The sequence below is a fragment of the Musa acuminata genome, chromosome BXJ3-1 (assembly GCF_036884655.1).
Source record: "Musa acuminata AAA Group cultivar baxijiao chromosome BXJ3-1, Cavendish_Baxijiao_AAA, whole genome shotgun sequence".
Classification (NCBI taxonomy): domain Eukaryota; kingdom Viridiplantae; phylum Streptophyta; class Magnoliopsida; order Zingiberales; family Musaceae; genus Musa; species Musa acuminata.
In genome coordinates, this window is record NC_088349.1 from 42,615,118 (window position 1) to 42,759,296 (window position 144,179).

At 40.0% G+C, this 144,179-nt stretch overlaps 1 protein-coding gene across 7 annotated transcripts; it reads left to right on the forward strand.

The window, feature by feature from the left end:
- Nucleotides 1-25,576: 25,576 nt before the first annotated feature.
- On the forward strand, nucleotides 25,577-97,016 carry LOC104000514 (alpha-N-acetylglucosaminidase-like). Of its 7 annotated transcripts, none has more exons than XM_065137242.1 (21): nucleotides 25,687-25,827; nucleotides 25,915-25,942; nucleotides 26,472-26,584; nucleotides 28,253-28,329; nucleotides 29,259-29,470; nucleotides 31,385-31,506; nucleotides 38,012-38,097; nucleotides 38,260-38,354; nucleotides 52,620-52,701; nucleotides 53,799-53,905; nucleotides 54,816-54,900; nucleotides 87,477-87,594; nucleotides 88,289-88,336; nucleotides 89,388-89,496; nucleotides 89,611-89,714; nucleotides 90,773-90,871; nucleotides 92,084-92,194; nucleotides 94,404-94,648; nucleotides 95,883-96,120; nucleotides 96,219-96,297; nucleotides 96,396-97,016. In XM_065137242.1, the coding sequence occupies exons 3-21, from the start codon at nucleotides 26,582-26,584 to the stop codon at nucleotides 96,701-96,703; spliced, it is 2,328 nt and encodes a 775-aa protein (XP_064993314.1). In that variant the 5' UTR covers nucleotides 25,687-25,827; nucleotides 25,915-25,942; nucleotides 26,472-26,581; the 3' UTR covers nucleotides 96,704-97,016. The 7 variants fall into 7 exon arrangements, with proteins under 7 accessions (XP_064993318.1, XP_064993314.1, XP_064993317.1 ...); XM_065137245.1 differs by having other exon boundaries at nucleotides 54,870-54,900; XM_065137244.1 differs by lacking the exon at nucleotides 25,915-25,942 and having other exon boundaries at nucleotides 25,691-25,827.
- The last annotated feature ends 47,163 nt before the right edge of the window (nucleotides 97,017-144,179 follow it).

Consider the following 144,179-nt stretch of genomic DNA (forward strand, 5'->3'; position numbering starts at 1 on the left):
TTGTCCAAAGCGAAAAATAAGGCATTCATAGCCTTTGCGTTTAAAGAAAAATACTTCTTCTCCAAATCCGACCATTCGTTCATCGATTTAGAGGGAAGTTAAAAAATGTTTTCAACGATATTCCATAAATCCAAATTCATAGAAATCAAGAAAACTCTCATTCGAGTTTTCCAATAAGTGTAGTCCAATCCGTTAAACAACGGTGGACGAACAACCGAAAAGCCCTCTTGAAAGCCGAAAAGAGCCATTTCTAATTGGGTATTAAACCAAAGTGGAAAACCGTGGCTCTGATACCAATTGTTAGGATCAGAGCGGCACTAAGAGGGGGGGGTGAATTAGTGCAGCGGTAAAGTGTGATAAACTTTTGACGATTTAAACACTTTCGAAAACTTCGTACGATAAAAGTAACGTTTTCGTTTGAAACCGTTTCGATTGCGTTTTAACTTGAAGAGATAAGTAAGACGGAGACAAAGAAGTAGAGCATTAAAGTGCAAATGGTTTGCAGTAATGTAAATGACAATAAGTAAATGCAAACCAGAGATCACGCCGATTTTACAGTGGTTCGGTCAAATGACCTACATCCACTTGCGAGGCCCCTCTTCGATGAGGCTCCCACCTTCCACTAGCAAATCTCTTGAAATGGAAGGACAAATACCCCTCTTACAACTTTTTACAAGCGGTTCACTCTCTTACAGATTTTAAGCAAGAAAGAAGGAGGTGAACACTAGCAAATTGAAAATAAGACTAGCAAAGACTTTTCTAAGACCTTTCTCTCAAACAATTGCTGCTCAAAAAGTTGTTTTCTCAGTTGAGACTTGAGGGGTATTTATAGGCCTCAAGAGGATTCAAATTTGGGCTCCAAAAATTTGAATTCTCTTATGTTCCCGATGCTAGCGGTGCCACCGCCCAACCAAGCGGTGCCACCGCCCAGCGCTCGGGTGCTAGGAGGTGCAATCGCCCAGCCCAGGAGGTGTCACCGCCCAGCTCTCGAGTGCTGAGCGGTGCCACCGCCCAGCCTAGGCGGTGCCACCGCCTAGGCCAATTCAGCTCACTGGTTGGGCTCCAAATTTGGCCCAAACCAGTCCGAACTCGGGCCCAATTGGCCCCTACTTGGGTTATAAGATTAACACTTAATCCTAACCCTAATTAATGTACTAACTACGAATTTAAAGACATTTTCTAAGCTATTACAAAGTCCGTAAGTCAAGACTTCTTCCGGCGAGCTTCCGATGAACTTCCGGCGGTCTTCCGATATACTCTCGGAAACCATTCTGCGGACTCCCGGCAAGCTCCTAGACTTCATGATTTGATCTTGGCGAGTTCCGATGAGCTTCTTCGACAAGCTCCGATCTTTCTCGGCGAGCTCCGCGAACTTCCAACGAACCTTCCGGCGAGCTTCCGAAAAACCCTTCGGCAAGCTCCCTACTCATTCTTGGCTAGTTCCAGCAGCATTCCCGACGAACCTTCGGACTTCCGTCGAATCTCGAACTCGCAATGAATCCTTCGTGCTTGACTCTAACACTTTGTTTTGCTTTATGTCTTCGTCGTTATCATAGTTAATCCTGCACACACAAGCAAAAACTTTACTCCGATCTAGACAATTATTATAAAGCGAATTGACATTCTGTTGCCCGGCACGTCATTGGTTGGCACTTCGTTCGATTCTTCGGCGCATCGTCCTCTCTTGTGGCTTGTTGCCCAATCGGCGGTTGACCTCCGCAACGCCGATATCCTTGGCGCAATTCCGCTCTTGGCCCGATGCCCAACGTCCGAAGCCTTCTGCCATCCAATATCCTAACGTGATTTCCTCCGGCGCAACATCAACTCCTCCTGCCTTAATTGTCTAATCCTGATCGAGTAGACCTGCATCACTCAAAATGCAGTTAAATATAAATATAATTATCAATTGGTTTCATCATCAAAATACGAGATTCAACGGACCCTAACTATTCACGCATGAGAGTGGACTTCCCTAGATGGGAAGAAGGAGACCCAATTGGTTGGATCTCGCGCGCGGAGCGGTATTTTCGGTACCATAAAACTGCGGACGCATCCATGGTGAAAATTGCAGCTATACATCTTGAAGGGGATGCTATATAGTGGTTTGACTGGTTTGAACACACTTATGGAGTCCTTTCATGGCGACAATTCAAAGAAGGACTGCTGATCCGCTTCGGACCAACCGATTACGAGAACATTGACGGACAACTAGCAAAGATCCGACAAACCTCCACCATTCAGGAGTACCAAACCAGGTTTGAAAGGTTATCTAATCAAACTCATGATTGGTCTAAAAAATAGCTATTGGGGACCTTCATTGAGGGCTTGAAGCCGGAGATCCGGGGAGAAGTTAAAGCACGACAACCATACACGCTTATGGCAGCCATCTCTTTCGCACGACTTCAAGAGGACCGATTGAACCATGAAGCCTGGAGGACTAGGATCACTCCTTGACCTATAATATTAAAGCCCTCACCCCCCCCTATTATCAACCGAGTCCCTGCACCAAAAAGGTTGACAAGAGAAGAACTTCGGGAGCGATCTGCGAAGGGGTTATGTTGGCATTGTGATGAGCCGTGGAGCCGCGAGCATCGTTGTAAAAAAGGTAGACTTCTTATGATTGAACCAGTAGAAGAAGAGGTCATTGAACATCTAGAAGTGAGCCTTGAACATGAAGAAGAAGATATGGAAGAAGAGCCACAGCCGACCGACATTATGGTACACGCACTAGCCGGCTACTCAAATCCGCAAACGATGAAAGTTGGAGGCCTTCTCAAACAACAGCCAATCACTGTTCTCATCGACACGGGTAGCACTAATAACTTCCTGAATAGTAAGGTTGCTGCTCGGATGGCACTGCATATTGAAGGTTGCAGCAAGTTCGACGTAAAGGTTGCCGAAGGTAGAATCCTAAAGTGCGACCAAAGATGCTCGCAGGTGAAACTATTACTGCAAGACCAAGAAATTATCACCGATTTCTTCCTCCTACCAATCGATGACTATGAGGCAGTGCTTGGTATAGAATGGCTGACTACACTAGGTGATGTCTCTTGGAACTTTTCTAAATTAATTATGAAATTCTACTGTAAGGGCAAACAGATCATCCTACGTGGGAAGCGCGGAAGCAACGTTACCACTGTTTTGACCCAACGAATGGAGAAAGTTTTGCACAAGGTAAATGGTGGCTTTTTGATGCATCTCCAGCCACAACCAGAAGAGAAGAAAATAGAAATTGAAGATCAAAATCTTGCCCAATTACTTACTGAATTTGCTGACATATTTGCTGAACCGCGCGGTCTTCCTCCTTCTCGGCAACACGACCATCGAATTCCAATCCTTCCGGGCAAGCTACCAGCGAACACTCGACCATACCGATATCCTCATCTTCAGAAATATGAAATTGAAAAGATCGTAAAGGAGATGCTTGAAACAGGGGTGATTCGGCCAAGTTGCAGCCCCTATTCCTCACCGGTGCTACTTGTACACAAGAAGGACGGAACTTGGCGGATGTGCATCGACTACCGAGCTTTAAATGGCATCACCGTCAAAGATAAATACCCAATACCAGTGGTGGATGAACTTCTTGATGAATTGAAAGGAGCTCGAGTCTTCACGAAGTTGGACCTCCGATCCGGTTACCACCAAATTCGGGTATGTGACGATGACATTCCAAAAACTGCATTTCGCACACATGATGGCCATTATGAATTCTTGGTAATGCCTTTTGGACTCACTAATGCTCCTTCAACCTTTCAAAGTCTCATGAATGATATATTTCGGAGCTTTCTTCGTAAATTTGTGCTGGTATTTTTCGATGATATTCTCGTTTACAGCCCTTCTCTTGAGACTCACTTTCAGCATTTACGGATTGTTTTGACGATCCTTCGGGAGAATACTCTTTTTGTTAAGCAACCAAAGTGCAGCTTTCTCCAGCAAAAAGTAGAGTACCTTGAGCATATAATATCAGAAGAAGGAGTGGCGGTAGACCCAACAAAAATTGAGGCAATGCAAGGCTGGCCGAAACCTACAAACGTGAAATTACTACGGGGGTTCCTTGGACTAACGGGTTACTACCGAAAATTTGTTAAGGACTATGGGAAGATCAGTGCACCACTCACTTCTTTACTGAAAAAAGATGCTTTTCAATGGTCGGACAAAGCCTCTACTGCCTTCGACAAACTTAAAGCAGCCATGACAACGACGCCGGTGCTTGCGCTACCAGATTTCAATAGACCCTTCATCATTGAGACCGACGCATCTGGAGTCGGAATTGGAGCCGTTCTCATGCAAAATGGTCGACCACTCGCATACACTAGCAAGGCATTATCTCCCTCCCATCAAAACATGTCAGTATATGATAAGGAGATGCTTGCAATTGTACACGCAGTAACGAGGTGGAGACCCTACCTGATCGGCCGGCGATTTCAAATTAAAACTGACCATAAAAGCCTCAAGTACTTTTTGGAGCAAAAGATATCATCCCCTGAGCAGCAAAAATGGGTAATCAAACTTCTTGGATTTGATTATGAAATTATTTACAAAAAGGGGAAAGAAAACGTTGTTGCAGATGCACTCTTACGGCTACCTGAACAAGCTAAGGTTTCAACCATCTCCCTTCCTACCACCGGTCTCCTCGAGGACATTAGGGAAGAATGGAAGAAGGATCCAGAGATTAGCAACATCATAAAAAAATTGGAGGAGGATCCAAGTGCAATAGCCCACTACACTTGGGATTCGAGGGATCTATGCTACAAAGGTCACATTGTGCTTATACCTGACTCCCCTTGCATCGTAATCATCTTGCGTGAAAGACACTCCATACCTTCAGCAGGGCACTCTGGATTCCTAAGAACTTACAAAAGAGTGAAGCAAATTTTTTATTGGAGAGGGATGAAAAAAATTATTACTGAATATGTGGCACAATGTGATGTATGTCAACAGCACAAGGGTGAAACTGTGGCAAATCCAGGGAAGCTACAACCACTACCCATACCAGACTCAGTGTGGACTGACATTTCCATGGACTTCATTGAAGGGCTGCCATCTTCCAAAGGTAAAAGCACGATTCTTGTGGTGGTTAATCGACTTACGAAATATGCTCATTTTTGTGCTGTGAGAAATCCCTACACTGCTGCTAGTATTGCCCAGATTTTCATAGAAAATATTGTTAAACTGCATGGGATGCCAAGGTCCATCGTAAGTGATCGTGATAGGATCTTCACTAGTAAATTTTGGACCGAGTTATTTCAGTTACAAGGCACCAAACTCAAGATGAGCACAGCGTATCATCCACAAACCGACGGCCAAACAGAGGTGGTGAATAGGTGCTTAGAGACGTATCTCCGGTGTTTCGCTAGCGACCGACCAAAAGAGTGGGCGAAATGGCTTCCCTGGGCCGAATGGTGGTATAATACTACATATCATTCATCTATAAAATGTGCCCCTTATGAAGCATTGTATGGTTGACCAGCCACTGTGATTCCAAAGTATGTAATTGGCTCGGCCAAGGTAGATCAGGTTGACCAAGAATTGATTGATAGGGACAAACTTTTACAACTGTTAAAAGATAATCTCTCTACCGCTCAAGCCAGAATGAAGCAGCAAGCCGACACACGACGAAGTGAAAGAGAATTTTCAGTGGGAGATTGGGTCTATCTTCGCCTACAACCATATAAGCAACTCTCTATCAACACTCGAGCCTCCATGAAGCTATCCCCACATTTTTATGGGCCCTATCAGATCATAGAGCGTATTGGAGCCGTGGCGTACAGACTTAAATTACCTGAGGATGCCAAAATTCACCCTGTCTTCCACGTATCATGCCTAAAGCCCAAGTTGGGAGAACACGAGTCACCCCAGATCCAACTGCCCAACACAACTGAGGATGGAGTTATTAAAGCCCAACCACAAGCCATCCTCAATCGCAGGATCGTGATGCGTCGCCGACATCCCTCTACTGAAGTACTAGTGCATTGGAATAATCTACCACTTGAAGATGCCACATGGGAACCATATGAGGAGCTGAAAACCCGATTCCCTGAGTTCGTGGAATCTCAGCCTTGAGGACAAGGCTAATTTGAAGAGGGTGGGTCTGTTAGGACTCTAGCTAGGAGAGTCCTAATTGAGAGAGACATTCTGTTAGGACTCTAGCTAGGAGAGTCCTAATTGAGAGGGACATTCTGTTAGGACTCTAGCTAGGAGAGTCCTAATTGAGAGGGACATTCATGTAGGAGGTTTTTTCTTAGAGAAGAATTAGGAGTTGTAAGGGAATAGGGGTCTTGAGTAGGAGTCCTATTAGGAGTTGGTTAGAAGTAAGAGTTTTAATTAGGAGTCATATTAGGAGTTAGGGTTTAGAAGCCCTATAAATAGCCATGTATTCCTTCTCTTTTGATAGGCAATAGATGAATCTTTTCTGCGGCCTTTGAGCAGCAACTTGGAGGGAGGAACCCCTATAGAGTTCCAAGGAGGCCGATCCCCTAAAGAGATCAACCCCAAGTTTAGAATCTGCAAGGGTTCTATCAGTAACCATGACTCAACATAAAAGAATCAAACCTCTTATACCACTGTCTTAGAGACTACTTCAATCCGTACAAGAATTTCTTTAACAAGCAAACATGGTCATCCTTACCATCAACTTTAAATCCATGAGGTTGTTCCATGTAAATTTGTTCTTCAAGTTCACAATATAAGAAAGCTATCTTGACATCAAGTTACTCCAATTCCAAATCATACATGGCAACTAAAGCAAGCAAAACACGAATAGAGCTATGTTTAACAACAGGCGAAAATACGTCATGAAAATCAACACCATGTACCTGACTATAGCCATTTGTAACCAAACGTGCTTTGTACCTTGCATCTTCAACCCCTGGAATACCTTCCTTCCTTTTGAAGACTCATTTGCATCCAATAATTTTCTTACCTGAATGCAGCTTCATAAGATCCCAAGTTCTATTCTGATGGAGAGATTCAATTTCTTCATTCATCGCAATCAACCACTTAGCGGAATTATCATAAGAAACTGCATCTGAGTAGGTAGTAGGTTCGCCAACTTCACTTGTTTCTTCTACAACAAACAAAGCATATGCAATTAAATTTGCATATCTTTGTGGTGGTCAAATATCACTCCATGGTCTATTCTTGGCTATGGAATATTGCTCTTCCTCTAGATCATCTTTGTTAGTAGACTTGGGATCATCTAATGGCATTCTTTGAGTAGAAGCGTTCGATTGAAAAGAATCAGAACTACCAATCTCAAGCTCCACCTGCTTCTGCGCACTATCATTTGTACAACTAGTAGATTCCTCTTTGGAAGATAACATAGATAATTCATTAAAAGTAACATCTCTACTGATTATAAATTTTAGGGATTTGGGATCAGAACACCATAATCTGTATCCTTTCACCCCAGAAGCATACCCAAGGAAAATGCACTTTTAGCTCGAGGCTCTAATTTTCCTTCATTTACATGCATATATGCTGGACACCCAAAAAATTTTAAATCAGAGTAATTAGTAGGAGTACCTGACCAAACTTCCTCCGGAGTTTTAAAGTCAAGTGTTGCAGAAGGAGCGCGGTTAACAACGTAACAGGCCATATTAATCGCCTTTGCCCAAAAGTCCTTTGTCAACCCTGCATTTGAGATCATACACCTTGCTCTCTCCGAGAGTGTTCTGTTCATACATTCGGCCACACCATTTTGCTGAGGCGTCATCCTAACAGTGCGATGCCGAACAATTCCTTCATTTTTACATAATTCATCAAAGTCACCTTCACAAAATTTCATGTCATTATCTGTTCGAAGCCGCTTAATCTATTTACTTGTTTGCTTCTCAATCAAAGCCTTTCATTGTTTAAAGTTAGAAAAACATCATTTTTATGTTTCAGAAAATAAACCCAAATTTTCTTGGAAGAATCGTCAATGAAAGTTAACATATACTTGGCACCACCCTTAGACTGAACACGAGTTAGACCCCAAAGGTCTGAATGAATATAGTCAAGAGTACCTTTCATTTTGTGAACTGTCGAAGAATTGAAGCTGACTCTTTTCTGCTTTCCAAAAATGCAGTGTTCATAGAAATCCAGTGGTCCAGTACTCTGTCCGCAAAGAAGACCCCTTTTGCTCAATATGCTCAAACCTTTTTCGCTCATATGACCCAAACGCATATGCCATAATTTGGTGATGTCAGAATCAGACAATGATGATAATGAGACTGCAACCGAGCCTGTGATAGTAGTTCCCTGAAAAATATACAAGCTACTAGACCTACAAGCTTTCATAACAACAAGGGCACTTCTAGAAACTTTCATAACTCCACCTTCAGTTGCGTATTTACACCCAAGAGCCTCTAGGGTACCTAAATAGTTGAGATTCTTTTTTAAATTAGGAATATGTCTAACATTAGTGAGCATCCTCACAATACCATCATGCATTTTAATTCGGATTGTGCCTCTACAAACAACATCATACGCGACATTATTGCCCATTAAAACAATTCCACCATTACAAGATTCATATGTGGAAAAAAATCTCTGTTAGTTTGGCAAGTCCCACATAGTCCCATATTAGGAAAATCAAGTTTAGTATCTCTTGTTTAAACTATAAATAAGGGCCTGGGCTTTGAAGTCAGAGGCATCACAAGAAAAACCTAAGTGTTTGCTTTGGGTTTAAGTCCACACTTAGTTAAATAGTTTGGGCTTATAGTTTGGGTTTTTCTTGTTTAGTATTTTTGGGTGTTTTATGGCCTAGGAACATCTTCCTAAGGCATTTGTAATTGTCCCTCTTTTATAGTAGTAATTTGCTCCTCCTTCGTCCGTGGATGTAGGTCAATTGATCAAACCACGTAAATTTGGTGTTCTTGTCTCTTTTTTATTTTTTTGCTTTATTATCTTTATTGGGTTGCCAAATTACCCTGTGATAAATTCTTGGGGCCAGCTCTAACAAACTGGTATCAAATCTTGGTTTCGGGATCTTTTGGCAACGATGACAATAATAAAGATCATTGTCGAGAAATTCGATAGAAATGTCAACTTCGGCATGTGGCAGCTCAAGATAGAGGCCATTCTGGTTCAAGACGGAGTTGATTTAGCACTACAGCGAGCTGAGAATATTCCAGATGGTACGACAAAGGAAGATCTTATGGGTATAGATAAGAAGGCCCGATCAAGCATTATTCTAAATCTCTCTGACGAGGTTTTACAGGAGGTAGCTACGGAGACTACGGCTAAGAGCATGTGGGACAAGCTTAAAGCCTTGTATATGAAGAGGACATTGGAGAATCGTCTCTACTTGAAGCAAAGTTTGTATATACTTCGGATGACTGAAGGTACATCTATACTCTCACATCTTGATAAATTTGATTCCTTGGTTATGGATTTGGAGAATATAGATGTAAAAATTGATGATAAGGATAAGGCCCTATTACTTTTGTGTTCTCTTCCCCAATCTTTTAATCATTTCCGTGATACTATGATTTATGGAAAAGAAACAATTTCGTATCAGGAAATTAAATCTGCACTAAAATCTAAGGAGCAGATAGACAGGGATATCACTGGGGAAAGTAGAGGGAATCAGGCTGAGGGTCTGGTTGTCAGGGGTAGAATGGATAAAAAAAATTTTGACAGTAGTAGATCTAAATCTAGATCTAAATCCAAACATAGAAATTTGGAGTGCAAATATTGTCATAAAATGGGGCACATTAAGGCTGATTGCTTTAAATTGAAAAATAAATTAAAGGAAAAGGGAAAACTTGTTGAGAAAACTACTGAGTCCGTTGAAGCTAGTGTAGCAGCTGATGAGAATTTTGGAAATATTTTCTTTGCTACTGATGATAGGACAAAGTCTAAAAATGAATGGATTTTAGATTCGGATTGTTCTTATCACATGTGTCCCAATAGAGATTTGTTTTCCACATATGAATCTTGTAATGGTGGAATTGTTTTGATGGGCAATAATGTCACGTGTGATGTTGTTGGTAGAGGCACAATCCGAATTAAAATGCATGATGGTATTGTGTGGATGCTCACTAATGTTAGACATGTTTCTGATTTAAAAAAGAATCTCATCTCTTTAGGCACCCTAGAGGCTCTTGGGTGTAAATACACAGCTGAAGGTGGAGTTATGAAAGTTTTTAGAAGTGCCCTTGTTGTTATGAAAGCTTGTAGGTCTGGTAGCTTATATATTTTGCAGGGAACTACTGTCACAGGCTCGGTTGTAGTCTCGTCATTATCATTCTCTGATTCTGACATCACCAAATTATGGCATATGTGTTTGGGTCAAATGAGCGAAAAAGGTTTGAGCATATTGAGCAAAAGGGGTCTACGTTACGGACAAAGTACTGGGGCACTGGATTTCTGTGAACACTGTATTTTTGGAAAGCAGAAAAGAGTCAGCTTCAATTATCCGGCAGTTCACAAAATGAAAGGTACTCTTGACTATATTCATTCAGACCTTTGGGGTCCAGCTCGTGTTCAGTCTAAGGGTGGTGCCAGGTATATGTTGACTTTCATTGATGATTATTCCAGAAAAGTTTGAGTTTATTTTCTGAAGCATAAAAATGATGTTTTTTTAACCTTTAAACAATGGAAGGCTTTAATTGAGAAGCAAACAGGTAAACAGATTAAGCGACTTCGAACAGATAATGGCATAGAATTTTATGAAGGTGACTTTGATGAATTCTGCAAAAATGAAGGAATTGTTCGGCATCGCACTGTTAGGATGACACCTCAGCAAAATGGTGTGGTCAAATGTATGAACAGAACACTCTCGGAGAGAGCAAGGTGTATGATCTCAAATGCAGGGTTGACAAAGGACTTTTGGGTAGAGGTGATTAATATGGCCTGTTACGTTGTTAACCGCGCTCCTTCTGCAGCACTTGACTTTAAAACTCCGAAGGAAGTTTGGTCAGGTACTCCTGCTGATTACTTTGATTTAAAAATTTTTGGGTGTCCAACATACATGCATGTAAATGAAGGAAAATTAGAGCCTTAAGCTAAAAATGCATTTTCCTTGGGTATGCTTCTAGGGTGAAAGGATACAGATTATGGTGTTCTAATCCCAAATCCCCAAAATTTATAATCAGTAGAGATGTTACTTTTGATGAATTATCTATGTTATCTTCTAAAGAGGAATCTACTAGTTGTACAAATGATAGTACGTAGAAACAAGTGGAGCTTGAGATTGGTAGTTCTGATTCTTTTTAGTCGAACTCTTCTACTCAAAGAATACCAGTAGATGGTCCCAAGTCTACTGACGAATATAATCCAGAGGAAGAGCAATATTCCATAGCCAAGGATAGACTACGGAGAGATATTCGACCACCACAAAGATATGCAAATTTGGTTGCATATGCTTTGTCTGTTGTAGAAGAAACAAGTGAAGTTGGTGAGCCTACATCCTACTCAGATGCAGTTTCTTTGTGATAATTCCGCTAAGTGGTTGATTGCGATGAATGAAGAAATTGAGTCTCTCTATCAGAATAGAACTTGGGATCTTGTGAAGCCGCCTTTGGGTAAGAAAATTGTTGGATGCAAATGGGTCTTCAAAAGGAAGGAAGGTATTCCAGGGGTTGAGGATGCAAGGTATAAAGCACGATTGGTTGCAAAGGGCTATAGTCAAGTACATGGTGTTGATTTTCATGACGTATTTTCACCTATTGTTAAACATAGCTCTATTCGTGTTTTGCTTGCTTTAGTTGCCATGTATGATTTGGAATTGGAGCAACTTGATGTCAAGATAGCTTTCTTACATGGTGAACTTGAAGAACAAATTTACATGTAACAACCTCATGGATTTAAAGTTGACGGTAAAGAAGACCATGTTTACTTGTTAAAGAAATCCTTATGCGGCGGAGGGCGGGGTCGCTGCCCTCGCCTACAGGCAGCACGCCCGCTGGCGACGCTACCCCTGCAACTGGGCGCCCCCGCGGGCGCCGCCGCCTCCACGGGCGGGCGCCCCTGTAGGCGCCGCCCCTTCCGCGGGCGGTTCTGCTCGCGAGGCAGCGCCTGCAGGCGGTGCTGCCTCGCCGGGCGGCCGTCCATGCGGGGTTTTTGCCCGCAGGAGCAGTGGCCACAAGCGCCGCTACCCTGCGACGCGTCACCATGCGAGAGCAGCGGCCGCAGGCGCCGCTGCCCTTGTACGTGGCCGTAGTGCCCGTGCAGGTGGTCGTCGTGCCTACGGCCCTACTTACGGGCGTCGTCGCCTGCACGCACGCGGCCTTGCGGCTGCTGCTGCAGGCTGCCTGCTTGCATGCAGATGGCAATGCTGTCATCTTTGATGGTAGCGAGGGCAGCAATAGTTGCTGCCCTTTTTTGCTTTTGCGTCAACCATTTTGGCGTCAAAAGCTTCTCCAAAACACAACACACGCAGTTCAAAACCAATCTAATGCATGAACAACCTGGCTCTGATGCCACTGTTGGGAAATCTTGGGGGCGACATCACATGCGCAGCGGAAGAACAAGAAAACAAAATCCCCGATTCTCAAAGAGATGTTCGTCGTCGTGCGAAGATTGGTGCGCAAAATCCGCGAAACTTAAAACTGCGTATCGAGTAGATTGTGTTACCTAGGGAGATCGTATATCCCTGTTTCCTTGCAGATCTTTAGGAGAGGGTGAAGGAGGTCAAGTGTACTCCTCTCTAGCGGTGATCCACACAGCAAGGCTGCGAAGACGCTCCTCAAAACTCCAGGTCTGCTCTGAGGTGGAGAGGGGGAGGAGAATGGGAGAGGCAAGCAAAGGCTCTAGCCTATGAGGCTCTGAATCCCTCCTATTTATAGAGGTCCCCTGTCAAACCCTAATGGATCCTCCCCTAGTGGGTATTGGATCTGCATCCAATAAGACAAGGGCTCCGTCGAATATCTCATATCCGAACCTCTACTCATCGCAATGCCTACCATATGTGTGTGACCCTCTAATCCCAATATCGAGCTGGCCGTGAGTCATACCTATCAGAACTCCTTCTAACTTAGTGAATTATTATCTCTGTAATAATTCACTCGACTCATCGACTACGGACGTACTAAGCCACTACGCCGTAGTCCCCAAACGATAAAGGAGAATCCAATCCATTGGACCTATTTGTCCTCAGTTACCGTGTACCTATAGTCCCTCATCCATCTAATATCCCAGAGACCGTATATCGAGCATGGTGCTGTCAGACCCATATGGTTTCTACTCGAGTCTCACTCTAATCGGATTCTCCCATAGAACTCTTTCTCTCTCAACCCGAATGACCCTGGCCAGGGATTTGTCTAAGCAAGAACATATGGGATATTCCTCTCATGATGCCGAGAGTGGATGATCCTCTATCGACACTCAATAGCCCTCGTAAGGTCGACTACCACTCCCAATGACCAGCTGTACTAGATCTGGGACAGCCAAACCTATAAGTCTGGTATCAAAGAGTGGAGCACTCATACAGGACATCCTTGTTGTCTCAAGTCTAAGGACCAGATACACCACTAGGACTACGGAATCGCTGTTTGACAATAAGGCATCATCAACCATCCAGCATTTCGTAAGCGGATCAATCAGTGAACTCATTCTCCAATTAGCACCTGTACTATATCCCTAGTGTCCCTACACGAGCAGCTGTGAGACCAGCTGCATCCATCATATGGACGGGTATATAGCACACTAGTCTGTCCGGTTATCATGATATCCCCCTCGAGTAACCTATGATTGGGATTATTTAAGATCTGTGTTTAAAGGTGAATTGATCTCTTTATCGTGATCTCATCACGATCCGATTCCCATTGCACAAATCCAAGGACATCACAATATATATATACATATATGCAATAGTTATAAAGTGATATATACCAAAATATAATAAGCAAAAAAGATTCTGTATTAAGTCACACGGGCCATCATTCACGTTATTAGCTTACTGGGCACCTATGACTAGCAATCTCCCACTTGACCTAAAGTCAATCACCTATGTGTCTGATCCCATCAGACCCTTGTGACGCTCAAAGACAATCTGAGACAACGGCTTTGTTAGTGGATCTACAATGTTATCTTCGGATGGAACTCTTTCCACTGCTACATCTCCTCGGGTTATGATTTCTCTGATAAGGTGGAACCTCCTCAGAACATGCTTAGATTTCTAATGAGACCTGGGTTCCTTCGCTTGAGCAATCGCCCCGTTGTTGTCGCAATATAAGGAGATTGGCTCCTCGCTACCCGGCACGACTCCCAAATCTGTGATGAACTTCTTCACCTAGACTCCCTCCTTTGCTGCATCTGATGCAGCAATGTACTCCGCCTCTGTGGTCGAGTCAACAGTAGTATCTTACTTGGAACTCTTCCAGCACACTGCTCCTACATTCAAGGTGTACATGTACCCCGAATTCGACTAGCTATCATCGACATCAGACTGAAAACTTGAGTCTGTGTAGCCTTCAATCTTAAGGCTACTACCTCTATATATTAGTAAAAGATCCTTAGTCCTTCTCAAGTACTTAAGGATATACTTGACTGCTTTCTAGTGCTCCAAGCCTAGATCTGCCTCAGACCTGCTCGTGACACTCAGAGCATGTGCTATATCAGGCATAGTACATAGCATGGCATACGTGATAGACCCTATTGTTGAGGCATAAGGTATCATATCCATGTTTGCCCTTTCTTCTGGAGTCTTTGGGGACATACTCGTAGAAAGCGATATCCCATATCTCATCGGTATGAGACCTCTCTTAGAATTTTTCATGCCAAACCTTTTGACAATGGTTTCTATGTACTTGGACTGGGACAAGCCAAGCATCCTCTTGGATCTATCTCTATAGATCCGAATCCCCAAGATATAGGATGCTTCCCCTAAGTCCTTCATGGAGAAGTGTCTAGATAACCAAGTCTTTACTGTGGATAGCATTCCTACATCATTCCTGATGATCAGGATGTCATCCACATATAACACCAAAAAGGTGATAGCGCTCCCACTTACCTTCTTGTACACACAAGGCTCATCTTCGTTCTTAACGAAGTCATAAGATGTAATTGCCTCATCAAATCTTATGTTCCAACTTCGGAAAGCTTGCTTTAGTCCATAAATGGATCTAAGCAACCTACACACCTTATCTGGGCAATTCTTGGACACGGATCCCTCAGGTTGTATCATATACACCTCCTCCTCGAGGTTCCTATTGAGGAATGTGGTTTTCACATCCATCTGTCATATCTCATAATCATAGTATGCTGCAATAGCCAATAGAATTCTGATGGATTTTAGCATTGCTACGGGTGAGAAGGTTTCGTCATAGTCAACACCTTGCCTTTGACGATACCCCTTAGCCACTAGTTTTGCTTTATATGTCTCTACCTTTCCATCTACTCCGATCTTTTTCTTAAAGATCCACTTGCAACCGATGGGTACAATACCTTCGGGCGCATCAACTAGGTTTCAAACCTTGTTGTAGTACATAGAATCCATCTCAGAATTCATGGCTTCTTGCCACTTCCCGGAGTCTATACTCATAATAGCCTCCTCGTAGGTCTGAGGATCAATATCCTCAATATCCTCTCCTCTAATATGTCCCACATATCTTTCAGGAGGATGGGATACTCTGTCAGACCTACGTAAAGTTGAAACTTATGTATTAGGTACCTGAACAGACTCGGGCTGTAGAGTGGTGCTTAAGCTTGGTTCTCCAACCTCGCTCAACTCTATCATGCTCCCACTATCTCCGCCAAGAATGTCTTCCTTCTCAAGGAACACTACTCTCTTAGCTACAAAGACATTTTGGTCCTCGAGATGATAGAAATAATATCCATAAGTTTCCTTGGGGTATCCCACAAATTTGCATCGCTCTGTCCTCGATTCTAACTTATCGAGGTTGTATCTTTTAACGTGGGCAGGGCAGTCCCAAATCTTAACAACCTTAAGATCAGGCTTCTTCCCTTTCCATATCTCATATGGTGTAGACACTACCGACTTAGTTGGAACTCTGTTCAGAAAGTAAGCTGCGGTTTCTAGGGCATATCCCCAGAATGAGATGGGTAGGTCAGCGAAACTCATCATGGACCGTACCATGTCTAATAGCATACGATTTCTCTTTTCAGAGACACCATTGAGCTGAGGTGTATAAGGAGGTGTCTATTGGGATAATATCTTATGGTCCTTGAGGAATTGAATAAACTCTGTACTTAAGTACTCACCTTCTCGATCTGATCGAAGAGTTTTGATACTCTTTCCAGTCTGGTTCTCCACCTCATTCTTATACTCTCTGAATTTCTCAAAGGCCTCGGACTTGTACTTCATTAAGTACACATATCCATATCTTGAGAAATCATCAGTAAAGGTAATGAAGTAGGAGTAACCACCAATGGCATGAGTTGATATGGGTCCACATACATCACTATGTATGAGTTCCAACGGCTCAGTGACTCTCTCCCCAGTTCCACTAAATGGAGAGTTGGTTAGTTTTCCACAAAGGCAAGGCTCGCAAGTTGCATATGACACATAGTCGAATAGATCTAGATATTCATCATTTAGCAACTTTTGAATCCTTCCTGGATGTGACCTAACCTACAATGCCATAGGTATACATTGTTCATCTCATCTCGTTTCCTCTTGGACATATTTACATTCATGATATGTAGAGTAGTGTCTAGCATAAATAAACCATTATGCAATGTTCCTTTCGTGATGATCTTATCATCTAATAATATCGAACAACCATTGTTTTCAAAAACTAATTTATATCCACTAATTGTCAAACATGAAATGGAGATAATGTTTTTGATAATAGAAGGAACAAAATAACATGCATCTAATGCAATAAAAGCTCCACCAGGCAAATGTAGGGCGACCTCGCCAACAGCTACTATAGCAACTTTTGCTCCATTACCCATCTTGAGGTTCATCTCACCTCTCTCTAGTCTCCTAGGCCTTGCTAGAACCTGCAACGAATTGCATATATGATAAGCACTACCGGTATCCAATACCCATGTGTTATCATAAGAGTCTGACAAATGGAGACTGATCATGAATGTACCTGAAGCTTCACCAAGCTTTTGTTTCGCCTTTTCTGCAAGGTACTCTTTGCAGTTCCTCTTCCAATGCCCATCTTTGCCACAGTGGAAGCACTGGTCTTTGTCCTTTGCTGGGTCTTTCTTAGCAACCTTTGCTTTACCTGGTCTGCCCTTGCCCTTTCCCTTCTTAAGGGACCTTTCTGCTTTCCTTTTCTTTCTGGTCTCACCAGTGTAGAGAATTGGCTTCTCTTTCTTAATAGTACTCTTTGCCTCCCTCAATATATTGAGGAGCTACGGGAGAGTCACCTCAAGCTTGTTCATATTAAAATTCATTATGAACTGTGAAAAGGAATCTGGTAGGGACTGAAGCACAATGTCCATACATAAGTTATCCTCTAGGACCATTCCTAGACCTGTGAGTTTCTCTATCCACTTAATCATCTTTAGGACATGGTTATGAACCGGTGTCCCCTCAGTCATCCTAGCGTGGAAGAGGCTCTTGGATATCTCATATCGCTGAGTCCTTCCCTGTTCCTCAAACAATTTGCGGACATGTAGGAGAATGGATCTGGCATCCATCTTTTCATGTTGTCTCTGTAACTCAGGAGTCATAGAGCCCAACATATAGCACTGAGCAAGAGTGGAGTCATCAATGTACTTCACGTAGCGAGCGATCTCATCCTCGCTTACCCCTTCTTTGGGCGTAGGCATCACTGTATCAAGGACGTACACGATTTTCTCCGTCGTGAGAACAATTCTCAAGTTACGGAGCCAATCCGTATAATTTAGACCAATGAGGCGATTGACATCAAGTATGCCACGTAAGGGATTTGAAAGCGACATTTTCTAAAAATAAAGATGCAGCAGAAATAAATAACATGCAAATTTTACAAGAAATAAACTATCAAGATATGGACTTCTATCTTAATATACTCCCACTATTTTACTAGCGAGTCACGCAACACCCTCAGCACATGAAACGGAAGTCTCCGGTAGACTTCTAGTGGGGATTAGGATCCAATCAACGTCTTAGTGTAACCTTGAGGGACTCAACCAATCACACTAAGCCTAAAAGGTAGGCAACTCTTGTTGATCACAACTCCTTGTGATTCTCATCCTGTTCGGCCTCCGAATCACCATGGTCTCGAGGGACTCGACTAACCATGATGCTCGGTTAAGTCAACACCTTCGTTACAAGATGAGTCTGATTTGATGATATACCCTTGAGGGACTCGACCAAGCATACCATGTCCTCGGGTCACCGATGACATCTCTATGTCGTAAGCAAGATAGCGAATTGCGATATAGGTGAGTCTCGAGGGACTCGACCAACTCAACCTACACCGGGAATCGGTTCCTACTTATAACGATGGAAGGCCACGTGGGTCAATCTAATTGCCTCATGTTTACCGACTTAATATTATCGAGAGAGATGTTTCTATGATTTGGTCTCCTAATATGACATGTCACATATAGACATATTTAATATATATTTACATCGCATGTAAATATATATACATATCTAGTATGTGTATAAGCAATCACACCAGATGATCATGGACCACAACCTAATGTGATTAGGCCCGAGCCAGTAGGCCTAATCACTCACATCAAAATCTATGTGTGCAACGGTGCATCTTAATGCCTTGTGATCGTCCATCTCATCCTCGTTGGTTCCGTTGACATCTCGATGCATCTTCATACATCGTGATCGTCCGTCTCGTGGGTCCCGCTATCGCATCCATGCTCCCGCTGTGCCTCATCTGATGATTACAACTTAATCATAGGCATGCAGGCCCGACAATAAATGAGAAATATAATGGAGGCTCGTAGACACCAATAATAATAATCACAAGTACACACATCACACGGTCCATGATCATCCGTCCACACATCATACATCACATGTATAAATAATCATCATCATGTAGGACTACCAGATAATAATAAAAATAGTAATCAACTAAACCTTTTAATTAATTAATATTTTATGAAATCAAGGATATATAGGGAATTTCTTAATTCTTAGGGGTATTTTCATAATTTAGACAAAAGACAAAAGCTAGAATTTCTCAAAATTCGAGGGGCAAAACTGTCAAACCCTAATTGATCCTCCCCTAGTGGGTATTGGATCTGCATCCAATAGGACAAGGGCTCCGTCGGATATCTCATATCCGAACATCTACTCATCGCAATGCCTACCATATGTGTGTGACCCTCTAGGCCCAATATTGAGCTGGCCGTAAGTCATACCTGTCAGAACTCCTTCTAACTTAATGAATTATTATCTCTATAATAATTCACTCGACTCATCGACTACGGACATATTAGGCCACTACGCCGTAGTCCCCAGACGATAGAGGGGAATCCAATCCATTGGACCTGTTTGTCTTCAGTTACCATGTACCTATAGTCCCTCATCCATCTAATATCCTAGAGACCGTATATCGAGCATGGTGCTATCAGACCCATACGGTTTCTACTCGAGTCTCGCTCTAATCGGATTCTCCCAGAGAACTCTTTCTCTCTCAACCCGAATGACCCTGGCCAGGGATTTGTTTGAGCAATAACACATGGGATATTTCTCTCATGACGCCGAGAGTGAATGATCCTCTATCGACACTCAATAACCCTCGTAAGGTCGACTACCACTCCCAATGACTAGCTATACTAGATATGGGACAACCAAACCTATAAGTCTGGTATCAAAGAGTGGAGCACTCATACAGGACATCCTTAGTGTCTCAAGTCTAAGGACCAGATACACCACTAGGACTACGGAATCGCTGTCTGACAATAAGGTATCATCAACCATCCAGCATTCCGTAAGCGGATCAATCAGTGAACTCATTATCCAATGAGCACCTATACTGTATCCCTAGTGTCCCTACACGAGCAGCTATGAGACCAACTGCATCCATCATATGGACGGGTATACAACACACCAGTATGTCCGGTTATCACGATGTCCCTCTCGAGTAACCTATGATCGGGATTATTTAGGATCTGTGTTTAAAGGTGAATTGATCTCATTATCGTGATCTCATCACGATCCGATTCTCATTGCACAAATCCAACGACATCACAATATATATATGCATATATGCAATAGTTATAAAGTGATATATGCCAAAATATAATAAGCAAAAAAGATTCTATATCAAGTCACACGTGCCATCATTCACGTGATTAGCTTGTTGGGCACCTATGACTAGCAAGTTGTGTCTACTTTCGGAAGTTAACTGATGACTCTTTTGTGTATTTGTTGCTTTATGTTGATGACATGCTTATTGCAGCTAAGAATTTGTCAGAAATTCATACTTTGAAAATGCAGCTGAGTAGTGAATTTGAAATGAAAGATTTGGGAGCAGCTAAGAAAATTCTTGGCATGGAGATCAAAAGAGATCGAGGTGTTGGAAAATTATTTCTGACTCAGAAAAATTACCTCAAGAAAGTCTTGGAAAGGTTTGGCATGAAAAATGCTTAGCCAGTGAGTACTCCTCTTGCTAGCCATTTTCGGCTATCTACTGCTCAATCACCATAGTCAGTTGAAGAGAAAGAATATATGGTGCAAGTTCCATATTCCAGTGCCATCGACAGTATTATGTATGTAATGGTTTATACTCGTCCAGATATTTCATAAGCAGTTAGTGTGGTTAGTAAATATATGTCTCGCCAGGGTAAAATACATTGGCAGGCTGTGAAGTGGATTCTCAGATACTTACAAGGGACTTCAGATGCTTGTTTGGAGTTTGGAAAAAATCGTGACACTTTGGTTGGTTTCGTCGACTCTGATTATGCTGTAGATCTTGATAAACGGATATCTTTAACAGGCTATGTTTTTTGCGTTGGCGGTTGTGCAGTTAGTTGGAAAGCTTCCTTACAACCTATCGTGGCTTTATCTACTACAGAGGTAAAATATATAGCAGTGATAAAGGCGATCAAAGAAGTTTTATGGTTAAGAGGTTTGTTTGGCGAATTATATCTGCATCAAGGTGTTACTACAATTTACTATGATAGTCAAAGTGCTATTCATTTGACTAAAGACTAGATGTATCACGAGAGGACGAAACACATCGATGTGAAGTTTCATTTTATTCGGGATATCATTGTTGAGGGAAAGGTCCTTGTTCAGAAAATTCATACGAAGGACAATTCAACTGATATGCTTACGAAACCTCTTCCGATTTATAAGTTTAAGCAGTGCTTGGACTTGGTTGGTGTTCATTGTTGGTGATTGCTCGTTGGGGCTTTTGTGAAGAAGGTGGAGCAAGTATTGTTGGGACATGCCAAGATGGAGATTTGTTAGTTTGACAAGTCCCACATAGTCCCATATCAGGAAAATCAAGTTTGGTATCTTCTGTTTAAACTATAAATAAGGGCCTGGGCTTTGAAGTCAAAGGCACTACAAGAAAAACCTAAGTGTTTGCTTTGGGTTTAAGTCCACACTTAGTTAAATAGTTTGGGCTTATAGTTTGGGTTTTTCTTGTTTAGTATTTTCGGGTGTTTTATGGCCTAGGAACATCTTCCTAAGGCATTTGTAATTGTCCCTCTTTTATAGTAGTAATTTGCTCCTCCTTCGTCCGTGGATATAGGTCAATTGACCGAACCACGTAAATTTGGTGTTCTTGTCTCTTTTTATATTTCTGATTTATTGTCTTTATTGGGTTGCCAAATTACCTTGTGGTAAATTCTTGGGGCCTGCTCTAACAATCTCTATTGGGACATATGTGATAAGAACAACCCGAATCTAAAATCCATTCATTTTTAGACCTCGTCCTATCATCAGTAGCAAAGAAAATATTTCTAAAATTCTCATCAGCTGCTACACTAGCTTCAGCAGACTTAGTAGTTTTCTCAACAAGTTTTCCCTTTTCCTTTAATTTATTTTTTAATTTAAAGCAATCAGCCTTAATGTGCCCCATTTTTTGACAATATCTACACTCCAAATTTCTATGTCTGGATTTAGATCTAGATTTAGATCTACTACTATCAAATTCTCTTTTATCAATTCTATCCCTGACAACCAGACCCTCAACCTGATTCCCTCTACTTTCCCCAGTGATATCCTTGTCTATATGCTCCTTAGATTTTAGTGCAGATTTAATAATTTCCTGATATGAAATTGTTTCTTTTCCATAAATCATAGTATCACGGAACTACTTAAAGGATTGGGGAAGAGAACACAAAAGTAATAGGGCTTTATCCTCGTCATCAATTTTCGTATCTATATTCTCCAAATCCATAACTAAGGAATCAAAATTATCAAAATGTGAGAGTATAGATGTACCTTTAGTCATTACAAACTCTACTTCAAGTAGAGACGATTCTCCACTATCCTCTTTATATACAAGGCTTTAAGCTTGTCCCACATGCTCTTTGCCGTAGTCTCTGTAGCTACCTCTTGTAAAACCTCATCAAAGAGATTTAAAATAATGCTTGATCGGGCCTTCTTATCCATACCCGCAAGCTCTTCTTTTAACATATCATCTGGAATGTTCTCAGCTCCCTGTAGTGCAAAATCAACTCCGTCTTAAACCAGAATGGCCTGTATCTTGAGTTGCCACATGCCAAAGTTGATATTTCTATCGAATTTCTCGACAACGATCTTTATTATTATCATCGTTGCCAAAAGATCCCGAAACCAAGCTCTGATACCAGTTTGTTAAAGCTAACCCTCGGAAATTTACCAAAGGGTACTTTGGCAACAAAAAAAAAATAATAAAGCAGAAAAATAAAAGAGACAAGAACACCAGATTTATATGATTCGGTCAATTGACCTACATCTACGGACGAAGGAAGAGCAAATCACTACTATAAAAGAGGACTATTACAAATGCCTTAGGAAGATGTTCCTAGGCCATAAAACACCTGAAACTACTAAATAAGAAAACCCAAAGCAAATAATTATGTGTTTCTTGTGGTACATTTGACTTCAAAGCCCAGGCCCTTATTTATAGTTTAAACAAGAGATATCAAACTTGATTTTCCTGATGTGGGACTATATGGGACTTGCCAAACTAACACCAACTAAGTCACGTCCTTGACTCCAGGACTTCATTTTGCTTCATGCCTTGCTATCGTAGTTAATCCTGCATATGTAAAACACACTTCGATCTAGACAATTAATACTAAGCAATAATTATGTTGTCCGGCATGTCATTGGTCCCTTGATGCTTCGTCCGATTCTTCGGCGCATCGTCCTCTCTTGCGGCCTATTGCCCAATTGGTCAATTGACTCCGCAACTCCGATATTCTTGGCGCAATATCCGCTCTTATTGGCCCGATTCCTGAATCCACCGCCCGAAGCCTTCTGTCGATACGTCGACCGTTCCTCCGGCCCGACGTCTAATCTTCTGACATGTTTTTCCCCGGCCCAACATGATTCTTCCTGCTTTAATTATCTCATCCTGATCGAAGCATCCTGCGTCAATCAAAACACAGATTAAATCATAAACACATATCAATTGGTTTCATCATCAAAATCCGGGATTCAACATATGTGACTCTCTAGGCCTAATACCAAGCTGGCCATAAGTTGAACCCGTTAGAACTCCTTCTGACTTAGAACTTCTTCTGACTTAGTGAATTATTATCTCCATAATAATTCACTCAACTCATCGACTATGGATATACTAAGCAACTATGGTATAATCTATAGACGGTACAAGAGAATCTAATCCATTGGACCTATCTATCCTCAATTACTATATATTTAAAGTCTTCAATCCATCTAATATCCTAGAGACTGTATATTGGGCATGGTGTTGTCAGGCCCATATGGGATCCATCCTAGTCTCTTATTGAATTCTCTCAAAGAACTCCTCTCTCAATCCGAAGTGACCCTAGCTAGGGATTTGCTTGATTGAGAATATAGGAGATATTTCTCTGATGATACTAAGAGTGGATGATCCTTTATTGATACCCAATTGCCTTCTAAGGTTGGCTACTATTCCCAATAACGATTTGTACTATATCTGAAACTTCTAAACCTATAAGTCTGGTATCAAAGAATGAAGTACTTAAACAAGATATCCTTGGTACCTCAAGTCTAAGGACTAGATACACAATTTAGACTACGGAATCATTATTTGACGATAAGGTATCATTAACCATTCAACATTTTGTAAGCGAATCATTTAGTAAACTAAGCACTTGCACTATACTCCTAGTGTTCTCACACAAACAACTATGAGACCAATTATCTCCATCGTATGGATAAGTATATAATATATCAGTTTATTCGATTAGATGTCCGTAATCTATGACCATAAATATTTAAAATTTATGTTTAAAGATAAATTGATCTAATTAATTAATATGATCTCTTCGTAATCTAATTCTCATTGCATAGTTTCATAAATATCATAATATATTTATTATATAATATAAAGTAAAAAAATATCATAACTAAAAGTAACTATAAGAGATTAAGCAGCAAATTAATTGTGGGCTACATATTGTACATCAAATCATTATCAATATATTTTCTTATATAAGTAGAACCCTTAACACTTGTTCCCACAAGCTAATTGGCCTCGGGAGAGTTCACCAGAGTTTTTTCTTTTAGAAATCAGATTTTTATTCTCCCTTGTTTATGATGTAATTAGTTAAATTAATAAATAAATATTTACTTTTTCAAAAAAAATAATTGCAACAAGAAATTGTTTACATTGTCTTCTTGAGGACTTGATGGACTCCTCATGGCTGTTGTTGAGCATTGCAAACATCCTGAGCTTCCTTGAGTCATACAAGGCATGTCAGAATTTTAATACCTCATCTCCTTCGAATGTGTTTACATGCCATGCATTTAGTATTCATTATCGTCAAGAATTTTTATCCTAATATGTGCAATGTTGTCTCTTTTATAATCCTTGTTGTACGTATCCTATCGATGATAATGTAATAATCTAATTATACACGAATATCAAATTATTCTATTGTAAAAATTAACTTGCTACCATCAATTAAGGGTAAAAAACTTGATATCAGTAGTATTCTGACAAATCCATTATACATATTCAAAGTTTCGTAATGAAATATTTGCTCCTATAAAATTTTAATATAATGTATATGTTTACCGTCCCTCCGAACAGGTGGATGAGTGAATTCTATAATTTTAGGGTTTCATCGAATATAGGAAATAATTTGGGCTAACATGATGGATATTAGTGTAATTTTTGAAATGTATTGATTAGATTGGATAAAGTCTTGATAGATCAGTATATGGATAGATTGGATAAAGTCTTGATAGATCAAATCTCATTTTCTGACGTTTATGTTAACAAGAATAAATAAGAATTATGGATATTAAATTATACTTAAATGTAGAGGATGATACAAAAATCCCGAAAACCCTTGCCGGCCTGCGCGGTTCTCTTCTCCTGGCTTATGTAAGCACCGCCTCATCCTACATCCGTATCCAGTGTGAGCCCGGGATACCAAAAGGCAACTTCCGATTGGTTGTTTTTGTGTGGGTCCAACAAAGAGAGTTATGAGGACCTTTCTGGTAGCGCATTCTTTCGTGCATGGTGACTGGGACGGGACACAGGTGACACACCCCTTCCCCACTCACCCACTTAAAAATGCTCCGACCGGCCGCCCATTCCCATGGCTTCTCCTCGCCCGCTACCCCGAGTCCGTCCCCTCTGCGCTCTCTTCCTCTCTCTTCTCTTTCTCGTTTTCCTCCTCCCATGGGCGGCCGGCTCTTCTCCGCTGGAGTCATCCCACCTATATCGAGTCCTCCACGTCCAAGAACGGGAGCGCTTACCGCCCGCCGTCCAGGTGGCCGCCGCCCGTGGCCTTCTCGCCCGCCTCCTCCCATTCCACGTTTCCAGCTTCGAATTCGAGATCGTTTCCAAGGTCGGCAAGTTCTTGATAATGTCTCTTACTAAGACAGACGATCAAATAATATGAATACGTAGAATTTATTTCCTAAACTTGTTGCAGGACTACGCGTTTCTGCAATTCTTGAAAGGTTTGTGTTGAATCGAGGCTTTATGGGTTTGATTCTTGATGTGCTCTGTATGTGCTAGATCGTTGGTTCTTGGATTTCTTTAGGAGGGTTAAATTATCTGGTTTCTGCTGAATTGGTTTCCTTCTTCGTCCGTTTCCCCGAGTCTTGGGTTCCTTCCTCTCTCTCTTGTCTTTCTCCTAGGCCTCGTCGCATGGACGAATGGCTCTTCTCCGCTGGAGTCCTCCAATCTATATAGAGTCTTGTCGACATCCAAGAACGGAGGCCCTCGCCGCCGTCATCCAGGTGGCCGCCGCCCGTGGCCTCCTCGCCCGCCTCCCCCTTTTTCACGTTTCCAACTTCGAGTTTGAGATGGTTTCCAAGGTCGCCGACGTCTTTATTGCTAATTTCTCTTACCTTAGACAGACGATCAAATAATATGATTCCGTAGAATTTATTGCCCAAACTTGTTATAGGACTACGCGGTTCTGCATTTCTTGAAAGGTTTCTGCTGAATTGGGCTTTTATGGATTTGATTCTTGATGTGCTCTAGTGTGCTAGACCGTTGGTTCTTGGATTACTTTAGGAGAGTTGAATTACCTGAATCTTCAAAGGAGGAAAAAATTGACAAGTGGAAGTATTGGCATCATTGTATAGAGGATCATGGTATGTTATTCAAGAAATTCTTGCATTTCCATGCACTTTGGCAACATCTTCCACATTCAAACATGTACAGAAAATTATTACAAATGTTTGACCACCTTGCTTATTTGCCACTTATTGTTAAGGGTGGATTACAGGCAGGAATTTGTATCAACAGTTGATCTCCTGTGTAAGAATAGTAACTAGTGGCTACATAGTATCTAACAGTGACACTTCTGAATATTACAGTGGATTCAGTTAATAGTTAGATTACTTGGAAGCAAGAATGATGTAGGTCATGTAGCACAATTGTTTGTGTCTACAAGGAAAATTCTATGCATCAGTTTAGAACCTGATGACTGTTGATCATTTTAGTTTAGAACCTGATGACTGTTGATCATTTTAGTTTTCGTGATTGACATTAGGATGCATTAACATTTTCCAAGAACTAATTGCAAATAACAGAAAATAATTGCAAATAACATAACTGAAGCTGTTGGATTGTTTCCAAGAACTCTCAGGAACCATTTTTGGTAAGTGCAGAGTCGTTCTTATGATGAACTAAGTAATACATCTAAAATCAACCAACACTATATTGTGTTAAATTGAAAATTTGGACTAGCGACAAGATAGACTGATCAATGAAGCAGCAAATGGTATAGATGCATGAAGAACAAAACAAGCCATCATCTCATCGAAACATCTGAGAATGCAAAATCTAGGACAGATAATGTGCAGATAACCTGAAAAATTCAGGACTCAGTTCGAAGGTTAAATCGGCTCTAGCATCAAGGTCATAAAGACAAAAATTAGAAGGATAGAGATTTAAGTAACTGTTGTATATGGTTGGGTTATTTTGGTGCTTAGGTCTTCAAATATTCTTTTAGTAATTGATGAGGAACTTTGTTATTTCAAGTGGATGTAGCTACCATGACCTCGTTGATGCAATTGGAAGAAATAGAAAATTAGTAGCAAATGGTCATATCGAAAAACAATCTTGTTGATGTTAAAGTGCTACTGTTAACTTAATTAAAGGAGTCTACAAGTTAGTAAATATTTTGTGGAGAAAAGCAAAAAAGACAATTGTTCAATTTCCATAAGGGAATTGATTTATAGGAGGTTTTTCAGCAAGATACAAAGGACTGGCTTTTGGCTGATAATTAAATTGGATCTGCACTCTTCATTAGTGTATTTTACTAACTCCTTCGTGATTAGACTATATTAAAAGATCTAACATTTTCTGATGTGTCATGGACAATTGAATCTTGCTAATACTCAATGATTATGCCTTTTAAGTGTTCTGCAAACTCATTTATCTTTAGAAAGAAAATTGGGATATGGGTAAGGGAACTTAACATGTGTAACAAGTTCAAGTAGTTAATTCATGTTTAATATATTCTATTCAGTAATAGGTTCAAACAAGTATAAAAACTTTTGCTAGATGAAGGCGAATATAATATCCAATAGAGATACGTGGTAGATGAATACTTGAAATTTTAGAACGTTTAGTTGCATCTATTTGTTGATTGGAGTATTGTGTCAATCCTCTTTCAAAGTTTTATATTAATCAAGATATCTTTTGTATCTATATGATTGTAGTAATTGTCAACATCCAGATCATTTAAATGTTCAATTTTTTCATCACTGTATTCTCTGCTAAGTGGATAACACTTCACTGGACTTATTTTTAAGGAAACATGTGGTGGAGCAGCATGCTTCATTATTAGCAACCATCCATCATTAAGTACAAAAGGATTCCCAGAAATACTGTAAGTACCATTAATTGTTTTTCATATTTATATTGATTCATTCTTTTGTTCATTGATGGTATAGGTTGGTGATTTTGTAAATTGAAGATTAAAGTGCTTATTTGCTTTGTTCTTTTATCAGATTGAACTTCACTGACAAAATATAGAAAAATCCATGAAGACTATGGTCCTCAATGAAATTGCTAAAGTATAAGATTAGTAAAACAAGGCTAGATTGGTAATATTGTTAATTGGCTACTACATTATTGTTTTGTTCTTCCTCAGAAGATGTATGATGGCAACCTCCTTATTTTTGATGGATGCTAATTTTTACTACATTATTATTTTGTTTTTCCTCATAAGATGTGGGAGGGTGACCTTCTTATTCTTGTTGAATGCTAATTTGGCACCAAGTCATCAACCAGGGTGAATAAGTTGGGAGCCAAATTACTTAAATGTAGCTTGGTTGTGTTTTCTGTATGTTCTGTCATTTGTTGTGTTGGATACAGTATGCAGAGGTATTCTTTTGTACTTTGACATTTTTTATTCATTGGATAAAGATGAAAGGGAGCTTGATTCTTCTATATCTGATTGGTTTTACTTACTGCTTTCCTTGGTCGATGCTGAAAATCCATCTAGTTGGCTTTCTTTCTTCCTTCTAATGGTTCTGTTTGTTAGATTGTGTCCATCAAGATATTGTGTGGGACAACATCTGGATGTCTTGGCCAATAAATTTGTTTCTAATTTATGGAACTACTTTCCATCAAGATTTATGGATATCAGAATTTTGGTACAGAATTATGCTACTATAAGTTTTTGTATATGGTTTTTCATTTTTTTTCTGTTAGTGAAATATGAAAGTATTTAAAAAATACTTCAGATGCTTATCCTGTAATTGTGCCTCCTGGTTTGTGTTCCAATGTTGAAATACTCTGTCAATGTTTTAACAGAATCCAGGGGACAAGTGGTGTTGAACTTTCTGCTGGTCTCCATTGGTACTTAAAACACTGGTGTCTGATACACATATCTTGGGAGAAGACCGGTGGTCTACAGTTGTCATCTGTACCAAAAGTGGGCTCCCTTCCGCATGTTCCTTCGGCTGGTATTTTGGTACAAAGACCTGTTCCGTTGAGTTACTACCAGAATGCTGTTACATCCAGTTGTAAGTTACTTTATTATTTATTTTTTAAGTTGATTTGGCGCTCAATAGCCCCTTTAGTTTGGTCTAGAAGTCTATTAATGTGAGACTGAAGTATCTATTTTCATCTTGATAGCTATTATTTGAAATTCACTTTCTAGTTTTTATATTACTTAAAAGCTACACATAAAGTTGAAACGAGTTTAATCTAGTCTGAAAATCCAAGAAACCAACTTTGATCATGTGTATGTATGAGAGCTAGCATAATGGACATTTTTTCTTTTAGTTTCGTAAATTTTAGTGAATACTACTACAAATTATTTGAGCATCTTATGTACTTCGGTACATTATTTATCCTCAAAAGAAGGGAAATAAATGGATAGTTTCACTGTTTTTACTATGATAATAATTAAGAAAATGGTTCTTAACATTGCTTAGACACCAACTCAAACTACAGTGCAGCAATGGCACAGCTGCCTGATTGTTATTTGAACAACATAGCTATTAGTTCAAATAAAATATGAAAGATGGAACAAAGAGGTAAAATTAACGTGATTATAACCTCCATGAAGTTCCATTCTTTATACCATTCACTTCAGAGCATATAATGGAGGTTCACATTTAAAAATGAAATAGATTTTTTTGTTTGATTTTTTTGGATTAAATTTGCTGAACTGAGTGCTAATTTGCTCCACTTTCTGCTTTATACATGGTTGCTTGTCACCATCTATAAGCATATCAGACTCCATAATTTGTTATAATCTGGCCTCATGATATTTGTGCTTTCTATATGTTTCTAACTGAAATTTGGATAGGCCAGAAAATGTTTGTACTAGATGTGGATTCAGCAGCTACATAGGTGCAGATGTTACATGTACAATCATGGTGGTTGCCTCCAAGTTCTAACTAACATTTTACAATCATAAAAGTTAAACCGACTGAAACATGTGCTAAGAGATAGTCAATCTGTTAGAATGTCATAGTCCTTAAGTCCATCTAGGTCAATTAGCTATTTTTAGTGATTACATTATCTAGAATGTTTCTTCATTATGCATCTAGTAAAAAATTGTTTCGCAAAAGAAATGAGGATATGTTTAATAAATCATTAATTTCATGAATAGATTTCTCTCCACTATTAGTTGGGCAGCAGGAAGTGACATTTTCCAAGAATGGCAAGTTTGAGCCATTTGATTTATAGTCATTTCAGTGTCTTTGGACCATGGAGAGTCATCATCTGTTGTATGCTTAAACTCATCTAAAATATATAGTCAGTTACCATGACATATGTTTGTTGCCATTTAGTTCCATTGCTGGTGACCTCTTGACTGCTGACTACCTGGTTATTGACCCCTCCAGCAACTAGCTACCAAGTTGTCGGTCATCAATAAATAACTATCCATAACTGTTTGGCCATCAACACGTTGTTAGATCAGTGTTGTCAATCCATTTAAATTGTCAGTTAACTTTTTTTAATGCAAATGGTGCAATTTACTTTAAACACTGAATTCTGTCATATAACAACAAGTTCAATTAGTTTATGGTTATATTTTGTAAATGCTTTCACTTCTCCAGCACTTCCTTGGTGCATTGAATGTGTGTGCATGGTGCATTTTAACTGACACATTGCATGAGCTTTTTACTACTTTGCGCTGCCCTTGTACTCGTTTTACATAATGTTGGCATGCCCTTGTGCTAATATTTGTCCATGATGGTAACATTCTAGTGTGAGTTTGTGTTGCTTGTACTTTCGATCCTTGATTTTGCTAGAACCTTTACGGTGTTTGGATAAATTGGCTAAGATATTGATGCATAGTTTATGATGTGAAATGCCAGCCGTTGGAACTGCCTCGGGTGGCATTCTAGGGGATGACACCCCAGTTGTATGCTATTTATATTTGTTTCTTCCGTGTTGTGAACTTTGTTTTTTACTGTGTTAAGATTCATATGCATGGTGGAGTTGGGAAAGATGGGAGAAGGAAATTGATTGGATGGTTCTCCAAGGGGTCAACTTACCACTTGCTTTCAATGGGCAAGAAGCCATTTGGCAGAAAGTTTTTGAGGTACAATACTTTTCTTTTTCTTCTATCAGTGTCCTTTGCTATTAGTTTGTCAAGGTATAATACCTCAATATATGTACCTTTTCTATCAAACATAGAGCAACAAATGATGTTTTGCCTGGACTGGTATGTACATAACAGTCCTGGTGTGTGAACCAGTATGTGGACTGCCCCCGTTTTGGACCAGTTCAACCTGCCCATATAAAATGTAAAAAATATGTTTGCACCTTTGCCCTAATCGTGCACGTCATGACCTCGTACACTGTTGCTCTGCACCACCTTTGCCCTAATCGCATCTCAATCACAAAGGATACATCATGTGATGTCGCCACTCACCATCTCTGCGCACAGCCACCAAGCACATACACCTCTTCTCCTCTTCCTCCACTGCCTCCTTTTCTTCCTTCCTTTACTGTGCCTTCTCCTTCATCTTCACTCATACATACCAGTGTACTGGTACCGACCGGTATAGGTCTGGCTAGGGAATGATATGCATCCAGTATGCACTAGATGACGATCCTTTTTATATAGTTTGAGATGTTAGTTCCTTACGGATGCAACTTTGCATGCTGCTTTTTTGTACAAAACAATATTTTACTTCTCATCCTTGTACCATAATTTTTAGCTCTCTCATCAGTCCATTGACCATTCAAGACTCTACCAACAATAGGTCAACTATGGAATACAACTCACAATGAGGAGGTTCCTTTGGTGATTTGACAGTATTTGATATTGGCTGTCAATCTAATGTCAATACCCTGAAGCAAGGTTTTAAATACCGGTCCGTACCGACGTATTGAGCTCCGCTCGGTACGGCACGTACCGGTATGTACCGTCGGTACACCAGGGTATATCGATGGTACATCCTAAAACCTTAAAAATACCTGGTATTGGTCTGTACGCCTCGGTACCGGCCTGTCACGGACAAAACTGTAAACAGGGCTTTTAATGTAAGCTTATGTATGTCCGTGTCTTTTGGCTTGTTCATGCGTTGCACAACATGCAGAGGGACAGTCGAAGGCTTAACAATCCCATTTTAGTTGAGTTTGGTGGCTGTTTTAGGCTTGTAAATAAATGTTGTGTCATGTGGACACTTGTGAGAGATATTCGGTATGTAGTGGACCATTTTGGATCCTTTGTTGTGCGACCGTTTAGAGCTTATAAAGTCTGTTTGTAATTTGCATTGGCTATGAAGTGTTTTTCGAAATGTTTGCTTGTGGATCCCGAGTGAGGCGTTTTCTTTGACCCATTTTCTCTTTTATAGGTCCTAAGGGACCATGAGAGGTTTCGGGGAGGCTGACTTTTGCGGATGGACACACAACGATGCTGCACGACTTTGACAAAACCAGCTAAGTCCATGATTGATGGTATCAGAGCGGGACAAGCACTCATAGAAACACTTGGTATGCAAACGTGGGGGTCAATGCAGCCCGCACGCGCGATCGTTTAGGGGAAAGCGGGCATGGAAATGTAGGGAAAATGAGTCACTCAGAGGAGCGGACATCTGAGATTGACATTCAGAGGAATGACCAACCCTTCGCGCAAGAGGCATTACGAGGATAAGCAAGTTGGGAAGAATGTGTAGCGCACAAAGGCTGAGATGGTTGAGTTTGAGCTACGACTCAATGTTGGCAACCATACTTGATGGTGATTAAGGCAAGCGAGGCACTTGGTAAAGGATGAGACTATGTAAGGTGGAATGGGTTGTTCAGTGACCGAAAGAGTTGTGCAAAGCTCGAAAAATTCGATACTCATTTAAAGGCTTGTATGCGAACGATGGAGTGTTCGTAGCCATCCTAATGTGACCGAAACTCGGCGCTATGGAGCAGTGAAACTTTCTCTTCAGCATGAGAATAATACGTCTGTAGGAGGCTAAAGTGTGCAGCCAGTTCAGCATGTTGCTAGGCCTTGAGGGGTGCAGCGGGGATTGTATTGACGTGGAGTCGCAATCTAGCAAGTGCGTTTGCGGGAGGTAGAACAATGCACAATTTGTTCAACAAGGTGGAGTAGTCCAAGGGGATGGTGGTCTTCGAAACTTTCAAAGAGAAGGAAGCGAAAAGAGAAGTTGCTCCAACGGGAGAGATATTTAGGAGGGATAAGTCCCGGCTCTCCAAAGGGAGAACCATGTGTAACGGACCGGACATGTTGAGGAGTACCTCAAAAACAACTTCACAAAGCTCAACGGACCAAGCAAGCGACGAGGAGTCGTTGCATGATCTCGCTTGAAATAATGCATTGGGGAGATGCTTGCGAGATCAAGTGGGGGAGTAATCCAAGGCAACGCAAATGAAGGCACACTTGGAGTCGATATGGAGATCAGACTCAATGGAGGGCTGGCTCGTGGAATGGTGGGCGTGAGGACTATCATCAACTCAATGCAAATCGAGGAGCGGAGCAACTTGGGTGTAGCTTGGCGAAGTACCTAAGCCACATGAAGGGAGCCGACATAGAAGATGAAATATGGAGCGGAGGCACAGAGCTTTCTTTGGATAGAGGATATGAACTCTTGCAGAGGCAAGGGCGGGATTATGTCGTTCCATGGATCCCTCATTCTGATGGAGCGGGCTCATCCTGCATGGTGCCAAAGATGAAGGGAGTTTTGAGGCACATACACCTTACCTCAGAGAAGCATTTGATGGAGGCGACTCAACTTGCAAATACGAAGTTGGGTTCAAAAGGCCTTAGCACGGGGCAAGAGGATGCGGTGTACAGCGGAGATTGTGCTAGTAGGGGCAGAGGCCCAGGATCCAAACAATAGTGCACCAATTTTAGCGAAGTCGGTGGACTTCGGAAGCTACTAGGCGACGGACTGTCATAGAGCGGTGCTTCGTCTAGGTGTGACTCGAGAGCGGTGGACGAAGGTTGATTGCCAAATGAGCGAACACAATTAAAGGTGGAAAAAGCTTTGCGATGTGTTGGCAAAGGCCACACATGGAGGGATCACAATTCGAGTTCTTCCCACAAGGATCAGAATGCAATGGAGATGTCACCGGGAGGCGACATGGTGCAGCGGATCGTGGTGGAACAGTTCGTGGCAATGCGATACACACGATATAATCCCGTGAGAGACTATCTCATATGGAGGTATGATCGGGAGCTATTGGGAGCTCCACTTCGGTGAACAACACGATGACAAGAAGGGCTATGGATTCAAGGAGTGAAGGCCATGGTACCGTAGAGGCGGGTCTTCCGTGCGTGTATCGAATTTTATATCGGATGAAAGCCTTGGTCATTAGCATATGGGGCTGTGTACTACCGAGAGAAAAGTTCGAATGTAAGTACCAGTGAGTCCCATGGGAGGGACTTGATTATGCAGAGGTATGATCGGAGCGGTTGGAGAGTTGGACTGCTCTAGAGCTCATATTCGCTTAAGGGAGCCCGGCAAGTTAGAGGACAAGGCTGAGTAAGCGAAGATTGCTATCAAGGAAGCTAAGGAAAATAGAATCGGTGCGAACCCTGCAACATGATGGCAGAGGCCATGAATGAGAGTTGTAGTCTGTCTTTCCATCGACCAAGGGGAACTACTTGGAGAACACAGAGGTGTTGAAGCAAGGGGTCGAAAGGGGCGAGGAAGCGACGACGAGTTCAAAGAGACTTAGCTACCTAAAACCAAGTATCAGTTAGAATGAAGGTGAACTCGGAGGAATGCCACAGAGGTAGATCTATCGATCGTGAAGAAAGAGATGTAGATGTAAGGCGACGGATAGTAGGGCCATGGGCATGACGGCGCTATGGTACCGTAGCAGCTGGACTTCCGTGAAGTTCTCGATCTCTTGCTCTCATGGAGGGAGAGCGTATGGTCGTGAAAGGGGCCGAGGAGGTGGAGCATGCGGAGGCAAACTCCAAGTACCAAGATAAGGTTGAAGGGCAAAGGCCAAGGAACTTTGTAAGACCGGTGTCAACGAGCTTCTCATCAAGATAGCTGAAAGTGGAGGACTTCGGGTCGATACAAGAGTAGACGACCAAGGAACGAAGCAGGCAGTACACGGTGCTGTACCTTTGCTACTCAGTGGAGTAGGCGACTGTTGATGGAGAAGACGGTACAATCCTAGAGGCGACCAATACTATTAAATACTTACTCCAAGTTGGGGTGTAAACTTCCTGCATTCCAGAAGTTCGATGGCATTGAGAAGGTGAATCATAGTAACTAACTCAACGCAAGGAGTGCAAACACTTCAAGTGCTTCAGAAGTGTGAGCAAAGAGCAGGTGAAGGTCAGTAACCAGCTCGATGCATGGAGTACAACCCTTGAGGAGCCGGGCGAAGTCAAATAACCTTTGCCTTCTCAACTCTTAAGAGAATGGCCGAAACCGAGTACCCCAATTCTCTTAGCTATCGAGCAGAGGAGCTCTGCATATGTTCAAAGCCCCTTCGAAGAAACAAAATGGAAGACAATAGTTGTCAAATCCTCACCAATAGTGATCAGTGCTACTGAGAGTAGATTATCCGTTTCATTTCCCAAGAGAGTGCCAATCGAAAGCAGAAGTGATGCGAACATACTTGGAAGTGACAACTAAGTGAAAGAAGAGTCGATGGGCAAAATTTGTAGAGGAAGGACCCGAAAACTTTAAAAGTTTACGAGGCGATGCTCGTTAAAGCTTCAACAAGCATCCACCCAGTTTAACCAACATGAGGCATTTGAGAGACTGAAGCATAGTAAGGATGGTCTTTTCCTTCATATGAAGGATCCGCAAGAACCAACAGGGATCGACACAACTCAGCCAACCACACACTAGAGTTAGAGTCATTGGCGAGTTGAAGCAGCATGACGGATCAAAAGTTCGACTACTTAACAACAGCAGCGGAGAGCAGCTGGGAGCCAAGAGATGCATTGCTGTTGGAGCAGAAAATTAAAGACTCAGTAAAGGCAAGGAGTTGTACTGTGTTAGGACTCTAGCTAGGAGAGTCCTAATTGAGAGGGACATTCATGTAAAACCTACCTAAGCCGACCCCTATTAAAGAGGTGAAGAGGCCGGCTAGGGTTAGGAGGTTGTTTCTTAGAGAAGAATTAGGAGTTGTAAAGGAATAGGAGTTTTGAGTAGAAGTCCTATTAGGAATTGGTTAGAAGTAGGAGTCTTGAGTAGAAGTCCTATTAGGAGTTAGGGTTTAAAAACCCTATAAATAGCCATGTATTCCTCATCTTTTGATAAGCAATAGATGAACCTTTTCTGCAGCCTTTGAGCAGCAACTTGGAGGGAGGAACCCGTATAGAGTTCCAAGGAGGCCGATCCCCTAAAGAGATCAATCCCAAGTTTAGAATCTGCAAGGGTTCTAACATAGTGTCGGCAAAGGCTTCGACGAGGACGTCGAAGGAATAAGTGGGGGAGAATGTCACGGACAAAACTGTAAACAAGACTTTTAATGTAATGCTTATGTATGTCCGTGTCTTTTGGTTTGTTCATGCGTTGCACAATATGTAGAGGGACAATCGAAGGCTTAACAGCCCCATTTTAGTTGGGTTTGGTAGTCATTTTAGGCTTGTAAATAAAGGTTGTGTAATGTGGACACTTATGAGAGATGTTCGGTCTGTAGTGGACTATTTTGGATCCTTTATTGTGGGACCGTTCAGAGCTTGTAAAGTCTGTTTGTAATTTGCATTAACTATGAAGTGTTTTCCGAAATGTTTGCTTGTGGATCCCGAGTGAGGCGCTTTCTCTAACCCGTTTTCTCTTTTGTAGGTCCTAAGGGACCATGGGAGGTTTCGGGGAGACTGACCTTTGCGGACGGACACGCAACGGTGCCGCACGACTTAGGCAAAACCAGCTAAGTCCGTGACAGGTCGGTATGCCTCGGTACCGATCAAAACATTGGTACCGCCCGGTAGAGGGTGGTCTGCATACCGATATCTTCTTGGACCGGTATATACTGCCTGTATCGGGCGGTACATATTGAAATTGAGAACCCTGCTCTGAAGTTAGTTTTCCCATTCTACCTATAATACTTCTAGGAAAGAGATTTTCCCTAAAACCTAATAAGCTAGTTAGCATGAAAAAGTAATTATCACACTGATTGTCATTTATCAATTCTTTTCTTGTGCGATCACTGAGCAAGAAGCTGAAACTCTAGATATTAGAGTCTAGAAGTTTACATAGGGAGCAGTTTTGACAAAATAGTGAACAGAAAATCCCTGAATGTGAACCTCTTGTTGTTTTAATAATTATATGCTTGGTGATCTTACTACATGGTATATAGGCAACTCCCTTATAATTTCACAAGCTTCATATGGTTTAATACTTAAAAAAAAAATAAAAACTTCATTGCAAATAATTTCTCCTTGTGATATTCAGCTTGACATGGATAGGATGATATCAATTATTCTTTAATCTCTTCATGTGCTTTTTATTTTGTTATTTTGCTACTTGGTTATTGATGACATGTGATCTCTACTTAAGTTTTGTACGAGTTCTTTGTTGTTTGTCTGCATAGTGATTATCAAGATTTGTCACATTGCTCTAGCAGGTAATTGGAATTATTATTAATTTTTAAACAGTCTTCCTACTATTTTTTAGAGGTATAATATCAGCCGTAGAGATCTGGATGATTTTTTCGGGGGGCCTGCATTTCTTTCATGGTCACGTATGGGAAACTTGCATGGGTGAGTTTACTATTTTGTTTAATTTTAGTTTCAGTACATAGTAGAAATGGATTATATACATGGTTTTGATTGGTAATCAAATGTTGTGCAAAATTTATAAGCTTGACCACATACTAATTTAAATTCTTTTATTCTGTATTCTTTTGCTGTGCTTGATACTAGATGGGGTGGACCCTTGCCTCAAAGTTGGCTTGATGATCAACTTGTTCTTCAGAAGAAAATTCTTGCTAGGATGTACTCGTTTGGAATGACTCCGGGTATTTTTAGAAGAAGATTTAAATTCAATCCTCTATATTTGTAGGCATCCTTAAGATCATAATCTTGCATGATAAATAGATACATTTTGAATCTTAGTAAGTTCTCTTAATATAATATTTTAGGTTGGTAACGTCCTTAAGATCACAATCTTGCACAATTAACGGATACATTTTGATTCTAAAAAGTTATATATCTATTTATTGAGAAAAAATTGTTTGCATCACATCTTCGATTATTTTTCATTGTAATGTGAAGTTTATATGTTTAGATTACTTTGTGGTTGATGCTTGTAAATAGCTAAGGTTTTATAACATATTGCGTGATACATGTGACAGACTGCATTAGTTGAGGTTTGGAAACTGAGTGTATGCCCTTCTCTCATATACACGAGGCTGTTTCTTATGACTGTTCAATAACTCTTAACATTGGAATAAATGAGATTAATGTCATGCCCTGCTGCAACTTTACTCACAAAGCCAAGCTGTATTGGACAGGTTAATGTCCATATAATTTTATACAAACAAGTAAACAAATAAAAAATTTATTTATTTTCATTTATTGTCTCAAAATATTTGAGGATAACACTTAATTTGAGTTCAAAACCAATCATATGAACTAAACAAAGTACTATTGTATGACATAAATTCTATTGTATCCTGTGTCAGTTAATTTTACTAAGTCTGTAGCAGAATGAAATGGTATTATAAACAGCATAATTAGCATAGTAATTTGGTACGGAATGTACCAATTGCAAAATTACATAAAGACAAGGGGAATAGATTTGAAGGTATATTTTGAGAATTGTGACAACAAATATAACGTTGTTTTCACTTGTTCATATTACTTATGCCTTCTTACATGCTAGTGGGATTGGCAACATAAGTTGATTACTGGAGTCATCAATGGTGTAATGTTGACACCCAGGAATGAACAACAATAAGACAAGGGAAGAGGACATAATTCAAACTCTCTATTTGGTTAACACAAAGTGCTATAGGAACAATCCTTAAATTGGTTTTTTACTAACTAAGGATTGGTTATTGGAAATAACTAGTAATAATGGATATAATAAAATCGTGACTATCTTGATGGTGTTGAGATGTGCCTTGGTGAATGGATATTTAAATTATACAAATATATTAATGATTCAATGGTTCAATGATGATATTGCCACTACTGACTATTTTAACAGAATAGTTAGTGACTAAATTCTAATATTTATTTAATAAGTAATTTGTTTATGATATAGAGTTTATTGATTTGTCTTATCTTAATTTTGTTAATTTTTATAATAAGATTAGGAAGAAATTTAAAATTTACATTATATTAAATGACGTTCAAGATACTTACACATAGAGTCGAACCGGAGATCCATCAATTGTGCAACAATGCACTAACCATTAGGATGTCAAATCGGAGATCTATCAATTGTGCAATAACGCACTAACCATTAGGATGTCTCAATAGAGCCTCTTGGTCTGAGCTCATGAAGAAAACAAGTCAGTGTGTTGATAACTTTCAATAAAATAATTTGTGCTTTGGACAATCTTTTTCATTTGAAATATCAGGTAAATTTGCATTTGATCACTATTTGATTCAGGTTTTAGAAATCCTCTTATGTGCTAGTGATGGGCTGAAGCAACCTCAAGAATTTTGGCTAGTACTATTACATATTTATATGAAAATGAAGGCCAAACAAGCCTTTATGTTTGGATACCATCTTGATTTAAGCTGTACAACTTTTTTCTTTCTACCATTCCTTCTTTATCCTTTTGCCTAATAGTAAAGCATTGGTGAGCATGGTTTGATGTACTGCCTAAAAGCGTACTAAATGAGCGGTACATATTGCTGATTGGTACGTGGACCAACCATTTTCGGATGGTACAAGATGAGCATTGGTGAGATGGTTTGACATACCAGCTGAAAGGGTACAAGATGAGTGGTATGTATCAGTTCGCCTATTGATTGATACACTGACCAACCATTTTTGGATGGTACACTACAAGGGGGGTGTACCGGATGGTATGCCTCATGTATCACCTGATATGGTCACCATTACTGATCAATACGGGTTGGTAACAGTTGGATTTCAATGGTACCAATTAACATTTGGGTTAAATCAGTTCCAATAGTTAGTTCGATCGTTGTGTCACGAACGATCATCGCGCACTTGAAACAACTTCGTTCAACGAACCGTCCGTCGTTTTTGCATACTTGTACAGAGACATGGCAGCCTGTTTTGCCTTGGTTTTGTGTGTTTTTCTTGTAAAAAAATACATGTTCGAACAGGTTGCAGTGCTACAGTGCAACTGCTCACTGCGCCGGGCCAAAAAGCCCCAAAATGGCTCCGTTTTCGTGTGCCGCGGGCTGTTTTCTGCAGCCCGCTGCAGCGCTAAAAAACGTTAGCCATCTCAGCACCCTGGAACCCCTCGGGTGGCATAGGGCTGGATGGGGCTTCGATATATTGTCGAGCGTTGAAAAATCTTCACAAGTTCGCACGTTAACTTGACGGGAACTTGCCTTCGCGCTCGGCACCCGATGAACAGTTGTTTGTGGACTTGCAACTGTTCGTTCTACCTTCTAAAGTCCTTGTTTTCTCCTTCCTCTCTTTTCTCTCTTGCACTCAAGGTGCTTGCTGAATTGCTTGTAAAGCTTCCCTCTTTGCGAGACGCCGGGACTTGTCCGTCGCTCATTTTCAATCTAATCAACTTTCTGTTTTACAGGTCCTTCGGGACTTGTACGAGGTTGCAACTAGGCTGAACCTTTGTGGACGCATGTGTCGTGAGGGCGCCTCATGACTTAGGCAATCCCAGCTAAGTTCGAGAAGTTGGTGCAAGGGTATGTCGCGACTTAGGTAACTCAAGCTAAGTTCGCGACTTGGTCACAAGGGTGCCTCACGACTTAGGCAATTCCAGCTAAGTCCGTGACATTGTGGTATCAGAGCGGGCAAGCAATTCGAGCAAGCAGCGAAGGAACTTCACAATTTCTCCATGACAAAGCATCGTGGCGAATCAAGCAAGACGGGGCAAGCCGGACCCTTGCCCCAAGTAGCCGTAGGTGGGCTGTAAGTGCATACTCTCTCTTATGCTGTTGGAGCCGTTCAGGAGGAGCGTGACAACGAACATGATGAGCGAGAAGTTGGCTACTCTCCGCGAGCGGAGGAGGCGCAATCTAGAGCGCCAACTAGGAAAAAGAGCCATAATGTCACGAACGGTCATCGCGCACTCTCAATAACTTCGTTTAACGAATCGTTCGTCGCCTTTGCATACTTGAACAAAGACATGGCAGCCTGTTTTGTCTTGGTTTTGTGTGTTTTTGCTTGTAAAAATACATGTTCGAACAGGTTGCAGCGCAGAGTGCGATCGCTCACCGTGCTGGGTCAAAAAGCCCCAAAATGGCTTCGTTTTCGCATGCCACAAGCTGTTTTCTGCAGCTCGTTGTAGCGCGCAAAATGTCAGCCATCTTAGCACCCTGGAACCCCCCGGGTGGCATAGGGCTGGATGGGGCTTCGGTATATTGTCGGGCATTGAAAAATCTTCATAAGTTCGCACGTTGACTTGACGGGAACTTGCCTTCGCACTCGGCACCTGGTGAGCAGTTGTTTGTGGACTTGCGACTGTTCGTTCTATCTTCTAAAGTCCTTGGTTTCCTCCTTTCTCTCTTTTCTTCTGTGCACACAAGGTGCTTGCTGAATTTCTTGTAAAGCTTCCCTCTTTACGAGACGTCGGGACTTGTCCGTCGCTCGTTTTCAATCTAATCAACTTTTTGTTTTACAGGTCCTTTGAGACCTGTACGAGGTTGCAACTAGGCTGAACCTTTGCGGATGCATATGTCGCAAGGACGCCTCAAGACTTAGGCAATCCCAGCTAAGTCCGAGAAGTTGTTGCAAGGGTGTGTCGTGACTTATGCAACTCAAGCTAAGTTCGCGTCTTGGCCGCAAGGGTGCCTCACGACTTAGGCAATTCTAGCTAAGTCCGTGACATTGTGGTATCAGAGCAGGCAAGCAATTCGAGCAAGCAGCGAAGGAACTTTGCAATTTCGCCATGGCAAAGCATCGGGGCGAATCAAGCAAGGTGGGGCAAGCCGGACCTTTACCCCAAGCAGCCGCAGGTGGGCTACAAATGCAAACTCGCTCTCATGTCGTTGGAGCCACTTTGGAGGATCGTGGCAGCGAACATGATGAGCGAGAAATTGGCTACTCTCCGCGAGCGGAGGAGGCGCAATCTAGAGCGCCAACCGGGAAGAAGAGCCATAAGGAGAGACTCACAACGGTGGAAACCCTCTTGGATGTTCTTGAAGCGAGCTTGGAGGAACTCTACCAAGGCCAGCGAAGGCTTCTTGGGGTAGAGAGCTCACAAGAAGAAGCTGAATCCTGAATCGACAAGGTTGAGGCCCTAGTCGATCGATTGACGGATGATACTAAAGACTCCATGCAACATTTGTATGAAGTCGTGGCGGATCTCACTTCTAAAGTGACAGCACTCACTAGGGCACTAAATGTGGGAGGGAGAAACACTCGCGTTGCACCGCCACAAAATCTAAGGGCACCTGAGCCTCATTGCTATGGAGGTACTAGGGATGCAAAAGAGCTCGAGAATTTCTTCTTTGACATGGAATAGTATTTTCGAGCTACAAGGCCTGATTTTGAAGATACCAAAGTTTCAAAAACAACTATGTATCTGAACGAGGATGCAAAACTTTGGTGGCGAACCCGCTAGGAGGAGATCTAACATAGGTCGGTGTCAGGTGGACACATGGGAGGACTTAAAGCAGGAGTTGAGAATTCTGTTTCTATCTGAAAACACAGAGTTCGTCGCAAGGAGGAAACTAAGACAACTCCGTCAAAGTACTTCCATTCGAGACTACGTGAAGTAATTTTCTGCACAAATGCTGGACATACAGGACATGTCTGAAAAGCAAGGTTCGCAATACCGTACCGTACCGGTATTTCGACCTGGGCTAGGTACCGGTACGGTACGGTGTACCGAGCACTGTAGCACTACTACAGTGCAGTGCTACAGTGTATTGGTGCACTGTAGCACTGTACACTGTACTGCTACAGTGCACTGCAACAGTGCACTGTATTGCTACAGTGCACTGTACTGCTACAGTGCGAACCGGTACCGGGCGGTCCGTGTACCGCTGGCCTGTCGGACCGGTACGTACCGCCCGTACCGGGCGGTACGATTCGGTACGACAGACATTGTTGAAAAGGATAAACTGTTCAGCTTCCTCGATGGTTTGAAGCCTTGGGCTCAACAAGAACTGCATCGAAGGAATGTCATTGATATGATCGGGGCAATTGCTGTCGCAGAAAGGCTCACCGATTTTGTTACCTCTGAGGACCCGGGAAAAAGGAAACAATCTTCAGGAAATCGCCCTTCAAAATATTCTCAAGGGAAAGAGCCCAAGGGCGAACAAAGGAAGAAGAGTTCCCACAAAGGGCCAAGCTCAAAAGGCAAGCCCCTGAAGATTGGCGGATGCTTCTTGTGCGGAGGGCCGTACATGGTGAGGGAGTGCCCACAGAAACAGGCACTCAATGCTTTAACAGCTTTCATCCATCCCCCCAAATCGGACAAGGGCAAAGTCGTCACCCTCAGTTCAAGTAGTTCAGAATCTAGTAGCGACGATGAGGAGTCGCAAGGTCCCCGAATGGGAGCAATGCATTTGTTGAATGCATTACGGGGTCAAGTGGGGGTGAACATGAAGTCAAAGCCATTGAAAGCAGGGAATAACGAGCTGATGTATGTGGACATTAAGCTCAATGGCCAAACAACCCGTGCAATGGTGGACACGGGCGCTACCCATAACTTTATTGCTGATCGAGAAGCAAAGCGACTTGGACTGATCTTGGAGAAAAACCTAAGTCGGATGAAGGCGGTGAACTCGAAGGCTAAGCGGATCTCCGGGTTGGCAAAGGGAGTTCCCATTAAGATCGGAATATGGAGCGGGAGCACAAACATGATGGTGGTGCCACTGGACGACTTCCAAGTGATTCTTCGGATGGAGTTTATGCACGCAGCAAAGTTAGTGCCAATGCCATTCCTAAACTCTCTATGTATGATGGGAGGTAACGACCCCTGTGTGGTTACCGTCTCTCGGAGAGGAACCAAGGAACCCCACTAGATTTCGGCATTACAACTGAAGAAAGGGGTACGAAAAGGTGAATTAACATTCGTGGCCGCTATGAAGCTAGAGACACTCGACGAGAAGGCTATTCATAAACCTGCTATGGTGGCTAACGTCCTGAAGGAGTTCACAGACGTTATGCCACCTGAGTTGGCGAAGACTCTACCGCCACGCAGAGGTGTGGATCATTATATCGAGTTGGAGCCAGGAGTGAAGCCTCCAGCGAGACCACCCTACCGCATACCCCCTCCAGAGTTGGCAGAGCTCAGAAAGCAGTTAGGTGAACTGCTAAGCGGTGGTCTCATCCGCAATTCTAAAGCACCATTCGGAGCTCCAGTTCTCTTCCAAAAGAAAAAAGATGGGAGCTTTCGACTATGCGTCGATTATCGAGCCCTCAATAAAGTGATGGTGAAGAACAAGTATCCCATCCCACTCATTGCGGACTTTTTCGATCAATTAGGCAAAGCCAAGTATTTCTATAAACTCGACCTCCGGTCGGGGTACTGGCAGGTGCGCATTACTGTAGGCGACAAAGCGAAGACTACCTGCGTGACCAGGTATGGAGCGTTTGAGTTCTTGGTGATGCCTTTTGGCTTAACCAACGGTCCGGCCACGTTCTGCACTCTTATGAACCAACTATTCAAAGAGTATTTGGATAAGTTCGTGGTCGTCTACTTGGACGATATCGTCGTCTACAGCCAAACGCTGGCGGAGTATGTCGAGCACCTTCGGATAATTTTCAAGGTTCTTAGGGAAAATACTTTGTTTGTGAAAATGAAGAAGTGCTACTTTGCTCAAACATAGATCTTATTCTTGGGGCATCAAATCGGTGATGGCTCCATTCAAATGGACAAATCGAAGGTGCAAGCTGTTGCGGAATGGTGAACTGTAAAGAAGGTGTCAGATTTAAGATCCATCCTTGGATTCGTTAACTGCTATCGACGCTTCTTAGTGGGGTATGTGAAGCATGCAACTCCATTGACGGAGTTGCTGAAGAAGGAGCAGCCTTGGAGGTGGTCTGATAAATGTGAAGCTGCGTTCCAAGATCTGAAGGCTGCTGTGTTGGAAGAACCGGTGCTCAAATTGCCGGACTATGGGGAGCCCTTCGAAGTCCATACAAATGCTTCAGACTTTGCTATTGGGAGAGTACTCATGCAAGAGGGTCATCTGGTGGCCTATGAGAGCTGTAAGCTCAACGAGACCGAGCAGCGGTATCCGGTGCACGAGAAGGAGATGACAGTGGTGGTCCGCTGTCTATGAGTTTGGCGACACTACCTTCTTGGATCACGATTTGTGCTGAGGACAAACAACATCGCTTTGAGCTATTTCCAAACTCAGAAGAAACTCTCCCTAAAGCAAGCACGATGGTAGGACTTCCTGGTTGAGTTTGATATGGCAATGAAGTACAAGACCGGAAAGGCAAATGTCGTGGTCGATGCATTGAGTCGGAAAGTGGAGCATGTGAATGCCGTACAATTGGAGGGCAGAGGCCAAGCATGTCAGTTGCATTCCAACTTCCTTTCCAGGATCATGGATGGACTGTACAGTGATCCCCAAGCAGTAACCTTGATGCAGCTCATCAAAGAAGGCAAGGCACGACGATTTTAGGTCCAGGAGGGACTCGTTTACAAAAAAGGGGATCGGGTTTATGTCCCTCGAGTGGATAATTTGAGGCGTGAGCTCTTAAGGGAGTGTCACGATTCTCTTTGGGCTGGACATCTGGGCATTCACAGAACCTTGGCTCTCGTAGAGAGGGCCTTCTACTGGCCGAAGATGGGGACTGATGTGGAGGAATATGTTTGAACGTGCCTCACTTGCCAACAAGACAAGATGGAGTAACGGAAGCCTGTGGGACTTTTGGAGCTGTTGACCGTACCAAAAAGACTGTGGTGTCACGGACTTAGCTGTTTTTGCCTAAGTTGTGTGGCACCCTTGCATGTCCGTCCGCAAAGGTCAGCCTCCCCGAAGCCTCCCATGGTCCCTTATGACCTACAAATGAGAAAACGCATTAGAGAAAACGCCTCACTCGGGATCCACAAGCAAACATTTCCAAAAACACTTTATAGACAATGCAATTTACAAATAGACTTTACAAGCTCTAAACAGTTGCACAACAAAGGGTCAAAATGGTCAATTACAGATCGAAAATCTCTCACAAGTGTCCACATGACACAACCTTTATTTACAAGCCTAAAGCGGCCACGAAACCCAACTAAAATGGGACTATTAAACCTTCGACCGTCCCTCTACATGTTGTTCAAAGCATGAATAAACAGAAAGACACGAACATACACAAGTATTACATCAAACATTCTATTTAGAACTTTGTTCGTGACATTCTCTCCCACTTATTCTTTCGACGTCCTCGTCGAAGCCTTTGTCGACACTGCAACTGCTCGCCTTTGCTGAGTCTTCAATCTTCTGCTCCAGCTGCAATGTGCCTCTTGGCTCCCAACTGCTCTCCGCTGCTGTTTTTGAGTAGTCGAACCTTTGATCCGCCATATTGCTTCAACTCGCCAATGACTCTAACTCTAGTGTAGGGTTGGTTGAGTTATATTGATCCCTGTTGGTTCTTGCGGATCCTTCAGATGAAGGAAAAGACTATACTTACTATGCGTCAGTCTCTCAAATGCCTCATGCTGCTTGAACTGGGGGGATGCTTGTTGGAGCTTTAACGAGCATCGCCTCGCAAACTTCTGAAGTTTTGGGTCCTTCCTCCACAAAATTTGTCCATTGACTCTTCTTTCACTTAGTTGTCACTTCCAAGTAGGTTCGCATCACTTCTGCTTTCGATTGGCATTTCGTTGGGAAATTAAGCGGACAATCTACTCTCAGTAGCATTGATCACCGTTGGTGAGGATTTGACAACTATTATCTTCCATTATCTTCGAAGGGTCTTTGAACCTGTGCAGAGCTCCTCTGCTGGATAGATAAGAGAATTGGGGTACTCGGTTTCGCCCTTTCTCTTAAGAGTTGAGAAGGCAAAAGTTACTTGACTTCGCCCGCCTCCTCGAGGTTGTACTCAATGCATCTAGCTGGTTACTGGCTTTCGCCTGCTCTTTGCTCACACTTCTGAAGCACTTGAAGTGTTTGCACTCCTTGCGTTGACTTAGTTACTGTGATTCACCTTCTCAATGCCATCGAACTTCTGGAATGCAGGAAGTTTTCACCCCAACTTGGAGTAAGTCTCTAGTAGTTTTAGTTGCCTATGGGATTGTACTGTGTTCTCCATCAACCCGGCCGCCTACTCCACTGAGTAGTAAAGGTACAACACCGCGTACTGCCTGCTTCGTTCCTTGGTCGTGCACTCTTGCATGACCCAAAGTCCTTCACTTTCGGCTATCTTGATGAGAAGCTTGTTGACACCGGTCTTACGAAGTTCCTTGACCTCCGCCCTTCAACCTTGTCTCGGTACTTAGAATTTGCCTCTGCATGCTCCACCTCCCAGGCCCCTTTCATGACCAAGCGCTCTCCTTCCATGAGAGCAAGGGATTAATGACTTTCATGGAAGTCCCGCCTCTACGGTACCATGGTGCTGCCATGCCCATAGCCCTACTATCCGTTGCCTCGCATCTGCATCCCTTTTCTTCACGATCAGTAGGTATGTCTATGTGGCACTCCTCCGAGTCCACCTCCATTCTAACTGATGCTTGATTTTGGATAGCTAAGTCCCTTTGGACTCGTCGTCGCTTCCTCGCCCCTTTCGACCCTCTGTTTTAACACCTCTGTGTTCTCCAAGCAGCTTCCTTTGGTCGATGGAAAGATAGACTGCAACTCCCATGCATGGCCTCTGCCATCATGTTGTAGGATTTGCACCGATTCTGTTCTCCTTAGCTTCCTTGGTAGCAACGTTCGCTTACTCGACCTTGTCCTCTAACTTGCCGGGCTCCGTTAAGCGAATATGGGCTCTGGAGTAGTCCAGCTCTCCAACTGCTTCGATCATACCTCTGCATTATCAAGTCCCTCCCATGGGACTCACTGGTACTTGCATTAGAACTTTTTCCTTGGTGTAACACAGCTCCCATATACTGATGACCAAGGCTTTCATCCGATGCAAAATTCGATACACGCACGGAAGATCCGCCTCTGCGGTACCATGACCTTCACTCCTTGAATCCATAGCCCTTCTTGCCGTCGTGTTGTTCACCGAAGTGGAGCTTCCAGTAGCTCCCGATCATACCTCCGTATGATCTAGTCCCTCACGGGACTATGTCGTGTGTATCGCATTGTCACAAACTATTCCACCACGATTCGCTGCACCATGTCGTCTCCTGGTGACATCTCCATTGCATTCTGATCCTTGTGGGATGAACTCGAATTGTGATCCCTCCATGTGTGGCCTCTGCCAATACATCGTAGGGTCTCCTTCAACTTTGATTTTGTTCGCTCCTTTGGCAATCGACCTTCATCCACCCACTCTTGGGTCGCACCTAGATGAAGCACTGCTCTAGGACAGTCCGTCGCCTAGTAGCTCCCGAAGTCTATCGACTTCGCTGAAAATGGTGCACCATTGTCTGGATCCTGGGCCTCTGCCCCTACCAGCACAATCTCCGCTGCGCACCGCTTTCTTTATGACAACTTGAATGGCAACACTGTGGCATATTCTTCAAGAGTACCCGCCTCCGCGTCCTCTTGCCCTGTGCCAAGTTTTTCTGAACCCAACTTCGCCTCCGCAAGTTGAGTCGTCTTAGTTCCTCTAACAAATGCTTCTCCGAGATAAGGTGCATGTGCCCAGAAGCTCCCTTCGTCTTTGGCACCATGCAAGATGAGTCCGCTCCGTCAGAATGAAGGACCCATGGAACAACATGATCTTGCTCTTGTCTCTGCAAGAGTTCATGTCCTTAACCTCTGTCCAAGGAAAGCACTATGCCTTCGCTCCATGCTCCATCTTCTACGCCGGCTCCCTTCATGCGGCTTGGGTACTTTGACAAGTTACACCCAAGTTGCTTCGCTTCTCGTTTTTGCATTGAGTTGATGGTGGCCCTCGTGCCCACCATTCCACGGGTCAGCTCTCCCTTGAGTCCGATATCTATATCGACTTCAAGTGTGCCTTCATTTGTGTTGCTTTGAGTTGCTCCCCCACTTGATCTCGCAATGCATCCACCAATGCATTCTCTCAAGCGAGATCATGCGACGACTCCTCGCCGCTTGCTCGGTCCATTAAGCTTCGTGGAGTTGTTGTTTGTTGAGGTACTCTTCCTCAACATGTGCAGTCTGTTGCACATGATTCTCCCTCTGGAGAGCCGAGAATTATCCCTCTTGGATATCTATCCCATTGGAGCAACATCTCTCTTCGTTTCGGAGACCACCATCCCCTTGGACTACTCCGATTTGCTGAACAAACTGCGCATTGTTCTGCCTCCTGCAAACGCACTTGCTAGATTGCGACTCCACGTCAATACAGCCCCCGCTGCACCACTCAAGGCCTAGCAACATGCTGAACTCGCTGCATAATTCAGCCTCCTACGGACGTATCCTTCACATGCCGAAGAGAAAGTTTCAATGCTCCATGGCGCCGAGTTTCAATCGCCTTGGGATGGCCACGAACATTCCATCGTCCGCATACAAGCCCTTGCATGAGAACCGAATTCTTTGAGTTAGCAATTCTCCTCACCTCTGTGAGCTTTGCACAACTCTTTCGGTCGTTGAGCAATTCATTCCACCTTGCATGGTCTCATCCTTTACCAAGCGCCTCGCTTGCCTTGAGCACCATCAAGTATAGTTGTCAACGTTGAGCCGTAGCTCAAACTAAGCCATCCTAACCTTTGTGTGCTCTGCATTCTTCCCAGCTTGCTTGTCCTCGTGGTGCCTCTTGCACAAAGGGTTGGCTATTCGTCTGAATGTCACTCTCAGATGCCCGCTCTTCCGAGTGACTCCTTTTTCCTACATCTCCATGCTCGTTTTCCCCCAAACGATCGCGTGTGTGCTGACTGCCCTCAACGCAGCCCCGCTAGGTCCCTCACGTTTGCATGCCAAGTGTTTCTATGAGTGCTTGTCCCACTCTGATACCATGTGTCACGGACTTAGCTGGTTTTGCCTAAGTCGTGCGGCACCCTTGCGTGTCCGTCCGCAAAGGTCAGGTTCCCCGAAGCCTCCCATGGTCCCTTAGGACCTACAAACGAGAAAACGGGTTAGAGAAAACGTCTCACTCGGGATCCACAAGCAAACATTTTCGAAAACACTTCATAGACAATGCAAATTACAAACAGACTTTACAAACTCTGAACAGTTGCATAACAAAGGGTCAAAAGTTCGACTACTCAACAACAGCAGCGTAGAGCAACTGGGAGCCAAGAGGTCTATTGCAGCTGGAGTAGAAGATTGAAGACTTAGCAAAGGTGATAAGTTACAGTGTCGGCAAAGGCTTCGACTATGACGTTGAAGGAATGGGTGGGGGAGAATGTTACGGACAAACTTCTAAACAGGATATTTGATGTAATGCTTATGTATGTTCGTGTCTTTTGTTTTGTTAATGCTTTGCACAGTATGTAGAGGGACGGTCGAAGGTTTAACAACCCCAGTTTAGTTGGGATTGGTGGCTGTTTTATATTTGTAAATAAAGGTTGTGTCATGTGGACGGATACGCAAGGGTGCCGCACGACTTAGGCAAAACCAGCTAAGTCCGTTACAATAGTGATCAATTTGGCTGGTTGACACGAGAGGACATTCCTTGCTAGCAAGAAAGTTTTATATTGAAATCAAAATTGGTAATGGACTTAAAGGATTGTATGGGCTTCATTATCAACTAAACGACAACTAAATGAGTGATGTTTTACTTGCCGAGAATTGAGTACCTTAGTGCTTAATTATCCTTTTCATTCTCACTAGTAATATTTTTCTCTTATGCTTTTGTGTTGCAATCTTGTACAACTCAAGCTAATTTGGTATTTCAGATCTGAACTTCAGGTTAGTGTGGGTTCCACGTTTGGCGTACTGCCTGAAACAATATGAAAAGGGTTAAGTTTGACCCCAATGGTCAATTTGACCGTTGGGCCCTCTTTTGGGGGTTTAAATCCCCCCTCCTTCGCCCTTCTTTCACTCACTCTCATTAGCTCTCTCATTCTCACTCTCTTTCAGACTCTTTCTCACACTCTCGCTTGTGATTAAAGCTTCTAATCGATGATTTGTAGTAATTAAGCTATTGATTTAGATAAAAGAGGGATTCAAATTTGGGATCTGATGGAGTTCCTCTCTAATTTTAAGGTATTTAGCTTCTTTTTATGTTTTCTTTATTATTTCATATAATTAGAGGCATATCATTGCATATTTATAAAGATTAAAGATGGTTAAGGTCATTCTCTTGCGGTAGTCCCAATTAGGTCTACTGTCTTACATTTAGGCCAAAATTTGGGGCATTTAGACTTAATCACAGCCTTATACATTATTTATGGCTCATACACACAATATTCTTTGTTAAATACGATAAAATTGCCATTAATTTAGGATAAAAAACCTAAAAAGAGATTTTTTGAATTTATAAAAAATTTCAGTTTTTTTCTAAAATCGATATATCCCAATGTACGATATGCTGGTACCAATCGGTATGTACTGGTCTACCCATGACCAATACCATCAGTTAGCACGATACGATGGACCTAGCTTTTGTATGAGAAATCCTTTTTATATACATAATTTTTTATTTTTTAGAAAAAAGATTTAAGAGAAGAGTCCTCAATCCAATTAATGATTTATTATGCTGTATGAAAATAGGTGAACTGTTAAAATTGAGTCAAATTGTTTCAGCAATGGTCAGAGAAGGTCTTAATCTCGATGCGCCACCATCTTATTTGACATGCAGTTGTCTGTTCACTTTACTTTTTTAAACTGGACATTTGTTCTTCCTTCCCTACTTAATGGTAAAATGTTGTAGCAATTGTTATTAATTATCAGCCATTTTTGGGTCCTAAACATAGAGAATCATTGGAATTGTGCAGAAACAATTGAAGCTAGTTTATAATTTCGGTAAAGTTTCTTCTCGTGGTTACCTTATGCATTCATGTTGGGCCATTTATGAACTTGTTTATAAAAATATCATGACTTAATTTATAATGTGCCTTTGTATTGGTTTATATATTTTTCTTATTCTGCAGTTTAAAGTTTTCAATACTGTAAGTTTGCAACAATTTTACTTGCAGTTCTTCCTGCCTTTTCTGGGAATGTTCCTTCGGTGTTGAAATCCAAATTTCCTTCAGCTAAAATTACTCACCTTGGAAATTGGTATGATTTATGACCTAAATACTGTTTTACCTATTATCCGAGATATGGTTTTAGATTGCAATTTGATCATTGTTAATCTTCGTAATTTGAGAAGTACCATGTCATTCCTTTTTTTTGGTACAATGGCAGCTTGTCATTTTCTCTTTTTTTTTTTCCTATATGATCTTGATATTTATCAGACAGTATTTTGTTGGGTGTCTGCACTACTGTATCATTCATCTCCGTCCACTTTCTATGATGAACCTATTTATGTTGATGATGTATTAGATAAATCAAAATTTTGAAATGCTCTTTCTGCTTTTCTATGAAGTTGTTGTGATCAGTAATTAGATTGTTGCCTAAAATTGTGTAATCTAATGATCAACCTATGATCAATAAGCAGCTAGCCTAGACTTGCTAGCAAAATAATTAAACCTTTCAGATTTACCAAGTCTAAAAGAATATAAAGTTTTTGCTAACAGTTATTTATGCAAAACAAAACCAATGATGAATCATATAAAAGAAAACACTGGGTATTAATGCATTATCATTCCTTATTATTTGTATGATACGAAAGAAAAAATGTAAATATTGGTCTAATGTCAGTTTTTGTAACCAATAAATCTGATATGGTACCAGCACACTGGGTGATATACTGACCTGTACCTTTCAGTCTCATGATAAAAAATAAATAAAGACATTGGTACTGATCAATAAGATCTGGAATTGGTCCTCGGTCAGACTGATAATACTGGAGGTCTATATCAACTGTTATAACCAAAATTTTGTTCCATCTCTAATAGTAGTTTGGATCTTAAAGATTAATTTCTTCGCATTCAACCACTACTTCAGAAACTCAAGTAAAAGAACTGCTGTGAATGGATATAGATTATTTAAGAAACTATGTTATGAGAATTTTTAACCTTAAGTAAAATGTAATCTTTTCCTTGCAGTATGTCTTAATTGTCGTTTTTCTTCTAAGTAGGTTTCAATAATGCAACTTATGCATCTTTTTTTGTTTGCAGTGTTGTATCAGTTGCTTCATACAAAGAATTTTTGTTCATAACATTTTTGCATTTGATTGTAGGGTGATATTTTGTTTTCTTCTTTGGCTACAGGTTTACAGTTCATAGTGATCCAAGGTGGTGTTGTACATATCTTTTAGATGCAACTGATCCTTTGTTTATAGAAATTGGAAAGGCATTTATGGAACAACAACTTAAAGGTACTACTTTATATTCGTATCTTGATTGGTGGGATAGAAATATGGATGTTAGTCATCGATAATCTCAATAGTATAGACTTTGAGGGCCTTGTAAGCTTTAAAAAATTGTACCATGTAATTCTTTGCACTTGAATTAGGTTTGCGATGCTCTGTTTATCAGCATCATCATTTTTTTCATTTAGCAAAGCCTATATTTTTCTGTGTCAGTATCAATACTGTCAGAAAAATCTTCCATTTAAATAGCGTTTTAGTATGAATTCTGAAATATACACATTTGGTGTTAAGGAACTTCTCCTTTGTAGTTTTATCTAAAGATCAGCGTAAAATAAATGCTTTATCTTGACAGAATTAGTGTGGGGCTATCGCACCAATTCCATAATGCTTTTTTATCGTGGTTCTAATCACATTATTTTTATATATTAGGGAGATTATCAATACGATTTAAAAGTAGGTATTCACTAATCTATTTTGGCAGCGAGTAATTGGCACATCCTGGCATCTTATTGGCTTAAATAAGGTTTTTTTAATTTGTGCAACTGAGACGTTGTTTTCTTGGTTTGCTTGTTCTTTTGTTGGGTTGACTTGGTGTTAGTGATATTTTTTAGCTTACTCTTCATGTTGCTCTTTTACGTGAACTATTTCTTCCAGATTTGGCTGGATCTCTTTTTTCTATTCCATCTCATAAATGAAAGAGAAGTAGTCATTCACTTTTATTAAAATAATGTAAATTAGCAACTGTCAATTATTTAATATCTTTTCTGGTATACTTGCTTTTTCTTTTTCGTAAGGGTTGCATCCACCACTGTCATATTTTAATGTTTTCTGAGAAATTATGTACCCTTTCATGTCATCGCAGAAGATAATATTATAATCCATAAATTGATTAAATTTAATTGTGACCTTCCTCCAGTAATGCAACAAATTACTCATTTAAGATTTGAAACAATGTTCACTTATTCTGCAGAATATGGCAGGAGAAGTCACATATACAATTGGTACATTTCTCTTTCCATCTTCTGAGAAACCTTTATTCATGCTGCTAGTAATTTCTTTTATATGCAAGCTCTTATGTTAATTCCAAGGACTGAGCATATCCATGGGTAATGCAGATACTGCTAATACAATTCTTATAATCAAGCCTTACTAACAAAGAAAATATAACATAGCACAAATATTCCTACTGGAGAACTTAGTGTTAGCTCTTCAACAGCAGAAGTGGTCCTTTTCTTTACCAGGTGTTTTTTGTCTTCGTAACTTAATTTGATGTTATTCTTCTCATATATAAATATAAATAAATAAATAAATAAATATACAACGATTGAAATTTTGTATCGTATCGGAATTTCGAGATTTGCTCGATACGGTACAGTACTGTATACCAAGCGGTATATTTCGGTATATCGCTCGGTATATATATATATATATATATATATATATATATATATAAGAGGTAAACTACTCGGTATACCTCTCTTCTCCCCACGCGGGGCACCATCGCCGAGGCGATGTCACCTCTCTTCTCGGGCGACATCGTAGGAAAAAAAAAGTTTTGCGACGTCGCCTCTCTTGGGCAGCGTCGTAGAAAAAAAAAAAAATTTTTTTTGCGATGTTGCTGAGGTGACGTCGCAGAAAAAAAGAAATTTCGCTGAGGTATCGCCTCGCTTTGCCTCGCAATGTCGATACTCTTCTCCCCGTGCGCGGATGAGAAGTCACCGTAGATGAGGATAGCGACGTCGATCTCAGAGTCTCCTTTTTTTTCTTGTTTTTCCTATTTCTTTCTTCCCCTTTTGCCTCTTCTTCTCCCTCTTTCTTCTCCCTCGGTCACCGTCGACTCCCTCTTTCTTCTCCTTTGGTCACCGTCGATGATAATAGCCTTAATCGACACTACCGCTTGGTAAAGGATGGTCCGTGTACCGGTCTGTTGATGGACCGATACATACCGCCCAGTACCGGCGGTATCATTCGATGTTGCAAACCTTGTATATATATACATATATATATATATATATATATATATATATCTATATGTGTATATGTATATATCTATATATTAATATGTATATATATACACATATATCTCTGTATATATATGTATATGCATATATATACATATATACATATCGTGGGTTATGAGGTTGCATCTTTTTCCTGGATCCCTAAAACAGTCAGATTCTACTACAGAAATTAGGCTTTTCTTTTTCATATATACATATACATATATATATACATGTATATGTATATATGTATATATGGATATACATATATATACATATATATATACATATATACATATATACATATACATGTATATGTATATATATATGTATATATATGTATATACGTATATGTATATATGTATATGTGTATATGTATTTAAATACATATAATACATTTACACATATACATATATATATATATACATATATATATAAATATATGTATATACATACATATATATAAATATACATATATATATGTGTGTGTATATATATATATATATATATATATTATATGCAAGGTTCGTAATTTCGTACCGTACTAGAGTATCGAGTTCAGTTCGGTACGGTACGTTATGTTTATACATGTATACACATATATTTACACATATATACATATATACATATATATATACAAATATATATATATATACACATATATATACATATATATTTATATTTGTGTGTATATATATACATATTAATATGTATACATATGTGTGTGTGTATATATATGTATGCACATACATATATATTTACATATATATACATATACATAAACACACACACACACACACATATATATATATATATACACATATACACACACACACACACACACATATATATATATATATATATATATATATATATATATATATATATATATATATATATATATGTGTGTGTGTGTGTGTGTGTGTATATATATATGTACATATACATACATATATATCAATATAAATCACATTGATATATGTATGTGTATACACATACTTATACATACATACACTCACCTATATATCAATATAAATCACATTGATATATGTGATGAGTTATTTTTATGTAACCAAAGATGTTCTTGTTTGCAATATGCGTTGTAACCGACATTAGGGTGATCAAATTTATGTAACCAATCTTTTATAGATATAGAAAATTTCAAGGTTCAATTTCATACACTCACCTATATATCAATATAAATCACATTGATATATGTGATGCGTTATTTTTATGTAACCAAAGATGTTTTTGTTTGCAATATGAGTTGTAACCGACATTAGGGTGATCAAATTTATGTAACCAATCTTTTATAGATATAGAAAATTTCAAGGTCTTCAATTTCAAATAATTCCACCCAGTACGATCGGTACGTACCGGTTCGTCAACAAACCAGTACACGGACCGCCCGTTACTAGGCGATATATATATATATATATATATATTATAAAAGGTGATGTCGCGTCGCGTTTCCCTTCTCCAATGCGGGGCGACGTCGCCCCGCCTAGGGAGAAGAGAGGCAATATCGTCGAATTTTTATTTTGTTATATATACACACACACACACCGAACGGTATATCACTCGGTATACAGTATCGTACCGTACCGAGTGAATGTCGAAACTCTAGTACGGTACGATATTTCAATCTTTGGAAAATTTAGTAAGAAGCATAGGAGCATACATCATGTAACCAATCATTTTACATATAAAGGCTATCGGTGCTTTGTCATCATTTGATTTAAACTTAGTAGCTCTATTATAGATTCTCCTTTTGTCATTTTCATGAATAATTAATTACAATTGTAATGTATTATCTTTTCATTTGTTGCATGAAATAACAATTATAATTGTTTATTGTACTTACTTTTATATGCTTATTTTATAGTTTTTATTGTTCTTTTATCAAAATGTCTAGTTTTAAGAGGGAAAAAAATGCTCCTAGAAATCAATCAAATATTTGAAGAGTATGCTATAAAACTTGAAAACAATAGAAGTAAAATCATATGTAACTTATGTGAAAAGACCATCTCAGTTGGGATATGGTACAAGCAAGGTTCGTTGTATCGATCTGTACTAGTGTATCGATTATGCATCGATATGGTACACATATATACACATATATATACATACATACATATATAAAAAGTAATTTCTTGCTCGCGTTGGTACAAGAAACCGAGGTTTCCTTCTCCCCATGAAAAAAAGGGTGACGAGGCGATGTCGCCGCCTCATCGCCTCGTTTCTTCTGCCCATGTGGGGAGAAGAAATGTTGCCTCCACGATGCTCGGTTTTTTCTCCCCACGACGTCGTTGAGGCTTCTTCTCCCCGCACGGATGAGGAGTTATTGCCGATGATGCCGATGCCTCATCGCCTTAGATGAGGAGGAGGTAACATCTCATCTGCGGCGTCCGACGAGGGAGGGCTGCGATGGATCAGGATCATCGAGGGAGAGCGGCGTCGGATCTCTAGGTTCTCCCTTTTCTTCTCCCCCTTCTTTCTTCTACCTCAGCTAATACCACCCGATAGCAGGCGGCGACAGTCGAAATCGATCGTCATCGATTGATTTAGGGTGGTAGCAGAAACAGCCCCAATCGACGATATTGGCTGGTAGCGGTTGGTCAACGTACCAGTATGTACCACCCGGTACGGGCGGTATTATTCAAAATTAAAATCCTTGATGGTATGTATGGTACATGTATTGATACTGTAGTGATGCACGAGTACTAGTGCCAAGATCCGTATTGATATCATCGCTATGACCCTCGTATTCATCATAAAACTGTTCCTACGTAGCATGTATGTATTCTTCCTATTCCTTGGCTTTTTTTTGAATTGTATCATTGCTTACCTATTGTAGCTTATTTTTAAATAATTAACGGATCTTCGTTGAAATCTTTTTGCATTTTACAATATTGGGATAGCTATAGGTCAAATGTTGCTTCAACCGAGTGATTCCTCTATCCCGACCAGTGTAGTCACAATGTTCGCACCGCTAATGATGACGGTTGTTGTCCAAACAGTAGGCATGATCCTAAGCATTATCATATACCTATTCCTTTGGTGTAATGTTCCTATAAAAATTTATTAAATTAACAAGCTACGATTAGCCCTAATTTCCATCGAATTTAAAATAACAAGCTGTGATTATTTGTAATGAATCTCACCTTGCCATTATAAATATGTTAATCATCTTAATATTAGATTAAATACATAAAATTGACCCAATATTGGTTAAATTACAATGAAATCATCAACATTAATTTTACCTTCAAACTCTGGAATATCCAATCTTGGGTTGTATTTGTTCTTCCACTCGTTTTGGACATCATGTCTTGCTCGGAATCTTCTCGACTCCCTTGGATGAGGAGGTGTATTATTATCAGAAGTAAATTCATGGGCATCATTTTCATACTGGTTGTGTCTACTTTGAAGTTCTTCGATTATTTCATTTTTTTCTTGTAGACTACGCAGCAATCTTCGTAGTTGTAGCCTCAATGACTCAGCATCATCTTCATGGCAACCACCTTCACCAATTATATCTTTTTCATTCCGCCTTGCATTATCTCTAACCTTTAGCTCTGATACCAAACTGATACCGAGGGTGATGCAGAATAGGGTGATAAAGCAGAATAGATTTTGATAGAAAACCGATAGCAGAGCTATATTTGCTTGAATGAGTATTTTGATTAGAAAAGTCACTGTAGATGAGGAATGAACTCTCGAAGAAAAGTCGCAGTACAGTTGTATTTGCTAGAATGAGTGTTTTGGATAGAAAAAGAACGAACTCACGATAAAACTTAAATAAGATCGAAAAATAGCTCACAACCAAGTTAAAATCACAAAGGGATATAGAAAGTTCACCACCCTAAGGATTATAAACGAGGATATAGAACTGAAATAAAAAACTCAACACTTAAGGATGCATCCAAGAGATACAGTTTTTGTGAGTACTTCAAGAGAGCTTCTGCCATAATATTATCAGTTTTAAAAGTCCTTTCTAAGCTCTAAACACCAAAATAAGTACTAGTGCATGAAACAACCATTCATGCATAAGGAATTTCAAAAATTAAGTGTTTTACCACTGTAAACCAACTCCTTAAATGCATTCCTTGGTCATGAATAAAAGCACCATGAAACAACTTTATCTTTATGCAGGGAATATGCTGATGAGCTGTCATATTTGAGTGGGCTGAGTTTAAGATTATGAGGCAACATTGTTGGCTTAAAAAAATACCATTTCATCAGTAAGGTCCATATGATTAGATTGTAGCAAATTAGACAATCCCGTGTTAATGTTCGATTGGTTTTTTGCGCACCATCTCGAAAGTTTAAAATATTGGCCATTTACAAAAAAAATGTGACGGTTATAAAGTTTGCGCAAAGTCGAGGTTCGATCAGTTTTTTATGCAACGTCTCGATTTATTTGAAATATTGACCATTCCAAACATATTAGCTCTAGGGAAGTTGTTTAAGCTAAGTTTTGCCAAAAGACATGATGGTGATCAGGTTTGCAAAGAGTCAAGGTTCGATAGGGTTTTTGCCCTTCCTCTCAAAAATTTAAAATATTGACCATTCCCAATATATTTGCCTTCAGGAAGTCGTATATGCTGGGCTTCGTAAAAATACGTGGCAGTCATAAATTTTACACAAAGTCATGGTTTGATAGGTTCTTTGTTAACAATCTCAAAAATTCAAAAAATTAATCATTCCCAATGTATTTGCCCCAGGGAAGTCCTATGAGAATGGTTTCACGGAAAAACATGACGGTCATAAAGATTGCGGAAAGTCGTGGTTCAATTGGTATTTTACGCACCATCTTCAAATTATAAAATATTGACTATTCCTAACATATTAGCCTTAAGGAAGTTGTATAAGCTTAGTTTTGCAAAAAAAATGTGAAGGTTATAAACTTTGCGCAAAGTTGAGGTTCGAATGATTTTTTTCGCACTATCTCGAAAAGTTAAAATATTGACCATTCCCAACATATTAGCTCAAGAAAATTTGTACAAGCCAAGTAGGTAGCCCTAGGGAGAAGCAACCATTACCCCTGCCCTAAGTCGCCCTCGCACTAGCCATTGAGGGCACGGGAGTATGTGCTGCCCGTGAGGTGCCCTTTGCCCTTAGTCGCTTCTCGTCGCCTATTGTAAGGGTCGCCTCCCGGCCTCTTCTCTGGCAGAGAACTATCGATCATTGGGATATTAGCCTTGGGGAAGTTGTATAAGCTTGGATTCACGGAAAAAATATGACCGTCAGAAAGTTTCTGCAAAGTCGAGGTTCGATTGGTTTTTTGTGCACCATCTCGAATATTTAAAATATTGACCATTCCTAACATATTTGCCTAAAGGAATTTGTATAAGCTTAGTTTCGCAAAAAAAAAATAACTGTCATAAAGATCGCCCAAAGTTGAGATTCAATTGTTTTCTTATGGACCCTCTAAAAAATTTACAATATTGACCATTCCTCATATATTAGCTTTCGAGAAGTTGTATAAGCTTACTTTCGTAAGAAAACATGGTCGTCATAAAGTTTGTGCAAAGTCGGGGTTTGATCGGTTTTTTGCGTAGTCTCAAAAATTCAAAAAATTGATCATTATCAACTTATTTGCCCTAGCGAAGTCGTTTGTGCATGGTTTCACAAAAAATTATGTAAGTCATAAAGTTTGCACAAAGTTAAGGTTCAATTGGTTTCTGCGCCCCATCTCAAAAATTCAAAATGTTGACCATTCCCAGCATATTAGCATTATAGAAGTTGTATGAGCCTAGTTTCGTAAAAAAACATTACGATCATAAAGTGTGTGCAAAGTCAAGGTTCGGTAGGTTTTTTTAGCTCCATCTCAAAAATTTAAAATATTGATCATGCATAATGTATTAGACTTATGGAAGTTGTATAAGTCAGTTTTCGCAAAAAAAATAATGGTCATAACATTTGTGTAAAGTCGAGGTTCGAATAGTTTTTACGCACCATCTTGAAAATTCAAAATATTAACCATTCTTAACATATTAGCCCTAAGGAAGTTGTATAAGCTTGGTTTTAGAGACAAACTTACAATCATAAATTTTGCGTAAAGTTGATGTTGGATCGGTTTTCTACGCACCGTCTCGAAAATTCAAAAAATTGATCATTCCAAACATATTTGTCCATGAGTTGTTGTACGAGCATAGTTTAAAAAAAAAAACGTGGTATTTATTAAGTGTTTGCAATGTCGAGATTCGATCGGTTTTTTGCACACCATCTTAAAAATTCAAAAAATTGATCACTCCAAACATATTTTCCCTACGGTAGTCTGTATAAGTATAGTTTTGTAAAAATCGTGACAGTCATAAACTTTGCAAAAAATCGAAGTTCGATTGGTTTTTTGTGCACCATCTCGAAAATTCAAAATATTGACCATTCCCAATATATTAGCTCCATGGAAGTTGTTTAAGCTTGGTTTTGTAAAAAAATGTGACGGTTATAAAGTTTGCGCAAAGTCAAGGTTCGATCAGTTTTTTGTGCACCGTCTCGAATATTTGAAATATTGACCATTCCAAACATATTACCTGTAGGGAAGTTGTTTAAATTGGGTTTTGCTATAAGACGTGACGGTCATAGGTTTGCAAAGCTTCAAGGTTCGATCGGTTTTTTGTGCTCCCTCTAAAAAATTTAAAATATTGACTATTCCCAATATATTTGCCTCCGTGAAATCGTATAAGTTGGGCTTTGTAAAAAAACGTGGTAGCCATGAATTTTGCGCAAAGTCAAGGTTTGATAGGTTTTAGAAACAAACTTATAGTTATAAATTTTGCATAAAGTTGATGTTGGATCGGTTTTCTACGCACCGTCTTGAAAATTCAAAAAATTGATCATTCCAAATATATTTGTCTATAAGCTGTCGTACAAGCATAGTTTCAGAAAATAAACGTGATAGTTATAAAGTTTTTGCAATGTCGAGGTTCGATCGATTTTTTACGCACCGTCTCAAAAATTCAAAAAATTGATTACTCCCAACATATTTGCACTAGGGTAGTCAGTATAAGCATAGTTCCGGAAAAAAACGTGACAGTCATAAACTTTACGGAATATCGAAGTTTGATTGGTCGAAAATTCAAAATATTGACCATTCCCAATATATTAGCTCCATGGAAGTTGGTTTAGCTTGGTTTTGCAAAAAAAATGTGACAGTGATAAAGTTTGTGCAAAGCCGAGGTTCGATCAGTTTTTTGTGCACCGACTCAAATATTCGAAATGTTGACCATTCTAAACGTATTCGAAATATTCGAAATGTTGACCATTCTAAAAATATCATCAGGTTTGCAAAGCTTCAAGGTTCGATCGGTTTTTTGTGCTCCCTCTTAAAAATTTAAAATACTGACCATTCCCAGTTTATTTGCCTTGGGAAGTCGTATATGCTGGGCTTCGTAAGAAAACGTGGCAGTCATGAATTTTACGTAAAGTCAAGGTTTGATAAGTTCTTTGTTCACCATCTAAAAAATTCAAAAAATTGATCATTCCCAACATATTTACGCTAGGAAAATCCTATTAGAATGGTTTCATGGAAAAACATGATGGTCATAAAGCTTGCACAAAGTCGAGGTTCAATCGATTTTTTATGCATTGTCTCCAAATTTTACTGACCATTCCTAACATATTAGTCATAGGGAAGTTGTATAAGTCTGGTTTCGTAAAAAAAATATGACGGTTATAAAGTTTACGCAAAGTTGAGGTTCGAATGATTTTTTGCGCACCATCTCGAAATATCAAAATATTGACCATTCCCAACATATTAGCCCAAGAAAATTTGTATGAGCCAAGTAGGTAGCTCTAGGGAGAAGCAACCATCGCCCCTGCCCCAGGTCGCCCTCGCAATAGCCATTGAGGGTACAGGAGTGCGTGCTGCCCGCGAGGTGCCCTTGCCCTAGTCGTTTCTCGTTGCCTATCACAAGGGTCACCTCCTTGCCTCTTCTCTGGTGGAGAACTATTGATCATTAGGATATTAGCCCTAGGGAAGTTGTATAAGCCTGGATTCACGAAAAAAATATGACGGTTATAAAGACTGCCCAAAGCCGAGATTCGATTAGTTTTTTGTGCACTATCTCGAAAATTTAAAATATTGACCATTCCCAACACATTTATCCAAGGGAAGTTTTATAAGCTTAGTTTCGCAAAAACAAATGACGGTTATAAAGACTGCTCAAAGCCGAGATTCGATTGTTTTCTAGTGGACTCTCTAAAAAATTTACAATATTGACCATTCCACATATATTAGCTTTTGGGAAGTTGTATAAGCTTAGTTTTACACGAAAACATGGTCGTTATAAAGTTTGTGGAAAGTCGGGGTCTGATCGGTTTTTTATGCAATCTCAAAAATGCAAAAAATTGATCATTATCAATTTATTTGCCTTGGCGAAGTCGTTTGTGCATGGTTTCAGAAAAAATTATGTCAGTCATAAAGTTTGCGCAAAGTAAAGGTTCAATTGGTTTTCTACGCACCATCTCAAAAATTCAAAATATTGATCATTCCCTACATATTAGCATTATAGAAGTTGTAAGGGCCTGGTTTCGCAAAAAAACAAGACAATCATAAAGTTTGTGCAAAGTCGAGGTTCGATCTTTTTTTTTTAGCACAATCTCAAAAATTCAAAATATTAATAATGCCCAACATATTAGACCTATGGAAGTTGTATAAGCCAATTTTCGTAAAAAAAGTAACGGTCATAAAGTTACGCAAAGTCGAGGTTCGAACAGTTTTTGTGCATCATCTTGAAAATTCAAAATACCCAAGACAGTTTTTGTGTATAAGCTTGGTTTTATAAACAAACTTACAGTCATAAATTTTGCATAAAGTCGATGTTGGATCAGTTTTCTATGCACCGTCTCGAAAATTCAAAAAATTGATCATTCCAAACATATTTGTCCATGAGATGTCGAGCTAGCATAGTTTCAAAAAAAAAAAAACATGATAGTTTTAAAGTTTTTGCAATGTTGAGGTTCGATCAGTTTCTACGCACCATATCAAAAATTCAAAAAATTAATCACTCTCAACATATTTACCCTAGGTTAGTAAGTATAAGCATAGTTTCGGAAAAAGCATGACATTCATAAATTTTGCAGAAAATAGAAGTTCGATTGGTTTTTTGCGGACCATCTAGAAAATTCAAAATATTGACCATTCCAAACATATTAGCTCCATGGAAGTTGTTTAAGCTTGGTTTTGCAAAAAAAATATGATAGTTATAAAGTTTGCGCAAAGTCGAGGTTCGATAATTTTTTGTGCACCATCTCGAATATTCGAAATATTGATCATTCCAAACATATTAGCTCTAGGGAAGTTGTTTAAGCTAAGTTTTACCAAAAGATATGACGGTCATCAGGTTTGAAAAGCATCAAGGTTCGATCGGTTTTTTGTGCTCCCTATCAAAAATTCAAAATATTGACCATTCCCAATATATTTGCCTTCGAGAAGTCGTATATGATGGGCTTCGTAAAAAAACACGGTAGTCATAAATTTTGCGCAAATCAAGGTTCGATAGGTTCTTTGTGCACCATCTCAAAAATTCAAAAAATTGATCATTCCCAACATATTTGCCCTACGGATGTTCTATGAGAATGGTTTCGCAAAAAAAAAGACAATCATAAAGTTTGTGTAAAGTCGTGGTTCGGTCGAATTTTTAAGCACCATCTCAAAAATTTAAAATATTGATTATGCTCAACATATTAGACCTTATGAAAGTTGTATAAGCCAGTTTTCGCAAAAAAAGTAACGGTCATAAAATTTTCGTTTACAAAGTTTGCACAAAGTCGAGGTTCGATTAGTTTTTTGTGCATCGTCTCGAATATTCGAAATATTGACCATTCAAAACATACTAACTCTAGGGAAGTTGTTTAAGCTGGGTTTTGCCAAAAGATTATTGTATCTGGGATTTTGATAATGAAATCAATTGATAGTGTTTATGATATTGATTTGCGTTTTGAGTGACGCAAGAAGCTTCGATCAAGGAGAGACAATTAAAGTAGGAAGAATCATGTTGGGCCAGAGAGAAACATGTCAGAAGATTGGATGTCGAACCGAAGGATCGGTTGACATATCGATAGAAAGCTTCGAGCCATGAGTTCGGGCATCGGACCAAGAAGAGCGGAATTTGTACCAACAAAATTGGAGTTGCGGAGGTCAATTGGCCGATTGGACAAAAGGCCATAAGAGAGGATGATGCATCGAAGAATCGGACGAAGCGTCGATAAACCAATAACATGCCGGACAATATGATTCAAGCTTTATAATAATTATCTAGATCAAAGTAGGTTTTATTTGTGCAGGATTAACTACGATAGTGATCAAGGCATAAAGCAAAATAAAGTATCGGAGTCAAGAACGAGATTTCGTTAGGAGTTCGAGAGTTCGTAGGAAGTTCGAACGTTCGTCGGAAGTTCTGCCGGAATTGATAGAGAAGTCCAGGAGCTTGCGAAAGAAGCTCATCGGAACTTGCCAAGAAGATCGTCATGAAGTCCATGAGCTTGCTGGGAGTCCGCTGGAATATTACCGAGAGATCATCGGAAGTTCGCCGGAAGATCGCCGGAAGCTTGTCGAAAGAAACCTAGACTAATTGGATCTGATATGCTTAGTGTATGCCTTAAATGTCGAAAGAAACCAAGTTTGGCTTGTGTTGGGCCAAGTGAAAGGCTAAATAGTGACCCAACGGGTGAAACCGTCGTGGCACAGTCTCCGAGACTCGGTGGTACCACCCAGACATAGTCTTCCAAGCGGTAGTATCGCCAGATTAGGCGATGGTACCACCTAGTGTTAGTGTTGCAGGCGGTGGTACCGCCTAGCACAGGCAGTGGTACCGTCGGTACCCGGGAAACCCGGGATGAGATATTTTTAGGCTCAAAGTTTGAATCCACTTGAGGCCTATAAATACCTCTCTCATCCCTAGTTAACATACACAAGCACAAAGAGTTTAAAAGTGAGAAAATGTTGTAGTAATCACTTGAGAAAAACCCTCCTATAGTTCTAACTTTAGAATTCTGTTTAGGGAGGAGGGTGTGCTTGTAAAGGCTGTCTCCTAAACCAGTGAAAAGGAGAATAGGGGTGTAAAAGGGTAGTTGATCTTTGCTTATTGAAAGATCGGTAGTGGAAGCCGGTGGCCTCGATAGAAGAGGAATCTGGAGTGGATGTAGGTCACGATGATCGAACCACTATAAAAATCTTGTTTGTATTTCGTTTTGAGTAATTTACCTTTACTGCAAACTGCTTTACCTTCTTATTGCTTTCACTACGCTCCTATACGCTTTCAAGTTAATATCTTTACGAAACGGTTTTCATCAGAATTGGGTTTAAACGAAACGAAGGTTTTTGAAATGGGTAATTTTTCCGCTGCACTAATTCACCCCCCCCCCCCCCCCACCCCTCTTAGTGCCTACTCAATCCTAACAAAGATGTGACGGTCATCAGATTTGCAAAGAGTCAAGGTTCGATCAGTTTTTTGTTTTCACTTTCAAAATTTTAAAATATTGACCATTCCCAATATATTTGCTTTCGGGAAGTCGTAAATACTAGGCTTCGTAAAAAAACATGGCAGTTATAAATTTTGCACAAAGTCAAGGTTTGATAGGTTCTTTGTCCACTATCTCAAAAATTCAAAAAATTGATCATTCCCAACTTATTTGCCATAGGGAAATCCTATGAGAATGGTTTTACGGAAAAACATAACGGTCATAAAGATTGTGCAAAGTCGAGGTTCAATCGGTTTTTTATATACCATCTCTAAATTTTATTGACCATTCCCAACATATTAACCTTAGGGTAGTTATATAAGCTTGGTTTCGTAAAAAAAATGTGACGGTTATAAAGTTTGCGCAAAGTTGAGGTTTGAATGATTTTTTGCGCACATCTCAAAAAGTCAATATATTGACCATTCCCAACATATTAGCCCAAGAAAATTTGTACGAGCCAAGTAGGTAGCCCTAGGAAGAAGCAACCATCGCCCATGCCCCAAGTCGCCCTCACACTCGCCATTGAGGGCACGGGAGTGTGTGCTACCCGCGAGGTGCCCTTGTTCTTAGTCGCTTCTCGCCGCCTATCGCAAGGGTCGCCTCCCTACCTCTTTTCTAGCAGAGAACTATCGATCATTAGGATATTAGCCCTAGGGAAGTTGTATAAGCCTGGATTCAAGAAAAAAATAAGACGGTTATAAAGTTTATGCAAAGGCGAGGTTCGATTGGTTTGTTGTGCACCATCTCAAAAATTTAAAATATTGACCATTCCCAACACATTTGCCCAAGGGAAGTTGTATAAGCTTAGTTTTGCAAAAAAAAATGACGCTCATAAAGTTTTTCTAAAGCCAAGATTCGATTGTTTTCTTGTGGGCCCTCTAAAAAATTTATAATATTGACCATTCCCCTTATATTTGCTTTCGGAAAGTTGTATAAGCTTAGTTTCACAAGAAAACATGGTCGTCATAAAATTTGTACAAAGTCGGGGTTTAATCGATTTTTTGCGCAGTCTCGAAATTCAAAAAATTGATGATTATCAACTTATTTGCCCTGGCATAGTCGGTTGTGCATGGTTTCACAAAAACTTATGTAAATAAAGTTTGCGCAAAGTCAAGGTTCAATAGGTTTTTTGCGCACCATCTTAAAAATTCAAAATTTTGACCATTCCCTGTATATTAGCATTATGGAAGTTGTATGAGCCTGGTTTCACAAAAAAACTTACGATCATAAAGTTTGCGTAAAGTCTAGGTTCGATCAGTTTTTTTAGCACCATCTCAAAAATTCAAAATATTGATCATGCCTAACATATTAGACCTATGGAAGTTGTATAAGCAAGTTTTCGCAAAAAAAAGTAACGGTCATAAAGTTTGCGCAAAGTCAAGGTTCAAATAGTTTTTACGCATAATCTTGAAAATTCAGAATATTAACCATTTTCAACATATTAGACCTAAGGAAGTTGTATAAGCTTGGTTTCAGAAACAAACTTACAATCATAAATTTTGCATAAAGTCAATGTTGGAACGGTTTTTTACGCACTGTCTCGAAAATTCAAAAAATTGATCATTCCAAACATATTTGTCTATGGGATATCGTACGAGCATAGCTAAAAAAAAAAAACGTGATAGTTATAAAGTTTTTGCAATGTCAAGGTTCGATCGTTTTTTTGCGCACCGTGCCACGAGAGTATCTAATTTACTACAATCTGATCATATGGATCTTGCTAATGATATGGGATTTTTTTCAGCCAACAATGTTGCCTCACAATCTTAAACTCAGCCCACTCAAATATGACAGCTCATCAGTATATTCCCTACACAAAGTTAAAACTGTTTCAAGGTGCTTTTCTTCATGACCAAGGAATGCATTAAAGGAGTTGGTTAGCAGTTGTAAAACACTTAATTTCGAAATTCCCTATACATGAAGGGTTGTTTCATGCATTAGTACTTATTTTTGTGTTTAGGGCTTAGAAAGGACTTTAGAAATTAATAATATTTTGGCAGAAGCTCTCTCGGAATACTCCCTTAAACTCTGTATCTCTTGGATGCATCCTTGAGTGGTGAGTCTTTTGTTTTCATTTTTGTATTCGCGTTTATAATCCTTGGGGTGGTGAACTTTCTGTATCCCTTTGTGATTTTAATTTGGTGGTGAGCTATTTTTCGATCTTATTTAAGTTTTACAGTGAGTTCGTGCCTTTTCTATTCAAAACACTCATTCCAGCAAATACAACTGTACTGCGACTTTTCTTCGAGAGTTCATTCCTTGTTTATTGTGACTTTTCTTTTCGAAATTCTCATTCTAGCAAATACAGCTCTACTATCGATTTTTTGTCAAAATCTATTCAACTTTATCCCCCCATTCTGCATCACCCCCGGTATTAGTTTGGTATCAGAGCTAAAGTTTAGAGATCATTATAAGGCGGAATGGAAAAGATATAGTTGGAGAAGGTAGTTGCCATGAAGATGATACTGAGTCATTGAGGCTGCAGCTACGAAGATTGCTGCGTAGTCTACAAGAAAAAATAAAATAATCGAAGAACTTCAAAGTAAACACAACCAGCTTGAAAATGATGTTCATGAATTTACTTCTATTGATGATATATCTCCTCATCAAAGGGAGTTGAGAAGATTTCGGGCAAGACATAGAGTCCAAGATGAGTGGCAGAACAAATACAACCCAAGATTGGATATTCCAAAGTTTGAAGGTAAAATTAATGTTAATGATTTATTGATTGACTTAATATAGTGGAAAGAATTTTTGATTTTCATGAACCACTAGAACAAAGGAAGGTAAAACTTGTGGCACTTAAACTTAGACGGAATGCATCTTTTTGGTGGAAAAATCTAAAGAAACAGAACGTTATGTCACGTACAAACTTCTAAATAGGATGTTTGATGTAATGCAACTGTTCAGAGCTTGTAAAGTCTGTTTGTAATTTATATTGTCTATGAAGTGTTTCCTGGAATGTTTGCTTGTGGATCCCGAGTGAGACGTTCTCTCTAACATGTTTTCTCTTTTGTGGGTCCTGAGGGACCATGGGAGGCTTCGGGGAAGCTGACTTTTGCGGACGGACACGCAAGGGTGCCGCACGACTTAGGCAAAACCAGCTAAGTCCGTGACAGATGGTATCAGAGCGGGATAAGCACTTATTGAAACACTTAGCATGCAAACGTGGGGGACCTAGCTGGGCTGCGTTGAGGGCAATCAGCATACGTACGATCGTTTGGGGGAAAACGAGCATAGAGATATAAGGAAATGGAGTCGCTCGGAGGAGTGAGCATCTGAGATTGGCATTCAGAGGAATGGCCAACCCTTCGCGCAAGAGGCACCACGAGAACAGACAAGCTTGGAAGAATGTGGAGCACACAAAGGTTGGGATGGCTGAGTTTGAGCTACGGCTCAACGTTAACAACTATACTTGATGGTGCTCAAGGCAAGCGAGGCGCTTGGTAAAGGATGAGACCATGCAAGGTGGAATGAGTTGCTCAGCGACTGAAAGAGTTGTGCAAGGCTCGCAGAGGTGAGGGGAATTGCTAACTCAAAGAATTCAGTACTCATACATGGGCTTGTATGCGGACGATGGAATGTTCGCGGCTATCCCAAGGCGATCGAAACTCGGCGCCATGGAGCATTGAAACTTTCTCTTCGGCATATAAAGGATACGTCCGTAGGAGGCTGAAGTGTGCAATAAGTTCAGCATGTTGCTAGGCTTTGAGTGGTGCAGCGGGGGTTGTATTGACATGGAGTCGCAATCTAGCAAGTGCGTTTGCAGGAGGCAGAACAATGCATAGTTTATTCAGCAAATCGGAGTAGTCCAACGGGATGGTAGTCTCCGAAACGAAGAGAGATGTTGCTCCAACGGGATAGTTATCCAGGAGGGATAAGTCCCGGCTCTCCAAAGGGAGAATCTTGTGGGACGGACCTCACATGTTGAGGAGTACCTCAACAAATAACAACTCCACGAAGCTCAATGGACTGAGTAAGCGGCGAGGAGTCGTCGTATGATCTCGCTCGAGAGAATGCATTGGTGGATGCATTGCGAGATCAAGTGGGGAAGCGACCCAACGCAACACAAATGAAAGGACACTTGGAGTCGATATGGAGATCGGACTCAAGGGAGGGTTGACCCGTGGAATGGTGGGCGTGAGGGCCACCATCAACTCAATGCAAAAACGAGGAGCGGAGCAACTTGGGTGTAATTTGGTGAAGTACCCAAGTCGCATGAAAGGAGCCAGCATAGAAGATGAAATATGGAGCAGAGGCACAGTGCTTTCCTTGGACAAAGGTCAAGGATATGAACTCTTGCAGAGGCAAGAGCAGGATCATGTTGTTCCATGGGTCCTTCATTCTGACGGAGCAGACTCATCTTGCATGGTGCCAAAGACGAAGGGAGCTTCTGGGAACAAGCACCTTATCTCGGAAAAGCATTTAATGGAGGAACTAAGGCGACTCAATTTGCGGATGCGAAGTTGGGTTTAAAAGGCCTTGGCACGGGGCAAGAGGACACGGAGGCGGGTACTCTTGAAGAATATGCCACAATGTTGCCATTCAAGTTGTCATAAAGGAAGCGGTGCGCAGCAGAAATTGTGCTGATAGGGGCAGAGGCCCAGGATCCAGATAATGGTGCACTAATTGCAGCGAAGTCGGGGGATTTCGGGAGCTACTAGGCGACAGACTGTCCTAGAGCGGTGCTTCATCTAAGTGTGACCTAAGAGTGGGTGGATGAAGGTCGATTGGCAAAGGAACGAACAAAATCGAAGGTGGAAGAGACCCTGTGATGTATTGGCAGAGGCCACACATGGAGGGATCACAATTCGAGTTCATCCCACAAGGATCAGAATGCAATGAAGATGTCACCAGGAGGTGACATGGTGCAGCAGATCGTGGTGGAACAGTTCGTGGCAATGCGATACACATGAATGTGTCCCGTGAGGGACTAGATCATATGGAGGTATGATCGGGAGCTACTGGAAGCTCCACTTCGGTGAACAACACGACGGTAAGAAGGGCTATGGATTCATGGAGTGAAGGCCATGGTACTGCAGAGGCGGGTCTTCCGTGCGTGCATCGAATTTTGCATCGGATGAAAGTTTTGTTCATCAGCATATAGGGGCTGTGTTCCACCAAGGGAAAAGTTCGAATGCAAGTACCAGTGAGTCCTATGAGAGGGACTTGATCATACAGAGGTATGATCGAAGCAGCTAGAGAGTTAGACTGCTCCAGAGTTCATATTCGCTTAAGGGAGCCCGGCAAGTCAGAGGACAAGGTCGAGTAAGCAAACGTTGCTACCAAGGAAGCTAAGGAGAACAAAATCGGTGCAAACCCTATAACGTGATGGCAGAGGCCATGCATGGGAGTTGTAATCTGCCTTTCCATCGACCAAAGGGAGCTGCTTAGAGAACACGAAGGTGTCGAAGCAGGGGGTCGAAAGGGGTGAGGAAGCGACGATGAGTCCAGAGGGACTTACCTACCCAAAATCAAGCATCAGTTAGAATGAAGGTGGACTCGGAGGAGTGCCACAGAGACATATCTACTGATTGTGACAAAAAGGGATGCAGATGCGTGGCGACGGATAGTAGGGCCATGGGCATGGCAATGCTATGGTACCGTAGAGGCGGGACTTCCGCGAAAGTCATTGATTCCTTGCTCTAATGGAGGGAGAGCGTTTGGTCATGAAAGGCACCGAAAAGGTGGAGCATGCAGAGGCAAACTCCAAGTACCGAGACAAGGCTGAAGGGCAGAGGCCAAGGGACTTCGTAAGATTGGTGTTAATAAGCTTCTCATCAAGATAGCCGAAAGTGAAGGACTTCGGGTTATGCAAGAGTGCATGACCAAGGAACGAAGCAGGCAGTACGCGGTGCTGTACCTTTGCTACTCAGGGGAGTAGGAGGTAGGGTTGATGGAGAAGACGGTACAATTCCAGAGGCAACCAAATCTATTAGAGAATTACTCCAAGTTGGGGTGAAAACTTCTTGCATTCTAGAAGTTCGATGGCATTGAGAAGGTTAATCACAGTAGCTAACTCAACGCAAGGAGTGCAAACACTTCAAGTACTTCAGAAGTGTGAGCAAAGAGCAGGCGAAGGCCAGTAACCAGCTCGATGCATGGAGTACAACCTCGAGGAGGCGGGCGAAGTCAAGTAACCTTTGCCTTCTCAACCCTTAAGAGAATTGACGAAATCAAGTACCTCAATTCTCTTATCTATTCAGTAGAGGAGCTCTGCATAAGTTCAAAGACCCTTCGAAGATAATGGAAGACAATAGTTGTCAAATCCTCACCAACGGTGATCAGTGCTACTGAGAGTAGATTGTCCGCTTCATTTCCCAACGAAATGCCAATCGAAAGCGGAAGTGATGCGAACCTACTTGGAAGTGACAACTAAGTGAAAGAAGTGTCAATGGGCAAATTTTATGGAGGAAAGACCCAAAACTTCAGAAGTTTTCGAGACGATGCTCGTTAAAGCTCCAACAAGCATCCACCCAGTCCAAGCAGCATGAGGCATTTGAGAGACTAGCGCAGTAAGGATGGTCTTTTCATTCATCTGGAGGATCCGCAGGAACCAACAGGGATCAAGACAACTCAGTCAACCCCACACTAGAGTCAGAGTCATTGGCCAGTTGAAGCAGCATGGCGGATCAAAGGTTCGACTACTCAAAAACAGCAGCGGAGAGCAGTTGGGAGCTAAGAGGCGCATTGTCAAGGAGTTGCAGTGTCGGCAAAGGCTTCGACGAGGACGTCGTAGGAATAAGTGGGGGAGAATGTCACGGACAAACTTCTAAACAGGATGTTTGATGTAATGCTTATGTATGTCCGTGTCTTTTGGTATGTTTATGCTTTGCACAGCATGTAGAGGGACGACCGAAGGCTTAATAGTCCCATTTTAGTTGGGTTGGTGGCCGCTTTAGGCTTGTAAATAAAGGTTGTGTCATGTGGACACTTGTGAGAGATTTTCGGTCTGTAATGGACCATTTTGACCCTTTGTTGTGCAACTGTTCAGAGCTTGTAAAGTCTATTTGTAATTTATATTGTCTATGAAGTGTTTCTTGGAATGTTTGCTTGTGGATCCCGAGTGAGACGTTCTCTCTAACCCGTTTTCTCTTTTGTGGGTCCTGAGGGACCATGGGAGGCTTCGGGGAGGCTGACCTTTGCGGACGTACACGCAAGGGTACCGCACGACTTAGGCAAACCAGCTAAGTCCGTGATAGTTAGGGGAAGAGTAACATCGTGACATGGGAAAAAATGAAAAGGGAGTTGAAGAGAAAATATTTACCTGACAATTATCGGCAAGAGATTTTTCTCAAAATCCATGATTTTAAGCAAAAATATCTTAGTATGGAAGAGTAATAGCAGAATTCGATAATCTAATGTTAAAAAGAGAGCTTATGGAACCGGAAGAGCAAACCATTGAAAGATTCTTAGGTGGTCTGAAGTATGAGATTGCTAAAATTGTTCAACTGCAGCCATATTAGTTTTTAAATAATGTGAGCAAGTTGGCATTAAAAGTTGAAAAGCAATAGAAGTTTGAAAAGAGTTCTCGGTATGGTTCAAAAGAAGGCTATATAAAAGGAGGAAGTTCTAAGCCTATTGTCCAAAGCAAGGTGATATCGAAGGTACAAGAAAAAGGTGAAGAATCTACTGGCAGCAAAAAAACACCTAATTCTGCTACCCCAAGTGGTCGAAAATGCTTCAAATGTCATGGTTTTGAGCATAATGCTTCAGATTGTCCAAATAGGAGGATTATAAATTTGATTGAAGATCATAGTGATGGAGGAGAAGATAAAGCCGACAACGAATCAAAATATGATGAAGATGAGGAAGAGGTTACTTATGCAGATCATGGTTTGTCTATTGTATTGCAAAGTAGCTGACAAGTGTCTTATGTGGCCGAGGATGAAAGTTGGGTGAGAAAAAACGTGTTTCACACTAAATGCACTTCTCTTGGCAAGGTGTGCTTGGTGATCATCGACAGCGGCTACTTTGAGAATGTGGTATCTTTTGAGAAGGTGCAGAAGCTAAAGTTGGACACAATCCCTCATCTACATCCGTACCAATTATGTTGGTTGCAAAAAGGAAATGACATCAAGGTAAATAAAAGATGTTTAGTTTAATTTTCTATTGGCAAGTATTATAAAGACGAAGTATGGTGTGATGTTGCTTTAATCGACGCTTGTCATTTGTTGTTGGGAAGACCTTGGCATTATGAAAGAAGGGTGTTGTATGACGGCTACAAACATACTTATTCTTTTAAAGTGAATGAAAAGAAGATTATCTTAGCTCATTACAACCTTCCGAAATCAGTGCACCAAAGAAGGAAGTTAGCGCTTTTATATCCTATGGTGAATGCAAAGTTGAATTAGACAAGGGTGGTCATGTTATGGCTCTAGTAGTAGTAAAGAAAAAAGAACAACACAAGGAGACACTAGCAATCATAAAATAAATCCTGGAGGAGTTTAAAGATACCGGAAGAGATTCCACATGGCCTTTCACCTTTGAGAGACATCCAACATCATATTGATCTTATTCCGGGGGCTATTCTACCTAACAAGGCAACCTACAGAATGAGTCCCAAGGAGTATGGAGAACTTCAAAGACAAGTGGACGAGTTGATGAAAAATGTGTTAATTCGGGAGAGCATGAGTCCTTGAGCGGTTCCAGCTTTGTTGGTGCCTAAGAAGGATGGTTCTTGGAGAATGTGTGTGGACTATCGCACTATCAACAAAATCATAGTGGACTATCATTTTCCTATTCCAAGGTTAGCTGATTTACTTGATCAATTGTGCGGTTCTTATATTTTCTCTAAAATTGATTTGAGGAATGACTATCACCAAATAAGAATGAGGCCCGGAGACGAGTGGAAAACAACATTTAAAACTAGAGAAGGCTTATATGAATGGTTGGTTATGTCATTTGGGCTATCTAATGCTCTTAGCACTTTCATGATATTTATGAATCACATACTTAAGCCATGCATTGGAATATTTGTTGTAGATTATTTTGACGATATATTAGTGTACAACAAGAGTGAAGAGGAATATATGAATCATCTAAAATAGATATTTCTTATTTTGAGACAGCAAAAGCTTTATGCTAATATAAAGAAGTGTGATTTCTTTACTTCCTAGTGTTGTGTTTTTGGGGTCTATTGTTTCAAAAGATGGAATCATGATGGATCAAAGTAAGGCAGAAGCTATTCTCAATTGGCCAACACCTGCTTCATTGCATGATGTGAGGAGTTTCCATGGCTTAACCTCCTTTTACAGAAGATTCAACAAGGGTTTCAGCTCTATTGTCGCTCCAATTATCGCATGTCTGAAATGTGATAAATTCAAATGGACTAGTGAGGTTAATGATGCTTTTGAGCTTTTAAAAAGAAAGGTGACTGAAGCTCCTATCTTAGTTCTACCAAATTTTGATATTGTGTTTGAGGTTTAATGTGATGCATCTAACGTGAGATGGTGCTATTTTTAGTCAAGATGGAAAGCCCATTGCATTTTTTAGTGAAAAGCTGAATGATACAGGAAAAAATATTCTACCTATGACAAGGAGTTTTATATCATTTATCGAGCTTTATCTCATTGGAATCAATATCTTTTTGCCAAGCCATTTGTCCTATATTCTGATCATGTGGCATTAAAGTTCATTAATCACTAGCACAAGCTAAACAAGAGGCATGCAGCTTGGGTGGAGTTTTTACAATCTTATAACTTTATAATCAAGCACAAATCTGGTGTTCAAAATGTAGTTGCTGACGTATTTGGCAGAAAACATTCGTTATTATCAACAATGGAAGTCAAAGTGGTTGGATTTGAAACATTCCAAGATCTCTATGAGAATGATGTGGATTTCAGCTCAATATGGCTGAATTGCAAATCAAGTTCCTTTCAACAATTTTTTATCTTTAATGGTTTTCTTTTTCGAGCTAATGCTTTATATGTTCTATCTTGTTCTTCGAGACAAGTAATTCTAGCTGAAGCTCACAGTGGTATTTTATGTGGACATTTCAGTAGAGACAAGACTCTAACTCTTATTCAATCAAACTTCTATTGGGCCTAAGATGTTTAGAGATGTGGAGAGACATGTAAAGCAATGTCGAGTGTGTCATTTGGCAAAAACAAGAAGTCAAAATTCTGGATTGTACACTCCATTGCCTGTGCCAAATGCTCCATGAGAGGATGTGAGTCTTGATTTCGTTTTGGGACTGCCAAGAACTCAAAGGAACTAGGATTCTATCATGGTCATTGTTGACAGATTTTCAAAAATGTCTCACTATGTTCCCTGTAATAAATCGAATGATGCATCTCATATTGCTGATTTGTATTTTAAGGAGATTGCTAAATTGTATGGTATTCCAAAAACTAAAGTGTATGATCGAGATTCAAAATTTTTTAGTCATTTTTGGAGAACTCTTTGGAGGAAGCTGGGTACTTCTTTGAATTTCAGTAGCTCGCATCATCCACAAACCGATGGGCAAATTGAGGTAACGAATAGAAGCTTGGGAAATTTGCTTAGATGTTATGTTGGCAAGAATATTAAGCAGTGGGATCTCATTATTCCACAAATTGAGTTTGCCTACAATCATTCTATGCATCATAGTATTGGTAAGAGTCCTTTTGAGGTTGCTTATGGTGCTAATCCTACTAGTCCTTTGGACATCGTCCTACATTCGACAACTAAGCAATTTAGTGGAGATGCTGATGAGAGCGTAAAGCAGATAAAGAAGCTACATGAGGGGGTTAAATCAAATATAGAAAAGCAAAATAAGAGGTACATGGAAGCTACCAACAAACACAAAAAACATATAGAGTTTAATGTTGGTGATTTGGTTTGGATTCATCAAAAGAAGGAGAGGTTTCCACCTGGCAAATTTGGAAAATTGAAACCAAAGGCTGATGGTCCATTCAAAGTGTTTAAGAGAATTGGCAAAAATGCTTATAAGATCAAGCTACCTGAAGATTACGGAGTGTCCCCAACATTTAATGTTGTTAATTTAAGTCATTTTCACAATCAAATTGACGAAACAAACAAGGACTTGAGGACAAGTCTTTTTCAACCAGGGGAGATTGACACGAGAGTGTCTAATTTGCTATAATCTAATCATATGGACCTTGCTAATGATATGGTATTTTTTTCAGCCAACAATGTTGCCTCATAATCTTCTACTCAGCCCACGCAAATATGACAGCTCATTAGTATATTTCCTCCACAAAGTTTAAACTGTTTCAAGGTGATTTTCTTCGAGACTAAGGAATGCATTAAAAGAATTGGTTAGCAGTTGTAAAATACTTAATTTCGAAATTCCATATGCATGAAGGGTTTTTTTCATGCACTAGTACTTATTTTGGTGTTTAAGTCTTAGAAAAGAGTTTATAAATTATTGATATTTTGGCAGAAGCACTCTTGGAGTACTCCCTTAAACTCTGTATCTCTTAGATGCGTCCTTGAGTGGTAGGTCTTTTGTTTTCAGTTTTGTATCCTCGTTTATAATCCTTTGGGTGGTAAACTTTCTGTATCCCTTTATGATTTTAACTTGGTGGTGAGCTATTTTTTAATCTTATTTAAGTTTTATCGTGAGTTCATGTCTTTTCTTTCAAAACACTTATTCCAGCAAATACAAATGTACTGCGACTTTTCTTCGAGAGTTCGTTCCTTGTCTACTATGATTTTTCTATCTTAAATTCTCATTCCAGCAAATATAGCTATACTATCGGCTTTGTGTCAAAATCTATTCTGCTTTATCCCCCCATTCTGCATCACCCCCGGTATCACACCGTCTCAAAATTTTAAAAAATTGATCACTCCCAACATATTTGCCCTAGGGTAGTCAGTATAAGCATAGTTTCGGAAAAAAACATGATAGTCATAAACTTTGCGGAAAATCAAAGTTTGATTGGTTTTTTGGGCACTATATCAAAAATTCAAAATATTGATCATTCCCAACATATTAGCTCTATGGAAGTTGTTTAAGCTTGGATTTGCAAAAAAATATGACAATTATAAAGTTTGCGCAAAGTCGAGGTTCGATCAGTTTTTTGTGCACTGTCTCGAATATTCGAAATATTGACTATTCCAAACATATTAGCTCTTGGGAAGTTGTTTAAAATTCGTTTTGTCAAAAGACGTGATGGTCATCAGGTTTGCAAAGAGTCAAGGTTCGATCGATTTTTTGTGCTCCCACTAAAAAATTTAAAATATTGATCATTCCCAATATATTTATCTTCGGGAAGTCATATATGTTGGGCTTCGTAAAAAAACGTGGCAGTCATAAATTTTACGTAAAGTCAAGGTTTGATAGGTTCTTTGTGCACTATCTAAAAAATCTAAAAAATTGATCATTCCTAACATATTTGCCCTAGGGAAGTCCTATGAGAATGGTTTTACGGAAAAACATGACGGTAAAAATGATTGTACAAAGTCGTGGTTCAATCGGTTTTTTATGCACCAGAACTAAATTTTATTGATCATTCCCAAGATATTAGCCTTAGTGAAGTTGTATAAGCCTGATTTTACAAAACAAATGTGACGGTTATAAAGTTTACGTAAAGTTGAGATTCGAATGATTTTTTGTGCACCATCTTGAAAAGTCAATATTGACCATTCCTACTAACATATTTGACCAAGAAAATTTCTACGAGCCAAGTAGGTAGCACTATGGAGAAGCAATCGTCGCCCTTCACTCACCATTGAGGGCACGGGAGCGCGTGCTGCCGCGAGGTGCCCTTGCCCTCAGTCGCTTCTCGCTGCCTATCGCAAGGGTCGCCTCCCTGCCTCTTCTATGGCATAGAACTATTGATCATTGGGATATTAGCCCTAGGAAAGTTGTATAAGCCTAGATTCACAAAAAAAATATGACGGTTATAAAGTTTCTACAACGTCGAGGTTCGATTAGATTTTTGTACACATTCGCCTATGGGAAGTTGTATAAGCTTAGTTTCGTAAAAACAAATGACGATTATAAAGATTGCCCAAAGCCGAGATTCAATTGTTTTTGGTGGACCATCTAAAAAAATTACAATATTGACCATTACCCATATATTAGCTTTCGGGAAATTGTATAAGCTTAGTTTCGCAAGAAACATGGCCGTCATAAAGTTTGTGCAATGTCGGGGTTTGATCGGTTTTTTGCACAGTCTCGAAAATTCAAAAAATTTATCATTATTAACTTATTTGCCCTAGCAAAGTTGTTTGTGCATGGTTTCACTAAAAATTATGTCAGTCATAAAGTTTGCGGAAAGTCAAGGTTCAATTGGTTTTCTACGCACCATCTCAAAAATTCAAAATATTGACCATTCCCATCATATTAGCATTATGGAAGTTGTATGAGCCTGGTTTCACAAAAAAACATGATGATCATAAAGTTTACGCATAGTCCAGGTTCGATCGGTTTTTTTAGCACCATCTCAAAAATTCAAAATATTGATCACGCTTAACATATTAAACCTATGGAAGTTGTATAAGCCAGTTTTCGCAAAAATAAGTACGGTCATAAAGTTTGCGTAAAGTCGAGGTTCGAACAGGTTTTACACACCGTCTTGAAAATTCAAAATATTAACCATTCCAAACATATTAGCCCTAAGGAAATTGTAAAAGCTTGGTTTTAGAAACAAACTTATAGTCATAAATTTTGTATAAAGTCGATGTTGGAAAGGTTTTCTATTCACTATCTCGAAAATTCTAAAAATTGATCATTCCAAACATATTTGTCCATGAGATGTCGTACGAGCAAAGTTTCAGAAAAAAAATGTGATAGATATAATGTTTTTGCAATGTTTAGGTTCGATCGGTTTTTTACGCATCGTCTCAAAAATTCAAAATATTGATCACTCCCAACATATTTGCCCTAGGGTAGTCAGTATAAGCTTAGTTTGGGAAAAAAATATGACAGTCATAAACTTTGCGAAAAATCGAAGTTCGATTGGTTTTTTGCATACCATCTCGAAAATTCAAAATATTAACCATTCCCAAGATATTAGCTCCATGGAAGTTGTTTAAGCCTGGTTATGCAACAAAATTTGGCGGTTATAAAGTTTACGCAGAGTTGAGGTTCGATCAGTTTTTTGTGCATCGTCTCGAATATTCGAAATATTGATCATTCCAAACATATTAGCTCTAGGGAAGTTGTTTAAGCTGGGTTTTGCCAAAAGACGTGACGCTCATCAAGTTTGCAAAGAGTGAAGGTTCGATCGGTTTTTTGTGCTCCCTCTCAAAAATTTAAAATATTGATAATTCCTAATATATTTGCCTTCGGGAAGTTGTATATGTTGGGCTTCGTAAAAAAACGTAGCAGTCATAAATTTTATGTAAAGTCAAAGTTTTATAGGTTCTTTGTGCACCATATCAAAAATTCAAAAAAATGATCATTCCCAACATATTTGCCCTAGGGAAGTCCTATGAGAATGGTTTTATAGAAAAGCGGGTCATAAAGATTATGTAAAGTCAAGGTTCAATCGGTTTTTTATGCACCGTCTGCAAATTTTATTGACCATTCCCAATATTTTTGCCTTAGGGAAGTTGTATAAGCCTGGTTTCGCAAAAAAAATATGACGGTTATAAAGTTTGCACAAAGTTGAGGTTCGAATGTTTTATTTGCACTATCTCGAAAAGTCAAAATATTGACCATTCCCAATATATTAGCCCAAGAAAATTCGCACGAGCCAAGTAGGTAGCCCTAGGGAGAAGCAACCATCGTCCCTGCCACAAGTAACCCTCGCACTCGCCATTGAGGGCACGGGAACGCGTGCTGCCCATGAGGTGCCCTTACCCTAAGTCGATTCTCGCCGCCTATCGCGAGGGTCACCTCCCTACCTCTTCTCTGGCAGAGAACTATCAATCATTGGGATATTAGCCCTAGGGAAGTTGTAAAAGCTTGGATTCACAAAAAAAATATGACGATCATAAAGTTTCTGCAAAGTCGAAGCTCGATTGGTTTTTTGTGCACCATCTCGAAAATTTAAAATATAGACCATTCCCAACACATTTTCCCAAGGGAAGTTGTATAAGCTTAGTTTCATAAAAACAAAATGACGGTCATAAAGATTGCCCGAAGCTGAGATTTGATTGTTTTTTGTGGACCCTTGAAAAAATTTACAATATTGACAATTCCCTTTATATTAGCTTTCGGGAAGTTGTATAAGCTTGGTTTCGCAAGAAAACATGGCCATCATAAAGTTTGAGCAAAGTCGGGGTTTGATCGATTTTTTATGCAATCTCAAAAATTCAAAAAATTGATCATTATCAACTTATTTGCTCTAGCGAAGTCGTTTGTGCATGGTTTCAAAAAAAATTATATCAGTCAAAAAGTTTGCACAAAGTCAAGGTTCAATTGGCTTTTTACGCACCATCTCAAAAATTCAAAATATTAACCATTCCCTACATATTAGCATTATGGAAGTTGTATGAGCCTAGTTTCACATAGTGATTTAAAAAGCGCTAGGCGCCAAGGTCCAAAAACGCCCGAGGCGCTAGGCGCTCGCCCGAGCGAAGCGAGGCGCTAAAATATAAAAATATAAAATATAATTAATAAATATAATTATTTAAAATTTTAAATAAAAATATAAAAATATATAATATAATTAATAAATATAATCACATTAATAGTATAAACCTGCTGACGGAGAAACGAGGAAGCAGCGGCGAGCGGCGGCAGCAGCGGCGGCGAGCGGCGGCAGCAGCGGCGAGCGGCGGCAGCGGCAGCGGGAAAGGGAAAGGGAGCGGAAGGCGTGAGCAGCCGGAGGCCTCGAGGGAGGCGCGAGCAGCGGGAAGGCTCGCGGGAGGGCTCGCAGGAGGCGAGAGGGCTCGCGGGAGGCGCGAGCAGCGGGAGGGCTCGCGGGAGGCGTGAGCAGCGGGAGGGCTCGAGGGAGGCGCGAGCAGCGGGAAGGCTCGTGGGAGGGCTCGCAGGAGACGCGAGCAGCGAGAGGGCTCGCGGGAGGCGCGAGCAGCAGGAGGGCTCGCAGGAGGCGCGAGCAGCGAGAGGGCTCGCGGGAGGCGCGAGCAGCGGGAAGGCTCGCGGGAGGGCTCGTGGGAGGCGCGAGCAGCGACAGCGGCAGCGGGAGCAGCGGCAACGAGCGACGAGATCGCGATCGGGATCGGGATCGGCAGCGGCAGCAGGTTAGTGTTGGGTTAGGATTAGGGTTATATCGGTTTAGTTGGTTCGATTGAACCAACTAACAACCGAACCAGGACCGAACCAGACCTAAAATTCTGGTTCGGTTTACCCAGGCGCTCGCCCGAAGCGCCCAGCGCCTGGGCTCGGGCGAGCGCCTAGGCGGCGCCTGATTGAAGCGCGCCGCCTGGGACATTAGCGAGGCGCTCGGGCCTCGCCTCGCCTCGCCCGAGCGCCTAGGCGAGCGCCCGAGCGCCTTTTGCAATCACTGGACTTTCACAAAAAACATAACGATCATAAAGTTTGTGCAAAGTGAAGGTTAGATCGGTTTTTTAAGCACCATCTAAAAAATTCAAAATATTGATCATGCCCAACATATTAAACCTACGAAAGTTGTATAAGCCAGTTTTCATAAAAAAAGTAACGATCATAAAGTTTGTGCAAAGTCGAGGTTCGAATAGTTTTTGCACACCATCTTGAAAATTTAAAATATTTACCATTCTCAACATATTAGCCCTAAGATAGTTGTATAAGCTTGGTTTCAGAAACAAACTTACAGTCATAAATTTTGCATAAAGTCGATGTTGGATCAGTTTTCTACGCACTATCATGAAAATTCAAAAAATTGATCATTCCAAACATATTTGTCCATGAGATGCCGTACGAGCATAGTTTCAGAAAAAAAACATGATAGTTATAAAGTTTTTGCAATGTCGAGGTTCGATCGGTTTTTTGCGCATCGTCTCAAAAATTCAAAAAATTGATCACTCCCAACATATTTACCCTAGGATAGTCATTATAAGTATAGTTTCAAAAAAAAACGTGACAGTCATAAACTTTGCGGAAAATCGAAGTTTCATACCAAGGGTGATGTAGAATAGGTGGACAAAGCAGAATACATTTTGACGAAAAACCAATAGTAGAGCTGTATTTGCTGGAATGAGTATTTCGGATAGAAAGTCACAATAGATAAGGAATGAACTCTCGAAGAAAAGTCACAATACAGTTGTATTTGTTGGAATGAGTGTTTTGGATAGAAAAGACACGAATTCGCGATAAAACTTAAATAAGATCGAAAAATAGCTCACCACTAAGTTAAAATCACAAAGGGATACAGAAAGTTCGTCACCCCAAGGATTATAAATGAGGATACAGGACTGAAATCAAAAGACTCACCACTCAAGGACACATCCAAGAGATACAGAGTTTAAGGGAGTACTCAAAGAGAGCTTCTACCAAAATATCATATGTTTCTAAAGTCCTTTCTAAGCCCTAAATACCAAAATAAGTACTAGTGCATGAAATAACACTTCATGCATAGGGAATTTCGAAATTAAGTATTTTACAACTACTAACAAACTCCTTGATAAGACCCTAGGGTCTTATCGTCAAAGAAAAGAAGGGAAAAGGGATGATCACTTCGAGGGGATCGGCCTCCGAGGGTTTGTCAAAAGACTAAATAATATTTTCCTGATTGCCAAAAGAAACAGCTACATCTCTATTTATAGAGTTCTGATTCTAACTGAACTAAAACGACTCAATAAATATTATTTAAAAGCTCAGAAAATAAAAGGACCCTAACATTTCCTCTTTCAATTCAGCCTTGTCCTCAAGGCTGAGCAACATCAAATTATGGAAACTTCTCTTTTAGTGCTCTGTAGGACTCCCTAGCGGCATCTTCCTTTGGTAAATTAGCCTATTGCACCAGCACTTCACTCACGGGATGTCTGCGGTACATTACAACTCGTCGATCAAGTATGGCTTGTGGTTGAGCTTGAACTTTCCTAGTAGTAGAGGTATCTGGCAAATGGTGCTGCACTATCTCATCTTCACCCAACTTCCTCTTAAGGTATGAAACATAAAAAACTGAATGTATTTTAGAGCTAGCAGGCAAATCCAAACGGTAGGCAACTGGTCCAATATGTTCTAATACCTTATAAGGTCCAAAAAATCGAGGAGACAGCTTCATGGAAGATCAGACCGAAAGCTAAATCGTCACCTCCCGCTACTAGGTGGATTTAATCGAGGGAGAAGAAAGAAGAGGTGAACCTAGAGATCGGCGTCGATACCAAGGTCTCATCTGAGGCGATGAGACCTTGGTATCGTCGGCGACTTCTCATCCGCGAGAGGAGAAGAATCCTCGGCATCGCGTGGAGAAGAAACTGAGCATCGAGGCGGCGTTTCTTCTCCCCATGCAAGTAGAAGAAATGAGGAGACGAGGCAGAAGGAAATGGTTTCTTCTCCCCACCTTTTTCGGACGGGCAGAAAAGAGGCAACGTCACAGAAAATGGTTTTCTTTTATATATATATACCGAGTGGGGAGAAGAAATCGAGGTTTCTTCTCCCCACGTGCCAAAAAGGGTGACGAGGCAGTCACCCCTTTTTTTTTAAACTTATATACATATATATATATATATATATATATATATATATATATATATATATATACAAGGTATGCAATTTCGTACCGTACCGGAGTTTCGACGTTCGCTCGGTACGGTATGAAACTGTATATCGAGCGATATATCGTTCGGTATATCGCTCGGTATATATATATATATATATATATATATATATATATATATATATATATTTATTTATTTTTATAAAAGGCGATGTCGCATCGCCTCAGCGACGTCGTCGAGGCAACACAACGACGCCTCGTTTTTATATATATATTTATATATAAAATATTTTTATAAAAGGTGATGTCGCATCGCCGAGGCGACGTCGCCTCGTTTATATATATATATATTTATATATATATATATATATTTATTTATATATAAATATTCTTATATATAAGGCGACATCGCGTCGCCTCGGCGACGTCGCCAATAAAGGCGACACGACGTCACCTTTTATAAAATATTTATATATTAATTTATATATATATATATATATATTTCGTTCCGTTCGGTAATCGGCGGTCCGTGTACTGGTAAACTGACGGACCGGTACGTACCACCCGTACCGGGCGGTATTATTCGAAATTGCATACCTTGTACATATACATATACATATACATATATGCACATATATAAAACGAGGTGACGTCGCCTCGGTTTTCTACCCGCGTGGGGAGAAGAAATCGAGGTGTCTTCTCTCCACGCACCAAAAAAGGTGACAAGGCACTCGTCCCTTTTTTTTTTAGCGGTATACCGAAATCTACCGCTCAGTATACAGTATTGTATCGTACTAAGCGAATCTCGAAACTCCGGTATGGTACGAAATTTTAATCCTTGCGTTGAATAGTGTTTTCCAACTTAAAACCCGTAATATAATTTTATTTTATTTTTCAGAAATTTTTGGAGCTATTTTTTATCATTTTCCTATGTCGTTGGTATGCCCCGCCGTATCTACACATGGTACACTAGTATAGGGCAGTACATATCGTATTGCTGGTCAGTTGGTACACTGGTTTGGACCAAGAAGGTGAACCCTGGTTTGAATAATGTCTACCTTTGCACTTTGGTGAAGATGTTTGAGATGTGTGCAAAGAGCATTGCAATTCTACAATTTGCAGATTATGTTGCAGAAAAGAGGAAAAAAAAAGATCAGACATAGTATTGTTCTTTTTTTTAGATTTGTTCTTTCCCTAATTGCAAAAGATATACCGAAAGCTCTTTTGGTTCATTGAACAAAATATGACAGCTTTAATACCTTAACAAGAAATCTAAAAATCCAATAGAGTGATAGACTAATAGTAGAGTTGAACTATTTTGTGAAACATGACACCACCCAGAAAGATGATCAATCAAGAATGCAAAGTTCTATTTGTGTTCTCCTTTTTCTTATTGTTGCTAGGAGAGACTAATTAAAGTTGTTAATTCTTCTAATTTATAAAAAAATAAAAAAATATGCACACCTAGTTATGTGCTCTTATTGTTGATAGATAATTTATAAATTGTGCAAAAATGTATTAGTTTCAAAGATATCAATATACTTATTTTTTTTACTTCAAAAGAAGTTCTGATCTTAATTACCTTATGTTTCTTTTTGGTCTCTACAGTGATACATTTGATGAGAACACTCCACCTGTAGATGATCCAAAGTATATATCTTCCTTGGGTTCTGCAATATATAAAGGAATGCAAAGTGGTGATGATGATGCAATATGGCTCATGCAGGTATCATAAATTAGTTATTTCATAGGCACCATAGGTTGATATTATTCATCCTTTAATTACTCCAACACATGAATGAGGAGTTGACATCTTGAAGAGGGTTCTTTTTAAGTGTAGATATTGGTGGTCAATTTTTACAATTTAACAATTGATTAGTTTGGCAAACTTGGAAACTTGGTTTTAGATTTAATACATGTTAGCTAAAGCTGGGTTTCAGAACAAATAGATAGTTTTCTTAATTTTTATCCCTGTTTCGATTGATCCAATTTGAACACTAGGAACTTATGTATCATGTAATAGATATTTTGTCATTAGAAAGAATTTCAAGGTTATTGTTGAAGATGCATGCTATTGTACCATATTGGTTGCCAATGAATATTAAGCATTAAACAATCCTGGAGTAGGAAGCTTTTCCTATTTCAGTTAGATGATGCCTAGTGATTATTTGAGTTTCTTGTGGTTTTATAATAAACAGATATCAACATTTTATGAGGCATGATACCCTCATTATCATGTGTGGGCACCTTGTTGGGGTGATACATACTACTTTGCATTAGCCAACATGTACAATATGCCAGTTCCTTTAATTTTTTTTTCCATGAATTAATAGATTTTAGGGCTTCTTTCAAGGTCAAGCGTGATGCTCTTGGTTTCACAGTAACATCAAATAATCTTTTTGTGTTCTAAACTTCTACAGGGTTGGTTATTTTCATATGACCCGTTCTGGAAACCACCTCAGATGAAGGTAGTGTTTTTGTTGACCTGCTAGTTTAGATTTTATTAATACTTATCTCCGTCATTATCTTATTATTTACTTGAAATTCTGTGTTCATGTCCATTTTATACCAAATACGTTTGATACCTATGTTAATCCTTATAATAAAGTTTTCCTTGATTTGCAATTATGTTGCAAATGTTCTTGTATATGGAGGTTGGCAAAATCATGGGATCAATTTAGAAATATCATGTGTGCTTATTTAATATACTATGACAACAAATAAAATGGCATATGATTTGAGAATTTGTTTTATGATGATCATTTGTATAAATTTTAGTAGGCCATCTTTTAAACTGATTTATAGGTTTATAACTAGGATGAGATTGTAAATAAGATGTTCTCAAGAAGTGAGAGATCGGCATTGAAGAATGCTTATCAAGTATCTCTGGATTGATTTAATTGAAGGCAAACAAGAAAAGAAAGCATATGGTCCTATCAACTACAAAACTGCATCACACAATGTAATATTGAATAACTATTTGGGATTGAATTTGTCGATCATTTCATGTCACTTGACTATATAGAGTTTTCTTTAACTACATCAACGCTATTGTTTCTGGCAAGGTTCGCAATACCGTACCGTACCGGTGTTTCGACCGGCGCTCGGTACCGGTACGGTACGGTATACCGCTCGGTACACCTGGGTGTACCGAGCGGTATAATCAGGTGTGCCGAGTACTGTAGCTGCTACAGTACTCGGCACGGTAACAGGTGGTCCGCGTACCGGCAACGTATCGGACCGGTATGTACCGCCCGTACCGGGCGGTACGGGTCGGTACTGCAAACCTTGGTTTCTGGTGCATCAAAACTTTTTTTTCTCGATATTGGCACAATTTTTTATAGTTATCTGCACCACATTTTGACAGTAGAAGTGATGTTAAACTTATACTATCATCAGAACTAGTTACTTCTAAGTTGTTAGCATTGTTAGGCTTATACCATCATAAGATGTTAAACTTATAAATTGTTGCCACAATTTGGTTCAGAACCTGCGATTTAACTTTTCTTTTATTGTTAGGCTCTCTTGCATTCAGTTCCAATTGGGCGGATGGTAGTTCTTGATCTATTCGCTGAAGTAAAACCAATATGGATTACATCAAAACAGTTTTACGGTGTTCCATACATCTGGAAAGTTCTCTGTTTCTCAAAATGTTGGTTTTCGTTAATTTTCTTGTAGCAATATGTAAAGATTCCTATTTTCCATAATCTTGATCAGCAGCAACTTATATTAATTTTCTACAGGTGCATGCTACACAATTTTGCTGGAAATATTGAGATGTATGGTATTCTCGATGCAATTGCACTTGGACCTATTGAAGCTCGTACAAGTGAAAATTCAACCATGGTTAGTTGCCTTTTTGTGGTACTTAAAATATAATTTATTATGTGCAGCTTATTTTGTGATACATGGTACCTAGTCCCAGGGTTTTTAATTTCAAATAATACTGCCTGGTACGGACGATACGTACCGGTCTGATAGCATACCGTTACATGGACCGTCCGCTATCGGGCGGAACACTCAATATGGCCCGTATCGGGTGATACAGGGGCATATCAAACGGTAACAATTGAAATTTTGATCATTATCGCCCGACACAGTTACTGCTCGACATAGCACGATAACGGTTGATTTCGACAGTGACCTACATTTTTTTTTCCTTTCTAACCATTATTTGGGCTAGTTCCACATTGTGAATTTGCTGGTTGTGCCAAATGTCATCAAGGTTCAACAACATAAAACATGTCGTTACAGTGGTTAGTGTTGTGCTTCTGACCAGTGATATAGGATTGTTGGAATTTGTTATTTTAGTTCACTAGTGAGTTAAAATTATTCCTTAATCTAGGTGTGGTAGTCATAATTTATTTATATAGTTTATTATATTATTTCTTGCATCCCTAGAAAATTATTAGGAAATGTTTGAATATATAAACACCATTTTATGACAGTGTTCACAATTTTAATTTTGTACAATCTATAGTGAATCACATTTCACGTTTTCACTATGAAAATGATTGGTGAAGCACGAACAAAATCTGTGCTATCTGTTAAAGGAACTCTTATAAACTGGTAGTGTCAATCTTTTTCTCAAACGTATCTTTATTATTCAAAAAATATATTTTTCGGTGCTGAAGCCTTTTTGTGAGCATCAAAGCATATGAGTTTGACTACTTGGATAAAGTAAGTTTGTTTTTGCAGATTTAAAATTTTTATTTTTAGCTAAAAAAATGTTCCCTGTCTCTTTCACAACAAGTAAAAGTTGTAGCAAAATTTGTTGTGATTTCTGTTATAAGTTATGGAATTTAGAAGGAGCTATATATTAATATCATCTCTTAATCCATATATATCCTTGAGGAATATCATTGGTATGTTTTATGTTTGTCTAATATTTCGTTGGTCTAAAGGTTGGCGTTGGAATGTCTATGGAAGGCATCGAGCAAAATCCTGTTGTTTATGATCTGATGTCTGAAATGGCATTTCATCATAAACCAGTAGATGTCAAGGTAATATTTACTTTTGTGTACCCATCTCTTTACCTTATTGAATACCATCCACATGTTTTAAGCTATAATTTCCCTTTCTCGCCTCCTATATGGTGTAATGTATAAATTGAAGATATCCTATAGGTTAGTTACATAGAATAAGTTCAAATAGTTTTCCCAAACAGGTACATATATAATTTAAGATTCTTTTTTCGGTTCAGCGGTTAAGTAGTTCCTGCTTCAATGGCAGATTAAGTCTAGTAATCTATAAACTAGAATAGTAGCACTAGAAAAGAAATTTAATTAAAATTTGGAACTTTGTGAAGGACAGTATCAAGTTAAATGCATTTTTGTTGTATTGGGCAAATAGGAATTTAATTTTGATTTGTTTATTGTAGGTCAAATTGCATTAGCTGTAGATTAAACCTTGCCTTGTGAACAAAATTTTGGCCAAATGTGATCTCAGATGGAGCATGTTTCTTTTCTTTGTGCATGTGTTTTGATTATACAAATGTGATTTGCGTATCTGTTTATGGGTTTTCACTTCTTCACTTTGCCTACTTTCTTTTTTATCCTTCATTTAACCTTTGTTAGGTCGGATACATTTAAATATGTCCAGCTGGCAAGGTACTTGACCTATTTCTGGGTTTTTATGCATCATTTTAATATTGAGGAGCTTAGGTGGTCAGTTTTTGGTAGAACAAAATGTAGCATTTTCTTTCTGTTCTAGGATATATAATCCGCTTATTGCCATTCTTCCAATTATGTAGCAAGATATAGTTTCTTAGTCATCATGCAAACTCAGCAAAATAGTTTGTTCCATCAATTCAGGACAGCTTAGTAATTAGATTTCAGAATCTGATAATAGTTAAAAGCATGCCTATTTTTACTTGTGGAAAAAGAATAATGGAACTAGAAGCTCAATGAGGAGGAATCACAATGTGAAAAAAGATTCATATTTCACTTTTAGCAGATTTATTTGGTAGAAATAATTAGATCATCTAGTTTGATTGTTGCCTAAATTTCCTACAACTAACATTCTCTTTTGTTCTTTGTCAATGAACAATTTTAGTTGAGAAGTAAATTTGATGGAATTTTAATGATGTAGAATTCATTATATACATTGTTAAGTGATAAACATATGAAAGCTTGATTTACTGACTGATTATTTCAAAATTTAGATCAGACCCATCAAGAAATGTTTTGGCTTTTCTTTTATCATTTTCTTTTCAGATCTGGGTTGACTTATATGCAACAAGGAGATATGGAAGGTTTGTTCCAGCACTACAAGACGCCTGGCAGATACTATATCATACTCTATATAATTGCACAGATGGTGCCTATGTGAGTTTAATCTTTGTTTTCTCTATTGTAGGCTAATTTATGACTCATAGTGGATCCTCATTATCCACATATAAACTTCATATTCATCTAAAGGTTTTCAGAGTCGAATCTTCTTGCTTGAAATGTGGTGCATTGTGGCTTTAGAAAATTAACCATTCTGAGTGTTCACCAAAAATAGGGTTTAGTTAAGTCTTCATGACCAAAGTTGACGGCTTTGGGAGGGATATAATTGTTCATAGGAGGTTACAATCTAGGATTGCAAAAAGAGAGTTCAAATACAAATAATTCTTCTTCCATAATTTTGTCAATTGCCAATAGAAGTCAAATGCCAAAGATCATTTGTATGCATGCAACCAAGAAAGTAAATGTCCATAAGGACTCCATATTTCTTTTACTTTCTTTAAAATTAGGATCAGGAAAAGCAAATACAATTGTCTTCTTTTGATAATAAGAAACTTGACAGTTGACACAATAACACCAAATAAGTCAAAAGACGAAGATATTGTGAAAGCTTGCCACCATTGGTGGTGATCACATTGAAGTGATCAAGAACCATAAAGGTACCAGTAAGAAAAATCTTTTAATATTTGATCACTTGAATTAATCATTACTCTGTCAATTGGTTCAATAATAGCACAATTAGATATTACCCTATATTGACTTTTTAGTTCAAAAGATCATGATGTTTTAAGTTGCTTTAGTTGCAGCATCATTACTGGTAACTTCAATGTTTTCTATCCTTATTGGGTTTGGTATTCAGAGAAACACTTGGATTTTAGTAAAAAAGGAGATCTACACTCTTCCTCTCTTACAACAGCAGAAAGAGTGCTGCAACTTAAGTCCGAGGAATCAAAGAGATTTTACCATTGATGTTGATAATACATCAATGATGGTACTTACAAACCTGGCTTTAGATTAATTACTTTCTAGATAAAGGTTGATGAGCAAATTATAACGAAAACTATTTTCATTTGGAAAGCAAATATCAAAGGCATGAAAAAAAAAGAACCAGCTTTTGGATGTTTTATATAATTATGCGAAGGTTATTCAGTTTTTGAGGCAATGGTAGCTTTCATTTACGAAATTATTTCTTGATTTGTACAAAACCTAGTACTCTAGAATTTTCTTATTGAAGAACAAAATAAAAGAAACATAAAATCCTATTTTCCTAATCGTAGTTGTCTCATTTGATAATCTTTGAATTACTTCTACTCAAGGATCACCGTTTGGGTACTGGACCCATTTTGGTAATATGCTCAGACTAGTACATATCAATCAGTACTGGTGTACTGTGTGTATCGGTGTTCTGAAGAAGAAAAAGGAGAAGAAGGGGTGGTAGAGGAAGAGGAGGGAGGAGGAAGGAGGTAGGAGGAAAGAAGAAGAGGAGATGGTGAAGAGGAGGAAGAGGAAGAGGAAAATGGGCATTCCTATGAGAAGCAATTAGGCCAAAGGTGGTGTTTGGTGGTGGTATACAGTGAGGCCATGGTGTGCCTGAGAAGTGGAGGTCACATTGAGAAGCAAAGGTTGCGCTGTGCGTGAGAAACAATTAGGATAGTTTCCTTATATATGGATGAACTGAATCGCCGTAAACAGGGGCGGTCTACATACCACATACCAGTTGATGTCTGAACCAGTATGTACTGCCTGTTTCGTATCAGTCTAAGTGAAACACGTCATTTGCTTCTACATCTTTTCATCTGTTTTCTTATTCTCTTTATTATCATTTTACTTTTCTTCCTTATCTTCTTTGTTACGGCCTTCATCTGTACTATCGGTCATGATGGTTAATGTCCCAGCAGAGCATTAGAAATCTTTGGCCGCTTTTATGGCTTCAAGACTATGAATTAAGTCCCAGATAAAAATAGTTTGATAAGCAGAGGCAAAGAAAGAGGTGCTGAGAGCTAAAAGACCAAAGAGAGAGAATTTCATGATCAAGGGCATTAGAAACTTAAAGTTTGCTTGTGATTGGATTGCGCAACTAGACCATAGTCCAAATTGAAGTGGTTCAAGCTAAGCTTTCTTCCAGATTCTAATGGGTAAACCATTGCTTGAATTGGTTTAAATTACCACATGAAATTACAGTTTTACCTCTTTGAGATTATTATCAATAATTAAGTGCATCACTTTTGGTGCTTTCATGCATTTACTTACCAGTTATTAGTTCTAATGCTTTTTGATGTATCTATATGTCTCAACCGCTCAACAACAGGACAAAAATCGAGATGTAATTGTTGCATTTCCAGATGTTGATCCATCTGTCATATTGATACCAGAGATATCTGAAGAGAGAAAGCTTGTGCATTTTAGTCGACAATTATCAGAAAGAGAGCCACTGAAGGAAACAGCTAATTCTTATGATCAACCACATTTATGGTATTCAACTGCTGATGTCACACGCGCATTAGTTCTTTTCCTAGAAAATGGGTATGATGTATCAGATAGCCAGACTTTCAGGTGATTTGCGATTCATTTGTTTTTGCGTAAAGCTTGCCATGACTAGAGCAAGGAATTGAAACACACACTGATAGTTATCTGCTTATATGTTAGACTTGCATAATGCTGGTATCTATCTCTTCCATCCACATCTCTGACATATTACTGGTATTTATATGCTAGACTGCATAAAGCTTGCCATGACTAGAGCAAGGAATTCAAACACACTGTGTTAGTTATTTGCTTATATGTTAGACTTGCATATTGTTGGTATTCATCTCTTCCATCTAAATCAGCATATTTGCATCTTAATATTAGTTTCAAAAGCAGCTGAAATTTGACTGATGGTAGTGGCAAAATCCAAGTAGAGTTCTGATTTGACAGGTTTAAGCAATGTACATTGGTAGACGGTTGTGGTTCTGTAACTGCAAAATTATGATGAGTCAATTGCTCAGTGAAACTTTTGGATGAAGTCAGTATATTTTCCTTTCCTTCTTATTCCCCCTCTTTTTGTCTTTTTATCTCTTATTTGTTCTATTTTTTCAATTACTAAGTGACTAAGATGTCTTTGTTTCTAAAACAAGATCTTGTACATGTTGCTAGAGAATGAGGTTTTGCATGTGAATTTGGTCTTTGGTCCTTAGCAGGTGTGAAACTGGCATGATATGCAACATTGAGGCTTAGATCTCCCAACCACTTACTAAATCATTGTCCAATGACCAATTTTCTTTTATGGTTAAAGATACTTCCTTTCCCATGTAAATTTACATTGTTCATACTTCATATTGCTCTCAATGTCCATGATTGCAAGTTCTTTATCCAGTTGTATATTATTTTATGACAATGAAAGCTTATCAAGTTATAACCCATATAAAGCAGTCTAGACTACAGCTCCATGACTAGAATTGGCTTGTGTTTGTTATGATACATGTAAATTTTTGCTGCTTCAATGGGTATGACTCTTTCTATCAATTCTTGTTGTTCTCATGTGATAAACTAAACGGATAATTATATAAAATGATAAATATTGTAAATTATCTGCATCCTTATCCATTTTTTCTCCCTTTCTTCCACATAAAAATATTATACAGTTCAATATTATCTTAAAGTCAGCTACAAACAATATTATACAGTTCAAATATTTAATCCCATCAAGAATAATTTTTTATAAATCATGTCAATATTAGGAGCTTTTAACATGCTGCTATATTTTGATAATGGATCTTATATAAATCTCGTGGATCTATTATTCCAGATATGATCTTGTGGATCTCACCCGTCAGGCATTAGCAAAGTATGCAAACAAAGTATTCTTGAAGATTATAGAAGGGTACAAACTTAGTAATTTAAAACAAGCAACCATATATAGCCAGCACTTTCTTGACCTTGTGAAAGATCTGGACATGCTTTTGTCATGCCATGATGGTTTTCTGCTTGGCCCCTGGTTGGAAAGTGCCAAGCGCCTTGCAAGAGACCCAGAACAGGAGCAACAGGTAAGATTCTTGTTGTCACCTGTTTGCCCTCCTCAAATTTGAATACTTGTATGCCTATTTAAGTAGGATTCTGTCATTGTCATGCTTCTATGGTGCAGTTTGAATGGAATGCAAGGACTCAAGTAACCATGTGGTTTGATAACACTGAGACTGAAGCTAGTTTGCTTCGTGATTATGGTACATACCAATGCAGAAGCAATTTGCTTTATACCCTTTACTTTGGTGTCATCAATCTGTTTTAATGTAATACTCTTGCGACAATCTCAATTGTGCAGGAAACAAGTACTGGAGTGGTCTTCTACTAGACTACTATGGGCCAAGAGCATCTATATATTTCAAGTACATGATAGACAGCTTGGTGAAGGGGGAGAGTTTCCCATTAGAAGACTGGAGGAGGGACTGGATAGGCCTTACCAACAAGTGGCAAAGCAGTAGAAATTTGTTTCCAGTAAAAGCTTCTGGTGATGCTCTAAATATATCTCGATGGCTATATGACAAGTATTTATGTAGTGATAACTTGCAATCACTTTATATGGGTTCAAACTATGATGAAGCTGCTAATTTTGTGAGCTTCTATGTTTGACACAATCTCCTGATGATAATTTCGTTCCCGAAGTTCAAAAGAATCTTATTGCCTTGGGCTTTTTATCAAAACAATTATGTTATGAGTTGTTTGTTCCATAATGGATTCCTAATTTATTTGTCAAGAAGGCATTGTCTAGGCAATGATATGTCAATTTGCCACAAATTGAGTTTCTTATTACTCTGTAACACCAGAGTCAACTTAGTACTTAATATGTTTGGTGTTCCCACTGTTTATGGACTATGGATATTTCAAAATATATTAATGGGAACTTTTAGTACCAAACAAGAAGATCATCATTTTTGACGATAAATGCTATTGTTGACTACTGTAATAATTTTAATTTCTTTGAGTTTCCTGACACCTGAACCGACATTGACCAAACTTACCAGAATTGTCATGGGCACTGTCAAGCTACAGCACTTTTAATTCAGTTTTCAAAGCATACTTGTGACTTCTGGGCATAAATATTACGATTTACACGTGAAAATATTAAGTTCAAGTCGGCTTCTAGGGTAGTGCCTTCTCAAGCTGGAAATTTATCTAAGCATCGTCTAGTTCCTGGCAGAAATCCTTGTGAACTTAATTAGCTAGTGATTGTAGTTTTGTAGCCACCTCAAATTTAATCTTTCGAGCCATAATTTAACCTTTTCTTGGTTCTCTCCAGTCCTGACTCAAAATGCAAGAGAAAGTATCAAACCATGACAAGTCAGCTTGGTTACAAGGTCACTGAGTACGTATTTCAATGATTTCCAAAAGATGCTGATTTCAATACTGCCTGACGGCTTTGTTTGGACATACTCTTCAGGTTCAACTTTTTGAGTTCGATGCAAGGGTCAACTCAGAAGATTTCCGATTCCTCGATTCTCGAAAGGTAACATTTTTATTATTCACATTCTTCACAAGGCAAAAAGAAATTAAAATATAATATGCTCAACATATTGTCAGATGAAGAGTGGTGACAAGAAACCCCTAGAGACTAGAAAAGTAGGGTATGATGGTTTCTATATTATTACATGAAACATGCCTTGAATCATGTTAGCTTCTTAGTTTCCTCTCACTATCTTGTCATAATTAACGATCATAGATGGACTAAGTAGCCCTAATTAACACAAACAGGTAGCAAGCAACAAGGAAAAGCTTAGGTTATCTTCCATCCATACGATACCATCTCTTGAATGAAAATTTTTGACAGAGGAGTTAAACTTATTTTGCAATAAAAATAACTTAGAATGAAAAATTAATCCACTCTTACTATGAACTTAAAAGCACCTAAAATAAAAAAAAAATAAAAAAAAAATAAAAACTAAAGCAAAGAGTTTTCAAGCGATAATCGCTCGAAAGTTCTGTTCCACATATGTAGATAGATCATAACAGAATGCTTCCTATCCGTTCTTCTTTTCTTTCCTCCTCTCACCAATCCAACAGCATCTCTAATAGGGGCTATAAAAGGGATGTCCTCTATCAAGGTTGCTTTTGCGTCTTCGGACATCAAAGTTGCTTTTGTGTCTTTGGACGTTGAGGATGAAGATGAAATAGTATTAAATAAAGTATCTCTTGATAGAATCGATTATTGCTGGCCTGGGTGCTACTTTGCTAGGATCTTCGTTATCAAGACCTCCTCTTGAGGCTAGGATAGAGGGGTAGAAAGATGTTTAGATCGTAGACTTACTAAAAGAGTCATAGATGAGGGCCTCCAATAGTTCACAGCGAAATAGGTGTTAGGATCTCAATGGCACTTGCGGGGGGAGTGGTGAATTAGTGTTATAGAAATTTTTAACCGATTTAAAGCTTGATCGTAAAATCTATATTGAAAATATAATTAACCAAATACTGAGAGCAAGTAAGGTTTGCAAGTAAAGTGAATAATAATAAGTAAGCAATCACAAACAAAATAATTGATGAGTTTATGGACTAATATTCTTTTAAGATAAGTAACATAGAAAATACTTTCGATCACAAACTCGAACCATTGAAGGACAAATTATTGAAGCAACATAATCAGATGTTATGTCGGGAAAGGTATCATATTGGAAATTGGATATCGAGCCAAATGATTAGTCGATGTGCCAAAGATTAGACTTCGTATTATAAGTTCAAGTATCGTGTTGGAAGATCGAATATTGCACTAAAAGATCGAATGTCGTGGAAAAGTCGATATGTCAATAGATTGGGTGATATACCGAAGGAAAGGACAATGTGCCGGAGGTTTGGATAAAATATCGAAAGATCGAACGACATGCTAGAATGGCATACAATATGCTGAAAGCTTCATAATTATACCAGATATGTGGTTGGATTGTTAAAGTTTTGATCAAAGTCTTTTTGGATCAAATTGTGTTGGTGTGAAAACCATCCCAACTTATCGAGAAAGCTAATAGGCTTGGACTAGGGTTGAACTAGGTCCGTTAGAAGGCCAAAATAGTGGCCTTGAGTAGGCTTAGACAGTGGTACTGCCTGAGTCAACCGACAGACAATATCAGCATTATCGATAGTGGTACCACCTAGGGCGATGGTGGTACCACCCAGAAATTAAATTTTGCTGTGGTGGTACCACCCAAAAGTTCAAAATTATGACGTCAAAAGTTGTGGTTGCAGTATCACCCATATCCCAAAATTTTCAATGATTTAAATTATTTGGCTCTATTTTGAATCCTTTTGGGGCCTATAAATACCCCACTAAGACTTGGTTGAGGCGTGAATCAAGTTGTGAAGTTTATGAAGGGTTAGAGCATTATTTGTCTCTTCCTCCTCATTGAGTTTAGAGGTGATTTTGAGTTATAGGAGATAAAATCTCTTATAAAAGAGTGAGTGTAGAGGTTTTCTCCTAAGCTTATTAAAAGAAAAAAAGTTAAAATAAGGGTAGTTGATCTTCACCCATTGGAAAGAAGATCGGTAGTAAAAGCCGATGGCCTCAAGGGAAGAAGAATCGAGAGTGGACATAGATCAGGAAAATCGAACCACTATAAATCGATTTGCATCCTTTCTTTTACCTTTGATTTGTTATTGCTTACTCATTTAATTTACTTGTAACCCTTACTTGTAGTTTTTGTTAATCGTATTTTCAATATGAATTTATTGATCGAACTTTAAAATTGGATAAAATTTGTTATAGCACTAATTCACCCTCCCTCTTAGTGCCATAACGATTCTAATAATTAATATCAGGGCTTAGTTCTCTTAGTTGGATTAACACTTAAGAGAGATCTAATGACTTTTTCAAGTAACCAAGAGGGTTACTCCATTATTCATCCTCCTATGTTCAATGGGACGGACTACACCTATTGGAAAACGTGAATATAGATTTTCTTGCTCTATATGGATTTTGATCTATAGAACATTGTCAAGTTTAGTTTTCAAAAATCTTCTAAACCGATGAGTGAATAAAATGATTTTGAAAAGAAAATATTTTCTTTAAATGCTAAAGCTATGAATGCTTTATTTTGTGCTTTAGATAAAAATGAGTTTAATTAAGTTTCTACTTGTGACATCGCATATGATATTTTACACATACTTGAAGTTACTCATAAAGGCACAAATAGAGTAAAAGTATCTAAAATTAATTTTTTGATACATAGTTATGAATAATTTAAAATAAACCAAGTAAATTCATTGGTGATGGGTTGAATCAATGTCTATCCAAATGAACAATAACCAGATATACTGATGTACTAAATACCCATCCATATGATGTAGGTAGCTATTCTCATAGCTGCTTGTGTGGGAATACTAGGGACATAGTGCAGGAACTCATTAGAGAATGAGTTCACTGAATGATTCGCTTACGGAATGCTGGTTGATTAATGATACCTTATCGTCAAACAACAATTTCGTAGTCCAAATTATGCATCTGGTCCTTAGACTTAAGATACTAAGGATGCCATGTATGAGTACTCCACTCTTTGAAAACAAAACTTATAGGTTTGGAGGTTCCAGATCTAGCATAGTCAGTTGTAGCCAACCTTATGATGACAATTGAGGGTCAATAGAAGATTATCCACTCTCAATATCATGAGAGAAATATCTCATATACTCTCACTCAAGCAAATCCCTAGCTAGAGTCGATCATATCATGATAAATCTAATAAGCATGAAATTCGAATTGAGAAAGAAGTTCTTCGGAAGAATCCAATTAGAGTGAGACTCAAATAAATTTTATATAGGCCTGACAATGCCATGTCTAGTATACGATCTCTGAGATATTAGATGAATAAGGGACTATAGACATACGGTAACTAAGGGTAGACAAGTTCAATGGATTAGATCCGCGTGTATTGTCTAGGAACTATGGCATAGTGGCCTAATACGTCCATAATCGATGAGTTGAGTGAATTATTATGGGGATAATAATTCACTAAATTAAAAAGAGTTATGATAGGTGCAACTCATAGCCAACTCGGTATTGAGCCTAGAGGGTCACACACATATAGTGAATGACGCAACAAAAAGAGGATTGAGTATGTGATATCCAATAAGCCCCTGGTTTATTGGATTTATTGGGTGAAACCCAATAAGAGCTTATAGTGGATATTTGGATAGAGATCTAATTTTCATTAAGCTAGGGATAATTGGATAGAGATCCAGTATCCAATATGCCAGGGTAATTGGATGAAAATCCAACACTCAATAAGGCAGAATCTATTAGGGTCAAGTTAAGAGGGCTCTCTATAAATAGGATATGAACAAGATGTTTAAGTATCATACCATTATTGTTACTGAAAAATATAAGGGTGGCATACCAAAGAATGTGAACAAGATGTTTGAGTATTAGATTACGAGGAATATTGAAGTGTCTATAGATGACATGATAGTCGGTTTCAATTTAATCACACCGTCTAACTCTTCTATTTCAATCACATAAGAAAAATTAGCACCAAAAAACCTAGCTTTGATACCACTTTGTTGGGAAAAACTATTACAGTGGAATAATTCTTTTCCCTCTATGTATCAAAATGGATTCCTCACCAAAATATCAATTTATTACCAAAAGAAATATTAACTAAAGTACCATAAATAATAGAACAATGAATCAATCACAAAGTGAGATAAATTTTTATATGAAAAATCCAATGTGGGAAAAACTACGGGAACATAGTCCACTTCAAACCTCTACTATCACCAATAATGATAATAGGTTTATAATAAGTCTTCTCCAGAATAAATAAAGGATCACAATAACATCAAGAACATAAATCTTAGCTCAACAATAACATATCCTCATCACCATAGATTTCATCAAAGAAAAGGTTTAGGTCTCACTAAGTGAGTATATCATAAAAACACCTTAGAGAGGACAAATCATAGATTAGCAATTGTAGAGCTTGTTGTAAGGATTCTCCACATAAAATTTGGGCTAAACCTGATGAAATTTAGCTGCTTGATCATCTAGTAAAAACCTCAAAACCCTAGCTTTCTCTCTCCTCACTCACTCACTCTCTCTCTCTCTCTCTCTCTCTCTCTCTCTCTCTCTCTCTTTGTTTTGTTTTCTATATCGTTCTTTTTCCGTTCGCCCACCTTTGATGTCGCACATGACCTTACTTTTTTTCTTCCTTTTCTTTTTTTAAATAATTGATCAGATTTGGGCTCAATGCCCCTATTGTCCAGTCAAAGCCCACCTAGGGCTAGACCTAAACATTCTCCCCCTCTAGCTCATATGGTGGGCTGTACTAAGCTTGCTCGTCGCCTGAATGCTTTAAGCTTCTCCTTAAGCAAAGATTTTATCAACATATCTGACTCATTCTCATCGGTATGCATATTTTCTAAATACAATTCTTTTATCTCAAGTACATTATGAATCCAATGATATCTCATGTCAATATGCTTGGATCTAAAATGGTATGTTGAATTCTTGAATATGTGAATGACACTCTGACTGTCATAGTAAATAATATATCCTTTCTGTTTCAAGTCCAATTCCTATAGAAACTTTTTAATCCATAAAGCTTCCTTGCATACTTCAGTAATTGCTATGTATTCTGCTTCTGTGGATGATAGAGCAACACAATTATGTAACTTAGACTACTCCCCCTGCAAACGTCATCAAGAACCCCAAAGTGGACTTCTTAGAATTAGTATTACTTGCCATGTCTGTATTTGTGTACCCCTCTAGCATAGGTTCACCATTGCCAAAACATAAACACAACTTGGAAGCATATTTTATATATCTTAATATCTATTTCACTACTGCCCAATGTTTCTTACCAGGATTAAAGAGAAATCAATTGACAACTCCAACTGCATGAGCTATATCTTACCTAATACAAACTATAGTACACATCAAACTGCCTACTACATATGAGTAAGGCATTCTGGATATTTCTTCTTTTTCTTTCTCACTTATAGGATATTGTTTTGAACTAAGTTTGAAATAATCTGTAAGTGGAGAACAAACTACTTTGGCTTTACTCATGTGGAATCTTCTAAGAACATTTTCAATATAGGTCTCCCACGATAGCCAAATCTTCTCATTATTCCTATCATAGAATCTCCATGCCAAGTATTTATTTTATCGATCCCAAGCCTTTCATGGCAAAAGACTCACTTAACTCTTTTTTAAGCTTCTTAATTTTATTATCATCATGGCTAACAATCAGCATATCATCAACATATAGTAGGAGAATAATGAAATCATTATCTGAAAACTTCTTTGTAAACTCACAATGATCAAATTGTTGGGAAATCATGGGGGCGACATTACATGCGCAGCGGAAGAACAAGAAAACAAAAATCCCCGATTCCCAAAAAGATGTTCGTCGTCATGCGAAGATTGGTGCGCAAAAATCCGCGAAACTCAAAACTGCATATAGAGTAGATTGTGTTACCTAGGGAGATCGTATATCCCTGTTTCCTTGCAGATCCTTAGGAGAGGGTGAAGGAGGTCAAGCGTCCTCCTCTCTAGCGGTGATCCACACAGTAGGGTTGCGACGATGCTCCTCAAAACTCCAGGCCTGCTCTGAGGTGGAGAGGGAGAGAAGAATAGGAAAGGCAAGCAAAGACTCTAGCCTATGAGGCTGTGAATCCCTCCTATTTATAGAGGTCCCGTGTCAAACCCTAATGGGTCCTCCCCTAATGGGTATTGGATCTGCATCCAATAAGACAAGGGCTCCATCAGATATCTCATATCTGAATCTCTACTCATCGCAATGCCTACCATATGTGTGTGACCCTCTAGGCCCAATATCGAGCTGGCCGTGAGTCATACCTGTTAGAACTCCTTCTAACTCAGTGAATTATTATCTCTGTAATAATTCACTCGACTCATCGACTACAGACGTACTAGGCCACTACACCATAGTCCCCAGACGATACAGGGGAATCTAATCCATTGGACCTGTCTGTCCTCAGTTACCGTGTACCTATAGTCCCTCATCCATCTAATATCCCAGAGACCGTATATCGAGCATGGTGCTGTCAGACCCATACGGTTTCTACTCGAGTCTCGCTCTAATCGGATTCTCCCGGAGAACTCTTTCTCTCTCAACCCGAATGACCCTGGCCAGGGATTTGTCTGAGCAATAACACATGGGATATTCCTCTCATGACGCCGAGAGTGGATGATCCTCTATCGACACTCAATAGCCCTCGTAAGGTCGACTACCACTCCCAATGACCAGCTGTACTAGATCTGGGACAGCCAAACCTATAAGTCTGGTATCAAAGAGTGGAGCACTCATACAGGACATCCTTGGTGTCTCAAGTATAAGGACCAGATACACCACTAGGACTACGGAATCGCTGTCTAACAATAAGGCATCATCAACCATCTAGCATTCCGTAAGCGGATTAATCAGTGAACTCATTCTCCAATGAGCACCTGTACTGTATCCCTAGTGTCCCTACACGAGCAGCTATGAGACCAACTGCATCCATCATATGGACGGGTATACAGCACACTAGTCTATCCGGTTATCACGATTTCCCTCTCGAGTAACCTATGACCGAGATTATTTAGGATATGTGTTTAAAGGTGAATCGATCTCATTATCGTGATCTCATCACGATCCGATTCCCATTGCACAAATCCAAGGACATCACAATATATATATGCATTTATGCAATAGTTATAAAGTGATATACGCCAAAATATAATAAGCAAAAAGATTCTATATCAAGTCACACGTGCCATCACTCACGTGATTGGCTTGCCGGGCATCTATGACTAGCAATCTCCCACTTGACCTAAAGCCAATCACCTATGTGTCTGATCCCCATTAGACCCCTGTGACGCTCAAAGACAATCTGAGACAACGGCTTTGTCAGTGGATCTACAATGTTATCTTCGGATGGAACTCTTTCCACTGCTACATCTCCTTGGGTTACGATCTCTCTGATAAGCTGGAACCTACTCAGAACACTTCTGATGAGACCCGGGTTCCCTTATTTGAGTAATCGCCCCATAATTGTCGCAATATAAGGAAGTCGACTTCTCGCTATCCGAAACGACTCCCAAATCTGTGATGAACATCTTCAACCAGACTCCCTCCTTTGCTGCATCTGATGCAGCAATGTACTCCGCCTCTGTGGTCGAGTCAGTAGTGGTATCTTGCTTGGAACTCTTCCAGCACACTGCTCCTCCATTCAAGGTATACACATACCCTGAATTCAACTTGTTATCATCGACATCAGACTGAAAACTTGAGTCAGTGAAGCCTTCAACCTTAAGGCTATTTCCTCCATATACTAGTAAAAGATCCTTAGTCCTTCTCAAGTACTTAAGGATACACTTTACTGCTTTCCAGTGCTCCAAGCCTGGATCCGCCTGATACCTGCTCGTGACACTCAGAGCATGCGCTATATCAGGCCTAGTACATAGCATGGCATACATGATAGACCCTATTGCTGAGGCATAAGGTATCATATTCATGTTCGCCCTTTCTTCTGGAGTCTTTGGGGACATACTCGTAGAAAGCGATATCCCATGTCTCATCGGTATGAGACCTCTCTTGGAATTTTCCATGCCAAACCTTTTGACAATGGTTTCTATGTACCGGACAAGCCAAGCATCCTCTTGGATCTATCTCTATAGATTCTAATCCCCAAGATATAGGATGCTTCCCCCAAGTCCTTCATGGAGAATTGTCTAGATAACCAATCCTTTATTGTGGATAGCATTCCTACGTCATTCCCAATGATGAGGATGTCATCCACATATAATACCAAAAAGGTGATAACGCTCCCACTTACCTTTCCGTATACACAAGGCTCATCTTCGTTCTTAACGAAGTCATAAGATCTGATTGCCTCATCAAATCTTATGTTCCAACTTCGGGAAGCTTGCTTTAGTCCATAAATGGATCTAAGCAACCTACACACCTTATCTGGGCAGTTCTTGGACACGAATCCCTCAGGTTGCATCATATACACCTCCTCCTCGAGGTTCCCATTGAGGAATGCGGTTTTCACATCCATCTGCCAGATCTCATAATCATAGTGTGCTGCAATAGCCAATAGAATTCTGATGGATTTTAGCATTGCTATGGGTGAGAAGGTTTCCTCATAATCAACATCTTGCCTTTGACGATACCCCTTAGCCACTAGCCTTGCTTTATAGGTCTCTACCTTTCCATCTACTCCGATCTTTTTCTTAAAGATCCACTTGCAACCGATGGGTACAATACCTTCAGGCGCATCAACTAGGTTCCAAACCTTATTGGAGTACATAGAATCCATCTCAGAATTCATGGCTTCTTGCCACTTCCCGGAGTCTATACTCATAATAGCCTCCTCGTAGGTCTGAGGATCAATATCCTCAACATCCTCTCCTCTAATATGTCCCACATATCTCTCAGGAGGATGGGATACTCTATCAGACCTGCGTAAAGTTGAAACTTGTGTATTAGGTACCTGAACAGACTCGGGCTGTAGAGTGGTGCTTAAGCTTGATTCTCCAACCTCGCTCAACTCTATCATTCTCCCACTATCTCCGCCAAGAATGTGTTCCTTCTCAAGGAACACTACTCTCTTAGCTACAAAGACCTTTTGGTCCTCGAGATGATAGAAATAATACCCACAAGTTTCCTTAGGGTGTCCCACAAATTTGCATCGCTCTGTCCTTGATTCTAACTTATCGGGGTTGTGTCTTTTAATGTGGGCAGGGCAGCCCCAAATCTTAACAACCTTAAGATCAGGCTTCTTCCCTTTCCATATCTCATATGGTGTAGACACTACCGACTTGGTTGGAACTCTGTTCAGAAGGTAAGCTGCGGTCTCTAGGGCATATCCCTAGAATAAGATGGGTAGGTCAGCGAAACTCATCATGGACCGTACCATATCTACTAACGTACGTTTTCTCCTTTCAGAGACACCATTGAGCTGAGGTGTATAAAGAGGTGTCCATTGGGATAATATCACATGGTCCTTGAGGAACTGAGTAAACTTTGTACTTAAGTACTCACCTCCATCTGATCAAAGAGTTTTGATACTCTTTCCAGTCTGGTTCTCCACCTCATTCTTATACTCTCTGAATTTCTCAAAGGCCTCGAACTTGTACTTCATTAAGTACACATATTCATACCTTGAGAAATCATCTGTAAATATAATGAAGTAGGAGTAACCACCAATTGCATGAGTTGACATGGGTCCACATACATCACTATGTATGAATTCCAACAACTCAGTGGCTCTCTCTCCAGTTCTACTAAATGGAGAGTTGGTCAGTTTTCCATGAAGGCAAAGCTCGCAAGTTGCATATGACACATAGTCAAATGGATCTAGATATCCATCATTTAACAACTTTTGAATCATTCCCTCATGGATATGACCTAGCCTGCAATGCCATAGGTATGCACTGTTCACCTCATCTCGTTTCCTCTTAGACACTTACATTCATGATATGTGGAGTAGTGTCTTGCATAAACAAACCTTTATGCAATATTCCTCTCGTCAATCTCCCCTCGGCTTTGCTAGAATTTACAATAAATTGTAGATGTAATAAGCAATACTAGTATCCAATACCAATGCACTATCACAAAAATATGACAATTGGAGATTGATCATGAATGTACCTGAAGCTTCTCCAAGCTTCTATTTCGCCTTTTCTGCAAAGTACTCTTTGCAGTTCCTCTTCCAGTGCCCATCTTTACCATAGTGGAAGCATTGGCCTTTATCCTTTGTTGGGTCTTTCTTAGCAACCTTTGCTTTACCTGGTTTGCCCTTGCCCTTTCCCTTCTTAAGGGACCTTTCTGTTTTCCTTTTCTTTCTGGTCTCACCAGTGTAGAGAACTGGCTTCTCTTTCTTAATAGTACTCTCTGCCTCCCTCAACATATTGAGGAGCTCTGGGAGAGTCACCTCAAGCTTGTTCATATTAAAATTCATTATGAACTGTGAAAAGGAATCTGGTAGGGACTGAAGTACAATGTCCACACACAAGTTATCCTCTAGGACCATTCCTAGACCTGTGAGTTTCTCTATCCACTCAATCATCTTTAGGACATGGTTCTGAACCGATGTCCCCTCAGTCATCCTAGCACGGAAAAGGCTCTTGGATATCTCATATCGTTAAGTCCTTCCCTGTTCCTCAAACAATTTGCGGACATGTAGGAGAATGGATCTGGCATCCATCTTTTCATGTTGTCTCTGTAACTCAGGAGTCATAGAGCCCAACATATAGCACTGAGCAAGAGTGGAGTCATCAATGTACTTCACGTAGCGAGCGATCTCATCCTCGTTTGCCCCTTCTTCGGGCGTAGGCATCACTGTATCAAGGACGTACACGATTTTCTCCGCTGTGAGAACAATTCTCAAGTTACAGAGCCAATCCGTATAATTTGGACCAGTGAGGCGGTTGACATCAAGTATGCCATGTAAGGGATTTAAAAGCGACATTTTCTGAAAATAAAGATGCAGCAGAAATGAATAACATGCAGATTTTGCAAGAAATAAACTATCAAGATATGGACTTCTATCTTAATATGCTCCCACTATTTTACTAACGAGTCACGCGACACCCTCAGCACGTGAAACGGAAGTCTCCGGCAGACTTCTAGTGGGGATCAGGATCCAATCAGCGTCTTAGTGTAACCTCGAGGGACTCGACCAATCACACTAAGCCTAAAAGGTAGGCAACTCTTGCCGATCACAACTCCTTGTGATTCCTGTCCTGTTCGGCCTCCGAATCACCATGGCCTCGAGGGACTCGACCAACCATGATGCTCGATTAAGTCAACACCTTCGTTACAAGATGAGTTTGATTTGATGATATACCCTCGAGGGACTCGACCAAGCATACCATGCCCTCAGGTCACCGGTGACATCTCTATGTCGTAAGCAAGATAGCGAATCGCGATATAGGTGAGTCTCGAGGGACTCGACCAACTCAACCTACACCGGGAATCGGTTCCTATTTATAACGATGGAAGGCCACGTGGGTCAATCTAATTGCCTCACGTTTATCGACTTAATATTATCGAGAGATGTTTCTATGACATGTCACACATATATATATTTAATATATATCTACATCGCATGCAAATATATATACATATCTAGTATGTGTATAAGCAATCACACCAGATGATCATGGACCACAACCTAATATGATTAGGCCCGAGCCAGTAGGCCTAATCACTCACATCAAGATCTATGTGTGCAACGGTGCATCTCCATGCCCTGTGATCGTCCATCTCGTCCTCGTCGGTTCCATCGACATCTTGATGCATCTCCATGCATCACGATCGTCCGTCTCGTGGGTCCCGTTATCGCATCCACGCTCCCGCTGCACCTCCTCATGTGATTACAACTTAATCATAGGCACGCAGGCCCGACAATAAACGAGAAATATAATGGAGGTTCGCAGACCTCAATAATAATAATCACAAGTACACACATCACACGGTCAATGATCATCCGTCCACACATCATACATCACATGTATAAATAATCATCATCATGTAGGACTACTAGATAATAATAAAAATAATAATCAACTAAACCTTTTAATTAATTAATATTTTCTGAAATCAGGGATATATAGGGAATTTCTCAATGCCTAAGGGTATTTTTGTAATTTTGACAAAAGACAGAAATTGGAATTTCTCAAATTCACATGGGCAAAACTGTCTTTTTGCCCAAAACCCTAATTCACTCTTACTGCTGCCGCCGCCGCCACCCTGCTGGCAGCGGCCTGTGCGGCGGGGCGAGGGCGCTGCCCTCGCCTGCAGGCGGCACGCCCGCTGGCGGCGCTGCCGCTGCAGGTGGGCTCCCCCTTCGGGCGCCGTTGCCTCCGCAGGCGGTGCTGTCCCGCCGGGCGGCCGCCCCTATGGGGGAGGTTTCGCCCGCGGGAGCAGCGGTGGCAAGCGCCGCTGCCCAGCGGCGCCTCTGCCCGTGGGCTGCCAGCCCCGCCGGCAGCAAGCCTGCTGCAAGCAGGCCGCCGGCCGGCTGCTGCAGACGCAGCCCCTGTGCTGCCCGCCTTCGGCTGCGCTTCACGCACGCAGATCGAGGGCAGCAACTGTTGCTGCCCTTTCTCGCTTTTGCGTCAACGATTTTGATGTCAATATTCTTCCTAAACACAACTCACGCAATTCAAAACCAATTATTCGCACGAACAACCTGGCTCTGATACCACTGTTGGGAAATCATGGGGGCGACATCACATGCGCAGCGGAAGAACAAGAAAACAAAAATCCCCGATTCCCAAAAAGATGTTCGTCGTCGTGCGAAGATTGGTGCACAAAAATTCGCGAAACTCAAAACTGCGTATAGAGTAGATTGTGTTACCTAGGGAGATCGTATATCCCTGTTTCCTTGCAGATCCTTAGGAGAGGGTGAAGGAGGTCAAGCGTCCTCCTCTCTAGCGGTGATCCACACAGCAGGGTTGCGACGATGCTCCTCAAAACTCCAGGCCTGCTCTGAGGTGGAGAGGGAGAGAAGAATAGGAAAGGCAAGCAAAGACTCTAGCCTATGAGGCTGTAAATCCCTCCTATTTATAGAGGTCCCGTGTCAAACCCTAATGGGTCCTCCCCTAATGGGTATTGGATCTGCATCCAATAAGACAAGGGCTCCATCAGATATCTCATATCTGAATCTCTACTCATCGCAATGCCTACCATATGTGTGTGACCCTCTAGGCCCAATATCGAGCTGGCCGTGAGTCATACCTGTTAGAACTCCTTCTAACTCAGTGAATTATTATCTCTGTAATAATTCACTCGACTCATCGACTACGGACGTACTAGGCCACTACGCCGTAGTCCCCAGACGATACAGGGGAATCCAATCTATTGGACCTGTCTGTCCTCAGTTACCGTGTACCTATAGTCCCTCATCCATCTAATATCCCAGAGACCGTATATCTAGTATGGTGCTGTCAGACCCATACGGTTTCTACTCGAGTCTCGCTCTAATCGGATTCTCCCGGAGAACTCTTTCTCTCTCAACCCGAATGACCCTGGCCAGGGATTTGTCTGAGCAATAACACATGGGATATTCCTCTCATGACGCCGAGAGTGGATGATCCTCTATCGACACTCAATAGCCCTCGTAAGGTCGACTACCACTCCCAATGACCAGCTGTACTAGATCTGGGACAGCCAAACCTATAAGTCTGGTATCAAAGAGTGGAGCACTTATACAGGACATCCTTGGTGTCTCAAGTCTAAGGACCAGATACACCACTAGGACTACGGAATCGCTGTCTGACAATAAGGCATCATCAACCATCCAGCATTCCGTAAGCGGATCAATCAGTGAACTCATTCTCCAATGAGCACTTGTACTGTATCCCTAGTGTCCCTACACGAGCAGCTATGAGACCAGCTACATCCATCATATGGACGGGTATACAGCACACCAGTCTATCCGGTTATCACGATTTCCCTCTCGAGTAACCTATGACCGAGATTATTTAGGATATGTGTTTAAAGGTAGATCGATCTCATTATCGTGATCTCATCACGATTCGATTCCCATTGCACAAATCCAAGGACATCACAATATATATATGCATTTATGCAATAGTTATAAAGTGATATACGTCAAAATATAATAAGCAAAAAGATTCTGTATCAAGTCACACATGCCATCACTCACGTGATTGGCTTGCCGGGCATCTATGACTAGCACAAATATGGTTCTATTGTACCCTTAGCTTGTCATAAAGAAATCAGACTTCATGTACCACTGTCTAGATGCTTGTTTGAGTCCATATAAGCTTTTCCTAAGCTTCACACTATATTTTCTTTTCTCTTGACCCTAAAACCTTCTTATTGCTCCATGTAAATTTCTTCTTCTAAGTCACCATAAAGAAATACAGTTTTCACATCAAGTTACTCAACTTCTAAGTTCAAGTAGGTAGCCACACCAAGAAAAACTCAGATAAAGGATATTTACACCACATAAGAAAATATTTCTTCAAAGTCAATATATTTCTTCTAATTGAACCCTTTCATAACTAGTCATGCCTTGTATCTTTTTTGTGAGCTATTATTTTTAGTCTTTAATTTATAAACTCATTTATTCTTGAGAGTTTTCTTCCCTTTAGGCAACTTTACTAAGTCATAGGTTTTCAAGCAAGAATCTTATTTTATTTTGTATAGTTTTAACCCACTAATTCTTGTGCTGATATATAATTTCTTGGTAAGTTTTTGGGGCTCCCCCATTAGTAAGCATAATATACTCATGTGGAGGATATCTTGTAAATGGTTGTCGCTCTCTTATGGATCTTCTCAATGGAATCTCAATTGGTGGTGGAGGTGCTTACTCAAATTATTCAATTGGTTCAACATTATCAATTATAGGAGCATCATCACTGATATTCTCACCACAATCTTCTACTGGTCATAGGTGCCCTGCAAGCTAATCACATAAGTGATGGCACGTGTGACATGATATGCATTCTTTCTACTTATTATTATCTGACATTTTATTACTTTATATTGCCTGTTTCATGAATATATTCTGATGTCCATGGATCTGTGCAATAGGAATCGGATCATAATGAGATCACGATAATGAGATCGATTCACCTTTAAACACAGATCCTAAATAATCCTAGTCATAGGTTACTCGAGAGGGATATCGAGATAACCAGACATACTGGTGTACTGTATACCCGTACATATGATGGAGGCAGTTGATCATAATAGCAGATAAGATTTTTCCAACTGTATGAGGAAATCTTATTGCTCTGTTGAGGGAAATCCTCCCTACTAAAATGTATAAATATGGAGAACATATCAATGAGGAATACAACTTCTTCTATCTTTAATTTCTATCATCTATCTTCTATCATGGTATCAGAGCAATTCTTGCATTAGAAATTCATCTTCTTCTCGATCCGCGACACTATTCTTTTCCTCTTCAATCGCGAACCTCACTCCACCGTGACTCCCCACTGTTGCTGCCATTGTAACCCTAAAGTCTTTCGCTCTGTCAAGTTCTCCTGTGGTCTCAGGCTCGTCGTCGCACTCGCTGGCACCCCCGATCAGCACTATAGTCGGTTGACAACCCTCTCATCAGCCACAAAAGTCGCTGCCGACTTTGCTGGTGTCCTCGGATACCTCCTAAGATGCAGATCCCAGATCTACAGATCTAAGATCTCCTGAAGCTAGAGTGTTCCCCACAACTTACCGGAGATGATTTCTCAGTGCCCCCGTAAGCACGACACTATCTTTATTATCTTCTTTTGATGTTCCAATTACCATTTCTATAGGGAATCATAGTACTTCTCTACATGCAGGACTTATCTCCATTAATGTTGCCACGCTAATCCCTTTTCAAGTTATCAAATGGTGATAACTATGCATCCTGGCGAGCCTAGTTTTCTAATCTCATATTTGGATATGACTTATTAGGCTAAGTTAATAGCTCTCTTAGTTGTCGACTAGACATGATCAACATCCCCGAAGAACCCAGTCCAGCACCAAATCCAACTTACAAACTATGGTTACGTCAAGATCATCTCACCCTTCAAGCCTTAATTGCTGGATCCGTCGTCCCATTGATATCTTCATATGTGACTGCTACAGAAGCATGGTATACTACAAATAACCTTAGCGAATCATTTGCATACTCGTAAGCTCAATCTTCTATCCAGTCTAATGAAAATAAAATAAGAGGAAAGTATTATTACTAATTATCTACAAAATATCAAAGTTATCATTGATAACTTGGCTTTGATAGGTCATTCCGTATATGACGAAGAAGTCATCATCTATACCCTTAATGGCCTCAGAGATGAGTACAAGGAATTGGCAACCGCAATCCGGGCACGTGACTCACCAATATCATTTGAAGAACTCTATGACAAGTTGACTGGCTATGAGATGTATTTGAAGCGCTAGGACAAATTGCCCGGACCAACCATCACAGCTCAAGTTAGTCAAAAGTCCAAGAGGAAGAGCAACCAGTACATAAACACGTCAACAAATATTTGGCCAAGATATCTCTTGACCCTATGGGTCCCAAGCAAACCTCCCCTTATCCTCATCATCAATATTTCTCGCAAAGTGGTAACTCCAATAACCATCAGCCTTGGCATCTACTAGTCATAGGTGCCCTACAAGCCAATCACATGAGTGATGGCACGTGTGACTTGACATGCAGTCTTTTTGCTTATTATATTTTGGCATTTATTACTTTATATTACTTGTTGCATATATGTATATATATATTGTGATATCCTTGGATTTGTGCAATGAGAATCGGATCATGATGAGATCACGATAATGAAACCGATTCACCATTAAACACAGATCCTAAATAATCCCGGTCATAAGTTACTCGAGAGGGACATCGAGATAACTGGACAGACTAGTGTGTTATATACCCATCCATATGATAGATGTAGCTGGTCTCATAGCTGCTCATGTGGGGACACTAGGGATTCAATACAAGTGCTCATTGAAGAATGAGTTCACTAATTGATCCGCTTATGAAATCCTAAATAGTTGATGATCCCTTATTGTCAAACAGTAATTTCGTAGTCCTAGTGGTGTATCTGGTCCTTAGACTTGAGACACCAAGGATGTCTTGTATGAGTGCTCCACTCTTTGATACCGGACTTATAGGTTTGGGTGCCCCAGATCTAGCACAACCGGTCATCGGGAGTGGTAGTCAACTTTACGAGGGCTATTGAGTGTCGATAGAGGATTATCCACTCTTGGTGTCATGAGAGGAATGTCCTATGTGTTCTTGCTCAGACAAATCCCTAGCCAGGGTCATTCTATTGAGAGAGAAAGAGTTCTCTAGGAGAATTTGATTAGAGCAAGACTCGAGTTGAAACCATATGGGTCTGACAACACCATGCCCGGTATACGGTCTCTGGGATATTAGATGGATGAGGGACTATAGGTACATGGTAACTGAGGACAAACAGGTCCAATGTATTGAATTCCCTTGTAACGTCTAGGGACTGCGGCGTAGTAGCCTAGTACGTCCGCAATCGATGAGTCGACTGAATTATTATGGAGATAATAATTCACTAAGCCAGAATGAGTTCTGACAGATATGACTCACGGCCAGCTCAATATTGGGCCTAGAGGGTCACACACATATGGTAGGCATTGTGATGAGTAGAGGTTCAGATATGAGATATCCATCGGAGCTCCTATCTTATTGGATATCCAATAAGCCCCTAAATTATTGGATCCTATGGATGAGATCCAATAAGAGCCCATGAGAGATTATTGGAAAGAGATCGACTAATCTAAGAGGCTTAGGTAGTTGGATGGAGATCCAATACCTAATAGGGGAGGATCCATTAGGGTTAAGTTGACAGGGTACCTCTAAAAATAGGAGGGATTCAATAGTTTATAGGTTAGAACCTTTTGCTTCCTCTCTTATTCTCCTCCCCCTCTCCACCTTAGAGTAGGCCTGGAGTTTTGAGGAGCGTCATCGCAGCCCTGTTGTGTGGATCACCGCTAGAGAGGAGGGCGCTTGACCTCCTTCACCCTCTCCTAAAGATCTGCAGGAATTCAAGGATATACGATCTCCTTAGGAAACATAATCTATCTCACACGTGGTTTTCTATTTCACAGATTTTTACGCACCAATCTTCGCACGACGACAAACATATATTTGGGAATTAGGGATTTTGTTTTATGTTCATCCGTTGCGCATGTGATGTCGCCCCCAAGATTTTCCAACAATGGTATCAAAGCTAGGTTGTTCGTATGAAAATTGGTTTTGAACTATGTGTTATGTTTTGGAGAAGGATTTGATGTCAAAATCGTTGACGCAAAAGCGAGAAAGGACATCAACTGTTGCTGCCCTTGTTACCCTCGCATATGGTAGCTTGTTGCCACTTGCGTGCGTGCAGCCGTTGCAGTGGTGGCCGTAGGCAAGCAGCACAGCGCCAGCACATGCGCAGGCGCTATGCTTGCAGCAAGCCTGTGGCCGACGACGGGGAGGGGGCTGGCAGCCTGCAGGTGCCCCACCCGCGGGTAGAACCTGTGGGCACAGCGCTTACAGGAGCGATGCTGCCTGCGGACGCACCTTGCAAGAATAGCACTTGCAGGGGCGACCTGCTCACAAGGACGGCTCCTGCGAGTGGCACAGCGCCCGCAAGAGGGGGGCTCCGCCCGTAGGGGCGCCACCCACAGGGGTGCCCACCCACGAGGGTGCCGCCTACGGGCACTACACCCATGGGCACAGTGCTCGCGAGGTGCAGTGCCACCCATAGTGGCGTCCACCCATGGGGGCGCCCATCTATAGGGGCGGCACCGCCCGAGGGCAAGCCACCCGTAAGTAGGGGCGGCACCCTCGCCCCCCATCGCAGAGGGCCGCCACTAGTAGGGTGGTGGTGACCACAGCAGTAGGGGAGAGGGAGAAGGGCTTAGGGCTTTTTTCGAATAAAAGATAGTTTTGCCCCTCGAAATTTTAGAAATTCCAGATTCTGTCCTTTATCCAAATTATGAAAATGCCCCTTAGAATTTAAAACATTTCCTACATGTCCTTGATTTCAAAAAATATTAATTAATTAAAAAGATTAATTGATTATTATTTTTTTATTATTATCTAGTAGTCCTACATGATGATGATTTATACATGTGATGTATGATATGTGGATGGATGATCATGGACCGTGTGATGTGTGTACTTGTGATTATTATTATTGGGGCCTACGAGCCTCCATTTTATTTCTCATTTATTGTCGGGCCTGCGTGCCTATGATTAAGTTGTAATCACACGAGGAGGCGTAGCTTGAGCGTGAAAGCGATAGCGAGACCCATGAGACGGACGATCGCGATGCATAGAGATGTGTCGAGATGTCGACGGAACCGACGAGGATGAGATGGACGATCATATGGTATGGAGATACACCGATGCACACATAAATCTTGATGTAAGTGATTAGGCCCACTAGCTCGGGCCTGATGACATTAGATTGTGGTTCATGATCATCTGGTGTAATTGCTCATGTGATATATGATTATTTATATACCTACTATATACGTATATATATATTTATATGTGATGTAGATATATATTAAATATGTATATGTGTGACATGCCGAGACCAAATCAAAGAAACCTCTCTCTTGACAATATTAAATCAGTAAACATGAGGCAATTAGATTGACCCATGTGGCCTTCCATCATTATAGGAATGGACCGATTCTCGGTGTAGGTTGAGTTGGTCGAGTCCCTCGATGCTTACCTATGTCGCGATTCACTATCTTGCATATGACATAGAGATGTCACCAGTGACCTAAGGACATGGTATGCTTGGTCGAGTCCCTCGAGGGTATATTATCGAATTATACCATATTGTAACGATGGTGTTGACTTAACTAAACATCATGGTTGGTCGAGTCCCTCGAGACCATGATGATTCAGAGGCTGAATAGGATGGAAATCATAAGTTGTGATTAGCAAGAGTTGCTTACCTTTCGGGCTTAGTGTGATTGGTCGAGTCCCTCGAAGTTACACTAAGACGCTGATTGGATCCCGATCCTCACTAGAAGTCTGTCGGAGACTTCCGTTTCACATGCTGAGGGTGTTGCGTGACTTGCCAGTAAAATAGTGATAACATATTAAGATAGAAGTCCATATCTTGATTGTTAATTTTGTAAAATCTGCATGTTATTTATTTTTGCTGCATCTTTATTTTCAGAAAATGTCGCTTTCAAATCCCTTACGTGACATACTTTATGTTAACCACCTCACTTGTCCAAATTATACAGATTGGCTCCGCAATTTAAGAATTGTTCTCACGATGAAAAAAATCGCATATGTCCTTGATACAGTGATGTCAACGCCCGAGGAAAGGGCAAGTGATGATGAGATCGCTCACTACATAAAGTACATTGATGACTCCACTCTTACTCAGTGTTATATGTTGGGCTCTATGACTCCTAAGTTACAGAGACAACATGAAAAGATGGATGTCAGATTCATTCTCCTACATGTCCACAAACTGTTTGAGGAATAGAGAATGACTCAATGATATGAGATTGGAAGAAAACTATTGAAGCCAACTTGTGTTTCTAAATCATTATAATAGAAACACAATAAAATTAATGCGGAAATAAAATAGCATACCTCCAACCATTGTTGTCAAGAATTTTTGCGGAGGTTTCTTCTTGAACTTTGGCACTTCTCGGCTTAGAACTCTCGCTTTAAATGGTGTAGGAAAGCCTTTTTTACTTCAAAGAGATGATTGAGCCCACGGACCAAAATCCTCATATATATAGATGTTCTCCCATCAAGAACATTTATCATCACCAATTCATAACGTTCAAGAATTAATTCAAATTTTAACGTTTGGACCATAATGAAGAACTTTAATGATATTAAATATTTAATTTAATAATAACGGTTTCATGTATAAAGAATAAAAAATTAAAATCATTTAAATCTTAATTAATGAAGAAATTCATGATAATGAATTATGAATCTTAATGAGAACGGTTACATTATTATTAAATATAATATTTAATAATAACGGTTACATTCTCCCACTTGGTCCATACATTTAGCTTAATAATTTGAATTAATATTTCTCGATTAACTTTCTTAAGAAATAAATACACAAATCATAGCGATAAGTCCTCTATGAGTGAGTATTATCATCCATGTATCACGATGTATTTAGTTTCTTAATCTCAATGTGGTAATATTACTTAATGAATAAACCTTATGTTTATTCTTGGTCCAGTAACAATATATTTTCTCAAAATAATGTGCACATGAATGAGAAAATTTCATAATATATAAGAGTTTCAATATCATTACAAAGTGAAACCAAGTCTCATTTTCTCTACATGATCCTTGAATATCAGAGGTGGCATGCCTTTAGTCAAAGGATCAACAATCATCAATTCAGTGCTAATATGCTCAATGACCACTTTCTTTTCTTTTATACGTTCTCTTATGGCTAAATACTTAATATCGATGTGTTTACTTCGACTTCGACTTTTATTATTTTTAGCCATAAAGACAGCAGCTGAATTGTCACAGAAAATTCTTAATGGCCTAGAAATAGAATCCATGATTCTAAGCCCAGAAATGAAACTCTTAATCCATACACCATGTGAAGTAGCCTCAAAACAGGAGACAAACTCAACTTTCATGGTAGAAGTAGCAGTCAAGGTCTGCTTAGCGCTTCTCCAAGAAATAGCTCCACCAGCCATTATAAAAATATATCCTGATGTTGATTTACGAGAATCAACATAACCGGCGAAGTCTGAATTTGAGTAACCAATCACATCCAGATTGTTTGTATGTCTATACATAAGCATATAATCTTTGGCTCCTTGTAGATACCACATCACTTTCTTTACAGTTCTCCAGTGGTACGGATAAGACCCTAAAGTCTTATCATAAAAAAGAAGAAGAGAAAGGGGATGATCACTTCGAGGGGATCGGCCTCCTAGGGTTTGCCAAAAGATAGAATAGTATTTTTCATAGATAACTGAAAAGAAGCAGTTACATCCCTATTTATAGAGTTCCACCTAGAGTCCATCAGGACTTGAACTTTAATAATAAATAAATATTAAATAAACCTCTACTTGACTCTAATTGAACTAAACCGACTCAATAAACAACTGGACTAAACAGACTCAATAAACATTATTCAAAAGCTCAGAAAAATGGTCCTAATAGTTCCTCCCTCTTCAAATCAGCCTTATCCTCAAGGCTGAGCAGCATCAATCTCGGGGAGCTTCTCTTTCAACACTTTAGCCATAGACTATCTGCAACACATTACAACCCGTTGATCAAGTAAGTATGGTCTCCACTTTTTGATAGTGTAAGCAACGGGTCGATCTTTCAGTGTAGTAATCATTGCATGAAATTTCTGGCCCTGTATAATCAATTTTATCTTTGAACATTTGCTATCACAAGTGAAAATCCGTCCATCAACGATCTTTACTTCGAATATGTCATAGTCTTCAATGTGGTGGGCCAATCGATCAATAGTCTCACTGTCCATAAAATTATTAGTGCTGCACGTATCAATCAAAATAGTGACAGGCTGATGCTTCAAAGTTCCTCTGATTTTCATAGTTTGTGAGTTAGTATAGTCGGCCAATGCATGCACTGTATATGTGATGGGTTCAATATCTTCATTAGTTTTCACACCTTCATAATCGGAGTCTAACTCTTCTGCTTTCGGTTCCTCTCTAATTGGCTGAATCATTAGATGTTGCCCTTGGTTACATTGGTGCTCCAAACTCCACTTTTCATTATAGTGCAAACCCCTTGCTGATCTTTCCTTACTAATTTTTTTCTCATGTAGATGTGCAAATGAGATCGCAGCTATCATAGTGCGGGGTTGACGAGCCTTAACTTCACACTGGATCTCCGGATTAAGCCCTTCAATAAATGTATTCAGAAGTTATCGTTCTGACCAATCTCTAGCTTGATTTGACAATCTTTCAAACCTACTCTGATATTCCAACACTATAGAAGTTTGAAAAATTTTGGTGAGCTAGCCATCAACATTCTCATATTCGGATGGGCCAAATCGAACAAGAAGCCCTCTTTTGAACTTCTCCCATGAAGGAACTCCGTAAACAGATTCATACCAATCGTACCACTGGAGTGCATCTTCATCGAGCTGGATTGAGGCTATTTCCACCTTGGATTCTTCTAAAGTTCTATGAAAATGGAAAAAAATTTCTGCCCTAGAGATCCAACTAGTCAGATCTCCATCTTTCCATCTCAAAAATTCCACCTTCATGTATAAGTAGTTTGTGTCACAATCTTGGGGCCTTTTTCCTGTATTTTCATATCTGTGCAACATAGAACTTGAGCCCCCATTTTGTTGAAATTTACTGAGACTCTCCAGTAGGCTCTTTTTGAAATCATTAAGTGTTTCTTGCAATCGGTTCTCAATTCTGATTTCTAATACTTCCATTTGTGCTTTCACCGAGTTATCAGTAGCCATTGTGTAAGACTGCAAATCTATAATCTCAACTCCTGTTTTTGGTGTCGGTCAAGGGCATCAACACTGTTGATGCAAAGTTGCCGAGGAGGTGGACACCAAGGGCAGTGCTGTAGTCGCTGTGTTGGAGGAAGAGTAGCTGCCCTATTTCTATCGCTACGTAGGGTGAGAGCGGTGGGGTTGGAAGGCGACTGCGTTGATGTGGCTGCAGTTGCTGCGACCCAAGGGGCGATCGCTGAGCAATGGGGTTGAGGCTGCGGTGATTGCAACCTGTGGTGATGGCAACCTGTGGTTGTGGCAGAATATACTAAGCAAGGGGGAGGCGGCGTTGATGCGACCGAGGTTGAGAAGAGGAATCGGTGTTGCGTGCGCTGTTGGGGTTGAGGCAAGGCAGCGTACTTGCTGCGGTTGCTGCGTTCGCTGTTGGAGGGCGGCTGCTGCAGAACGAGGGGTTGGTCGTTGGCCAGGAGCGACGACGGTGGTTACAATCGATGGCTGCGGCAGCAGAGGGTGCCACTGTTTTTGTTACTGCGTGGTGGTTGCTGCATACTCTATTTTTGTCGCACCACCAAAGGAGTTGGCCGGAAGGATCACGAGCGGTTGAGGAGAAGGCTGCGATGGCTGGCAGCAGCAGTGGTTGCTGGCCGGAGCGCAGCATTGGCAGTGGAGAAGGAGGCAGCGAGGGTTGTGGCCAGGATCGACGGGGGCTGCAGCAACAAAGGAAGCTCTGTTTCTGTAACCGTTGCAACGAGGGCTGCGGCAACCGGTGGCTGTGGCTGCAACCCAAGGGGGGGGGGGCGCGGCCACGGCGAGGGTTGCGGTTGGGAGGCGGGCGGCGGTGATCGAGCGATCGGGAAGCGACGGCGGCGGTGGAGAAAAAGGCAACGAGCGTCGTCGCTAGCCAAGAAGTTGCGATGCTGGAGATGGGAAACAGGGTGCTCTATTTCTATCGCACCATAGCCGGAGCCACTGGCATTGCTAGCAACAGCGGTGCGGTGGTGATCATGCGGCCGAGAAGCAGCGGTAGCGGTGGAGAAGGAGGAGTCGGCGGTGTCACGGTTGGGAACAAGGGCAACCGGTGAGTTGCCCTATTTCTGGCACTACAGATGCAAAGCAAGGAGGATCGACTGCTAGGAGGTGTGCGGCGGTCATCGCACGGTGGCTGGCAGCGGTGGTGGCTCGGCAACGAAGGAGAGGGGTGGCGTTGAAGTGGCCGAGAAATAGCGGCGGCGGTAGAGGCAACCGGCGCCTGTGGCAGCAGAGGGATCGGCGGCTGCTCTGTTTCTATCGCACCATAGAAACAGCGATGCCGACAGATCGCATGGCCAAAGCTGCAACCAAGGTAAGGCAGCAATGGCGGTGCGGCTAGGGCAGCATCGCCGACGGTAGAAGCAGCGATGGGTGGTCCGCTGGCTGGGAAACGGCAGCCGTGGCCCTTCTCGCTCGAGCGAGATGTGGGCAGCGAGGAGGCGAGGTGAGAAGGTTGCTGGCTGGGGCACAACGGCAGCGGTGGGCGCTGGCCAGGGAGCAGCGCGGTGGAGGAGAAGGAAAGCAAGGGTGGTCGGCGCCGGGAAGCAAATGTTCCTTCTTGGTTGAGAAGGAACAGCGTGCGTGACTGCCGACTTCGCACTCACAAATTTTTTTTTTTTGAGATGACGAACTACAGGGAGAACACCGAGGATCGCTGCTCTGATACCAATTGATAAGACCCTAAATTCTTATCATAAAAAAGAAGAAGAGAAAGGGGATGATCACTTCGAGGGGCGGCCTCCTTGATCGCTTCGAGGGGATCGACCTCCTAGGGTTTGTCAAAAGACAGAATAGTATTTTTTATAGATAACTGAAAAGAAGCAGTTACATCCCTATTTATAGAGTTCCACCTAGAGTCCATTAGGACTTGAACTCTAATAATAAATAAATATTAAATAAACCTCTACTTGACTCTAACTGAACTAAACCGACTCAATAAACAACTGGACTAAACATACTCAATAAACATTATTCAAATGCTTAGAAAAAGGGTCCTAACAGGTCCATACCTGGATTACTTTGATATCGACCTAGCATCCCCACAATAAATGCAATATCAAGTCTAGTACAGACCTGAGCATACATAAGGCTTCCTACGATAGAAGCATATGGGATATTTTTCATTGATTCCCTTTCAAAGTTGTTCTTTGGGCATTGGTTCAAATTGAACCTATCATCTTTCACAATGGAAGCAACACTTGGTGAACAATCCTTCATCCGAAATCTTTCTAAAAGTTTATCGATATATATTTCTTGTGATAGACCTAAAATACCTCGATGTCTATCTCTATGGATCTTAATACCAATGACATAAGATGCTTCACCCATATCCTTAATGTCAAAATTTTTAGAAATGAATTGTTTCACCTCATGCAGCAAACCCTTATCGTTGGTTGCAAGCAAAATATCATCTACGTATAAAACAAGGAAATATATCTTACTCCCACTAACCTTCTGGTATATGCATTGATCCATGGGATTTTCAACAAATCTGAATGAAGAAATTACTTCATGAAATTTAAAATACCATTGGCGGTAGGCTTGTTTTAAGCTGTATATAGACTTCCTAAGCTTGCAAACCAAGTGTTCACCAACACTAGAAGAGAAACCTTCAGGTTGTTTCAAATAAACCTCTTCCTCTAGATCTCCATTAAGAAATGTCATTTTCACATCCATTTGTTGCAACTCAAGGTTAAAATGAGCAACTAATGCCAAAATAATACGTAGAGAATCTTTCATAGATATAGGAGAAAACGTCTCCATATAATCGATTCCCTCTTTTTGAGTAAATCCCTTTGCAACAAGTCTTGCCTTGTATCTCTCAATGTTGCCTAACGAATCTTTCTTAGTTTTAAAGACCCATTTGCAACCAATAGCCTTTGCTTCATTAGACAACTCTACAAGATCCCAAACTCCTTTGCTCATCATGGAATTCATCTCTTCTTTCATGGCATCATGCCATAAATTTGATTCTTTGCAACTCATGGCTTGTGAAAATGTTTCAGGATCATTTTTGGCTCCAATATTATAATCAGATTCTTGTAGATATATAACATAATCACTAGGAATTGCTGATCTTTTATTTCTAGTAGATCTTCTTAATGTTGTACCAATGGTTCCTTGAGAAACTTGTAGTTCAACTAGTTGTTCAGGAGCTTGTTGTAATTCCTGAACTGTTTGATCTATTAGAATACTATCAACAACTTGTGGAATTTCAATGATTGGTTGTTCAGTACTAGTTTGTACTTGAGGAGTGCTATGAACTATAACCAATATATCATTTGATATGGAAGATTGAGATTCTATATGATCATGTGCGGAAACTATTTTCTTGAAATGATCGCTCCCACTAATCACATCATCCTCAAGAAATTTAGCGTTTCTTGATTCCACAATCCTAGTTATGTGAGATGGACAATAGAATCTGTAACCTTTGGACTTTTCAGCATATCCAATGAAATACCCACTAATTGTCCTCAGGTCCAGTTTCTTCTCTTATGGATTATATATCCTGACTTCAGACGGACATCCCCAAACGCGCATATGTCGCAAACTCGGTTTCCAACCTTTCCATAATTCAAATGGTGTCTTGTGGACAGCCTTGATTGGAACTCGGTTTAATATATACACAACCATCTTTAGTGCTTCAGTCCACAAGAACTTAGGAAGATTGGAGTTGCTAAGCATACTCTGCACCATGTCTAATAATGTTCGGTTTCTTCTTTCTGCAACACCATTCTGGTCTGCTGAACCAGGCATAGTGTATTGGGCAACAATCCCATGTTTTTGAATAAACTTAGCAAAAGGACCAGGTGCTTGTCCATTTTCAGTATATCTACCATAATATTCTCCACCCCTATCTGATCTCACAATTTTAATTTGCTTACCACATTGGTTTTCAACTTCAGCCTTAAAGACTTTGAAGGTATCCAATGCTTCATTTTTATTATGAAGCAAATATATATACATATATTGTGAGAAATCATCTATAAAGGAGATGAAGTATTTCTGACCATGTATGTCCATGTCTGGACAACATATATCAGTATGAATTATCTCTAATAAGTCTGAACTCCTATTAGCACTCTTTTTGGACTTATTGGTCTACTTTCCCTTAATACAGTCCACACATGTCTTAAAATTAGTAAAATCAAGAGTCCTAAGTACCTCATCTTTAACTAATCTTTTAATTCTCTTTATGGAGATATGTCCTAATCTCCGATGCCATAATATAGAGGAGTCCTCATTAATATTACACCTCTTAATGCCAGTGTGAACATGTATTGAACTTTGAGTATTATCATTTTGTAATAAAACACGGTAAAGACCATCAGACAAAATACCATTCCCAACACAATCAGATTTATGTAATAAATGAAATGATGTGTCTTTAAAATTAAAGGAATACCCAAATGGTACAAGTCTGGAAACAGAAATTAAGTTTCGTGAGAAACTTGGTACATAAAAGGTCCTTTCTAATTTTAAAACAAAACCACTACTTAAAGTTAAAATGCATGTTCCAATTGCCTCCACATGTGAGCCCATCTTATTTCCCGATAAGATGCTTTGCTCACTTCCCACTAGCTTCCTTAGGTTTTGCATACCCTACAAAGAGTTTGCAATATGGATTGTTGATATAGAGTCAATCCACCAGATGTTAATATTAGCATTGACCATATTATATTCATAACATACATTTGAGGTTGGTTTACCTTTCTTTTCAAGCCACTGTTGAAATTTCGTGCATTCCTTCTTCATGTGTCCCTTTCTTTTACAAAAGAAACACCTTGCTTCTTTCTTGATATCAGCTTGGGGTGGTATTTTACCTTTTCCCTGCTGATGAGCTTTCTGATTGGCTTGATGTTTGTCAGTTTTGTTCTTCCCTCAAGTTGTTACTATCAATGCACTCTCACCCAATTCCATCACTAGCCTCTCTTCTTCTTGAACACACATGGTCATTAATTCATTGATTGACCATTTGTCCTTATATGTATTGTATGAAATTTTAAAAGGGCCATGTTGAGGTGGAAGAGTGTTCAAAATATAGTGCACCAGGAAGGATTCCGATATATTAACCTTAAGTTTCTTAAGTTGAGCCGCAATATCTCGCATTTGCATTATGTGCTCATGCACACCCTTTATGTTAGTGAGTCTAAAGGATGAAAATTTCATTATAAGGGTACTTGCTAATGCCTTATCCGAAGTGATGAATTATTCATCAATAGCTTTTAGCAAGTCTCGGACATTTTCATGCTGGTCAACAGAACCACGTATGCCAGTAGTCATCTTAGTTTTGATAAACATCACGCTGAGCCGATTGGATCGCTCCCATCGCTCATATAACGTGATCTCAGTTGGAGTGATTGTATTAATGACTATAGGTGGTTCGTCTTTTCTTATAGCATAAATGGAGGAGAACTCTCTCCTTCCATATCTTATAGTTATCACCATTAAGTTCGGGGATATCATATCGAATATCAGAGAAATTAACAGTTTGAGAAACTACATAAAATCAAACATGCTTGTGTCAAAATTTGAAGCTTAATAGACTAAATTACATGTTTTACCAATGTGAAACATGCCAAAAATATGAATCTCATGACATAAAAATTGCTTGTGGGCTGAATTCTTAATTCAAATATATTCAAATGGTCTTTATGATAATCCCTATGGGTAAATTACGAAAATAATCTGATGTTTTATCCTGATTAATTATATTAAATATAATAAAAGATCCTATAGGATAACAATTATTATATGAAATATCATCAATCACAATATGCTGTCTAATTACTTATGTGATCCTTATTTTAACTTTATATATAATTTTAATTAATTAAGGATGTTGTGGCTAATTCTTAATTAATTAAGATTATATGGATCACTAGACATTTTAAACATAAAAAATTTGTCATAAGCATAATTTTATATAACTAAATATGCATACATAATATGAGCATTTTACCGACTAAAAATATTGAAAATGATATTTCCTCATGATTTTCAACAAAATACATCAAGAAGTTTCCAAGAAGAAACCAAAATCAAATCATTTTAATGGCATAAAAATGAAAACTATTTCATATCAAGGTAGAGGTGAAAAGGCTCTGATATCAAATGTAAGAAAACCATTGAAGCCAACTTGTGTTTCTAAATCATTATAATAGAAACACAATAAAACTAATGCGGAAATAAAAATAGCGTACCTCCAGCCATTGTTGTCAAGAATTTCTGCAGAGGTTTTTTCTTAAACTTTGGCACTTCTCAGCTCAGAACTCTCGCTTTAGATGGTGTAGGAAAGTTTTTTTGCTTCAAAGAGATGATTGAGCCCAGGGACCAAATGCTAGTCATAGGTGCCCGGCAAGCCAATCACGTGAGTGATGGCACGTGTGACTTGATACAGAATCTTTTTGCTTATTATATTTTGGCGTATATCAACTTTATAACTATTGCATAAATGCATATATATATTGTGATGTCCTTGGATTTGTGCAATGGGAATCGGATCGTGATAAGATCACGATAATGAGATCGATTCACCTTTAAACACATATCCTAAATAATCCCGGTCATAGGTTACTCGAAAGGGACATCGTGATAATCGGATAGACTGGTGTGCTGTATACCCGTCCATATGATGGATGCAGCTGGTCTCATAGCTGCTCGTGTAGGGACACTAGGGATACAGTACAGGTGCTCATTAGAGAATGAGTTCACTGATTGATCCGCTTACGGAATGCTGGATGGTTGATGATGACTTATTGTCAGACAGCGATTCCGTAGTCCTAGTGGTGTATTTGGTCCTTAGACTTGAGACACCAAGGATGTCCTGTATGAGTGCTCCACTCTTTGATACCAGACTTATAGGTTTGGCTGTCCCAGATCTAGTACAGCTGGTCATTGGGAGTGGTAGTCGACCTTACGAGGGCTATTGAGTGTCGATAGCGGATCATCCACTCTCGGCGTCATGAGAGGAATATCCCATGTGTTCTTGCTCAGACAAATCCCTGGCCAGGGTCATTCGGGTTGAGAGAGAAAGAGTTCTCCGGGAGAATCCGATTAGAGCGAGACTCGAGTAGAAACCATATGGGTCTGACAGCACCATGCTCGTTATACGGTCTTTGGGATATTAGATGGATGAGGGATTATAGTTACACGGTAACTGAGGACAGACAGGTCCAATGGATTGGATTCCCCTGTATCGTCTGGGGACTACGGCGTAGTGGCCTAGTACGTCCGTAGTCGATGAGTCGAGTGAATTATTACAGAGATAATAATTCACTCAGTTAGAAGGAGTTCTGACAGGTATGACTCACGGCCAGCTCGATATTGGGCCTAGAGGGTCACACACATATGGTAGGCATTGCGATGAGTAGAGGTTCGGATATGAGATATCCGACGGAGCCCTTGTCTTATTGGATGCAGATCCAATACCCATTAGGGGAGGACCCATTAGGGTTTGACAGGGGATCTCTATAAATAGGAGGGATTCATAGCCTCATAGGCTAGAGTCTTTGCTTGCCTTTCCTATTCTCCTCTTCCTCTCCACCTCAGAGCAGGCCTGGAGTCTTGAGGAGCGTCGTCGCAACCCTGCTGTGTGGATCACCGCTAGAGAGGAGGACGCTTGACCTCCTTCACCCTCTCCTAAGGATCTGCAAGGAAACAGGGATATACGATCTCCCTAGGTAACACAATCTACTCTATACGCAGTTTCATGTTTCGCGGACTTTTGCGCACCAATCTTCGCACGACGAACATCTCTTTGGGAATCGGGGATTTTGTTTTCTTGTTCTTCCGCTACGCATGTGATGTCGCCCCCATGATTTCCCAATAGTGGTATCAGAGCCAGGTTGTTCGTGCGAATGATTGGTTTTTAACTGCGTGTGTTGTGTTTAGGAAGAATATTGACGTCAAAATCGTTGACGCAAAAGCGAGAAAGGGCAGCAACAGTTGCTGCCCTCGATCTACGTGCGTGAAGCGTAGCCGAAGGCGAGCAGCACAGGGGCTGCGTCAGCAGCAGCCGGCCGGCGGCCTGCTTGCAGCAGGCTTGCTGCCGGCGGGGCTGGCAGCCCACGGGCAGAGGCGCCTTCCGCCGCAGGGCAGCGGCGCCTTCCGCCGCAAGGAAGCAGCGCCTGCCGCCGCAGGGCAGCGACGCCTGCCACCGCTGCTCCCACGGGCGAAACTCCCCCCCCCATAGGGGTGGCCGCCCGGCGGGACAGTACCGCCTGCGGAGGCAGCGGCGCCCACTCGCAACGGCATCGCCGCCAGCGGGCGTGTCGCCTACAGGCGAGGGCAGTGCCCTCGCCCCGCTGCACAGGCCGCCGCCGGTAGGGTGGCGACGACGGCAGCAGCGAAAGGGGGAAAGGGCATTAGGGTTTTCTGGGCAAAAGATAGTTTTGCCCCTCGGAATTTGAGAAATTCCAGTTTCTGTCTTTTGTCTAAATTACGAAAATACCCCTATAAATTCAGAAATTTCTTACATGTCTCTGATTTCAGAAAATATTAATTAATTAAATGGTTTAGTTGATTATTATTTTTATTATTATCTAGTAGTCCTACATGATGATGATTATTTATACATGTGATGTATGATGTGTGGACGAATGATCATGGACCGTGTGATGTGTGTACTTGTGATTATAATTATTGAGGTCTGCGAGCCTCCATTATATTTCTCGTTTATTGTCGGGCCTGCATGCCTATGATTAAGTTGTAATCACATGAGGAGGCGCAGTGGGAGTGTGGATGTAATAGCGGGACCCACGAGATGGACGATCGTGATGCATGGAGATGCATCAAGATGTCGACGTAATCGACAAGGACGAGATGGACGATCATAGGGCATGGAGATGCACCGTTGCACACATAGATCTTGATGTGAGTGATTAGGCCTACTGGCTCGGGCCTAATCATATTAGGTTGTGATCCATGATCATCTGGTGTGATTGCTTATACACATACTAGATATGTATATATATTTGCATGCGATGTAGATATATATTAAATATGTATATGTGTGACATGTCATATTAGGAGACCAAATCATAGAAACATCTCTCGATAATATTAAGTCGGTAAACGTGAGGCAATTAGATTGACCCACGTGGCCTTCCATCGTTATGAGTAGGAACCGATTCCCGGTGTAGGTTGAGTTGGTCGAGTCCCTCGAGACTCACCTATATCGCGATTCGCTATCTTGCTTACGACATAGAGATGTCACCGGTGACCTGAGGGCATGGTATGCTTGGTCGAGTCCCTCGAGGGTATATCATCAAATCAGACTCATCTTGTAACGAAGGTGTTGACTTAACCGAGCATCATGGTTGGTCGAGTCCCTCGAGGCCATGGTGATTCAGAGGCCAAACAGGACGGGAATCACAAGGAGTTGTGATCGGCAAGAGTTGCCTACCTTTCAGGCTTAGTGTGATTGGTCGAGTCCCTCGAGGTTATACTAAGACGCTTATTGGATCCTGATCCCCACTAGAAGTCTGCCGGAGACTTCCGTTTCACGTGCTGAGGGTGTCGCGTGACTCGTTAGTAAAATAGTGGGAGCATATTAAGATAGAAGTCCATATCTTGATAGTTTATTTCTTGCAAAATCTGCATGTTATTCATTTCTGCTACATCTTTATTTTCAGAAAATGTCGCTTTTAAATCCCTTACGTGGCGTACTTGATGTCAACCGCCTCACTGGTCAAAATTATACGGATTGGCTCCGTAACTTGAGAATTGTTCTCACAGCGAAGAAAATCGTGTACGTCCTTGATACAGTGATGCCTACGCCCGAAGAAGGGGCAAACGAGGATGAGATCGCTCACTACGTGAAGTACATTGATGACTCCACTCTTGCTCAGTGCTATATGTTGGGCTCTATGACTCCTGAGTTACAGAGACAACATGAAAAGATGGATGCCAGATCCATTCTCCTACATGTCCGTAAATTGTTTGAGGAATAGGGAAGGACTCAGCGATATGAGATATCTAAGAGCCTCTTCCGCGCTAGGATGACTGAGGGGACACTGGTTCAGAACCATGTCCTAAAGATGATTGAGTGGATAGAGAAACTCATAGTTCTAGGAATAGTCCTAGAGGATAACTTATGTGTGGACATTGTACTTCAGTCCCTACCAGATTCCTTTTCATAGTTCATAATGGATTTTAATATGAACAAGCTTGAGGTGACTCTCCCTCCTCAATATGTTGAGGGAGGCAGAGAGTACTATTAAGAAAGAGAAGCCAATTCTCTACACTGGTGAGACCAGAAAGAAAAGGAAAGCAGAAAGGTCCCTTGAGAAGGGAAAGGGCAAGGGCAAACCAGGTAAAGCAAAGGTTGCTAAGAAAGAGCCAGCAAAGGACAAAGGCCAGTGCTTCCATTGTGGTAAAGATGGGCACTGGAAGAGGAACTACAAAGAGTACCTTGCAGAAAGGGTGAAACAAGAAGCTTGGTGAAGCTTCAGGTACATTCATGATCAATCTCCAATTGGCAGATTTTTGTGATAGTGCATTGGTATTGGATACCAGTATTGCTTATTACATCTACAATTTATTGTAAATTCTAGCAAAGCCGAGGGGAGATTGACGAGAGGAATATTGCATAAAGGTTTGTTTATGCAAGACACTACTCCACATATCATGAATGTAAGTGTCTAAGAGGAAACGAGATGAGGTGAACAGTGCATACCTATGGCATTGTAGGCTAGGTCACATCCATGAAAGAAGGATTCAAAAGTTGCTAAATAATGGATATCTAAATCCATTCGACTATGTGTCATATGTAACTTGTGAGCCTTATATTCGTGGAAAACTGACCAACTCTCCATTTAGTGGAACTGGAGAGAGAGCCACTGAGTTGTTGGAACTCATACATAGTGATGTATGTGGACCCATGTCAACTCATGCCATTGGAGGTTACTCCTACTTCATTACATTTACTGATGATTTGTCAAGGTATGGATATGTGTACTTAATGAAGTACAAGTCCGAGGCCTTTGAGAAATTCAGAGAGTATAAGAATGAGGTGGAGAACCAAACTGGAAAGAGTATCAAAACTCTTCGATCAGATCGAGGAGGTGAGTACTTAAGTACAGAGTTTACTCAGTTCCTCAAGGACCATGGGATATTATCCCAATGGACACCTTCTTACACATCTCAGCTCAATGGTGTCTCTGAAAGGAGAAATCGTACATTATTAGATATGGTACGGTCCATGATGAGTTTCGCTGACCTACTCATCTCATTCTAGGGATATGCCCTAGAAACCACAGCTTACCTTCTGAACAGAGTTCCAACTAAGTCGGTAGTGTCTACACCATATGAGATATGGAAAGGGAAGAAGCCTGATCTTAAGGTTGTTAAGATTTGGGGCTGCCTTACCCACGTTAAAAGATACAACTCCGATAAGTTAGAATCAAGGACAGAGCGATGCAAATTTGCAGGATACCCCAAGGAAACTTGTGGGTATTATTTCTATCATCTCGAGGATCAAAAGGTCTTTGTAGCTAAGAGAGCAGTGTTCCTTGAGAAGGAACACATTCTTGGCGGAGACAGTGGGAGAATGATAGAGTTGAGCGAGGTTGAAGAACCAAGCTCAAGCACCACTCTATAGCCCGAGTCTGTTCAGGTACCTAATACACAAGTTTCAACTTTACACAGGTCTGATAGAGTATCCCATCCTCCTGAGAGATATGTGGGACATATTAGAGGAGAGGATGTTGAGGATATTGATCCTCAGACCTACGAGGAGGCTATTATGAGTATAGACTCCGGGAAGTGGCAAGAAGCCATGAATTCTGAGATGGATTCTATGTACTCCAATAAGGTTTGGAACCTAGTTGATGCGCCCGAAGGTATTGTACCCATCGGTTGCAAGTGGATCTTTAAGAAAAAGATCGGAGTAGATGGAAAGGTAGAGACCTATAAAGCAAGGCTAGTGGCTAAGGGGTATCGTCAAAGGCAAGATGTTGACTATGATGAAACTTTCTCACCCGTAGCAATGCTAAAATCCATCAGAATTCTATTGGCTATTGCAGCACACTATGATTATGAGATCTGGCAGATGGATGTGAAAACCGCATTCCTCAATGGGAACCTCGAGGAGGAGGTGTATATGATGCAACCTGAGGGATTCGTGTCCAAGAACTGCCCAGATAGGGTGTGTAGGTTGCTTAGATCCATTTATAGACTAAAGCAAGCTTCCCGAAGTTAGAACATAAGATTTGATGAGGCAATCAGATCTTATGACTTCGTTAAGAACGAAGATGAGCCTTGTGTGTACAGGAAGGTAAGTGGGAGCGCTATCACCTTTTTTTGGTGTTATATGTGGATAACATCCTGATCATTGGGAATGACGTAGGAATGCTATCCACGGTAAAGGCTTGGTTATCTAGACATTTCTCCATGAAGGACTTAGGGGAAGCATCCTATATCTTGGGGATTAGAATCTATAGAGATAGATCCAAGAGGATGCTTGGCTTGTCCCAGTCCAGGTACATAGAAACCATTGTCAAAAGGTTTGACATGAAAAATTCTAAGAAAGGGCGAACATGGATATGATACCTTATGCCTAAGCAATAGGGTCTATCATGTATGTCATGCTATGTACTAGGCCTGATATAGCGCATGCTCTGAGTGTCACGAGCAGGTATCAGGCGGATCCAGGCTTGGAGCACTGGAAAGCAGTAAAGTGTATCCTTAAGTACTTGAGAAGGACTAAGGATCTTTTACTAGTATATGGAGGTAATAGCCTTAAGGTTGAAGGCTTCACTGACTCAAGTTTTTAGTCTAATGTCGATGATAACAAGTCGAATTCAGGGTATGTGTACACCTTGAATGGAGGAGCAGTGTGCTGGAAGAGTTCCAAGCAAGATACCACTATTGACTCAACCACAGAGGCGGAGTACATTGCTGCATCAGATGCAGCAAAGGAGGGAGTCTGGTTGAAGATGTTCATCACAGATTTGGGAGTCGTTTCGGATAGCGAGAAGTCGACTTCCTTATATTGCGACAATTATGGGGCGATTACTCAAATAAGGGAACCCGGGTCTCATCAGAAGTGTTCTGAGTAGGTTCCAGCTTATCAGAGAGATCGTAACCCGAGGAGATGTAGCAGTGGAAAGAGTTCCATCCGAAGATAACATTGCAGATCCACTAACAAAGCCATTGTCTCAGATTGTCTTTGAGCGTCACAGGAGTCTGATGGGGATCAGACACATAGGTGATTGGCTTTAGGTCAAGTGGGAGATTGCTAGTCATAGGTGCCCGGCAAGCCAATCACGTGAGTGATGGCACGTGTGACTTGATACAGAATCTTTTTACTTATTATGTTTTGGCGTATATCACTTTATAACTATTGCATAAATGCATATATATATTGTGATGTCCTTGGATTTGTGCAATGGGAATCGGATCGTGATGAGATCACGATAATGAGATCGATTCACCTTTAAACACATATCCTAAATAATCCCGGTCATAGGTTACTCGAGAGGGACATCGTGATAACCGGATAGACTGGTGTGCTGTATACCCGTCCATATGATGGATGCAGCTGGTCTCATAGCTGCTCGTGTAGGGATACTAGGGATACAGTACAGGTGCTCATTGGAGAATGAGTTCACTGATTGATCCGCTTACGGAATGCTGGATGGTTGATGATGCCTTATTGTCAGACAGCGATTCCGTAGTCCTAGTGGTGTATCTGGTCCTTAGACTTGAGACACCAAGGATGTCCTGTATGTGTGCTCCACTCTTTGATACCAGACTTATAGGTTTGGCTGTCCCAGATCTAGTACAGCTGGTCATTGGGAGTGGTAGTCGACCTTACGAGGGCTATTGAGTGTCGATAGAGGATCATCCACTCTCGGCGTCATGAAAGGAATATCCCATGTATTCTTGCTCAGACAAATCCCTAGCCAGGGTCATTCGGGTTGAGAGAGAAAGAGTTCTCCGGGAGAATCCGATTAGAGCGAGACTCGAGTAGAAACCGTATGGGTCTGACAGCACCATGCTCGATATACGGTCTCTGGGATATTAGATGGATGAGGGATTATAGGTACACGGTAACTGAGGACAGACAGGTCCAATGGATTGGATTCCCCTGTATCGTCTGGGGACTACGGCGTAGTGGCCTAGTACGTCCGTAGTCGATGAGTCGAGTGAATTATTACAGAGATAATAATTCACTCAGTTAGAAGGAGTTCTGACAGGTATGACTCATGGCCAGCTCGATATTGGGCCTAGAGGGTCACACACATATGGTAGGCATTGCGATGAGTAGAGGTTCGGATATGAGATATCCGACGGAGCCCTTGTCTTATTGGATGCAGATCCAATACCCATTAGGGGAGGACCCATTAGGGTTTGACAGGGGATCTCTATAAATAGGAGGGATTCACAGCCTCATAGGCTAGAGTCTTTGCTTGCCTTTCCTATTCTCCTCTTCCTCTCCACCTCAGAGCAGGCCTGGAGTCTTGAGGAGCGTCATCGCAACCCTGCTGTGTGGATCACCGCTAGAGAGGAGGACGCTTGACCTCCTTCACCCTCTCCTAAGGATCTGCAAGGAAACAGGGATATACGATCTCCCTAGGTAACACAATCTACTCTATACGCAGTTTCATGTTTCGCGGACTTTTGCGCACCAATCTTCGCACGACGATGAACATCTCTTTGGGAATCGGGGATTTTGTTTTCTTGTTCTTCCGCTGCACATGTGATGTAGCCCCCATGATTTCCCAACACCAAAATCCTCATATATATAGATGTTCTCCCATCAAGAACATTTATCATCACCAATTCATAACGTTCAAGAATTAATTCAAATTTGTAACGTTTGGACCATAATGAAGAACTTTAATAATATTAAATATTTAATTTAATAATAACAGTTTCATATATAAAGAATAAAAAACTGAAATCATTTAAATCATAATTAATGAAGAAATTCATGATAATGAATTATGAATCTTAATGAGAACGGTTACATTATTATTAAATTAGATATTTAATAATAACGGTTACATTCTCCCACTTGGTCCATACGTTTATCTTAATAATTTAAATTAATCTTTCTCAAACAACATTCTTAAGAAATAAATACATGAATCAGAGCGATAAGTCCTCTAAGAGCGAGTATTATCATCCATGTATCACGATGTATTTAGTTTCTTAATCTCAATTTGGTAATATTACTTAATGAATAAACCTTATGTTTATTCTTGGTTCAGTAACAATATATTTTCTCAAAATAATGTGCACATGAATGAGAAATTTTCTTAATATATAAGAGTTTCAATATCATTAAAAAGTGGAACCAAGTCCCATTTTCTCTACATGATCCTTGAATTTCAGAGGTGGCATGCTTTTAGTCAAAGGATCAGCAATCATCAATTCAGTACTAATATGCTCAATGACCACTTTCTTTTCTTTTATACGTTCTCTTATGGCTAAATACTTAATGTCGATGTGTTTACTTCGACTTCGACTTTTATTGTTTTTAGCTATAAAGACAGTAGCTGAATTGTCACAAAAAATTCTTAATGGCCTAGAAATAGAATCCATGATTCTAAGCCCAAAAATGAAACTCTTAATCCATACACCATGTGAAATAGCCTCAAAACAAGAGACAAACTCAGCTTCCATGGTAGAAGTAGCAGTCAAGGTCTTCTTAGCACTTCTCCAAGAAATAGCTCCACCAGCCATTATAAAAATTTATCCTGAAGTTGATTTATGAGAATCAACACAACCGACGAAGTCTTAATCGGAGTAACCAATCACATCCAGATTGTTTGTATGTTTATAAATAAGCATGTAATCTTTGGTTCCTTGTAGATACCTCATCACTTTCTTTGCAGTTCTCCAATGGTCCATACTTAGATTACTTTGATATCGACCTAGCATCCCCATAATAAATGCAATATCAGGTCTAGTACAGACCTGAGCATACATAAGGCTTCCTACGACAGAAGCATATGGGATGTTTTTCATTAATTCCCTTTCAAAGTTGTTCTTTGGGCATTGGTTCAAATTGAATCTATCATCTTTCACAATGGGAGTAACACTTAGTGAACAATCCTTCATCCGAAATCTTTCTAAAAGTTTATCGATATAGGTTTCTTGTGATAGACCTAAAATGCCTCGATGTCTATCTCTATGGATCTTAAGGCCAATGACATAAGATGCTTCACCCATATCCTTCATGTTAAAATTTTTAGAAAGGAATTGTTTCACCTCATGCAGCAAACCCTTATCGTTGGTTGCAAGCAAAATATCATCTACGTATAAAATAAGGAAACATATTTTTCTCCCACTAATCTTCTGGTATATGCATTGATCCATGGGATTTTCAACAAATCCAAATGAAGAAATTACTTCATGAAATTTAAAATACCATTAGCAGGAGGCTTGTTTTAAGCCGTATATAGACTTCCTAAGCTTGCAAACCAAGTGTTCACCAACACTAGAGGAGAAACCTTCAAGTTGTTTCATATAAACCTCTTTCTCTAGATCTCCTTTAAGAAATGTCGTTTTCACATCCATTTGTTACAACTCAAGGTCAAAATGAGCAACTAATGCCAAAATAATACATAGAGAATCTTTCTTAGATATAGGAGAAAACGTCTCCGTATAATCGATTCCTTCTTTTTGAGTAAATGCCTTTGCAACAAGTCTTGTCTTGAATCTCTCAATGTTGCCTAACGAATCTTTCTTAATTTTAAAGACCCATTTGCAACCAATAGCCTTTGCTTCATTAGGCAACTCTACAAGATCCCAGACTCCATCGCGCATCATGGAATTCATCTCTTCTTTCATGGCATCATGCCACAAATTTGATTCTTTGCAACTCATGGCTTGTGAAAATGTTTCAGGATCATTTTTGGCTCTAATATTATAATCAGATTCTTGTAGATATATAACATAATCACTAGGAATTGCTGATCTTTTATTTCTAGTAGATCTTCTTAATGTTATACCAATGGTTCCTTGAGGAACTTGTGGTTCAACTAGTTGTTCAGGAGCTTGTTGTAATTCATGAACTGCTTGATCTATTAGAATACTATCAACAACTTGTGGAATTTCAATGATTGGTTGTTCAGCACTAGTTTGTACTTGAGAAGTGCTATGAACTATAACCAATTTATCATTTGATATGGAAGGTTGAGATTCTATATGATCATGTGCGGAAACTATGTTCCTGAAATGATCGCTCCCACTAATCACATCATCCTCAAGAAATTTAGCGTTTGTTGATTCCACAATCCTAGTTGTGTGAGATGGACAATAGAATCTGTACCCTTTGGACTTTTTGGCATATCCAATGAAACACCCACTAATAGTCCTCGGGTCCAGTTTCTTCTCTTGTGGATTATATATCCTGACTTCAGATGGATATCCCCAAATGCGTATATGTCGCAAACTCGGTTTCCAACCTTTCTATAATTTAAATGGTGTCTTTTGGACAGCCTTGATTGGAACTCGGTTTAATATATACACAGTCATTGTTAGTTCTTCAGTCCACAAGAACTTAGGAAGATTGGAGCATACTCCGGACCATGTCTAATAATGTTCGGTTTCTTCTTTCTACAACACCATTCTGATCTGGAGAACCAGGCATAATGTATTAGGCAACAATCCCATGTTCTTAAAGAAACTTAGCAAAAGGACCAGGTGCTTGTCCATTTTCAATATATCTACCATAATATTCTCCACTCCTATCTGATCTCACAATTTTAATTTGCCTACCACATTGGTTCTCAACTTTAGCCTTAAAGACATTAAAGGGATCCAATGCTTCATTTTTTTTATGAAGAAAATATATATACATGTATCGTGAGTAATCATCTATAAAGGAGATGAAGTATTTCTGACCATGTATGTCCATGTCTGGACAACATATATCAGTATGAATTATCTCTAATAAGTCTGAACTCCTATTAGCACCCTTTTTGGACTTATTGGTCAGCTTTCCCTTAATACAATCCACACATGTCTTAAAATTAGTAAAATCAAGAGTCCTAAGTATCCCATCTTTAACTAATCTTTTAATTCTCTATACGGAGATATATCCTAATCTTCGATGCCATAATATAGAGGAGTCCTCATTAATATTACACCTCTTAATGCCAGCGTGAATATGCATTGAACTTTGAGTATTATTATTTTGTAATAAAATACGGTGAAGACCATCAGACAAAATATCATTCCCAACACAATCAGATTTATGTAATAAACGAAATGATGTGTCTTTAAAATTAAAGGAATACCCAAATTGTATGAGTCTGGAAACAGAAATTATGTTTTGTGAGAAACTTGGTACATAAAAGGTCCTTTCTAATTTTAAAACAAAACCACTACTTAAAGTTAAAATGCATGTTCCAATTGCCTCCACATGTGAGCCCATCTTATTTCCTGATAAGATGCTTTGCTCACTTCCCACTAGCTTCCTTAAGTTTTACATACCCTGCAAAGAGTTTGCAATATGGATTGTTGATCCAGAGTCAATCCACTAGGTGTTAATATTAACATTGACCATATTAGATTAATAGCATACATATGAGGTTGGTTTACCTTTCTTTTCAGACCACCGTTCGAATTTTGTGCATTCCTTCTTCATGTGTCCCTTTTTTTTACAAAAGAAACACCTTGCTTTTTTCTTGATATCAGCTTGGGGTGGTATTTTACCTTTTCCTTGCTGATGAGCTTTCTGATTGGCTTGATGTTTGTTAGTTTTGTTCTTCCCGCGAGTGGTTCCTACCAATGCACTCTCACCCAATTTCATCACTAGCCTCTCTTCTTCTTGAACACACATGGTCATTAATTCATTGATTGACCATTTGTCCTTATGTGTATTGTATGAAATTTTAAAAGGGCGATATTAAGGTGGAAGGGCATTCAGAATATAGTGCACCAGGAAGGATTCTGACATATTAACCTTAAGTTTCTTAAGTTGAGCCGCAATATCTCGCATTTGCATTATGTGCTCACGCACACCCTTTATGTTAGTGAGTCTAAGGGATGAAAATTTCATTATAAGGGTACTTGCTAATGTCTTATCTGAAGTGACGAATTGTTCATCAATAGCTTTTAGCAAGTCTCGGACATTTTCATGCTGGTCAACAGAACCACATATGCCAGTAGTCATCTTAGTTTTGATAAAATCACGCTGAGCCGATTGGATTGCTCCCATCGTTCATATAACGTGATCTCAGTTGGAGTGCTGGTATTAGTAACTATAAGTGGTTCGTTTTTTTTATAGCATATTCGATATCCATCCACCTAAATGGAGGAGAACCCTCTCCTTCCATATCTTATAGTTATCACCATTAAGTTCGGGAATATTACATCGAATATCAGAGAAATTAACAGTTTGAGAAACTGCATAAAATCAAACATGCTTATGTCAAAATTTTAAGCTTAATAGATTAAATTACATGTTTTACCAATGTGAAACATGTCAAAAATATGAATCTCATGACATAAAAATTGCCTATGGGTTAAATTCTTAATTCAAATAGATTCAAATTGTCTTTATAATAAAACTATCAAATTATATTCTAATTCATAATCCCTATGGGTAAATTATGAAAATAATTTGATATTTTATCCTGATTAATTATATTAAATATAATAAAAGATCCTATGGGATAACAATTATTATATGAAATATAATTAATCATAATATGCTGTCTAATTACTTATGTGATCCTTATTTTAACTTTATATATAATTTTAATTAATCAAGGATGTTGTGGCTAATTTTTAATTAATTAAGATTATATGGATCACTAGACATTTTAAACATAAAAAATTTGCTCATAAGCATAATTTTGTATAACTAAATATGCATACGTAATATGAGCATTTTACCGACTAAAAATATTGAAAATGATATTTCCTCATGATTTTCAACAAAATGCATCAAGAAGATTCTAAGAAGAAACCAAAATCAAATCATTTTCATGGCATAAAAATGAAAACTATTTCATATCAAGACAGAGGTCAAAAGGCTCTGATACCAAATGTAAGAAAACTATTGAAGCCAACTTGTGTTTCTAAATCATTATAATAGAAACATAATAAAACTAATACGGAAATAAAATAGCGTACCTTCAGCCATTGTTGTCAAGAATTTCTGCAGAGATTTCTTCTTCAACTTTGGCACTTCTCAGCTCAGAACTCTCACTTTAGATGGTGTAGGAAAGCTTTTTTTGCTTCAAAGAGATGATTAAGCCCAGGGACCAAAATCCTCATATATATAGATGTTCTCCCATCAAGAACATTTATCATCACCAATTCATAACATTCAAGAATTAATTCAAATTTGTAACGTTTAGACCATAATGAAGAACTTTAATGATATTAAATATTTAATTTAATAATAACGGTTTCATGTATAAAGAATAAAAAACTGAAATCATTTAAATCATAATTAATAAAGAAATTCATGATAATGAATTATGAATTTTAATAAGAACGGTTACATTATTATTAAATATAATATTTAATAATAACGGTTATAGAGATATCTAAGAGCCTCTTACGCGTTAGGATGATTGAGGGGACACCGGTTTATAAACATGTCCTAAAGATTATTGATTGGAAAGAGAAACTCACAGGTTTAGGAATGGTCCTAGAGGATAACATATCTATGGATCTTGTGCTTCAGTTCCTACCAGATTCCTTTTCATAGTTCATAATGAATTTTAATATGAACAAGCTTGAGGTGACTCTCCCGGAGCTCCTCAATATGTTGATGGAGGCATAGAGCACTATCAAGAAAAAGAAGCTAGTTCTCTATACTGGTGAGACCAAAAAGAAAAGAAAAGCATAAAAGTCCCTTAAGAAGGGCAAGGGCAAACCAGGTAAAGCAAAGGTTGCCAAGAAAGACCCGGCAAAGGACAAAGGTCAGTGCTTCCACTACGGAAAAGATGGGCATTGGAAGATGAACTACAAAAGTACCTTGCAGAGAGGGTGAAACAGAAGCTTCGAGAAGCTTTAGATACATTCATGATCTGTCTCTATTTGTCAAACTCTTATGATAACACATGGGTATTAGATACCGATAGTCTTTACCATATTTATAATTCTTTACAGGTTCTAGCAAGGCCTAGGAGACTGGCGAGAGGCGAGATGGACCTCAAGATGGGCAATGGAGCAAAAATTGCTGTAGTAGCTATTGGCGAGGTTGCCCTACATTTGCTTGGTGGAGCTATTATTGCATTGGATGTATGTTATTTTGTTCCTTCTATTATCAAAAATATTATTTCAATTTCATATTTGACAATTAGTGAATATAAATTAGTTTTTGAGAACAATGGTTGTTCAATATTATTAGATGATGAGATCATCACGAGAGAAATATTGCATAATAGTTTATTTATGCTATACACTACTCCACATATCATGAATGTAAGTGTGTCTAAGAGGAAACGAGATGAGGTGAATAGTGCATACCTGTGGCATTGTAGGCTAGGTCACATCCATGAGGGAAGGATTCAAAAGTTGCTAAAAGATGGATATCTAGATCTATTTGACTATGAGTCATATGCAACTTGTGAGCCTTGCCTTTATGGAAAACTAACCAACTCTTCATTTAGTGGAATTGGAGAAAGAGCTACTGAGCTACTAGAACTCATACATAGTGATGCATGTGGACCCATGTCAACTCATGCTATTGGTGGTTACTCCTACTTCATTACCTTTACTAATGATTTCTCAAGGTATGGACATGTGTACTTAATGAAGTACAAGTCCGAGGCCTTTAAGAAATTTAGAGAATATAAGAATGAAGCGGAGAACCAAACTGGAAAGAGTATCAAGAATCTTCGATCAGATCGAGGAGGTGAGTACTTAAGTATAGAGTTTACTTAGTTCCTCAAAGACCATGGGATTCTATCCCAATAGACACCTCCTTATACACCTCAGCTCAATGGTGTATCTGAAAGGAGGAATCGTACATTATTAGACATGGTACGGTCCATGATGAGTTTCGGTGACCTACCCATCTCATTTTGGGGATATGCCCTAGAGACCGTAGCTTACATTTTGAATAGAGTTCCAACTAAGTCAGTAGTGTCTACACCATATGAGATATAGAAAGGGAAGAAGCTCGATCTTAAAGTTGTTAAGATTTGGGGCTACCCTGCCCACGTTAAATACACAACCCCGATAAGTTGGAATCAAGGATGGAGCGGTGCAAGTTCATGGGATAACCTAAGGAAACTTATGGGTATTATTTCTATCATCTTGATGATCAAAAGGTCTTTGTAGCTAAGAGAAAGGTGTTTCTTGAGAAGGAACATATTCTTAGTAGAGACAGTGGGAGCATGATAGAGTTGAGCGAGGTTGGAGAACCTAGCTCAAACACCACTCTACAGCCCGAGTATATTCAGGTACATAACACACTAGTTACAACTTTACATAGGTCCGGTAGAGTATCCTATCCTCCTGAGAGATATGTGGGACATATTAGATGAGAGGATGTTAAGGATATTGATCCTCAAACCTATGAGGAAGCTATTATGAGTATAAACTCCAGGAAGTGGCAAGAAGTCATGAATTCTGAGATGGATTCCATGTACTCCAACAAGGTTTGGAACCTAGTTGATGCGCCCGAGGGTATTCTATCTATCGGTTGCAAGTGGATCTTCAAGAAAAATATCATAGTAGATGGAAAAATAGAGACCTATAAAGCAAGACTAGTTGCTAAGGGGTATTGTCAAAGGCAAGGTGTTGACTATTATGAAACCTTCTCACCTCATGCTAAAATCCGAATTCTATTGGCTATTGTAGCATACTATAATTATAAGATCTGACAAATGAACGTAAAAATCGTATTCCTCAATAGCAACCTCAAGGAGGAGGTATATATGATACAGCCCAAGGGATTCGTGTTCAAGGACTACCCAGATAAGGTGTGCAGGTTGCTTAGATCCATTTATGGACTAAAGCAAGCTTCCCGAAGTTATAACATAAGGTATGATGAGGTAATTAGATCTTATGACTTCGTTAAGAACGAAAATGAGCCTTGTGTGTATAGGAAGGTAAGTGAGAGCACTATCACCTTCTTGGTGTTATATGTGGATGACATCCTGATCATTGGGAATGATGTAGGAATGCTATCCATAGTAA

What these genes read in the sequence shown, in the direction of transcription:
- LOC104000514 (XM_065137242.1), top strand. An exon ending in GGAAACCACCTCAGATGAAG is followed by an intron (nt 88,337 to 89,387) that starts GTAGTGTTTTTG and finishes TTTTATTGTTAG; the next exon opens with GCTCTCTTGCATTCAGTTCC. An exon ending in ATTGCACAGATGGTGCCTAT is followed by an intron (nt 92,195 to 94,403) that starts GTGAGTTTAATC and finishes GCTCAACAACAG; the next exon opens with GACAAAAATCGAGATGTAAT.